This window comes from Sorex araneus, chromosome 9, assembly GCF_027595985.1.
Source record: "Sorex araneus isolate mSorAra2 chromosome 9, mSorAra2.pri, whole genome shotgun sequence".
NCBI classification, from domain to species: Eukaryota; Metazoa; Chordata; class Mammalia; order Eulipotyphla; family Soricidae; genus Sorex; species Sorex araneus.
In genome coordinates, this window is record NC_073310.1 from 42,964,892 (window position 1) to 43,105,322 (window position 140,431).

The 140,431-nt window shown below is 50.6% G+C and overlaps 4 protein-coding genes across 6 annotated transcripts; 2 read left to right on the forward strand and 2 right to left on the reverse strand.

The window, feature by feature from the left end:
• Nucleotides 1–3,165: 3,165 nt before the first annotated feature.
• LOC101544943 (left-right determination factor 1) lies at nt 3,166–7,131 on the forward strand. The gene is made up of 4 exons (XM_055147435.1): nt 3,166–3,409; nt 4,894–5,140; nt 5,275–5,517; nt 6,378–7,131. The coding sequence occupies exons 1-4, from the start codon at nt 3,166–3,168 to the stop codon at nt 6,742–6,744; spliced, it is 1,101 nt and encodes a 366-aa protein (XP_055003410.1). The 3' UTR covers nt 6,745–7,131.
• A 2,739-nt stretch (nt 7,132–9,870) lies between these two features.
• On the forward strand, nt 9,871–49,032 carry TMEM63A (transmembrane protein 63A). Of its 2 annotated transcripts, none has more exons than XM_004605517.2 (24): nt 9,871–10,221; nt 13,171–13,309; nt 15,632–15,831; nt 18,812–18,891; nt 21,361–21,427; nt 22,687–22,724; nt 26,392–26,534; nt 27,286–27,337; nt 27,709–27,817; nt 29,440–29,510; nt 32,580–32,660; nt 32,888–33,011; nt 33,163–33,296; nt 34,364–34,501; nt 36,151–36,304; nt 38,894–39,000; nt 39,153–39,239; nt 40,840–40,902; nt 41,622–41,784; nt 43,740–43,845; nt 43,967–44,134; nt 44,945–45,060; nt 45,374–45,436; nt 47,999–49,032. In XM_004605517.2, the coding sequence occupies exons 3-24, from the start codon at nt 15,637–15,639 to the stop codon at nt 48,164–48,166; spliced, it is 2,427 nt and encodes an 808-aa protein (XP_004605574.2). In that variant the 5' UTR covers nt 9,871–10,221; nt 13,171–13,309; nt 15,632–15,636; the 3' UTR covers nt 48,167–49,032. The 2 variants fall into 2 exon arrangements, with proteins under 2 accessions (XP_004605574.2, XP_055003127.1); XM_055147152.1 differs by having other exon boundaries at nt 9,873–10,221; nt 29,437–29,510.
• Nucleotides 49,033–49,177: 145 nt separating this feature from the next.
• EPHX1 (epoxide hydrolase 1) lies at nt 49,178–83,442 on the reverse strand. Of its 2 annotated transcripts, none has more exons than XM_055147154.1 (9): nt 83,340–83,442; nt 66,222–66,409; nt 65,761–65,941; nt 55,905–56,132; nt 55,328–55,457; nt 54,740–54,948; nt 53,370–53,478; nt 50,508–50,633; nt 49,178–49,601 (listed from the first exon to the last, which is right to left on the reverse strand). In XM_055147154.1, exons 2-9 carry the CDS (start codon nt 66,402–66,404, stop codon nt 49,400–49,402), a joined length of 1,368 nt encoding a protein of 455 aa, XP_055003129.1. In that variant the 5' UTR covers nt 66,405–66,409; nt 83,340–83,442; the 3' UTR covers nt 49,178–49,399. The 2 variants fall into 2 exon arrangements, with proteins under 2 accessions (XP_055003129.1, XP_055003128.1); XM_055147153.1 differs by lacking the exon at nt 83,340–83,442 and adding an exon at nt 68,610–68,758.
• Nucleotides 83,443–119,387: 35,945 nt separating this feature from the next.
• SRP9 (signal recognition particle 9) lies at nt 119,388–128,236 on the reverse strand. Its single transcript, XM_055147402.1, has 3 exons — nt 128,036–128,236; nt 123,524–123,592; nt 119,388–120,516 (listed from the first exon to the last, which is right to left on the reverse strand). The coding sequence occupies exons 1-3, from the start codon at nt 128,105–128,107 to the stop codon at nt 120,397–120,399; spliced, it is 261 nt and encodes an 86-aa protein (XP_055003377.1). The 5' UTR covers nt 128,108–128,236; the 3' UTR covers nt 119,388–120,396.
• Nucleotides 128,237–140,431: the final 12,195 nt, after the last annotated feature.

The window sequence follows — 140,431 nt, forward strand, 5'->3', positions numbered from 1 at the left end:
CTGGCCTTGGTGACCTTGGACAAGTTCATCAGCTGCTCATTCCTAGAAGCCCTTATCTAGGAGTGGGACAGAAATAATATAACGCCCGAGACCAGAGAGTAATGTAGATGTCAGAATTCTCCAGATTTCGGGGCTGGAGCAAGAGTACAGTGGGTAGGGTGTTTGCCTTGCATGAGGCCGACCCAGATTCCATTCCTAGCATCCCATAGCAGAGCCAGGAGTATCCCCTGTGCATCACCAGGTGTGATCCAAAAAGAAAAAAAATAAAAGAATTCTCCAGATTTCTCTGGGCCTCACCCTGGTGGCTGGCTAGCAGACTGTGTGTGTGTGTGTGTGTGTGTGTGTGTGTGTGTGTGTGTGTGTGTGTGTGTGTGTGTGTGTGTGTGTGTGTGTGTGTGTGTGTGTGTGTGTGTGTGTGTGTGTGTGTGTGTGTGTGTGTGTGTGTGTGTGTGTGTGTGTGTGTGTGTGTGTGTGTGTGTGTGTGTGTGTGTGTGTGTGTGTGTGTGTGTGTGTGGCCACCCAGCTAGTGAGGGGTGTGGGAAGGTCTCAGCCCCAGACTCACTGGGCCTGGAAGGGCTGGATGAAAGGAGCTTGAGCCCCCGAATCCTGCCCTGCCCCTCCGGCAACCCTGGAGAAGCAAGGCTGAGCCTTGTTGGAGGCCTGTGTCTGACACTCCCAAGGAGCCGTCTGGGTGCTGAGCTGTTGGGGGAGACTGATGGGAATTGGGGGGCAGCTGAGGGCGTCTGGGCTGGAAACAGCCGGCCCTATGCTGGGCCCTAACTGGGCTCTAGCTCAGAAGCAGACATGGCCCATGTAGGTTCTGGGCTTCGGTCCAGATCCTTGATGTCCCTCCTACATTTTCTGTGGTCCTGGGCAGGCAGCCTGAACTCAGGTCAATCCTGCTGAGCAGGGCCAGGAGGGTAGTAACAGGCCCCTCCTTCTGCCCCATTGCCCTGCAGGATCCCCTCAGCTCTGCCCTGGGCCCCAAGGGGTCAGGGCTCTGCCCCGCTTCTCCATCCTCCCCCAGCACGGACCTGGATTCACCCCCCTTAGGGGCCTGGGGGTGGGGTGGGGAGCAGCTGCTTCTCCATGACAAAGGCTGGGTGCTCTCCTGCGGGGCACACTAATCAGCCTATTGTAAAAGCCTCCCAATCCACATCCACTTTCTTTGGGCCTCCGGCTAGCCTTGCCAGATTTAGCAAATAAAATACAGGATTCCCGGGGAAACGTGAGTTTCAGTTTGACAAGCAACGCTGTTTGAGTGTGGCGAGCATGAGTCTGTCCCGCGTTCGGGGCTTACTCCAGGCGAATTGCTCAGTAGGTGGGTGCCCGCTGAGACTCTTTAAATCCACATTCAGGTCAGGGAAGCTCAGGAAATTGGGAGACTGAGCCCCAGCCCTTCTCCCAGGTCTGAGCATCAGAAGCAGTCCCCTTGGCCAGCTGGAGGGGAAGAAGTCTGCGGAAATAGTCTTTGGGTGTGGCAAAACTTTGGAGTGGGAGGGGCCGGCCGGCCTCAGGCAGGTACCAACCTGAACTGGGGGGCTTGTCTCTCCCTTGAGTCTCAACTTCTCTGACCACCATGGGGGATGGGGAAGCTGGAGGGCCCTTTAAACGGTCCAAATCAAGTAAAGACATTTTTTCCCATCCCTTCTTCCTTCTCTCCCTCCTCTCTCTTCCTTCCCTCCTTCCTTCCTTCCTTCCCTCCCTCCCTCCCTCCCTCCCTCCCTCCCTCCCTCCCTCCCTCCCTCCTTCCTTCCTTCCTTCCTTCCTTCCTTCCTTCCTTCCTTCCTTCCTTCCTTCCTTCCTTCCTTCCTTCCTTCCTTCCTTCCTTCCTTCCTTCCTTCCTGCAGGATCCCCTCAGCTCTGCCCTGGGCCCCACAGGGATTCCTTCCTCTCTCTCTCTCTCTCTCTCTCTCTCTCTCTCCCTCCCTCTCTCTTTCTCCATTCTTCCCTTGTTTGTTTCTATTTTGGGATCACCCAGCAGAGTTTAGGGCTTTCTCCTAGTTCAGAGCTCAGGGATCACTCCTGGCAGGCTTGGGGAACCGTTGTGTGCTGGGAATCAAACCACATGCAAGGCAAATGGTGTGGGTTTGCAGTTAAAAGACCACCAGAGACCCAAACACTAGAACTTGGAGGGGTCTTTATTGACACCAGCTGGCGGGCTGTCCTGCTAGGCAAGAGCAGCGGCCTCACAGCACAAGCACTGGCCTTTACTGGGAAAAACCACATCCTGGTGCCCAAGGGCTTTCGTAAGCATTTTCATAATTTGTTTGAGCCTCCCCCCCCCCCAACTCACATCCTGGTGCCCAGTAAGTTCACGCAAGCGCAGCAACGCAAGCATTGTTACAGGAGCCCGAAAAAGCGGTTACAGCAGGAGTCCATGAAGCAAACAATCAGCCGCCTTTAGCCATATCCCTTTAGGACCGCAGCCCATTGTTCCTGTTTGCAATCCATGAAGGGCTTGCGGACCCTTGTGGGAAGTTTGGTGTACTTAGAAAATCACCCAGTTAAATCAGCTATAAAAATAAACTTGCCAAACACTAAACTTCTTGTTCCTCTCTTTCAGTCTCCCCTTCCCACAAGCACCCTTGGGGCCTGCTGTATTATAGCTCTGGAGCCGTTTCTTACAGCTAAAAAGCCATCCGTGCTAAGGGGGTTCAGGCTCCTGAGTCTAGAACAGTTCCCCCCACATCAGCCCCACCCAGAACAGTGGAAAAACACGGTGCCCCTCCCCGGGACCCTCAGCACCAGCCCAGATTCTTGACCCCCTTTATAGGACCTCGAGCACTGGGATAGCACGGCCTGTTTTGTTCCTGTCCTGTGTCAAAGCACCCCCCACCCCCCACCCTGTGCTCTCAATGGCTGGGAAATGGGGATCCAGCAGAGAGTGAGACCCCCACCTCTACCCAGAGAGCTGTGATTTGACCTGGTCCACAGGCCAGACAGTCCTTAGAGCCCTGTCCAGACAGCCCCCTCCTCACTCAGAGGGCCCTGTCTGGCCACTGACTCCCAGGAGGTCTGAGGGGTGTGTCCTCCCTCCCTCCCCTCCAGGGGCTGCTATAAAGCTGGCCCGGACTGGCTCTCCGCTCACCCTCACCCCGCTGGGACCCTCTCCAGCCACCCAGGGGGCTCTGCTCTTCTCCTCTTGCTCCCCAGAGCGCTGCCATGAGGCTGTGGGGGCTCTGCTGGGCACTCTGGGCCCTGGCCAGCCCGGGGGCGCCGCTGACCGGGGAACAGATCCTGGGCAGCCTGCTGCAGCAGCTGCACCTCAGCGAGGTGCCCGTCCTGGACCAGGCCGAGGTGGAGCAGCTGGTGACCCCGGCCCACGTGCGGGCCCAGTACGTGGCGCTGCTGCAGGGCAGCCACCAGGCCCACTCCCGCGGGAAAAGGTTCAGCCAGCACTTCCGAGGTGAGGCCCCCTCGCTGTAGCAGGTCCTGGGGGCGGCAGAGCTGGACTGTGCATCTCGGGGCACTTGGGGGTCACACTTATGGGGTGGCAGGGAGGGCTGGGCCGGCCGGGGTCCCTGTGTCATCTGCATGGAGACCCCCACCCCTCAGGCCAGGCTGCGTCCCTGCCAAGGCAAGAACAGAGTTGCATAGAGTAGCTGAGAGGGAGAAGGAAGAGAAAGTATGGGGCAGGGGAACTGCCTGTCGTGGGGCGAAGGGCTGCTCCCCTCAGAGAGCAGGACCATAGAGATGGGGTGTCTGGGGTTCTCGGCACTGACGATTGTGGTCTAACTTTGAAGAGTCACCTGGCTTCTTGGCATCTGTTGGCTTCTCTGGAAAGGAGGTCAAACGAATTAGCTCTGGTTTCTCCCCAGAGTTGTAGACATATGAAAGTGCTTTTATAAAGTTCTCTTTTGACAAAAAATACAAAAAACCAAAAAACCCCAGCCTGTGAGAAGTGAACTGGTAGTGGCTCCTGACCAGCCTCTTACCTCCCTGGGGCAGGCTCAGAGTTAGGCCCCTACTCACAGGCACCTAGCCCCTGGTGGCGTGAGGCATCACCTCAGACAGGTGACTTTAGGGGAGTCCTGGGGTGCCCGAGACAGACGAGGCTCCCCAGTGCGGGCTGAGGTGTTGTCTGAAGTCACTGAGGCAGGAAGGAGTTGGCCAGTCTCTGCCTCTCCCTGCCTCTCCACACCCTTTAGAGCTGTTTCCAGGTGCTGCTGACTCTCTTGTTTTGGGACTTTTCTTAATTAATTAATTAATGTATTTATTTATTTTGCTTTTTGGGTCACACTTGGTGATGCTCAGGGCTGACTCCTGGCTCTGTACTCAGGAATTACTCCTGGCGGTGCTCAGGGGACCATATGGGATGCTGAGAATCGAACCCGGGTTGGCCGTGTGAAGGGCAAACGCCCTACCCGCTGTGCTATCGCTCCAGCCAGCGGTTTGGGACTTTTCACTGAGCATAAATTTCCAAACCAGAGCAGGGGAAATGGGGGTGGATTCAGCCCGTTCTTTGTTCCCCAAGATCTTCTCTCCTCCCCTCCCCTCTCCTCTCCCCTCCTCTTCTCCCCTCCCCTCCTTTCCTTCCCTCCCTCTCTCCTTTCCTTGTTTGCGGACCACACCCAGCTGTGCTGTGGGTTTAGTCCTGGTTCTGTGCTCAGGATCACTCCTGACAGTGCTCTGGGGTCAGTGTCTGGTGCTGGATCACACCCTGGTGTGCCACACGCCAGGCAAGCGCCTTAACCCTTGCACTATCTCTCCCATTCCTGAGAACAATTTTAAGCCGTAGGGTGGGGTGTGACCTACCGGGTTCCCAGCTCCCCAATTTTCCTTATGGAATCCTGGGTAAATGCTGGTCATCAGCTCTGAGCTGCCACTCGGGGCTCCCCGGGCGCCTGGGAGCCCCCTGACCCTCCCATGTCCTCCTCCCCCGCCCTCCAGAGGTGGCCGGCAGGTTCCTGGTGTCTGAGGCCACCAGCTACCTGCTGGTGTTCGGCATGGAGCAGCGGCTGCCGCCCCACCGCGAGCTGGTGCAGGCCGTGCTGCGCCTCTTCCAGGAGCCCGCGGCCAGGGCGGCGCTGCGCAGGCACGAGCGCCTGTCCCCGCGCAGCGCCCGCGCCCGCGTCACCGTCGAGTGGCTGCACGTCCGCGCAGACGGCTCCAACCGCACCTCCCTCATCGACTCCAGGTGGGCAGGGCGGTCCGGGGCTGCGGCCGGCGGGGGCGGGCGGGGGGCTGGGTCCCGCGGGGCGCGGCCAGAGGCCAGCGCGGCCCCGTGCCCGCCCCGGCCCTGAGCCGCCCCTCCGTGTGCGCGCCCCGCAGGCTGGTGTCGGTCCACGAGAGCGGCTGGAAGGCCTTCGACGTGACGGAGGCCGTGAACTTCTGGCAGCAGCTGAGCCGGCCGCGGACGCCGCTGCTGCTGCAGGTGTCGGTGCAGCGGGAGCACCTGGGCCCGCAGGCGTCGGGCGCGCACAAGCTGGTGCGCTTTGCTGCCCAGGGCCAGGGCGCGTCGGGCCAGTCCGAGCCGCAGCTGGAGCTGCACACGCTGGACCTCAAGGACTACGGGTAGGCATTGTGGGTCCCGATCCTATGGAGAATCAAACCGATACAGAAGTGGCAACATTTCAGGGTGCTGACCCCCAGAATTAATATCTGTCGTCTGTTGGTTGGTTATTTGTAGTTATCCTTCTCACAAAAGCCAACTTTCTGGGGGAGGGGTTAGAGCCACATGGGTCAGGGACACCATGAGGTGCCAGATATTGAACCTCCTAGGCGCGAAGCCTGCCCTCAGTCCCCTTTAGCTATCTCCCCGGCCCCCTTTTTGTTGTTTTTCATTTGGTTTTGTTTTCTGGGCCACATCTGGTGATGCTCAGGGCTTAGTTCTGACTCTGTGCTCAGGCATCACTCCTGGTGTGATTCAGGGGACATATTTGGGTGCCTGGGATCAAATACAGCTCACCCACAGCCTTACCCGCTGTACTGTATTTCAGGCTCTGTATTTTGTTTTCAGTGCCAGGGATCTGCCCCAGCATCTCCCATGATGCAAGACAGATGCTTCACCACTGAGCCCCTTGTTTGTTTTGAGGGGAGGGGCACACACCTGCTGGTGCTTTACTCCCAGCTCAGTACCTCTGAGTACTGAGTACTCTGGGGGCTGCTCCCAGAGGTACTCTTGAGATCATATGGTAATAGGGATTGAACCCGGGCTCCTGCATGCAAATCATGTGCTCCAGCCCTTTGAACTGTCTCCCTGCTACATTTGTTTATGGTTTGTACTTATTTTTTCATTCACCATTTATCACAGATAGCCAGTTTCTAGAATATAGAGATGGATTCTGAATCTCTCTCCAAATATTCCTCTCAACCCAACCCTGACCACAGACTTCCCAGCTGACCTCTGACCCCACTTCTCTTTGTCCTCACAGGGCCCAGGGCAACTGTGACCCCAAGGCGCCCGTGAGCGGGGGCACCCAGCGCTGCTGCCGCCAGGAGATGTACATTGACCTGCAGGGGCTGAAGTGGGCCGAGAATTGGGTCCTGGAGCCCCCCGGCTTCCTGGCCTACGAGTGTGTGGGCACCTGCCTGCAGCCCCCGGACCCCTTGACCTTCAAGTGGCCATTTCTGGGGCCCCGACAGTGTATAGCCTCAGAGACGACCTCCCTGCCCATGATCGTGAGCACCAAGGAGGGGGGCCAGCTCCGGTCCCGGGTGGTTAGCCTGCCCAACATGAGGGTGCAGAAGTGCAGCTGTGCCTCGGACGGGGCGCCTGTGCCCAGGAAGCTGGAGCCGTAGTCTTGGGGGGCAGACACCGTGGGACATGGCTGTGTGTGAGAGAAACGTTGCAGGGCTCCAGGAGAGATGTGGACGATGCAACCACACATGCCTAGCACTCTGCCCTCTCCCCTCTGCTCTGAATTTGTCTGCTTGACCTCTGGACTCACCTGCCATCCTAATTTCCGATGTCCAGGGACTCCTGGCACTGGATAGCTTTGGTCCCATCTCCTCCTGATATTTTTCGCTGCACTGTCTCCTAAGCACTTACCTGGGTAGATTCTGGGACCCAGGACCAGAAACCCCAGTTTGCCTCTGTTTCCTTGACCTGCCCCAGATTTGGGTTGAGCTCAGTCTTTAGGGAGACAGAGCTGCCACTTGGGGTGAGGGTCAAGTATGGATCGTTTGTTCCCAATTCAGATAGTAAGGACATTTTTGTAAGAAACCAATAAAACATGTTTTATTCTGTATTTCTCTATTTTACTCAGAATCCTGCAAATTGGGTGGGACAGAAAGTTCTAGAGATTGTGTTAACCTTATTAGAAAAGTAAGAGGGGGTGGAGCAATGCTGGTAGGGCATTTGCCTTGCACGCGGCCAACCCGGGTTTGATCCCCAGCATCCCATACAGTCCCCCGAGTACCGCCAGGAGTAATTCCTGAGTGCTTGAGCCAGGAGTAACCCCTGTGTGATGCTGGGTGTGACCCAAAATGAAAAAAAAAAGTAAGAGGTAAAAACATGTTTAAGACTGTGGTATAGGAAGTTAGGATTCTAGGGTGCCTATCTCCTTAATATTGAAGCATAGGGGCCCGAGAGATAGTAGGGCAGGCAGGGCACTTGACTTGCACACTATTGACCCGGGTTTGATCCCCAGCATCCCATATGTCCCCCAAGTCCTCCAGGAGTCATATCTGAGTGTAGAGCCAGGAGTATTCCCTGAGCACAGTGGACATATCCCTTCCCCCAACAAAAAGATTGAAATATAAATATTTTATATTTCTTTTGTTTGAATTTTGGTCAGACCCAGAAGTGCTCAGGGCTTACCCCTGACTCTGTGCTCGGGAATCACTCCTGGCAGGCTTTGGGGATTGTATGGGTACCAGGAATTAAACCTGTGTCAGCCATGTGCAAGGCAAACACCCTACTCAATGTACAATTGCTCTGTCCTTGAAATATAAAACTTAAAATCATTGTTGATATTTAGCTTTTGTGGGGACGTGTTTAGCCACAACCAGTGGTACTCAGCCTGTTCCCTGCTCTGAACTTGGGAGTCATTACTAGTGGGGCTCAGGAGACCACAGTGAATGCAGGAGATCTAACAGAGGTCAGCTGCAGGCAAGGCAGGTGCCTTACCTCCTGTACTCTCTCTCTCTCTGACCTGAACAACTGACTTCTGGTCAGCAAGTTATGCTTTCTGAAGTAAAAACAAGTTGTCACTTCTATCAATATAAGAGTAGATGAAGGAAGCAAATATTTAAATGTTGGCTTTGGGCCAGAGAGATTGTACGGAGGGTAAGGCAGTCACCTTGCATGCAGCCCTCCTCGATTTGATTCTCAGCGCCACATATGGTCCCCTGAGCATTGCTGGGTGTGGTCTAAAAAACAGAAAAAGAAAAAAAACATGTTGGCTCTAACAGTTTAGAATAGTAAGGTTATAGGGGTTCCTATTGTGACTTGGATATAGGGTCCTGGTTAGGATAGTCTTGGAGTTAATCTAGGTTAGTCTTGGAGTCCTTGTCAGTCTGTGGCTCTTGCCAGCTGTGAGCTCTGTCTTCTATAAATGGCCATTTTCCTTCTATTCAAGAGAAACATGACTTGGACACATGTTTTTACTGATATAAAGCAACGGTGTCTTTACAAGTGCTCTGTGTGCTGCAGGATAACTGAGAAGGGCTCTAACCGGTTATCTCAATTTACAATTTCCTCCAACTTAAACTTTGTGATTCTGAAATAAACGTATTGAAATCAAATTTAGAAATCCCTTGTCTTTTCTGAAATTAATAACCCCAGCCCCCCCCCCCACTTCCTCCAGTGCTCCTCCCCTCCCCACCCCTGCCCCTGTCTGGTCTCCATTCTGGTCCTAGTCGCAACATTACACTTCCCTGGACCCTGTGACATAGACCAGCATAGAGCAGGCAGGTGCAGGCCTGGTTAACTGAGGCTGGGGAGGAGGACTCATCAGGGACCCTGAGAGGTGGGGTGTGGCTCTCTGGAGCAGGGGTGCAGCAGGAGGGAGAGAAGCAGAGTAGTGGGAGGCAGGGCCAAAGAGCCAGCTACAGGGATTGGGGGAGAGGTGGAGGCCAGAATAATGAGAAGGGGACCCCCAGCCCAGTCCAGAGAGTCTGAGGGTTGAGCTGGGAGGAAAACCCCTTTCTTCATCACAGAGCAGATGAAAGGGGGGAGGAGGAATGGGGGAGCTACAAGGCTGAATGCAGGGAGAGTTGCTGTGGGGAGGGAGCTTGTCTTGCACACAGGACCTGGGGGAGGGGCGGGCATCCGAGTTGATACCCAGAATCTCATATTGCCCCCAGAGCCCCAGCAGGCGTGATTCCTGAACGCAGGGCCAGCTGGGTGTGATTCCCCGCGGCCCCCTCCTCCCCCCAAAAAAAGTCTTCGAGGAGAAAGGACTGCAGAGGAAACTCTGGTTTACCTCCTTGTTTCACAAACAGGGAGCGTTGCCGCCCGCGGAGGTGGCAGGCACTAGCTTCCCTGTTGTAGACTCTCTGCATTCTAGGGTGAAAGGGCCCCCTGAACCGCACCTGCACCCTGCATCCTGTCCTGGGTACACGCTGGGGCCAGCTGGTTCGGCTTAATGGCTCAAAGGAACCGTCCTGGAGTGTCGTGCTGAGCTGTTGAACCCAGAGGTCTTCGTTCGGGGTGAAAGCGCGGAGCCTCGGGGCTTTCATGTGCGGCCTCCGTCAGCAGCAGGGGCCCGCTGCCAGCTCCAGGGGCACCCAAAGGCTGCAGGCTGAGCCCAGCTGAGCTCCCAGACTCCGCACTCCGGGGCGGGCCCATCGCTGGCGCTCGTTTCAATTAGAGCCGATCACAAACGCTTGCAGATGCTCTCCCAGCGCGTCCCATCCCGCGACCACCCTGTGCTCTGCCCGGGTCTCCCCAAGGTGGCCAAAGTATGGAAACGGGCTGATGAACTACTCCGGGCGGCGCCTTTCTCGGCCCCGGGGTGTTCACAGCCTGAACTGGGGCTCTGCGGATCGCAGGGACAGACAGCCGGGCCGAGCCGCGATCTCCACTCCCGAGGGCGGCCAGGGCGGGGCGTCCTACGGCCGAGGGGCTCACAGCGCGCGGGGGGCCAGGGCGGCGGCCTGGGCCGGGTGCCCGCGCGCCCGCGCCGGAGAGGCTCCAAATTGGGCAAGCGGTGGCCGCGGCTCTGCGCATGTGCAGGCGGCTCCCGAGTTTCACTTTGTAACTTTTAAGTGGCCCAGACACCTCTCCGCCAGCGCGGGAGCCCATCGCGTCCAGGAGCAGTGCCCGCGCCGCAGGTCAGTGCCCTGGGGGTCGGGGACGGGGGACGGGGGTCGGGGGTCGGGGGCGGGGCCGGGGGGCTCCTTTCCCGGGACCCGCGGGCCACGTCAAGGGCCCGGCTCCGGGGCGTCCCCCCGCGCCCGCAGCCCCGGGGAGGGGAGCGTCAGCACCCCAACTTCCCCGCAGCTGTGCAGACCCCGCGCCCCCAGTACGGCTTCACGCTTCTCGGGACTGGAGAACAACTTTTCGCCCCGACTTTGAGCGCCGACCCGTCCCGCTCCCCTACATACCTTAGGGATTTGGAAAGCTGGAGCCGAACCTGCCAGCCCACACCCCACCCCCCACCCCTCGGGTTGTGGGGAGCAGGGCGGGGAAAAGGCGCCCAGCCTGCCGGCGCTAGGAAAGGCAGAAACATACTTTCAGCTGAGACCACCACGCCCCGGGGTCCAGGAGTCCCGAGGAGGGAAACTGGAGAACGGCCACCAGAAACAAGGGCTGGGGGAGCGGGGGGTGGGGTGGGGTGGGGGAGTCTTCGACTGGACTTTCAGCCTCAGGGCAGGTTTGTCAACTGCTAGACCCCAAGACTTCTGCCCTCTTATCCCATCTGGGAGGCTCCGCCCCAGCTGTGCGAGGTGGAGGTTTGGGAGTGCCCTGGCTGCTCCCAGCGCAGTGTGGGAGGCACCCTGGCGCACTCTTGGAGGGGTGCAGACACTCTCTGCCAATGAGGAGACTCTCCAGGCCACTCTCCAGGCCAGGCGTCAGGAGAGAAATCCTCCCGGTTCGGTTCCTTCTTTCCTCTGGCGGAGGTGGGGCTCCTTCCCACAGCGGCTGGCCTGCGTTGGGAGCAAAGGTCTCTGCTCACGGGCTCAGCTGGGAAGTCTTCAGTGGGGGGTCTGGCCCGTGTTTCCTGTTGGCTAGGAGAGGAGGGGGACTTTAAAGCAATCAGCTTGCACTAGATACCACTTCTTTGCCTCTCCCACCACTTTTTAATAATAACAGTAATCACTGTCACTGTCATCCCATTGCTCATCGAGTTGTTTGAGCGGGCACCAGTAACATCTCTCATTGAGAGACTTATTGTTACTGTTTCTGGCATATCCAATACGCACGGGCACAGGCTCTGCCGCTCGGGCTCGATAGTCTTGGTAGCTTGCGGGCTCTCCAAGAGGGGCGGAGGAATCGAACTTGGGTCAGCTGCGTGAAAGGCGAACGCCCAACCGCTGTGCTATCACTCCAGCCCAATAATACTAATAATACTAATACTAACACTAACACTAATACTAATACTAATATTTCGTAGTAACATTTTTTTGGCCACACTCCGTGATGCTCAGGGGTTACTCCTGGCTTTTTACTCAGGAAATACTCCTGGTAGTGCTCCAGGGACCATATGTGATGCCGAAGATCGAACCCTGGTCTGCCAAATGCAAGGCAAGCACCCTCCCCGCTGTACTAGTACTCTGTGCACTCCCGCGACTTTTAGGGGGAAGGAAGCCAGTGGGGAAGCACCTTGCTAAGCAATAGAATACAGAGACCCTCACTTCAGAACTTGTGAGACCATAGACTGGAGTAATAACAGTCCCCCTGGTTCCAGCATGGTGATCCCTGAGTGCAGAGCCTGGAGTAAGCCTGGAGAACCTCAGGGTGTGGCCCCAAAACAAAGGACAACCAAAAAAAGAAAAAAAAGAAGGAGGAAGAGAAGAGGAAGCTGCCTGGGGGACTGCCTGTAGGAAGCTCTTCTGGCTCTGCTGGTGGAACTAGGCTGGAGGTCAATGGCCGGGCAGCTTCCTTAACTGCATACCAGCAGGGTCTCTGGAAGGGGACCATGGTGTTTGCTTTACCTCTGGAAGGTGTGTTAGTATCCTATCCGCCCACTGAGTCTGCGCCTGTCTGGTCCTGCCGCTGATCCTCTCTCCCCTCACTTATCCTTGGGATCAGGGTGGGGGTTCCTGATCAGGAGGCCCCTCTGGGGAGATGCTGAGGGTTCAAGATATCTCAGCAGTAGCTGCACCTGGTCAGGTGGGCAGGAAGGGACAACTGACTAGGCCCAAAGGTGTGCTCTTATCTGGGACCTCTCCTGGAGGTAGCAGATGGGACAGGCTGCTTGACTGGGGGTTTCTCGCCTCCCCCCATCCCAGGCTGGCCAATCTCAATGGGTTCCTCATTAGACTTTGTATAATTCAGGGAAGCTGCTTGTCTAGGGGGAGTAACTTAGAGTGCAATGGGGCTGAAGGCAGAGGTCAAACTGTGGGGGGTGTGTGTAGGGGGCTGTTCCTCAGCTCTCCTAATCTGGGCTAAAGCCCCAGGAGCACTCCCTTCCCCCCACCCCCACCCCAGCACCATTCCTGCCTCCCCTTTCCAGCACTGTGCTTCCTCTGTGAGCACCTCGGAGGATGTTTCTTCTCTTTTCAAGCCTGTCTTGTTTAATTCTTTTGTTTTGGGGGTCACACCTGCAGTACTCAGGGCTCACTCCCTTACTCCTGGCTCTGAATTTAAGGATTACTCGTGGCAAGCTCAGTGTAACATATGGGATGCTGGGGATCAAACCTGGGTCAGCTGTGTGCAAGTACCCTAACTGCCAGTACTGTGGCTCAGGCCCCTGGTCCTGATTCTCACTCTTGGGGTGTGTGTGTGTTGGGCAGTGCAGTGCTTGGGATGTCCACCCCCCCACCCAGTAACCATTGCTCCTATATAAGTAACCATTGCTCCACCTTATATAGGAGCAATGTCCTTGCTACCCACAATTTTCAGTGCTTCTGTGGGGTGAGCCCCCTATCCCAGCAGGGGCCTGAGCTCCCAGAGAGGCTGGGGAGGGGGAGCAGGGAGCAGGCTCTGGGAACCCGGAACAGGAGTCTGAGCCTGTGAGGGGAAGTTGTGAATGCAGAGGGTGTAGCCAAGGGATTCAGGCTGGAACCCCACAAACAGAAAAGGACACCCCACATGACTGGCTATCTGTGCTTCTTCAGCTGAGTCCAGAAGACCCGTGTGAGAGCCCAGTGAGGGGAGAGCCAATCCGATAGGACATGAGTAGACTCGAAGCTGCTGGGGAGGGGACCAGCTCCCTCTGAGAAGCCTCAGGCCCTGCCTCGGCGGCCATTCCTGGTGGTGAGTGTGGGGACAGGAAGTGAGTCGTGCTGTTGGGGTGGTGCCCAGGGTGGGGCTTAAAGGAGGGAGGCCACGCCCAGCTGCCTCCCAAGGAGGCTTTCCTGGCTGCAGCCACTCTATCCGGGGAATCTTCTTGCTCCTGGACCTGCCCCCACTTCCTACCCCTGTGTGTGTGTGTGTGTGTGAGAGAGAGAGAGAGAGAGAGAGAGAGAGAGAGAGAGACAGACAGACAGACAGACAGAGAGACAGAGAGACAGAGAGACAGAGAGAGAGAATGGGAAGGTGAGAGTGTGAATGTGTGTGTAAGTGCATGTGAGAGTGAATGTGAATGTATGTGAGTGAATGTGTGTATGAGAATGAGTGAATATGTGTGTGAGAGTGTGATTGTGTGAGTGACTGTGTATATACGTGAGTGTATAGGTGAGTGAATGTGGGTGTATGTAGTGAATGTGTGTGAGGGTGTGAATGTGAGTGTGTGTGTGACTGTGTATATATGTGAGTGTGTAGGTGAGTGAATGTGGGTGTGTGTATGCAGTGAATGTGTATGTGTGTGAGTGAATGTGTGTGAGGGTGAATGTGAATATGAGTTTGTGAGTGACTGTGTGTGGGAGTGTGAATGTGTATATGTGTGAGAGTGAGTGTATGTGTGTGAAAGTGAATGTGAATATGAGTTTGTGAGTGACTGTGTGTGGGAGTGTGAATGTGTGTGTGTGAGAGTGTGAATGTGTGTGAGAGTGTGAATGCGTGTATATGTGTAAAGATATGGTCCTCAACCCAGAAGTTCCAGGATTTAGGATGGGAAATCACATCTCCCCTCTGTCCACCTTTAAAAGTGTTTTATTTTTTAAAAAATCATTTATTTATTTATTTAGATTTTTTGTTTGTTTTTTTGGGGTCACACCCTGCAATGCTCAGGATTTACTCCTGGCTCTGTACTCAGGAACCCCTTTGTGGTGCTTGGGGGACCATATGGAGTACTGGGGATTGAACCCGGTCAGCTGCATGTAAGGCAAACACCCTACCTGCTGCACCATCAGTCCTGTCCCACTTAGATAATTTTCAAATTTTGATCACCATGAGTTACAGAGTTACAAAGTTATTCATTAATAAGTTTCAGGCATACAATGTTCCAACACCAATCCCTTTCCCAGTGTCCACTCCCCAACTCCCCAGTTTCCTTTCTGTACCCCAGTCTGTCTGTAGAGCGGGCACTTCCCCCTCCCCTCCTGTCCTAATGTTACCTTTCCTAATTTGCCACCCCCTGTCCCCAATCCAGGGGCAAGCTTCCTAGTGGACGGTCCTCCTGCTCTTCCTCTCTAAGGAAGAGCATTCCCAGGGAGTTTGGGGTCTCTGTACTGCTTCTTCTTTTCTAGTGCCAAGGTCTGGTCCTTGCAGCGGGCAGAAAGGCCAGCCCTAACAGAATCCTTGGGCATCCGGTCTAGCCAGACAGGGGAGCTAAACTTGTCCCCTGGCCCTGCCACCGGTGTCTGGGGAGCAGGCCCAGCCCAGGCTTCTGACTCAGGGACCTTGGCCTTGAAGAGAAAAACACTGGAGATTTCCATGAACTTCTAAAGGTCAGCAGCTGGCCTGGGGCCACGTTTGCTTTGGAAAAGCTGCACCTTCCAAGGAGACTGAAGGCACCCAAGGATGCAGGGCGAGTCAGTGAGCTGGGGGAGCACCCTGGGATGAGTGGTGGCCCAGGGGTCGTCGAGATGTCCTCCTCACCTAGACCAGCCTTCTCTTGGTGACTCAGTCCCTGCCTCCCCTTCTTGGGCCTCGACTCACTGAGCGAATGCATGTCAGCCAACAAGTGCCAGGGTGTGGAGCAAAGAAAGAAGGACATGGTGCGGGGGGCTGGAATTGGGTCCTTCACCCTGGGCAGATGGTTTATTCTCTGTGGCAGGTTTGGCGGGGCAGGTGCCTCCTCTTCCTCACTTGCTTATTCCTGCCCTCGCCTGTCCCATGCTTTGTTCCCCCATAGCCCCCCATCACCCCCTGCACTCTAGAAGGCCCCCACAGAAATGATTACCCGGGAGCAGAGCCCCTGGAGGGGGGTGGTCCTATCCCGTCCTTTCCTCCCCCCCACCCGTCCTGGGGAGGCTGCCAGTTGTGTCCAGGGCGAGCCATCTGCTTCATCCATCTGACCCCGAGGACTGTCCCCACAATGGAGCTATTCTCCGCAGACTCTGCCTGGCACGTGGGCGGCCGTGTCTGGCCATCCCAATGGCAGGCTCCTGCCCCCCACCCCCTTTCCCCGGGGGAGAGAACCAGCTGGGGAGACTGACCCCTCCCACCACCACCCCCACCCGGTCTGTTCTCCAGGGAAGATGGCGGTGCCTACCACCTCCTCGTTCCTGGACCTATGGTCGTCCCAGGCCGTGACCACCCACGAGCCCCTGGGCCCCGGGAAGCGGCCCAGTGACGTCTACTGCTACAACTCGGCCCAGAACAGCACCGTGCTCCAGGGGGTCACCTTTGGGGGTGTCCCCACCGTCCTCCTCATAGACGTCAGCTGCTTCCTGGTGAGCGCTCTGGGACTCATGTCCCCCCACCCTCACTCATCTGCGTGTGATTCCCTCTCTCCGGGTGCAGGGCCAGCCCAGCCTGGGGTCCAGTCCCAGCTCTGCTGCTTCCCAGCCAGGGGGAGCCGGGGCCCGTGTTGGCTCCGAGCACTCTTTGGCTTCTCCCTGTGAGGGTGAGAGAGGGGTTGGGGAGAGTGAGGGTGATGCATGGCCCAGAGAAGCCTGCACATCTCATATTCCTACTGTTACACAGGTCCGTCCCTGAGGTTGAGTGAAGAGTGTGGATTAGAGCGAGAGCAGATGGCACTCCCAGTTTTTGTATTTTATTTTCTTTCTGGGTTACACCCGGTGATGCTCAAGAATTACTGAGCTCTGCACTCAGGAATTACCCCTGGCGGTGCTCGGGGGACCATATGGGATGCTGGTAATTGAACCTGGTCGGCTACATGCAAGGCAAATGCCCTACGCTGTACTATCGCTCCAGCCTTGGACTCCCAGTTTATATGACACCTACCCTTCCCCAGAGGGGATGCTGGACCTCTGAGACACCAGACTCAGAGGGAGGACTGGAAAAGGCAGACCCTAGAGGCCAGGGCCATAGTACAGGGGATAGGGTACTTGCTTGCCCGGGGCAGACCCAGGTTCAATCCCCAGCTTCCCATGTGGTCTCCCATGGACCATCAGAAGTAATTCCTGAGTGCAGAGTCAGGGGAATCCCTTGAACATTGTTGAGTGTGCACTAAAAAGAAGAAAGGAAAGGAAAAGAAAAAGCCCTCTGATCTTCCTTTTATGTAGACTTTTGTTTCCAGGTACCCCTTCTCCCAACTTGGAATGTGCCATTTTTGGGGTGCTCATGCAACTTGGATTAAGAGAGAGTTCCTGGGCCAAGGTGGCATCTTCCTTTTACAAATGCCCGTGGGACGGGATGGGCTGGAGGGTTCTTGGTACTTGCTCTAGAGCAGAGTTCATGCAATGTGGTGGGTTGGAGGAAATAGATACTCTTGGTTTTTTTTAGGGTTTGGGAGTTTGGAACACAATGGTGGTACTCAAGGGTGCTCCTGCCAGGTGCTGAACCAGGATTGGCTACTATAAGGAAAGCGCTCTAGCCACTGTACCATCCCTCCAGCTACCCTGTATCATCTCTCCAGCCCAGGGACAGAGCCTCAGGCTATTAGCCTTCAGCGGGGAGCCTGGCAGAGGGGGACTTAGGGTAACACGAGGGTCTCCTTGGGGCTGGAGTGATAGGACAGCAGGGTCTCAATTTCCAGTATTCCATATGGTCCCTCGAGTACCAGCAGGAGTAATTTCTGAGTGCAGAACCAGGGGTTACCCCTGAGCACTCGCAGGTGTAGCTCCAAAACATAGAAACACAAAACACAAAAACAAAACATAAGAGTCCCTATGGGGGGCTGGAGCGATAGCACAGCGGGTAGGGCTTTTGCCTTGCACGTGGCCTACCTGGGTTCGATTCTCAGTATCCCATATGGTCTCCTGAGCACTGCCAGGCGTAATTGCTGAGTGCAGAGCCAGGAGTAATCCCTGTGCACTGCTGGGTGTGACACCCCTCCCCCCAAAAAAAGGGTCCTTACGGAAAGAGGGAGGTCTCATAAACTCAAGATTACTTGACAAAAAAAAGTTTATCGGAAGCAATGAGGGGCTTTTTCCTCCCCTCCCCTCTGTGGAGATTGAGACTTAAATGGCTTCACTTTTTTTCCCTGGCATTGTTGATCCTTTATGGGCCAATGTGGGAACTCATATGGTACTGGTTTGCCTTAGTGAAAAAAGGGCTTTTTGAGGACAAGATCACCCATATCTCAGGGCTAAACCTCATTTGCATGAGAATATGCCTATGGTTGCAACCCCCAAAGCGGTGTGAGGCTCCATGGGGCGCCTCTGCTAGCTCCCCTGTCCTCACAGGCAAGGCCAGAGCCTGTGGCTGAGCAGCCTGGCTGGGAAGGGTGGCAGGAGTGTGACAGGTGAGGGCAGATGAGTGAGGGCAGGTGTCCTCATGGAGGAGGGAGGGGAGAGCTGGGGCCCAGTGGGAGGTCTGGAGGGGGATGGGTCCAGAGCATAGAGTTGGGAGAGTCGCTTCCTAGAGGGTTATTGCAGAAAGTTAGTTGGGGGCACACAAGCAGGTGGGGGCTTGGAAAACACTGACAGGTCGGAAACATTCTCAGCCCAGCAACGGGGAGAGCAGCTGCCAGGGCAGACACCAGCGACTTGCTGAGCCACCTGTGCGGTTACCCCAGGACGTGACTCACCAGCCTTAGACAGCACGGCACCGACTCCCTTCTCCCTGGGGCCTCCCCTAGGGGCCCAGGTCTCTGGCTCCCTTTAGGGGAACCCAGCTCCCACCGAAAACTCCCAGGGGCGGGGTGGGGAGTAGTAGGCAGGGATTTCGGTGTCTGGAGGGAGGACAGGGCGGAAGGGTCGGGCTGTGGCTGCGGGGGGGATTGGACAGCTCTGGGTCCTGTTGCTCTGCAGCACACATGTCTGCTGAGGACCTTGTATGAGTAGCAGGTCCTGGCGGGGCAGGTCCTGGGGGGGACACCCCAATACCCCTATAGGCAGGCAGGGGCTCGGCTAACTTGGTTCATTGTGATCGCGATGGAGCTGGGCCACAGCAGGTGATGCTCAGCCGTGCTCAGGCGTGACTCCTGGCAGTGCTCAGGGGACCATATGTGGTACCAGAAATCTAACCAGGATTGGCTGGACACAAGGTCAGTGCCTTAAGACCTGTCTCTTCAGCCCTGGCTCCGTTGGTTCTGTCACAAATAAAATATCACAGAAAGGGAGGAAGGATTCATTCCCAGGCAGGGGCAGGTCAGGGCCAGGGACCTCCAGATCCAGTGCAAGGGGGTGTGCAAAGCAGGCTGCTTCCCTCTGGGCTCAATGACTCTGAGGCCCTTCAGGTCCCGCTGACTAACCTGCTTCCACTCAATGGTTTTTTTTTTTTAATTGCTCTCATTTCTACTTTCAGCTTTTAATATTAGTGTTTTCCATCATAAGAAGAAGATTCTGGGATTATGGCCGTATTGCCCTGGTATCAGAAAGAGACAGGTAACAAATTCCCAGCACCTTGAGTCTGTGTGTGTGTGTGTGTGTGTGTGTGTGTGTGTGTGTGTGTGTGTGTGTGTGCGCGAGAGAGAGAGAGAGAGAGAGAGAGAGAGAGAGAGAGAGAGAGAGAGAGAGAGAGAGACGGGGGGGGGCAGAGGGGGGGGAGAATGTGTATCACATGTTTGTACGTGAGCTGGGCTGGGGCTCATGAATCGACCAGTGGCCCCACGCATGACCTGACACAACCTCATGCATGACCTGACATGTTCACCCAGAGTGCTGGCCAGGCCTGTACCTGAAGCCGCATTCTCCCTGTCTGGACCCCAGACCCACAAGCCCAGCCCTTACACCCTCACTGTGCCTGAGAAAACCAGCACCCACATGCCAGCTCCTGCCAGGGCTGCTGGCTATAAACCTTCTTGGCTTCCGGCTCAAAGAAAATCCTCTGCTTTAGATTTCTCTGTTTGCTTTGGGGCCACACCCAGTAATACTCAGGGGTTACTCCTGGCTCTGCGCTCAGGAATTACTCTTGGTGGTGCCCGGGGCACCATATGGAATGCCAGGAATTGAACCTGATCAGCTGCGTGCAAGGCCAGTGCCCTACCCTCTGTATTGCTCCATCCTCTGCTAGAAGTTCTTGGAACTTTTGTGATTGAAGAGAAGGACACTCTCTCCTACACCAGGCGGAAGAGCAGAGTTTTCTATGAATCCAGTGAGCATGAGAATGCGGCGGGGGCGAGTGAATGGAGCAGGGCACAGGGCTGCGGGGGGGCTCTGCCCTCGTCCCCGGCCAGCACTGGCTAGTGGCCCCTGCCTCCATAGGGCCAGACAAGACTATTCAAAGCACAGTCCCGTGGCCAGACTGCCTGTCCTTCCCACCCCACCCTGGGCTCCTGGGGCACTGGGTTCAGTTGACTGAAGGGGAAATGTAATTCTAGATCTGCACAACTGGAATTTCCAGCTGTAGCACACAAAGATCTTTGTCGGATGTGGCAATAGGAAGTGATTGCCAGTGGACTGTACTGATGGCCCTGCCTCACACTTCCCCCTGCAGCCCCACAGGCTGCTCTACAGTGAGAAGTGACCCGTGTGAAAGGGGCGTGTCCCCCCTCACACCCCCCCCCTTCCTTCCCACACAGAGTCACTGTTCTGGCAATTGCCAAGTGTAGGGCTGGGTGTTCGCTGTGGGAGAGGTAGTGGGGCTTCTTAGCTTCAGCTGAACTTGGGCCTTAGACTGCATATGGGGGAAACTTTGAGGGTACGAGTTGCATTTTGGGCATAGTTATACCCCCCCACCCCCACTCCACCCCAGAAGCTCTTTCTTTTGCAGTGGGAAAGAGCTTAGACTTCAGGATTTCAGGAGAATGACCTGCTCATTGGATGTGCGATCTCAGTCGGGGCCCCAAACTTGCTGGGGCCCCACTGCCCTGCCATCCTGGGGGCTGGTTATCGGGAACTTCAAATAAGACAGTGACGACATGGCAGGTTAAAATTCAGTGTGTCTCTTGGGTTTTGTTTGTTTGCTTGTATTTGGAACCCACGTCGAAGTGTTCAGGGCTTACTCTTGGCTCTGACTCATGAATTACTCCTGGTGGTGTTCGGGGGGGACCACGTGGGGTTGACAGTGATTGGACCTGGGCCAGCCATGTGTAAGGCAAATGCCCTATCTTCTGTATTATTGCTCGGGTCATAAAATTCAGTGTGTCTCTTGCTATGAGAAGTGAAGCCAGTGGAGGAAAACAAGCAGAAGAGAACAAATCACAAACATCTAGATGATTTCTGTGTGTGGGCTGTGTTTATGGGCTGATGAAGAAGCTGATGAAAATGCCGTTGTCCTTCCAATCTAAAATGCACATGTGATGTTTTCTCAGCTTTGGAATTGGAATGCCACTTATTAACTGTGGCCCACAGGCTGTGGAGTCTCGTATAGTAATAATTTGTAGTTGCTAATGCTGGCTTTTTCTTTGTTTGTTTGGGTGGGCCACACCTACTATTGCTTGTGGGGGCTTCTCCTGGCTTGGTGGACTATTTATTGGGCCTGAACTCAAACCTCTGGCATGCAAAGCAGTGCTCTGCTCACTGGGATTTTTCTCTGGCTCCAGCCATTTTTTTTTTTTTCTCAGTGGCTCACAGAATCCTTACTTCCTGTGAAGCCTTGGATTTGACAAAATACAGAACTTATTCCAAGTTTTACTTGCTGTGTTGGGAAGTATGTTGCACAACAGGAGACACTTTAAGTCCCCTTAAGTAGACTGGTTCTGGTGCTGGTTTGGGGGCTCCGAGTCCAAAGGTGGTCTTCCCTGGATGTTTTGAGCTCAGAATAGTCATTGTCTTGGTCTGTATTTCTCACAGGGTGAATATCCCAACTGCTGAGAAGCCCTAACTTTAGTTCCAACTCTAAGAAGCAACAAGATACTGGAGATAAATTTTTAGACTTCTAAAGATAATTTGTTTCACCTTCTGTGTTTCTAGCGAGTTCAGAAGCCAGAGATTGTCATCTTCTTCCTCCTCTGGGCAACACGACTTTGAAAACGAGCTGGTTGGTATCTAAGAGACAGTTGTGGCTGGGACTGGGTTGGGAGGGAGATGGCAGTAGTGAATGGGGTGAGCAGCTGCACTTCGGTTCCATCACTGCCCCAGAAACTTCATCTTGAGTCACAAGTGCTGGCAAGGGCTGCTCTTTCCATGTGAACTTGGCAAATTCCACAGGGAGGATGGCAGCTGGGTGCAAGAGATCCTGAGATGCCTGAACTCCCAGACCATACTCTCCTGATTTCTGTTGCACAGGCAGATTTGTGGGAGAGTTAATTATTGATTGTCCTGCTGGCTTAGGAGCCCATGGTGGTCAGGAGCCAGACCTTATCCAGCCTGTTCTCACCTGATGTCAGGAGGTGCCTAGTAATTGTTGAATGAATGATGTACAAATATTTGTCTTTCCCAGTGTGTAATCTTCCAGCTTTAGGGCGTATGAAGTTAAGAGATGCCGTCAGGAGGGTGGGGCAGAGATTGTGAGCAGGTAGACCTCTTGCCTTGCATGCAGTTGAACCAGGTTCAATACCCAGCACCCCATTTAGTCTCTGAATTCCACCCGAAGTAATTCCTGAGAACACTGCTAGGTGCACCCTCCCCAAACATAAACAAACAAAAGAGATGTGATGGGGGTAGGGCTAGAGGGACAGCTCCACAGGCTGGAGTCCATAGTTTGCATGGACGAGGCCCAGGTTTGATTCCCGGCACTGCATGGTCCCCTGAGCACCACCAGAGGTGGCCCCCAGCACTGAAATGGGGATGACCCCTGCATGCTGCCAAAAATCAAAGAGAGAGGAAGAGAGAGAGAGAAAGACAGTCAGACAGAAAGGGGATAGGCTATCTAACTTCCAGCCCTCCTTACCCCTTTAAGCCCCATGGCAGGGGCTGGTCCCGTTACTGCTCTGGTTCCTCTTCTGTCCCATGTCTCAGTCAGGCATTTTACGACAAGTGACCAGAAACCCACATCTGCCTGTTTCTTCAGTGCTGACCTGAGCTTTCTTCAGCTCCACATTCGAATTTCATGATTCGTCCCTGGAGCTTGTGTAATTCCACAAACCGGTCCAAATTTGAGACACAGGGTGTATATTTGGGGGGTCTAGGAGCCATGCAAACTCAAGAGCACATGTGGGGCAAAGGGCTAGCCTGCTGAATTTGGGGCAGAAGAGCTGTTTCTCTGTAGCAGAAGAGAGGTGAATAGTTAATGCTCAGGGTGAGGACTCAGTGTGCTTTGGTGTCTGTGGGAAGGTAACCCCCATCTCTCTTTTCCAGGGATGCTGCCCTTGGCTGACAGCCATCTTCCGCCTGCAGTGAGTAGAGCCTGGCTGGTGTGTTGGGCGGGAGTGTGGAGGAGGGTTTGTCTAAGTATTTGGCCAATCAGGAAGGAAGAGTCCATGTACCTGGTCCTGAGATGAGGTCTCCTTTTCAGTTCTGGTCTCAGTCAGTGAGTAGCTGAGAATAAAGGTGCCCGGGAACACGTCCCCGCACACGTCCACATGAACTAATTCAAGCTTGTCTTTAGCTTTAGGCAAATAGTCTATTGCCTTGTTATTGAATGCTGATATATTTAGATGTAAGTTCTTCATTTTACAGTGAAAAACAAAGAAAATCATGGTTGATGCTTCTGGGACTTGGTCAGAAAGATTAATCACCTGGCTAGGTGCATGCTGTGCAGCACGTGAGAAGTCTGGGTTCGATTTTTGGCACCACAAGGTCTCCTGAGCTCTGCTGGCAGCAAACCCCCAATCACAGAACTGGGACAAAACCCTGAACTAAAACAACAACTGAAAAAGTGGGGACCTCTGGAAAGAAATGTTGCAAGGGGTGGTAGGTGATTAGAACCTTTGAGTCCCCAGTTGATGTTGCTGAGTTCCATGGAGAAGTTATCTTTTTTGTTTTTGAGAAGCATCTTGAGCAAATGCAATTACTCACAAAGCGTGAAGACAAGGACAGTGCTGGTCAGAATGCTATGATCATGCCGCACTTCAGAGATGCTGAGATTTGGAAAGAAAATCTTACAAATGATGAACCATGCTAGTCAGAGGATACTGGGTTTGCTTTCACAACTGCAAATGGGGTCAAAAATTGCAGCTGCTGGGGCTGGAGCAATAGTACAGCGGGTAGGGCATTTGCCTTGCATGTGGCGGACCCGGGTTTGATTTCCAGCATCCCATATGGTCCCTCCAGCACCGCTAGGAGTAATTTCTGAGTTGAAGAGCCAGGAGTAACCCCTGAGCATTGCCGGATGTGACCCAAAAACCAAAAATAAAAAAAAAAATTGCAGCTGCTGAGGCCAGAGCAATAGTGAAGCAGGTAGGGTGCGTGCCTCGCTCGCAGCTGACCTGAGTTCAATTCCCAGCACCACGCCAGGCCTGATTCCTGAGCACTGCTGGGTGTGCCTCCTCCTCTGCAAAAGAAAATTTTTCTGCCTAATTCAGATGAATCAACAGTATGCGTGAAATGCCAGGAGTGGCCTTTGAGCACCTCTGGGTGTGGGTGCTCCCCCTGCCTCCCCATGCTTGTGGAAGTGTGACTTTTAGGGAGGTTGTTCCCATAGGAATTGGCAGGAGACAGAGTGTCTGTAGAACTCTGGTGAGGAGCAAGGGGTTGGGGGTGGGTTTCAAGGAGGGGAGGGAGGAGCAGCATGGGGAGAGGCCTATCAGCCAACCTCATCTCTTCCTGCTCTCACAAAGTCTTGTCACCGGGACACATGACCTGTTGATACAGAAGTCAGACAGAGGAAAGAATCTGTTCTGAAGGGGCCAAAGGGATGGCTCAATGGGCAGGCACACAGGCCCTGGGTTGGACCCCCAGCACATATGGTCCCCTGAACACTGCCAGGAGTGACCCCCATGAGCACTGATCTGGGGTTAGCTCCTGAGCACTGCCAGGCATAGACTGAAAAGAAATAAACAAAAATCAGTAAGAGATGAAGCTGCTGTTCTCTGACTCTGGGAGGTGTTTGTGGTGTGTTTTGCATTGACCGGTGGTTGCTGTCCCTGGACACTCGCCACTAGCCAGGACCCAAGGGGCAAAAGCAAAAGCATGAGCTCGTCATTTGTCATTTCTAGGCACGGCAGAGCCCAGCAAGTGTGTACCATGCTCCTGGCTCTGTGCCCCGTGTGTGCCTGCCAGCCTCGGGCTCTGTCCCACCTCCCTCCTCTGCACCCTCACGCGGGGCTGCCCCATATCCTAGGGCGATGCCACCTGGGTATTCTAGCACCAGGGCAGGCGGCTGGCAGTGCTTTGGCTCTTCTCGCCCCTGAAAGGATGCGCCTGCAACTTTCTGAAGCCGCAATGAAATATTAACAGCCGCTCAGGGCCAACATGGCGACTGACATTTCAGCCGGCTTCTCCTTTTCCTTCCTAGCAGCCTTCCCCAGCGAGAGAGGAAGTCACAGAGAAAGTTTGGTTCAAAGTTGAGCATCCGTTGGTTTCGATCCTTGTAAAAGAAAAATTTTGTTTGTTTTGGGGCCATACCTGATGGTGCTCAGGAGTTACTCCTGGCTCTGTGCTCAGGGATCACTCCTGGCGGTGCTCAGGGAGCCCTACAAGGTTCTGGGAACCAAACCTGGGTCCAGCATGTGTGAGGCACACAGTTTACACAGTTTACTCGTGGTCCAAGCATCGCTCTGGCCCTGGTAATAATTTTCATGGCATGTTCTGTGGCCCATTCGCTGCCCTCTGATAGTTTCCCTAGGCCTGAGAGAACTGTAACGTGAGGGCACGGCTTTGCCCTGCAGATAAGCAGCCAGGAGCGCTAATACCAGGAAGCTTGGCCGTCGCCCAGGCCTAGCCTCTGCCAGCTCTGCTGAGGACGCTGTGGCAGCTAGCCTGGGGCGGCTTCGTGCGTGCCCTGGACAGTTCCTGAGCAGGCAAAATGGGGTCCGCCATGGGCAGCTGGTTACCAGCCTGTGCTCCGCCTCCCACCTCCCCAAGCTCACCAGGCTCGGCTCTCCAAGCAGGGAGCCCCTTCTGCTGGCAATACAAGAATCTGCTTCTTAGAACCCAGAATTTCTGGCTAAGTGACTCAGAGTCTCCAAATATAGCCCAGAGGATGGGAAAGGGCAGTGCAGGGCCCGTGGGCAGGGACCCAGGGCACAGTGGGGTCCTGGCCTGTCACTGAGTGGCTAAGGGGATCAGGGTCTAGGCTGGGCCCTATGGGAGGACACCCCCAACTGACTTTAGAACTTCCTTTTTGGGGGCATTCCAAGCAGTCTTAGGGAACCTGGGTTCACAATCTGGTCAAACAATGGGCATTTTAATGCTTGGGCTATTTGCTGACCACCAGGGCAATCCTGGCATGGCTTGGGAGTATCCAGGGCCACACCTAGTGGTGCTTCGGGCCACGTAGTTCCAGGGTTTGGAAGTGAGGTGCCCCCAATCACTGAGTGGTTTTCCCAGCCCCAGGAGCAACCTTCTATTCTGAGGTTTTGCGGGCTTGCAGGAAGGAGTGATGGGATCATTGCCTTCATGTATTCCCCACCCCCGACGCACACGCGCACACACACACACACACACACACACACACACACACACACACACACACACACCTGCACACAAAAGGAGAGCCTGGATGCTTTTAGAGATTGATGGTGCATTAGGGGCCGATTCTGTGGCTCCTGGTGGTGGGACAGGCTGGACCCCACCCCTCCCAGCTCTGGTTCAGGTGGTGGGACTGTTGGTAGGTGCGCGGATGAGGGCTTGCCTTGCACATAGCTGACCCCAGTTCCATCCCTGGCACCCCATGAGGGATCCCTGAGCTCAGAGCCAGGAGTAAACCCTGAGCACCGCCAGCTGTTCCCTATATATATATAAAACAGACAGGTGTTCTGTCCTGTGTCTTCATCACGTGTCAAAGCCAGGGAGCACCACTCCAGACTCCTCAGGGGTCCATGAGGAATGAAGGAGACAGGGGTTGGGGAGCTGGGATGGGGGGCTCCCCTGCTCACCAGCCTGCATGTGTGTCTTTGGCAGTGATGAGCAGATCCTGGAGTGGTGCGGGGAGGATGCCATCCACTACCTGTCCTTCCAGAGACACCTCATCTTCCTCTTGGTGGCTGTCAGCTGCTTGTCCCTGGCCGTCATCCTGCCCGTCAACCTCTCAGGAAACTTGCTGAGTAATGACCCCTTATTCTGGCTAAGGGGGGCCCAAGTGGGTCAGCAACCCCAGGGGAAGGGGCTTGTTGTGAAGTACCCCAGAACTCCTGCTCTAAGTCAGATGTGAGAGTACTACAGGCAGGGTGCTTGCTTTGCATGCAACTGATCTGGGTTGATCCACGGCACCATAGGGTCCCCTGAGCCCCACCAGGAGTGAACCCTGAGTGCAGAGCCAGGAGTAGGCCCTGATTACTGCCAAGTGTGAATCTCCCTCTAAAAAAAAAAAAAAAACCCAAAAAGTCAGATGTGAGAAAGACTCCTGAGGGCTTCCTGAGCTTTGGGTTATTTTTTGTCACACCCAGAGATGCTCAGTGCTTAGTCGGAGCTCTACTCAGCAATTACTCCTGGCAGTGCCCAGGGGGTCATAGGGGATGTCTGGGGTCTAACCTGGGTAGGCCGCATGTAAGGCAAATGCCCCAGCTGCTGTACTATCGCCCCAGTCCCCCAGACTTGCTTTTGAGCCCAGCGCAAGATGATTCTAAATTTCTCGTGGCAATGGCACAAGAGTCTTATAGCAGGAGGGATTGATTTTTGGCTTTACCCGACACAGGGGAAGCTGCTGCTTCTCCTGCTGGGGAGCAGCGACTTTGGCTGGCTACCCTGAGCTGCCTGACCCTCCTGCCTCCGCCACGCCCCACAAGCCGAGACTGCTGCTCCCCTCGCTTGGTCTTGGCCTGGGCCCCGGGACTAAACACCTGTGCTTCTTTTCAGACAAGGACCCTTACAGTTTTGGGAGGACCACCATAGCAAACCTACAGACCAAGTGAGTCGGGGGCAGAAGGGCACTGATGGGGACACCCGAAAACCCCAGTCCCCTGGGGCAGGTGAATGTCTGATGCCCCTTTGCAGCTTGCAGCACTGGGCCGTGGCCACAGAGAAGCCCCGGCAGCTGCTACCCTGCAGGAGGCTGGAGGAACACTGGGGGCGGCGGGGGAGTGTGCCTCCGGGTTCCTCCTACAGGACAGGGCTGGGGACAGCTCTAAAGTTGTCCCTGTGGGTCGAGGGACATCAACTGGGGGAGACGACACCGGTCCTCAAATCTGCCAGGAGGGTTCTCCTGCTTAGTGCTCAGCCTCGCCCCCCCTTCTGTGGGGGCACGGCCCTGACAGCAGGCGTGTCCCCTGCCTCTCCCAGCAATGACCTCCTCTGGCTGCATACCATCTTCGCCGTCATCTACCTCTTCCTCACCGTGGGATTCATGCGCCACCACACCCAGTCCATCAAGTACACAGAGGAGAACCCGGTGAGTTGGGGTTGGAGCTGTGGGGAGCTCAGTCTCTGCACCTTCCCTCCCTGTGGAACCCGGGCCTGTCTTCCCTTTGTAACTGGGGCCAATAGTAGTGCTCAGGCCTCACTCCTGGCTCTGGGATGCCTCTGGCGGGGCGGGGCAACCACATCTGGCATTATTGCTTACTTTCTTCAGCTCTTAGTTTTTGTTTGGGGGGTCTCCCAAACAAGGCTCAGGGGGCCTAGGGGCCACCCCGGGCAATTCTTGATCAGCTGGGCCAGATGATTCAATGCTTGGACCCAGTGGTGCTGAGGCCCTCCAGGGCTACACCTGGTGCTTGGGGGACCTTGGGGTTCCAGGGTTTGAACTGGGGTCCTGACGTGGTGCCACACATACAGCTCTGACCCATCTCTTCTCCTTACATGGTCTACTTCGATATTTTCCTTCCAGTCTGCCAACTAGGCCTCAGATTTGTGGGTTTAGGCTTGTAGCTCTTGATTCTAATAACATCCCTTAAGTTGGACTGAGAGCTACCCCCTCTCTCTGCACACCACTCTTTCATGTCACCTGTAGCCTGAAGGTGGAGATGCGGTGGCTGATTTGGGACCGGGGCTTTGAGTGCCTCGGGGCCCAGATTGTGCCCTCTGGGGTGGGCTGTGGGGGCCTCTTAACCAACAAGATGGGCCCCTGGTTGGGGGTGAGATGTGTGTTTCTGCTGTACTTCAGACATGGGAGGCCCATGTCTGAAGCTCATTTTCACCACTTTCATTTCTGGGGCAAGTTCTGATCTGCAGAGCTGATCGTTTCAGTCTGTCTAGAGGGCAAGGGGACCAAGCCTTCATTTGAGGGAACCACTGGAGAGCACCGTACTGGTCGCCCCAAGAAACTGCCATGTATTAAGTGCGCTTCACGTATTTCTAATAAGATGACTTTCTAGAAAGTGAAATTTGTTGTGTTCTGGCTTTGAAAGGTGACATATAAATAAAATGTATAATTTATCAAAAAAAGGTGGGGGTGTTTCAGTGATAGCAAGTCCTTGCTTAACTGTCCCCCAAACAGCAACTTGCAGTAAAAATGATGTCTGAGGAGGCCAGCTCCTAATAATATAGTGACGGGGGTTACTTTTCTTGTAATGAGCCATTACCCGAGGTCTACTGTCCCTGGCTTCTGGGTTGGGTTCTCCAACCTGCTTTAGGCCCCCACCTCCTTTGTGTCTGACTCAGTTTCCTGACATGCAGAGACTTCTGGAACTGCTCCAAGAATGTGTCCAGGAGCCCCTGGAAGAAGTTGCTGTTTTTGTTTGTGGGGTTTTTGTTTTTTGGCCACACCTGGTTGTGCTTAGGGCTTTCTCCTTGCTCTGTGCTCAGGGATCACTCCCGGTGGCTCTCCTTGGATCATGTGTCTTGCCTGGGATCAATCTGGGGTTGACCTTATGCAAGAGAAGTGCCTTAAGCCCTGTATGAAGAGGATGCTCTGTAAAAGGCTTGTCCCGGGCTACCTCGGCTCAGGACGGGGAGCACCTGAGCCTTCTGAGTCCGCCTGTTTTCTCTCAGGCAGGGAGTCTGCGGCATATGCCAAAGTGGCTTCCTGCAGACCGAGTTGCCTTTGGTGACTTCTTCAATGTGCTTCTCCAGCAGGTGAGGCGGACTCTGTTCATCACAGGACTCCCCAAAGAGACCAGGAAGGAGACTGTGGAGAGCCACTTCCGGTATGGATGTGGGGGCAGGAGGGAATCAGGACCTGCCCTGGGCAGGACCAGTGTCATCTCGGGGGCCCAGGGTCTTAGTGCACACCTGTCTTCCTTTTGCATCCCTGCTGAGATCTGAGAAGCACCTGAGCATTGGATGGCTGCACATCTGGCCCCACTGGTGCTGCGGACACACCTTGACTGGTGTCCTACAGGTGTTGGCCACGGCATCCCCATAGCCAAGTACAGGCCAGGGTATGGGTGCAATTGAAGGTGTGGGGAGCACAAGGGCAAAGAAAGGGATCCCAATATTTAACTTTCCAAACCCATTCTCTCTTGTATACGTGTCTCACCTGCTTGTCTCTGAATCTTTGCTTATTCTCCACTCTCAACAAGTCTGTGTTCTCACTTGAACACACTCTTCTCTCTTTCTTTCTTTCTCTCCTCTCATATCTTTCTAAATAAGGTTTAACAAAACCATCTTGCTTCACCAAAAAAAGAGAGAAAGAAATAAAGGAGAGAGAAAGAAAGAAAGGAAGAGAAGAAATGAAGAAGGAAGGAAAGAAGGAAGAAAGAGAGAGAAAGAAGAAAGAAAGAAAGAAAGAAAGAAAGAAAGAAAGAAAGAAAGAGAAAGAAAGAGAGAGAAGAAAGAAAGAAAGAGAGAAAAGAGAGAAAGAAAATCCTGGGTTGGAGAGATAGTATAGGGTGTAATTTCTTGCATGTGACCAATCCTGGTTCAATCCTGCCACTCCATATGGCTCCCTGAGCACCACTAGGAGTGATCCCTGAGCACAGAGCCCTGAGGACCAGAAGGTATGGCCCCCATCACAGAGAGAGAGAGAGAGAGAGAGAGAGAGAGAGAGAGAGAGAGAAGGAAGGAAAGAAGGAAGGAAGGAAGGAAGGAAGGAAGGAAGGAAGGAAGGAAGGAAGGAAGGAAGGAAGGAAGGAAGGAAGAGAGGGAGGGAGGGAAAGAAAGAGGGAGGGAAGGAGGAAGGGAGGGAGGGAGGGAGGGAGGGAGGGAGGAAAGAAGGAAGGAAATAAAGAGGAAAGAAAAGGAAAAGGAAAGGGAGGAGAGCGGCCAGGAGAGCAGAGGGGAGCCAGGCCAGCCGGCATTGTGGGTGCAGAGTACCCCCAGCAGGTCTCCTGCTTGTGCGCTGTCCTCCCAGAGTCCAGGGTCGCCCTGCCGAGGGGAGCCCACTCCAGGATCCTTCCCTGGGAGGAATGCAGGCCTTGGAGGAGCATCAGAAAGGGGTTTGGGACAAGTAGGACCAGGAACCTTCCAGACCCTGGGCTGGAGGACTTGAACTTGGGTTAAAAAGCCACAGTTTGGGACTGGAGCAATAGTACAGTGGGTAGGGCATTTGCCTTGCACGTGGCCAACTCGGGTTGATTCCCAGCATCCCATATGGTCCCCTGAGCACTGCCAGGAGTAATCCCTGTGCGTCGCCAAATGTGACCCAACCCCCCCCCCTCGAAAAAAACCACCACCACCACCACCAACAACAAAAGAGCCACAGTTTCCTCTGAGTCCTTTGTCAGCAACTCAGCAGGCACTGATTTGTGCTGTGGGCCATGGCTGGGCTGCGTGTCCAGTCTACTCGTACTGTTTACAGAGAACAGGTGTTGTGGCGAGCAAGCACGGCATGGTGGCTACAGACATGGGTGTCTTTCCTGGCTCAGACAGTCCCTGGCTGTGAGACCCTGGGGCCCTATGTATTTCACCTCCCCAGCCCTTGTTTTCCTCCATGTCCAGTGGGGACAATACTCAGAGATGACTGGGAGGGTCACGCAGGACAGCACTTAGATGCTGTGTGGCCACAGTGAGCCCAGATGCCACGTGTGCCCAGGGATTCCCCGGGACTATGATACATGTGGCCAGTTTCTGACTGAGGGTCCTCAGTCTCTTTTGAGCTTTAAAAGTCAGTGACCTTCAGAATGGTCACAAACTGGGGCCAAAGAGATAGTATACAGTGGGTAAGGTGCTTGCATTGCACATGGCCGACCCAGGTTTGATCCTTGGCAACCCATTTGGACCCCCAAACATTGCCAGGAGTCAATCCTGAATGCAGAGTCAGGAGAAGCCCTGAGCACTGCCGGGAGTAGTCCCCAAACAAACGAACCAAAAAAAAAAAAAACCAGCCCAAAACAAAAGGGTCACAAACTGCCTGGCATTCCAGTGAGGGCCCCAGACAATAAGGCTATTCTATTGGGGCATAGGAGAGAACACCACGGGCTTCTGTGCATGCAGAAACCCTGGGTTCAATCCAAAGCATCACTTGGTACCCTGAACACTGTGCCAGGCACCATCTGGTATGGCCCTAAATCATCAGGTATGCCCCCAAATCCAAGAGCAAAAAAGAAATCTGTTCCTTTGGGGGGATAATGCATCATGTTCATTTTTCCACATGAGAAGTAACCACTGATGTAGAGCCCAGAGGGTATCCACTTGTCAATTGCAGGTAGTTCACTGGATGCTGTTTAAAAGGCTCCTGGGGGCCAGAGGGATAGTACAGCAGACAGGGCTCTTGCCTTACATGCAGCCGACCTGGGTTTGTTCTCCAGGACCCCATATGACCCTCAAGCCCTGCCAGGAATGATCCCTGAGAGTAGGGCCAGGAGTGAGCCCTGAATATAGCCAGGTGTGACCCCCAAACTAAACCAACAAAAGCAGACCAAAAAAAAAAAAGAACCAAGACAAAAGAAAAGGCTCTTTTGTGAGAGATGGAGCACAGGCAGGAGCATGTGCTTTGCACGTAGGGGCCCTGGACTCAAACCCCAGAACCACACGTCACTGAGCACTCTCAGGAGCGACCTCTCAGCACTAAACCTGGAGTAATCCTTGAGCACTGCTGGGTGAAGCTCCCCAAACACACACACACACACACACACACACACACACATGGCCTCTTTGTGTTTAATTTCAAAATGTTTCCCCTTTGGCAAAAGGCAAAGAGGCAAAGAGAAAGAAGAGAAAGGAAGTTTGCAGTTTGCTCTGGTGCAAGAGACCGTCATGATTCACTCGTTTGAAGGCTTGGGGGTCTCTCCCCTGGGGCATCTTGCCAATGGCTGTCTTTTGTCCCCCCCCAACAGGGACGCATACCCAACGTGTGAGGTGGTGGAAGCCCAGCTGTGCTACGACGTGGCCAAGCTGATAGATCTGTGCAAGGAGAGGTGAGGGGACTGTGCCTCTCTCACTGTCACCCCTCTATACCCCGCCTCCCCGCCTTCCTGGCCTTGGACCTCCCAGGTGGGAAGGGAGAGGAAGGGACTCTGACCCCGGCTCATTCAGAAAGCTCAACTCCAGGTTCTGGGGGTGACTGATAATGGGACATGGGTGAAGGGGGTCTCAGCACTGGAGTATGATTCTGACCTTTGCCCTCCGGGGCCCCCAACTGCAGAAAGAAGACTGAGAAGAACTTGAACTATTACACAAACCTGCAGGGCAGGACGGGCCAGCGGACCCTCATCAACCCCAAGCCCTGTGGCCACTTCTGCTGCTGTGAAGTGCCGGGCTGTGAGCGGGTGAGACCCCTGGGATGAGGCTTGGGCCCCTGCTGGCTGCTGCCCTGTCCCTGGAAGCATGGCTGGGACCATGGCGTGGGGTGTGTGTGGGGGGGGAATTCCCGGGCTCTCCGTCACTTGGGGCTGCCTCACAGCAGCACGTTCCCTGCAGGAGGATGCCATCTCCTACTACACGCGTATGAAGGACCAGCTGGTGGCACGGACAGCCGAGGAGAAGCTCAGGGTCCAGTCCCAACCCCTGGGGATGGCCTTTGTCACCTTCCGGGAGAAATCCATGGCCACCTTGTGAGTGTGGGCACACTCCATATAGCTGGGGGTAGCTTGAGGGCTTTCCGTGACCCTCCCCCGGGGTGGGGACAGTGCCTGGGAAGGCAGTCCCCAGACTCAGCATTTTGGTTTGTGCTTCCGTAGGGTGCAGGGTTTCCACCTGAGCCCCAGAAACCCCTGGGGGCTCAGTGCCCCACATTCTCCCTACCAGGATGGGTGCCACTGTCCTCCAGACACCCACCGCAGAGCCATGGAGCCTTCTGGGCATGCGCAGTTTCTTCTCCTTGGGTAGGGGGGTGATTTGGAGGACACACCCGGTAATATTCAGGGTAACTCCTGGCTCTATATTCTATTTTAATCCTGGTGGTGCGTAGGACATATGAGATGCTAGGGATGGAGCCCGGTGGGCTGCATGCAAGACAAGTGCCCTCCACACTGTCCAATCTCTTCAGCCCTCTGGGCATGCGCTTCTGTCTTGCTGTGGAGCAGGCCTCTGCGGCCAGACCCCTGGGCATGCCAGGTGCTCAGGGTCCAGGGAGCCCAGGATCCCAGTCACCTCACCATGGGGACGACAGGGGGCAAGGAAGGAATAGGGATGCAGGGGGAGGTGACCGAGCACAGGACTTTGGCCCTGCCTGGCGCCTGGGCACTGCAGCTGGGCACAAGCTCGGGTGTGTCCCACAGGCCTGGAAGTGGGGGCTTGTGGCCAAGAGGAGGCCCGGGGACAGGGAAGGGGTGGCCGGAGATAGGAGTGGGGGCTGGGGGGATGGAGTCGGAGCTGAGGAGATGGTGGGGGTGCATGGGAGTCTTGAGGAGGAAACGGGGTTGGGGGGAGGGTTGTGTGAGTATCATGGGGAGCAGTGAGGGAAGGTTGAGGCCTGGGCTGACAGGAGCTCCAGCCCCTGGCCAGGGCAGAGGGGCGGGCCCAAGGTAGAGTGGGGTGTTGGGCAGTGCAAGCAGTGAAGCAGTGTGTGTGTGTGTGTGTGTGTGTGTGTGTGTGTGTGTGTGTGTGTGTGTGTGTGTGTGTGTATGCGGGGTGGTACCTAGGCCGGCCTGGGTGCTCACGCTGTCTGTGCTCCTGGCAGCATCCTGAAAGACTTCAATGCCTGCAAGTGCCAGGGTCTCCGGTGCCGCGGGGACACCCAGCCGTCCCCCTACAGCAGTGAGCTCTGCACCTCCAGGTGGACCGTGGCCTTTGCCACCTACCCCGAGGACATCTGCTGGTGAGCCCCAGGCCTGGAGGGCGGGATGAGGCTTGGGCCCCTGCTGGCTGCTGCCCTGTCCCTGGAAGCACGGCTGGGACCTGCGGCTGGGGAGATGCTCACTCCTCTGGGGCTCTGGGGGCCCAGGGTGGGGTCTGTAATCTGCCTGTGAGTCCTCATCCAGGGCTGCACCCAGGGTGCCTCCCAGCTGAATAGAAGGTGACCTGCAGTGCTGTTTTAAACTTTCTTTTTTGGGGGGGGGGGGTCATACCTGGCGATGCTTAGGGGTTATTCTTGGCCCTGCACTCAGGAATCACTCCTGGCAGTGCTCAGAGGACCATATGGGATGCCAGGGATTGAACCCAGGTTGGCCGTGTGCAAGGCAAATGCCCTACCCGCTGTGCTATTACTCTGGCCCCAACATACTGGCCACTTTGCAGAGCTCCGTCGCCGTGGGTGGCCTGTGGCTGCTGTACTGGGTGTGCTACACCAGGCCCAGAGCCAGCCTTTCTCTAGCCTGGAGACCTGCTAGCGAGCTCGGCTGTGTCCCTGTGGGCATGTAGCAAGTGATAAGCAGCAGTGCTGAGGTGAGGGCAGCCAAGTAGCCGCCCTGAGTCATCAGTCTGGCCTCTGATCCTCACCCAGGACTAATGCTGGTGCTCGTTTTCACTGGCTCTAGTTCCGCCTCTGACGGTTCTGCCCTTGGTGAACTGGTGAACTTGGTCATGGTTTGTTCGCATCACCAAACCTATCCATGAGCTGGATGTGAGTGGCTGTTCTGCACGGCTATCCCTGGCCATAAGAGGGCATTGTGGGGGGTGGGGGTGAAGATACGGGCGCCAAGGGATGTGAGGGGCACTGAGGCAGGAGCTGTGTTCCTCTGGCTGTGCTGTTAAATCAAAGCAGGGAGACTTGGCCAGGCGTATATTAGTATCTTTAGAGTAATGCTCTAGGCCGGTTTCCCCAGTGATCTGAAAGTAGAATGTTTCATTTGGGGAAGGGGGAAGTTTGATCAGGAGCAATTCCGGGCTCTGTGCTCAGGGGAACATAGTGGTGTTGGGGATAGAACTGGAACTGGCTCCATGCAAGGCCTTACTTACCCCCCTGTCCTGTCTCTGGTGTTCTTGGTGGGACACAAAGGCCGAGGCTTTTGCAGCTGGGCCTGTGTCTGTGTCCCCCAGCCCCCTCCTCCCTGCCTCTCAGCCAGGGCCACCCTCGGGAGAATGTGTCCCAGGTCAGTCACAGAGCCTTCACAGCTCTGCCTCAGAACCGCCACGCTTGAGCCTTGTTTGGGCTGTGTGCGTGCTCGAGGCATCTGCTTGGATGCTAGCTGGGAGTCACGTGAACAGGGGATAACCTTGTTTCTGCTCTGAGCTCACAAGGGACCCAAAGTTGATTTTGTAGCTGAAGGTCAGTACATCAAGCTTGTCTTTTTGTTTCTGGTGTCGCACCTGGCTTTGCTCAGGGATCCCTCCTGATGGTGCTTGAGGGACCATATGGGGTACCAGGGATTAAAGCCGGTTGCCCCACTGTGCTGTGTCTCCAGCTCTTGTTTGTCCTCCAGAGATTGAGATGAGGCGTCAGCCTGTCTGCAGCTTGCCCTCTGACCCCCCTGTGCCTCAGGCACTGCTGGGGTGCTGAGCCCCTCCTCTCTGTACCCCCACCTGCAGGAAAAACCTCTCGATCCAGGGTTACCGTTGGTGGCTGCAGTGGTTGGGCATCAACTTTATCCTCTTCGTGGGGCTGTTTTTCCTCACCACCCCCTCCATCATCCTATCCACCATGGACAAGTTCAACGTCACCAAACCCATCCATGCGCTGAATGTGAGTGACTGTTCTGCGCGGCTATCCCTGGCCATGAGGGCATGGGTGGGGAGTGGGGGTGAAGATATGGGGACCAAGGAATGTGAGGGGCACTGAGGCAGGAGCTGTGTCCCTCTGGCTGTGCGGTTGAGTTGGAGCAGGGAGGCCTGGTCAGGCTTATATTAATATCTTTAGAGCAATGCTCTAGGCTGGTTTCCCCAGTGATCTGAAAGTAGAATGTTTCATTTGGGGAGGGGGAGGTTTGGGCCCGTGCTCAGGAGAACATAGTGGTGCTGGGAATAGAACTGGGACTGGCTTCATGCAAGGCCTTAACCCCTGTGCTATCTCTCCAGTCTCTCAAAGTAAAGTATTTTTGTTTGTTTTTGGACCACAACTCCTGGTGCTCAGGGCTTTCTCCTGGCTCTGTGCTCAGGGATCACACCTGGCAGTGCTCAGAAGACCATATGTGGTGCTGGGGGTCGAACTCAGGTCAGCCACATGCAAAGCAAGCACCGTACCCACTATTCCATTGCTCTGGCTCAAAAGTAGAGCATTTCTACAAAGCATTCATAAGCCAAGGATATGCTCCCATTAATGTACACTAAAAAAATGTGTTCTCAGGCCCCAAACTAACCTCTTGAGTTATACCAGACCACACATAAAGCCTAATAACACATGAACACACATGGAAGCAGGAGTGTCACGATAGAGGCATGGATGGTATGGAGCCTGGGGCGGCACCTGCAGCTGCCTCTCAGCCCTCAGGGACCTGAAGCCACCAGGACAGAGGCTGATGCTTCTTTTGCTTTTTGTCACAAACACAAACTCCTCTTTGAATTTCTTCCCATCAGAGGAGATAGGGTCTAATGTGAGTCTTTTTTTTGGTTTTTTTTTTGGGGGGTCACACCCGGCGATGCACAGGGGTTACTCCTGGCTCATGCACTCAGGAATTACTCCTGGCGGTGCTCGGGGGACCATATGGGATGCTGGGATTCGAACCCAGGTCTGCCGCGTGCAAGGCAAACGCCCTACCCACTGTGCTATCACTCCAGCCCCTCTAATGTGAGTCTTTTGCTAAAGCAGCGTCGTACAAACTTCTAAAAAGTAGGAACTTCCTGTCCAATATGTGTTTATGTTGCTTGCTGCTGTTGTGAGGGTGATGCCCAGCAGTGCTCAAGAGCCACCAGAGTCACCCCAGGATGCCACCATCACAGCTACTGGTGCTGGGGTAGGAGACAGCTAGCGATCACTTGTGGCTGACCAAAAGGGGTTCCAGGTGTCAAACCTGTAAAAAACTAAGAACGCCGAGGGGCGAGTGCACTCGAGGGCTCTCCGGGCGGCTCTGTCTCACCACCCGCATTCGGTGCTCTGGAACCGCAGTGTGTGGACTGGATCAGGACGGCCGGTGGTCAAGGACAGGCGAAGGAAGAATGAGGACCAAGCTGGTTGCTGATTAGTTACCGTTTATTCAATCTTCAAACTTTCTCATCTCCCGCACTCCCAGCTCCGGCCTCTCTCTGGATCTACTGCTCAACTCTGCCTCTCTCTGGCTTCTCTCTCTCCTCCTACTTGTCTCTCCCACCTTGCCCTCTAGGCTACAACCAGCCAGGTAGCCAAATCAACATAAGAAAGCCCTTCCTGAGGGCAGGGCACTCCAAAGCCCTTCCTCACTCTTAAGGTTTTTTTCTTTTCCTTAGTCCAGGAACTTATTAACATCTCAATACTAGTCATTTTTGTATGGACATCGCAAGGGATACATTGAGGCTTGCAAGGCAGCTCTCCTGGCAACATCTTGTCACAGGCTCAGACCACAGCACTCAGGCCAAATTAATCATTCCTCACCCTAGTAGGGTCCAAATCTAGTATCACTGTTTGGATCATGACAGCATTTGTCCATGATCAAGCTCTTAACTTATAGTTAAGCATTAGGCACTTTGGCCAGGCCCATCTCGATGCCAGGGTAGCACACAACTCACCGCTTGCCCTGGGTCCTTCTTGTCCCACGTCGGGACCGTGCTTTGGGGGTGCTAGGAAGTAAGGGCAGCTGAGGCTTAGGTCAAGAGAACAGATGCCCTGGAGGAAAATATCATGTAGATTCAAATGACTCCCAGGTTACAAAAGCATAACATTTGTTAAGTCTTCCTGTGTCCATACAAAAAGGACTTGCTCTGAATAAACTATGCAAAGGACTCAAGGAGAAGAGAAAAAACATTATTTACAAGTCAACAGAACACTAAGAAAGAAGCTACAAATAAACAAAGAGGAATAGGAGCACTGTAACGGGAGTAACCCAATAAACCTAAACTACTGAGGCTATGTTATCCTACAAAACCCAGGTTGGCTGCATGCAAGGCAAGTGCCTTCCCCACTGATCCCTGAGATGCAGAAGTCATGGATAAGAAGGAAAAAAGAAAATAATTTTTATTTATTAAAAAAAAAAGAAGAAGAACCAACTGTGTTTGACTATAGTCATGTGTCAGTGGCCTTGGAGTCTGTATCTGTATTGTTCGAGTCAGCCCTGCAAGGTGCCAGCATCCTGCACTCCTTCTCATGAACAGGCCACACGGCAGGGCAGCACCTCCTGACCCTGCTCCGCACACTGTTTCCTAGGACCCCATCATCAGCCAGTTCTTCCCCACCCTCCTCCTGTGGTCCTTCTCCGCTCTGCTCCCCACCATCGTCTACTACTCAACGCTGCTGGAGTCTCACTGGACCAAGTGAGTGCCAGACCATGGCCCTGCCCCAGCGAGGGGTCTCTGCCCCTGCACCGGGACACCGGGGGTGGGGGGGGAAACAGCAGGAGCTTGACTGGGTGATACCCGGAGGACTGGGTCCAGGGCTGTGAGCTCTTGCCTCTGACTTCCTGCAGGTCAGGGGAGAACCGGATCATGGTGACCAAAGTCTACATCTTCTTGATCTTCATGGTGTTGATCCTGCCCTCCCTCGGCCTCACCAGGTAGCTCTCCCTCTCCTGCTCAGAACTGAATCCAGGTCACAGCTGGAGAGCCTGGAGCCGGGATGGGATGGTCTAGGGGTGGATCGAAACCCTCACATTTCAGCCACTTACACATGTGGAAGGCATTGTGCTGGCCCGTTTGCACTGATTTTCTTTCTTGAGAAAAATGCTGTGGGGGGATGATAGTTCAGCGGGTAGGGCGTTTGCCTTGTATGTGGCTCACCTGGGTTTGATCTCTGGCACCCCAAATGATCTCCTGAACACTGCCAGGAGTGATCTATGAGCACAGAGTCAGGAGTAACTCCTGAGCACTGGCGGGTGTGGCACAAACCCAAAAACAGAACCAAAAAACCACGTGGTTTTTTGTTAATTCTGTGGGCAGGAGAGATAGTATAGTGGATTGGGAGTTTGCCTTGCATGCAGCTGACTCTGGTTCAAACCCTGGTCCCACACATGGTTCCCAAATCAAAATAAATTTAAAAAGTTTAAAAAATGGTGTGGGTGGGGCCAGAGCAATAGCACAGCGGGTAGGGCGTTTGCCTTGCACGCGGCCGACCCGGGTTCGATCCCCGGCATCCCATATGGTCCCCCAAGCATCGCTAGGAGTAATTCCTGAGTGCAAAGCCAGGAGTAACCCCTGAGCATCGCTGGGTGTGACCCAAAAAGCAAAAAAAAAAAAAAAATGGTGTGGGTGGGACCAGGATGTGACTCAAGGGTAAAGCACTTGTCTTGAAGGTATGAGTCCCTGAGTTCAATTCCTGGCACTGCAGAGTTCCCCAGCACAAGCGGGTAAGGCCCCCAAATAAAGAAATAACACAATTTTGTGGGGTCTGGGGATGTAGCCTGGTGTTGCAGTGGATGCCTTATGTGGTGAAGACCTGGGTTTGATCTAAATACAAACACAGACCCCCCCCCCCCACAAAACCAAAAAACCTTAAACAATTTTTTTTAAAAAAACAAAACTTTCACAACCCTTGTTCAGGAGGGTCTGATCCTGGCTTTGCCTGGGGAAGCAATTCAGGCTGTTTTTTTTTTTTTCCTCTTTTTGGGTCACATCTGGCAATGCACAGGGGTTACTCCTGGCTCTGCACTCAGGAATTACTCCTGGTGGTGCTCAGGGGACCATATAGGATGCTGGAATCCAACCTGGTTTGGCTGCATGCAAGGCAAATGCCCTACCTGCTGTGCTATTACTCTAGCCCCTTACAATTCAGGCTGTTGAGTGAAAGCAGAGAGCTAGGGCTTAACTCGCACGTCTCAAAAGTGGCCAAGTCTAGTTTGTTCCCAGCACCACATGGTCTCCTGAACACTGCAAGTGTGGCCCTAGAGGCCTTGAGTACCACCAGGTGGTCTGGGCTGGAGCAGCACGGCATCAGGGGGCCCTTGCATTGCACCGTTGGCCAGATGGCGAGAATCACTGCCAGGGGCCCGGGCCTCCTGAGCTCTGTTTAGCAGCCCTGCGAAGTCACAGGACAGTAGCTGTCTTAGAGAACAAATGTCAACCTTGAGATGTGGCCTACTGAGCTCAGGAAAACACTGGAAAGGTATGTAGTGATCCCCACTTGGAAATAAATTCCTGTGGAATTCATTTGTTTTTCAGTCTGGATTTTTTCTTCCGGTGGCTCTTTGACAAAAAGTCTGCAGATGCTGCCATCAGGTTGGAGTAAGTATCAGTCAGGCTGGGTGCCTGTGCCCCCTGGGGTTCGGGCTGGAGCCACACTGGAGGTTGGGGGCTTGGGGGTAGGCTGTGCTTCAGGACAGACATCTTCCTCCCAGAGACCAATCCTGGGCCTTCAGGTTCCTGACTGGGCCAGGCCATGCCTGGGGCTGCACCCTGGAGGCTGACCCACTCTGCTCTCTGCCCAGGAATGTGGCTAATCTAGGCATTAGAGCAGTGAGCGGCACTTCATTCATTCTGTGAAATTTACTGAGGATGGAGCCGACAGGGGAGAAGGAGCAGCTGATCTCGGTGGTGTCATAGAGAAGGACAGAAAAAAAAATTTAAAGATTCATTGCAACCAGAAAGACGATCTGGTCTATTTTTGCCTGGAGACGGGTTAAGTTGACTGTTGACTGTGCCTTTTCAGCACTTTAAGCTTGTACCGTTCACTTACCGGTAATAGCTCTGATCTAAGAAGCCATTCATGCCGGTTCTCACTTGATCTGTACAAGAAGCTATGAGGTCATTGAGTTATTTAATAGATGAGGAGCCGGAGGCCTAGAGTAGCTCGCTGCTGTTCTGCCTCAGTCCCTGGTGGTCCCGCTGCAGGCCCTGAGGCTCAGACTGACTTTCCAAGGGATGTTTGTAGGCACGGCTGCCGCGCCCACCCGGCAGATAGGGGAATTATTTCAAATGGGTTCCACTTCTGCCTGGCCCCCCAGGTGCGTCTTCCTGCCTGACCAGGGAGCCTTCTTTGTCAACTACGTCATCGCCTCGGCCTTCATCGGCAACGGCATGGAGCTGCTGCGCCTGCCCGGCCTCATCCTCTACACCTTCCGCATGATCATGGCCAAGTCAGCTGCGGAGCGCAGGAACGTCAAGCAGGTCAGGGAGGGGCGGGACCGCGGGGAGTGGGCGGGACTCCTGTGGGCGGGCCACGCTATGGGCGGGGCTACACCGCGGGGCGGGGCTTGCGCAGTGGGCTGGAGAGAGGTGGGGCGGGGCCAGGGCAACTCACCTGAAACTTTCCTTTCCTGGGCATTTGCCCAGTCACTGCTAAGCGCTGGTACTGTGCACAATCAGTGGGTAAAGGCCGAGGCGCTCTTGCAGGAACCAGGTGTCTTTGGTGCCTCTGCAGGCTAACCCGCGTGGAGGGAGTGCTTCTGCCTTTCACATTTTAACAATCTGATCACATTTTTCTGGAATCAACACTTTTCATCAACATCCACGTGCAAAGATTTTTGGGGCAGGAGGGACGGGGGTCTCCCAAACTGTGCTCAGGGACCCCCGGGGACACTCCCAGAGATACTTGTCCGGCTGTGTGTGTCAGAAGACTCAGTACTTGGGTTGGTGATGTGCTGCACAGGACTAGCGAGTGCCAGGGGCCAGCAGGGCACCTATGGTAGTACTTTGGGGTTACCAGGGCAGAACCCAGAGGTGTTGGGGCAGGGAAAGTGGAGGGTGCAGAAACCAGACTCAGGCCTCTTGCATGCTGGCCATGTCTTCTAGCCCTTCGATGTATCTTCTCAGCTCCATTTGCCTAACTTTGGTTTTGATTGGTTTTGGCACCTGGCTGTGCTAAAGGATCACTCTTGGTCAGTCTCAAGAGAACCATATGAGGTGCAGGTGATTGAACCCAGCTGTGTGCAAGGCAAGCACCCTGCCTGCTATACTATCTCACATTCTTTTTTGGATCACACCCGGCGATGCACAGGGATTACTCCTGGCTCTGCGCTCAGGAATTACCCCTGGCGGTGCTCAGGGGACCATATGGGATGCTGGGAATCGAACCCGGGTCAGCCGCGTGCAAGGCAAATGCCCTACCCGCTGTGCTATTGCTCCAGCCCCCACTATCTCACATTCTTAAGATGACCACACAGGGCCTTTCTCCACGATTCCCTGGACTGCTTGCTGAAAGTTCTCTCTCCTCCACTGAGCAGATCCAGGAAAGGGAAGCTGGGAATGATGTGCTTTCTCTTTCTGAAGCTGTGCTATTGGTGGCAGAACTCAGCAGCATGCTATGCTGGGGGTGGAACCTGGGCCTCATCTGGAGCTCCAGAGCCCCAGCCCACTGCCTGTTTTATTCCAAGCTCAGCCTTGGGCTGGAGCAATGGCACAGTGGGTGGGGCGTTTGCCTTGCACGCGGTTGACCCCAGTTCGAATCCCAGCATCCCATGTGGTCCCCCGAGCAGCGCCAGGGGTAATTTCTGAGTGCATGAGCCAGGAGAAAACCGTGTGCATCGCCAGGTGTGACCCCAAAACAACAAAAAAAGCAAAACAAAATCAAGCTCAGCCTTGCCTCTGTGCAGGCTCATCCTCTAAGCTGTGGGAAGTCACACACATGTGTGCCCATGACACTCGGACAAAAGGAGCAGAGCTGGGCCAACTGCAGTCTGTGAGGGAATCACTGTCTTCTCCCCTCAGCTGCACCAACTGACCCCTACCCCTCACACTGCAAGGGTTTCTAGGCCAAGTGGAAGAAATGACTCCAGACACAAGAAATGCTAGAAAACTGTGACTCGCTGTCTTAGGAGGTCTGATTGGAGTTGAGTGAAGTGAGGAGGTTTGTGGTGGGACAGAGAGCACCTCAAGCGGTGGGGGTAGGCGCTATAGAGATAGTACAGTGGGATGGTAGGGCATTTGCTTTGCATATGGGTGACCAGGTTCGAGCCCCAGTATCCCATATGGTTCGCCGAGCCCTGCCAGGAGTGATTCCTAAGTGCGGAGCCAGGAGTAACTCCTGAGTATTTCTGGGTGTGTCTCCAAAACTAAACAAAAGAAAAAAAAGAGGTGGGAGCAACCAAATCCCCTGTTTCTGAAGTCCTTGCCCCTCCTCCCAGAACCAGGCATTCGAGTATGAATTTGGAGCCATGTACGCCTGGACGCTGTGTGTCTTCACCGTCATCATGGCCTATAGCATCACCTGCCCCATCATCGCACCCTTTGGTGAGTGTCTTAGAGCCACGTTTTCCCCAAAGCACTGATAGCTACCGCCCCAAGCCCCCAGGATGGGAGCAGAGGTTCTGGTGGCCAGCTAGGGCTCTCTGCTCCTGACCCACTTCCACAGGCCTCATCTACATCTTGCTCAAGCACATGGTGGACCGGCACAACATCTACTTTGCCTACCTCCCCACCAAGCTGGAGAAGAGGATTCACTTTGCAGCCGTGAGCCAGGCCTTGGCCGCTCCCATCCTGTGTCTCTTCTGGCTCTACTTCTTCTCCTTCCTACGCCTTGGTGAGTGCCCTTCTTCTTCCTACGGTCAAGGCGGGAATGGTGAGAGCAGCCTTTGGCCTCAGAGTCGGACATCCACAGCAGCCAACCAACCTGCTCACTGCTTTAATAGCATTCACTCAGTGACCATTCCATAGACAGTATCCCAGCGTGAGTGTCCAATCAGAAGATGATACTTCAGAGTAAAATCTGATTGGGAGTATAGTTGAGATCCGGGGTGAACACTGGGTTTCCAATCAGAAGGGGGTAGTCCCAGGGTGAAGGCTGGTTCAGTGCAAGATTGACAAGGTGGCTTTGGAGCTGTAGTGGTGACTTCTGGATCCATTCCCCCTTTATCATCTCTGGGCTGCTGAGATGGGAAGATGGGGTAGCTGGTCCTGGCTGCAGAGTGGGGTGGCCAATGGGCCTGGTCCTCACATCTCACAGTGTGGAAGAGGTGAGAACATACAGGAAGAAAACATACTCTTGAGGGATAGCAGAAGGTCGAAGAGGTGGGTGTCCCTGATGTGCCCCAACCTAGTAGGGGGAGCCTTGAGCCCCCTGACCCAGGGCCCCAAAGCCTGGAGCCAGCAAGGAAGCGGGCAAGTTGCGCTGGACTCGGGCACTAAGTTGATGCCATGAAGGTGGCAGTTATCCATGGGTCACTGTGCTCTGGGCTAGGGATGTGGTTCCAATGGGCCACTGCTCCGGGCTGGGGAACTGGGGTAGGGGGAGTCCTGGTTCCCATCTTCACTCATGATGCTTGTCTGCTCCGGCAGAGGGGAGCCGTGCCCGCTCTCCTTCCTACGGCGGCTGACGTGCCTCTGTCCCCAGGTCTGAAGGCCCCGCTCACGCTCTTCACCTTCCTGGTGCTGCTGCTTACCATCCTGGTCTGCCTGGGCTACACCTGCTTCGGCTGCTTCAAGCACCTCAGCCCCCTGAACTACAAGGTAAAGGCGCCCCCCCCCCGCCCCATGCTGCCAGGACCCCAGTGCATTAGGTGGGGGGCTCACTCCCACATTTTCTCCACCTCTTTACAAGGCTGTGCAGCCTCCTCCAGAGGTATGTCCCCTTGCAGGAAGGGTGCCCAGGGTGCTGCCCTGTCCACCCCTTGCTTTGTCCTGCCCCCTGTCCCTCTGAGGGGCTGGGGTGGGCAGCTGTGCGTGATGACAACCAGGGTCCTGCGTGCTAACAGCCTGCTCGGAGAGCGAGTCAGGAAGGTCTGTTCTGCGGATCACTGTAAGTTGTTGCTGTTTTTTGCAGACGGAGGAAATGGAGAATGACAAAGGAAGTGAGACCGAGGTGCCTGTGCCTGCACCGCTGACAGTGAGTGACAGTCCCTGCCCACCAAGCCCAGCACCCCAACCCACGGCCTCGCAGACGTATTCCTGCCATCCTGTTAGGCTGAGATCCGTGTTGCGTCTCTGAACGAACATCCTTTGAGATGTGTCCCTCAGGATGTATCCCCCATACAAAGAAGCCACCTAGGAGAGCTGGTGTGACCCTGCTGTGTGCCCAGCCTTGGGGTCTCAGGATCCTGCTGGCTGTCCTCTGCTCAGTGCCTGGTGATAGGGGTGGCTTCAGTGAGGCCCTGCCTTTCAGGCCTGTGTACTGGTCATTTTTTCATGAGGCAGAGTAGTTACTTGGATTAGCTTATGGACCTGGCGGGACTCAGGGGCTACTCCTGGCTTAGTACTCAGGGATTGCTTCCGGCAGTGCTCTGGATACCACGTGGGGCTGGGAATTTGCAAGCAAGACACACAGATGAGTCTTTTGAGTCTTTTGAGTCTCCAGCCCCAGCCCTTATCCTGGTTTTTGGTTTTGGTTTTGAAGCACCGTAATTTCCAGTACAGTTCATGACAGGGCTTATGATAATAAGGGTTTTGTTTTTGTTTTTGTTTTTTTTTGCTTTTTGCTTCTTTTGGGGGGAGGGTGGGTCCTACCTGGTGATGCACAGTGGTTACTCCTGGCTCTGCACTCAGGAATTACTCCTGACAGTGTTCAGGAGACCATATGGGATGCAGGGTATCGAACTTGGATCAGCCGCGTGCAAGGCAAATGCCCTACCTCCTGTACTATCACTCCAGCCCCTGATGATAAGTTTTATCAGCTGTACCTGTCTGCGTGACTTCCTCTGCCGGTCACACAAAGCGGTCCCAGCTCAGTTTCCTCCAAATTCAACCAACTGATGTGACCCCTGTTCTGTGGCAGGTCCCGGCCTGCTTCCATGATCCTACTGTGAGACAGGACCCCTGAGTTGTGGCAGAGCTGACCTCTGGCCTCCGGATGGACAGGGTGGGCTGGGGCGGGGCTCTCTAGGCCAGGCTCCTCCAGGATTGGGGCAGAGTCAGGCACCTCCAGACATCTCTCCTGGGCTGTCCCAGCCCCCCTGGAGAGGGTTCTGATTCCTTAACCTGGTACCCTGTGACAATGCCCGATAGGCTGGTGGGTGACGTACATGCCTTGTCTTTGCACTGGTCTGGTCGGGGAGGAACAGTGCCAGATTCTGCCTGGGGGCACATGGCTTTGGGGGTAAGATACCCACCCGGGTTCCTTTATGTCGTGGAAATCCCGGCCAGCATGCTCAGCCACCCAAGGAGACAGTGTTGGTTGCTGAGACAGGGGTGCTTCCCTCTGAGACAGGCATACTGCTTTCCCTGAGCCCGCAGTTCTGCCATGGAAGCTGGCAAATGATGCTGTGTGCGCCCTCCACTTTTTTTTTTCTTTGCTTTGTTTTTGGGCAATCCTTAGGAGTTACTCCTGGCTCTGCACTCAGGAATTATTCCTGGGTGTACCCGGGGAACCATACGGGATGCCAGGGATTGAATGCAGGTCAGCCATAGTACCTGCTGTACTATCTCTCTGGCCCCCGATTATTTGGGGGGATGTTACGTTAGGGTCACACCTGGCAATACTTGGGATAGGTGTAGCTCTGTGCTTAGGCGTCCCTCTGACAGCAGCTCTGGGTGCAGCATGTCATGCTGAGACTCAGCCTGGAGCTCCTGCGTGCAAACCCAGCTCAGTGCATTGAGCTACCTCTGGTCTCATTTGTTCTTTGGGGGGAGTTTGGGTCACAGCTGATGGTTTAGGGCTAACTCCTGGCTCTGTGCTCGAGTGACCCCTGGTGGTGCTCAGGGACATATGCGGAGTCAGGGATCAAACCTTGTTGGCTGCATGCCAGGCAAACACCTTACCGCTGTCTTATCTCTGCATTCTTAATTTTTTTTTTGGCTTTTAGGGTCACACCTGGTGATGCTCAGGGGTTACTTCTGGCTCTGCACTCAGGAATTACTCCTGGAGGTGCTTGAAGGGCCATAATGGGATGCTGGGAATCAAAACTGGGTTGGCCACATGCAAGGCAAATGCCCTTCCTGCTGTACTGTAGCACTGTAGCACTGTTGTCCCGTTGTTCATCAATTTGCACGAGTGGGCACCAGTAACATCTCCATTGTGAGACTTGTTGTTACTATTTTTGGCATACTGAATACGCCACGGGTAGCTTGCCAGGCTCTGCTATGCGGGCGGGATACTCTCGGTAGCTTGCCAGGCTCTCCTGCTGTACTATCGCTCTTAATTTTTTTTTTTTGGTGTGGGGGGGAGGAGGGTGGCACACCACTGATTCTCAGGGATTACTCCTGGCTTTCTGCTCAGGAATTATTCCTGGTGGGGCTAAAGGAATCACCGGGGTGTTGGGGATTGGACCTGGGCCAGCATGTACAAAGAAAGAGCCTAACCCACTACACTGTCTCTCCAGCTCCACTGTCTTTAATTTTTAAAAGGTGTTGTTTCTGTGTGTCCTGCGGGAGGGGACAGGGGTGGGGGATGACCGGGTCTGGAAGCCCCTGCCCACCCCACCACAGTACTGACAGACGCCCTGTTTGCTGGCAGCCCTACGTGCCTCGGATCCTGAACAGCTTGGCCTCGGAGAGGACAGCACTGTCCCCGCAGCAGCAGCAGACCTATGGCACCGTCCGCCACATCAGCGGGACCTTCCCGGGGCCCAGTGAGGCCCAGAGCCCAGAGCCCAGCGGGGCCGAGGCCTACCCAGAGGCCTGAGGGCAGTGCACTGTGAGGGAGAGACGCAGGTGGAGAAGATGTTTGGTTCCGACCCAGCCAAGCCCGGGACTGACTTCTCCCCACCTACGGGCAACGGTGGACAAAAATGGAGGTAGAACGACTCCAGTCTGGCTCAGGGGCCCACCAGGGTCTCCCGGTCCCAGCAGTGGGACAGCACGTGCGGCTCCAGACTCTCCTTGCCCGTTCCGGCACTATGATCATCATAGAGCCCGGCCATCCGGGCCCCCTTTGGCGGCAGTGACTCTCTCAGGTCACAGGAGGATGTACACACACACACACACACACACACACACACACACACACACACATGCATGTGCGTGCGCACAGCTGGGAACCAAAGTGCTCACCACTGGCAGGAACAGGGGGCCATGGCCTGTTCCTTCCCTCTGTGCCTGCCTTCCCTCTGTGGAAGCACAGCCGGCTGCCTCCAGGGAATGTGGGTTCCTGCCTGCCTGCCTCGACCTGGCACTGCCGTGTCTGCTGGGGTCCTGTACCAGTGAGGACGCGGGGCCCAGCCCTTCATCCCATCTGCCCATCTTCCTCATGTGTAACCCACCTCGGAGCCAGGGGAGAGGGTGCGGCGGGGGCAGGGAGTGGAGGGTCCCAGGCAGGGTGTGTGGCTGTGACTTTGGCAGGAAGGACGGCAATCCTGGGCCTCCTCTCTCCCCTGGGCTGCAGGGCTGGCCTGCAAATTTGGGCCCCTCAGATCAGCCTCTTGGGCCTACAGGCACAAGTGATGTAGTGTGCCTGTGTGTGTGTGTGTGTGTGTGTGTGTGTGTGTGTGGCGGAGGTGACGGCTCCCAACCTCTGTCCCCAGTCGTGACCCAGCCTTGCAGGTCTGTGCTGAGCTGCCCCAGGCTGCTGGAGGGCCAGACCCCATCCCGCTGGCCCTCCTGTCCTCCCCCATGAGGGTCCACTGGGCCCCTGTCCCCGATGCAGACCTTCTGCTCTCCTGGTGGGAGTCCTGGGCAGGACACACACAGGCTCCAGCTGTTCTTATAAGTAAAGTCATTTATTATCAAAGCCGTGTTGCTTACGGTGTGGGATGCACAGGGGGCGGAGGGGGGGGAGGGTGAGCATAGGGTGCCGGCATGGGCAGGGGATGGAGCAGACTCGGAAAGGGAAGGCCTCTTCCCCTGGAGAACTCCCTGCCGACCCCTCTCCCACGGGAGCGGCCCCGGGTGGGTGTATGCGGGAGCCAGGCACTTGGGGTCACTGCTGCTCCCGCAGCCTCACAAACTTGCAGATGTCCCTGGCCAGCAGCTCCGGCTCCTCGAAGGCAGCGAAGTGGCCCCCGCGGGCCATGTAGGAGTAGGAGATGAGTTTTGGGAACTTGACCCTCATCCACTTTTCGGGCACATGCAAGAGTTCGCAGGGGAAGGCCGCAAAGCCCGTGGGCACGTAGACCTTCATCCTGCAGGGGTGGCAGGGGAAGAGACCCCACTGAGAGGTGAGGCTGGCACCCCGCTCTCTGCCCCTAGTACAGCATTCAGGGCTGGGGGAGGCTGCCCACCCACTGGAGCCCCAAAGAACAGTCATGGTTTGAAATGCCCCCTCCAGCCCTCTTCTCAGGAAGGACCACCGAGGCAGCCTGGACCTGTCCACCTGCCCCCTTTCCCTGCTGCCCCGAGGCCTCTGACATGGGGAAGTGGAGAAAGGGTGTGTGTGTGTGGGGGGGGGCAGCCTCGTGACCCGTGGGGAGGCCCTGAGGATATCTGGAACCTGGCCGTGTGCACTCTATGAGCTCTTTTGTTTGTTTTGGGGTCACACCCAGTGATGCTTAGGGGTTACTCCTGGCAGGCTCAGGGAACCATATGGGATGCTGGGGATCAAACCAGGGTCAGCCCCAGGTGCAAGGCAAATGCCCTCCCCGCTGTACTATCACTCTGGCTACTCCATGAGCTAATTCTAAAGGCATAAGGATTTCTCCAAATACCCCAACCTTCTACCCTTTATGGTTAGGGCGGGGGGAACTGCCATGCAGTGCTCAGGGAATCCTCAGCCCACCTGAGTCTGCTGTTTGGTGCATGGGCCAGCAGAATAGGGAGCCACTGGGCTGCCCTGCCCTTGCCTAGGGGCAGGAGGTGGCATGTAGCCCCTGGGATGAACTCGGTGCTGGGTGGGCGCTGAGGCCATAGCATGCAGGGCTGGGAACCAAAGCTCAGCCCTTTGGGCTGTCTCCCAGCCCCCTCCATTGAACCCGGTCTTGTCCCACACACCCTCCATGCCTTGGCCCTCCCAGTTCAGCCTCAGTGGTTCCTCTGCTCCCGCCTCTGGGGTCCCCCCTCAGAGACCCCAGACCCCACTGAGCCAGGCTTACGTCTCATGCTTTTGGGTCAAGATGCCCTGGCCTAGGTTCTCCTTGTAGTAGCGCTGGGAGGTGGTGATGGAGGCTGTGGTCCAGTAGAGCATGATGTTGGTCAGCAAATCGTCCAGGGAGAACTTCCTGGGAAAGCAGAATCGGAAGGACCACCCTCAGCATGGGTGCAGGGGTGAGAGGCAGGGGCCGCCGCACTCCGTGCTTCCCCGGTCCCACACGGTCTCCTGAGCATCCCAGGAGCCACCTCTGAACCCGCAGGGCAGGGCCCCCAGACAAAAGCAACAACAAGCAGCAGCTGTCCCTGCCAGCTGTCTGTCCCACCATGCCCAGCTGGCCCTCAGGCCTCACTTCGCTGCCAGGTGTGGGTGGGAGGTGCCACCCCCTACCCTATTGCCCCCCAGCCACGGGCAGCTCAACCCAGGGTCACTGAGCCCACAGTGGCTACATGCCAGGAAGGGTCTGTGCGTGCTCAGTGCCATCCTGGGTGGCGTCTGCTGCCCCCAGGTACAACCCAGATGGGAAAGGCAGGTGAGGGGAACTGGGCTGAAGCACTTTGACTGGTCCGTCCTCATGGCCTTGGAAGTCCCTAAGCACAAGCCTCTTTTGTTCGGGAACCTGTTCTTAGCCCTCCGTCCCTCCCATTCCGAATCCTGGACCTCTTGCAGCAGCAACCTGGAACAGGCACCCAGATAAACTGAACAGCTTTGGAAATAGGATTTGGGGGCCGGGTAGATGGCTCAAAGGGTTGAGCATGTACTTTGAATGTGGGGAGACCTGAGTTCAAGACTCACCACCACAGGGTCTCCAGAGTACTGCCTGATGCAGCCCCAAAGCAAAAATGAATAAATGCAATTTTTCATATAAAATGACTAGCTCTGGTTTTTGTTATTTATTTTTGTTTTGTGGTGGCGGGAATCCAACCCAGGGCTTCCTCACACGTGAGGGTGCTCTGGCACAAAATGAGCCAAGGAGAACCGAGCAGCTTCAATCAAGTTAAACCCGCGGCTGCCTTCAGTGAGTTGGCCGGGGCCTCCTTCTCCCTGCAGCTCCAACCACAGCCTGAAGACGGGCACAACCATCTGGGGTCGGAGATCTTTCTAGATCTCTGATCACGTCTGCCCTGTAGGCGGGCAGGACTGTGGGAGTTGTGGGGTGTGGGGGGGTGAAGGGGAGGGTATAGTGGAGTCTCGCCTCTGTGCAAGGTGCAGGGCCCGACCCCGAGCCAAGGGGTGCTCAATGCAGTGTCACTCGGTCTTGGGGACAGACCCCAGGGGTGGGCTGGAGCACTCTTGTCTGCAGGACTGTGTTCTAAGCACGGCCCCAACATACCTGTTCCAGCCTCTAGCCTCAGACACCCTTTCTGAGCACACCCACTGTTTTGTTTTGTTAATAACTCTAGCCTTTGATTTTCATTTTGCCTAAATTCCCCTCTCTCCACTCTTTAATTATTTATCGGTTTTTGGGTCACATCAGGCGACGCTCTTGAGCGGTTACTCCTGGTTCCTCACTCAGGGATCTCTCCTAATGGTGTTTGGGGGACCATACAGGGTGCTAGGGATCACACGGAGGTCGGCCGCATGCAAGGCAAACATCCTCCCTGCTCTGGCCCTCTCCACTCTGTTCCACCTGATAAATGTACTTGTCCTGGCTCAAATAGATTCCGATAGCCATTTCCCCTTCCTGCCCTTCAGACAGGTGAGTTCTCCTTCCTCTGAACTCCCAAGGTCCTCTGTATGTGTCTTCAGAACCCATGATGTGTTTGTCCCTCTCATATGTCCCAGCTGCTCCGGCACTGGGACCTGGGCGGGGCCTAGACCAAGTCCCACCCCATAACAGGTGTGGCCCCTCCCCACACTGTACCTGCTGCCTGTGTCTCTGAAGGGCTGGAGAGCCTGAATAACAGCACAACAGCACAGCGGGGAGGGTGCTTGTCTTGCACACAGCCACCCCAATTTCAATTCCAGTCCCCAAACCTCACCAGAAGTGATTCCTGAGAGCAAGCTGAGATTAAGCCCAGAGTACTACTATTTCCCCCCGCTCCAAAAAAAAACCCAAAATTTGATTTTTGGCACAACTGTGTGTTTTTTGTTTTTCCTCCAAAAAGGAAAAAAGAGAAAAGGAAAAAAAAAACTGAAGAAGAGAAAACAGGGCGGACCTTAACTTGAAGCCCAAGCTTGGGTCTGGAGTCATGCAGAGCAGGCCACGGTCTCTGTGCCCCCTGGCCCCCAACCCCTGCCCCGGGTTCTCTGCAGCCACCACCCGGGTCAGCCTCGCAGGGCAGTCTGCTGACCATGCTGCCAGGGTTCGGGAGAGGCTTGGCAGTCCAGGGGTGCTCACTGTCCTGTGCACAATCTGACCCCAGGAACGGGCTGTTTGCCACACTGCACCCTATTCTGGTGGGCTACCCACAGTAGAGCTCAGGGACTTTGGTGGGTGCTGGGGACTGAACTGGGCTAGCCCTGTGCAAGGTAAATGCCTGAATCTCTATCTGAGCTCTCTAGGGCCTGCACCTTATATATATTTTTTGTTGCTGTTTTGTTTCTGAGCTACACTGGCTATGCTCACGGCTTACTCCTGGCTCTGTGCTCAGGGATCACTCCTGGCCTTGCTCAGGAGACCATCTGGGATGCTGGAGATCAAACCGGGTTTGGCCATGCACCTTACCTGCTAGACGATGACTCTGGCCCCTGCGCCCAATTCTTGACCCACAAGGCTTGGAGCCAGTCAGTGAGCCTCAGACTCATCCAGAAACTGAGGCCAGTGTCCCAGGGTGAGGCTTTTGGGGTCATCCAACAGTTGAGGGGATGAGGCAGCAGTATGGGCGGCTGCTGGCCAGAGCCGGGGTGGGGAAGACATACTCACCTCTCCAGTCCTCCATCTTCCAGGTCTCGGAAGTCTGAATTGGTCCAGGTGGAGAACTTCTCCAGGATATAGGCAGCCAGGCCCACGGGAGAGTCGTTCAGGGCACAGCCTGGCAAGGGGAGGGGCAGGCGCATGGCTCAGGCCCAGGCTCAGGGAGCAGGACCTCAGCTCTACGGTGGGGCTGGCCTTACCTGTGCTATTGATTTATTTTTGATTTGCGGGGGTGGGGGGGCACATCTGGCAGTGCTCAGGGTTAACTCCTGGCTCTGAACTCAGGGGGTCACTCCTGGGAATGTTTGAGGGATCATATATGGTACCGGGGATTGAACCTGGGTCTGCTACATGCAAAGCAAGTGTCTCGCCTCCTGCACTACCTCTTGGGCCCCTAGACTGTGATGCTGCAGGAGTTTTGTATCTCCCTGGCTGGCACTATTTTTTCCTGTGTTTTGGCCACACCTTGTGGTGTCAGAGCTTACTCCTAGCAGTGCTCAGGGGCTTTGAACTAGGGCTGCCCGGATGGAAGGGAAGTGTCTCAACTCCGTGCTATTACTCAGTGCCAAGACTTATTTTCTTTCAAGGATCCTCATTGCCTTGGCACTGTTTTTTGTTTTGGGCCACAATGGGCAGTTCTGGGATACATGTGGGGGCTACTCCCGGCCCCATGACTGGGGGGCATTCTCAGTGGTTGTGATGCCTGGGACTGAACCCGAGATCTGCGTGCGAAAGCATGGAATTCAGTCTGCTAAGCTCTCTCCAGGCCCCAGCACTGGTTTCCCAAACATTTTACCATTTTACTGGTTCCACTTCAGGAAACAGAATCTTTGATGTGTGCTCACTATACATACCTGGGATTTTATTTTGTTTATCTTGTTTGGGGGGACCACAGCTGGGGGTGCTCAGAGCTAACTGGCTTTGTGCTAAGGGATCACTCCTGTCAGTGTTTAGGGGCCATACAGGATGTTGGGGATCAAATCTGGGTCATCCACGTGCAAGGCACACGCCCTACCCACTGTTCTATCACTTTAGTCCCACATTTTAATATTTTGTAAAATGACAGAAATGGGGCTTGGCATCTCCTATTCTGTGTATGTCTGTGTCTACCCAGACACCCTTGCCCCTGCATAAATTCCAGAGGCCCCACCCCCCAAAGCCTCCCCAACCTCTCTACTTTCTCCCCAGAAGACACTGGCTCTGGCATGGCAGAATCAGGGGGTCGAAGTCAGGTTGAATACTCAGCCCCTAAGTGGCTCATGGCCAGGTAGAACTATAGCTCAAGGGGCTGGAGAACTCCGGGCTCCCGCAAGAGGCATTTATCCCCATCCCCCGGGGACTCTATTTAGGGGTTCTGGGAGGCCCCCACTGGTGCTCACCCACAGTGTCCGGCTTGGTGCACTGGATGTGCATGTAGCCGCTCTCCCGAATGATGCTATAGAAAACTTTCTCCTTGAAGGGGGTCATCAGCTCGATGTCTCTCTCAGTGTAGCCGAAAAACTTCGGGAAACGTAAGGCCAAGGGAAGAGTGAAGAAGTGGTTGTTTTTGGAAATGAACGCCATGTTCAAGTGCAGGCCTCTCACGTGCCTGCGGGCAGAGAGAGGCAGGTGAGGAGGGGCTGGCGAGGTGAGGAGGTGGGAAGGGGGAGCCCCGTACCAGCCCCCTTCATCATCTGCCCCTCTGGGGTAGCCACCTGGGGTAGAGGAGGTGGCTGGAAGTTAAAAAAAAAAAAGTTTCTGGAAAGTTCCAGTCAAGTCTCTCATCAGCAAAGTCCAGTCCCTGATCCTCCTGCCTCCACCCAGCCCTGCCCTCTCAACCTGAGCTCCCAGCTCAGAATGTGACGCGAACAGCAGGAGGACAGATGTCAAAGTGCCTGGGGCTTAGCCAAGGCCTGGCCAGGGGAGTGCCCCCTTGGTGCAGACCTGTCCAACACAGGCCCGAGCCAGACCCCCACAGAAGCCCTCACCTGGGCACCAACTGGGCGATGTTGGTGCAGATTAGGGATCCCCAGTCCCCGCCTTGGACATAGAATTCCTGGAAGCCCAGTCGCATCATCAGTTTGTAAAAGATCCTGGCAGTGGCCACGGAGTTCATGCCTGTGGTGAAGGGGAGACATAACAGGTCACAGGAGGGGGTTCTTGGGGCTCAAGGAAGCTCCTCAACACCTCAACCCAGGGTTGAGGTGGGAAAAACTTCGGGGAGCAGAAATCCCAAAGTGGCCGGCTAGAGCATATCTTAGAAGAAGAGGGACCCTGAGATATCAGCTAAGCCAGGAGGGTGTTAGAAGGGTGCCAAGAAGGGGTCCCATGGACCTCAGATCTCCTGAGGTCCAGAAGTCCCGTTTCCTAAGCAGCCCCGCGCAGCTGACTCTTCCCCCCGTATGTGTCAAACTGAGCAGATACCCAGCCCCTGCATATAACTGAGAGCCCCAAACACAGCTGCTCCTCCCCGTTCCCCAGGCTCCTGGAGAGACTGCGTCGGGGACTCCCTACTTCAACCTTGGACAAACACAGCCCCCACAACCCTCCCCAGGATCCCCCTACCTTTCTTGGAAGATGCCTCGGAGAAGGAGTAGCCGGGAATGGACGGGCAGATGACCTCAAACACCAGATCATCGCTCATGCCATGGCTTTTGGGGTCCGTCAGGAAAGGGATGATCTTATAGAACTCGTAGAAGGAACCAGGCCAGCCATGCACCATCAGCAAGACTTTCGGGGTGCGGCCCGACGGGAGGTTGGGGGGCTTCACATGGATGAAGTGGATGTCCAGTCCTGAGGGTGAAGGGGGCCAGAGAAGAGAAAGTGTTGGGGGACGGACCCTGCAGTGGGGAGGCTGTAGTTCTGGGGCCCGCCTGCCCTGTCTGCCCGGAGCCCCAATACACAGAGCCTGCGGCCAGGCTGGCTGCGCATCAGAACCAGAGCCCCGGGAGCCCAGGCAGGGCTGCACCTCACGTTTCCTGGCTCATGGTGGGGTTCCAGAAATGCACAGATAAGGAGTGCAAATCTGCAGGGGGTGGGGAAGCCCACTCTGGGCAGCAACAGCGAATGAAAAAGGGTTTCATCGTTTCCTGGGATCCAACAGAGACGGGCCTTTAAAAGGACAGCAGAGGGCGCTGGAGAGAGAGTTTAGGGGCTAAAGTGCTTGTCTTGCCTTAGTGGAGGAGCCTGGCTTAACCATCTCTGGCACAACATATGGTCCTCTGAGCACTGCCTGGAGTGAGCCCTGAGCTCAGAGCCATAAGCAACACAGCATTGCCAGGAAAACCCCCCAAATTAAAAAAAAAAAGACAAAACAAAGTAGGGAATGGGGTGACAACTCAAGGGGCTGGAGAAATAGCACAGCGGGTAGGGCATTTGCCTTGCACGCGGCTGGCCCGGGTTCGATTCTCAGCATCCCATATGGTCCCCTGAGCACCGCCAGGAGTAATTCCTGAGTGCAGAGCCAGGAGTAACCCCTGTGCGTCGCCGGGTGTGACCCAAAAAGCAAAACAAACAAACAAAAAAAAAACAATCAAGTGGTAGAACACTTGCCCAGTACATGGCAGGTCCCAAGTGTGATTCTGGCCACCACACAGCCCCGAGCACCGCCATCTCCAAAATGGCTGCCAGGCCCACAGTGCTGGGGGTGCCCCCGTGCCCCAAATACTACCCAGGGTGGGGGGCTCTTATAGGAAATAAAATAAAAGCACAATGTAGATATGTATTTGTTCATTGACTTATTGATATTTGAACCACGCCTGGCACTGCTCAGAACTGACTCCCGTCCCTGGGTTTAGGAATCACTCCTGGCAGTTCTCAGGAGGCCACATGGGGTGCTGACGATCAAGCCCAGGTCTGTCACATGCAATGCAAGTGTTTTACCCACCGACTATCTCTCTGGATCTGATCTATTGATTTTTAAAAAATTGTGGGGGGGAGGGAGAGCATTTTTGGCAGTGCTCAAGGGTGACTTCTGACTTAGTGCTCCTGGATCCCTCCCAGCAGTGCTCCGGGGATAGTGTGGTGTCAGTCTTTTGAGTTATCCCTAGCCCAAAATATATGTATGTGTGTGTGTGTGTGTGTGTGTGCATGCGCGCATGTATTTGTATATATATATAATATATATTATGATTGAGAAAATGAAGTGAAATTCTTCAGTTATACAGTTTGGGGTGGGGGGGTGGGGGCGGTGGGTATACTGGGGATTTTGGTGGTGGAATATGGGCACTGGTGAAGGGATGGTGTTTGAATATTGTATAACTGAGACATAAACCTGAAAACTTTGTAACTTTCCACATGGTGATTAAATAAAAATTTTAAAATATATATATATTATGATATACACATATACACACATGTGTACATATATATATATGTATCATTGGAATGATAGCACAGCAGGTACTATGTTTGCCTTGCACGTGGCCAACCTGGTTCCATTCCTTCACCTCTCTTGGAGAGCCCGGCAATCTACCGAGAGTATCTCGCCCGCACAGCAGAGCCTGGCAAGCTACCCGTGGCATATTTGATATGCCAAAAACAGTAACAACAAGTCTCACAATGGAGACATTACTGGTGCCCGCTTGAGCAAATTGAGGAGCAACGGGACTGTATCACTGTCATTCCGTTGCTCATCGATTTGCTCGAGTGGGCACCAGTAACATCTCCATTCGTCTCTGTCGCATGTTAGTGTAGCCCGATGGCATATTGGGGGCTCTTTCAGCGTCAGGGAAATGAGGACCATCATTGTTACTGTTTTTGGCATATCATGTACGCCACAGGTAGCTTGCCAGGCTCTGCCGTGATACATATGTATATATATTTAACAGAGGAAAAAAAGCTCAGTACACCTTGCTAATGGGTACAGATCCACTGTAGGATCCAGTTGTATAAAAATGTATCATATTTGCAAACATCGGAATCCATCACATGACATTTTTGGGTCACTGATGACTTTCAGCTAACAGTGCCTATAGAGCCCAGGCTGACAGACTGACCCTTCAAGATCTGTGTAAGTACACTCTCTGAAGGCCAAACACTGGTGATATTATCTAAGATGCATCCCCATCACTAAGTGAGGCACTACCTATTTGTACTATGTGCATGTGCGTTTTAAATCTAAAAGAACACATTAGAGGCGAAAGTGATAGTACAGTGAGTAGGGTGCTTGCCTTACATGCAACCAACTGAGTTCAATCCCCCATACTTCTATGGTCCCCTGAGCCTGCCAGGAGGGATCCCTAGCACAGAGCAAGAGTTATAGCCCTGAGCACCGCTGGGTATGGCCCCCAAACAATTAAACAAAAGAATAAACTATGAAACGTCATTCTCTCTGAGCAGAATTCAAGTAAATTTTTCCCTTTTTTGTCTGTTTCAGGGCTACACTCAGCAGAGCTCAGGGACCATATGCAGGGCCAAGAATGGAATTGGCAAGTGCCTTAACCCTTGTACCCTCTCTCCAGCTCCTAATTGAATTTTCTCTTTCTTTCCTTTTTTATTTTTTAATTGAATCACCATGTGGAAAATTACAAAGCTTTCAGGCATAAGTCTCAGTTATACAATGCTCAAACAACCATCCCTTCACCAGTGCACATATTCTATCACCAAAAAACCCCCAGTATACCTCCCATCCCCTCACCCCCGCACCCCCACCTGTGTAACTGATAAATTTCACTTTACTTTCTCTTTACTTCGGTTACATTCAATATTTCAACAAAAAACTCACTATTATTGTTTGGAGTTTCCCCCCCTAGAATCAGACCTGCTGAAAAGAAAGCATTTGATAATTTGTTTTCCATTGCTGAGAATGAAAAGATATGAGGTCATGTGGTCACGGTTTTGGATTTCTGTATTTTAGTAACTAAGTCCAGAGAAATTTCTGTCAGAAATTGGATCATTGCAAGCTTGTACCTCTCATTTGTGGTCCTCATAAGGTGGCGGTCGCCATGTCCTTCCCCTCAGCAAGGAAAAGGCAAGAAAGAAAAATCTTTCCCCTCCTGGGCAGGCATGGGGCTGCGGCTTAGTTCACAGTCTAGAGACATTTCTGCAAGAAGCTGCTGGTACCAAAAGTAGTTTCGCTGGCGTCTGGAATCATGCCCGTGCAGCTGCGGAGAGGCCGCACACATGCGGCATAGATCATATCTCGGCAGAGAGCCACTTTCTTTACTTTTTTAAATGGTTAATTTCAGAAAAGATTTTCTTCAAAGGATAGAAGGGAGGGGAGTGAGGAGGAAGATTCCAGCATATGGGAAGGGTGCTCTTAGCAATATTCCCAATCTTTACTCTTTGAGTTTTGTTTTTTTGTTTTTTTTTTTTTTGCTTTTTGGGTCACACCCAGCGATGCTCAGGGGTTACTCCTGGCTTTGCACTCAGGAATTACTCCTGGCAGTACTTGGGGGACCATATGGGATGCCGGGGATCGAACCCGGGTCGGCCTTGTGCAAGGCAAACGCGCTACCTGCTGTGCTATCTCTCCGGCCCCACTCTTTGAGTTTCTGATACTATTTCTTTCCCTAAAATACTGAACGTCTAACTTTGTAAAGTAGAAACTGAATGCGCAAACTAGACAGCAGGGCACATGAAAACCAACCTATCAAGGGCAAAGGGACAGATCCTAGGCCCTCCAAAGTCCCTCTGCAAGCTATGTCTTTTGGGACAAGAGGCTGAAGGCGCGTGAGCCTTCCCAGCCAGCACAGCCAAGGCCACTGCACCCCACCGGGAGGTCACCTTTGCCAGCATGCCTGAGGTGGACATTTTCCACACTTTTGGAACCGCAGACAGTCTGGTCCACAGAGGGCAGCTGGGTCCCAGGTGTAGCTCATGTGCTGGTCTGCTGTTAATCTACGACCCAAATGATTCGGACACATTCACTGGTGGAAGGGCACGGGATCAGGTGGTGTCTGACTGTCTGTAACTGGCTAGTTCCACTCTGCATCCCCATCTCAAGGTTCTCCCATGAGTCTGCACCGTGAGTGGTACCAACCATACACACAGAGGCTGGAATCTCTTCAGATGCTTTCATGGCTCCCGAGTGTCAGTTTCTGCCCCAGGATCCCACCCAGGAAGCTGTGGCACAACGACATGTCATGTCCCCTTAGGCTCCTGGGGGCTCGAGACAGTTCAGGCTTTCAAGAAATACTTGGATAACAAGTTTTCTTTAAGCAAAAATAGAAGCCAGCATGCATTCTATTTTGGAAGCTTAGTTCCTCCCCCCCAATAACAATACATCCTGGGTGTCCTTCACTATTGCTAAATTTACTCCCGTTCCGACGTTTATTCCAGTAGGTAATCTCATCTTCCTTGGAATGCACAGCACGATGTGCGATTCTTTCTCATCCAAATTCTATCACATTATCAGTGGAGTTTAAAATTAGCCCAAACCTCACTTCTCCCAGCTTATATGCTGGCTCTCCTGGGGATGGAACTGGGGTGGTGTTGTGTGAGCCTTTCCACTGGGAACCCTTCTGGACTTTAGAAATTTTTAACATTTGAATTTTTCAAATGGAAAAAAAAAGAAGCAGTGTTATGAGCCCAAATGTCACAGTTTGCCCACTGGGCCCCCCTTTGCATTAAAGAAAAAAAAATGCTTCCTGCCCGCGCCTTCCCAAACCCACAATCCACACTGCCTGAGCAGAACTGAGGGGCCAAACTGGGCATTAATGGTGGCACTGGGCCTGGAGGGACAGGCGGGGGGACAGCTACCGAGTCCTGAGGCTTCAGCAGACACAGGGGCAAGAGCGGGACCAAGCACTGTGGGCCAAGGCCAGGTTGGGGGTTCGGGAAGAGATGCAGGAAGGTTGGGGAGGCCTGCAACCAAGAAGGCCTCACTTGGCCTGGGAGACCTGGGCCGATGGAGTGTGAGCTGCTCACGGACTTGGTCACAGCAGGCTGCTAGCCATGGTGGACTCCATGCTGGACTGGCCCTGAGGGGTCACTTGCACCCTGGGAGAAGTTCTATGCTGCAAAGGAATCCTGGGATGGCTGCCGGGGGGAAGCTTTGCCAAATACACAGCTTCTGGGAGGGAAAAGCCCTTTAGTGCCTCTGGGTTTCAACAAGCGGCTTCTCCCTCCTGGACCACCTTCCCCACTCACCTGACAAACTCCTATTCATCCTTTCAGTCCCAGTTTAGATTGTCACTTTCTCCAGGAAGCCTCCCCTCACACTCATGGGTGGGTGGGTGGGTGGGGGGGCGAGCAGGTGGGCCTCCCCCAGGGCTCCTAAAGTCTCCTTCCTCACACCTCTCAACACGTGCTCCTCAGTGCCAAGCGGCCTGTGGGCTCTCAAGGCAGGGATTCTGTTCTCCTTGACTGTGTCAGCAGTATAATGCTGGGGCTGGAGTACCCTTGCCAGCTGGACCCTGGACAGCAGGGGCAGCATATGAGCTGGTGGGGTCCATTCAAGGAAGAAGGTGCAATCTGGCACCAGGGATGCAGGTAGAGACCTTGGACAATTACAGTTGCTCCAGCAGAACGACTTGGGGCTCGGAACACTGATACCATGGCTAACTGAGCGAGTGGTAGGAAAATCTGAGTCGAGGGTAGGTAGGTACAAGGCACAGCAAGGAGGGCACTTGCCTTGTACATGGCCAAACTAGGTCTGACCTTCGGAATCCCTCAAGGTCCTCCAAGCTCACCAGGAATGATCCTGGGTGCAGAGCCAGGAGTAAGCCTTGAGCATCACCAGGTGTAGCTCCCAAACCAAGTGTGGCATTTATACTAACCGTGGATGTTCTGGTGTAACTTTTATGTTTAAAAGAGAATATTCCCAGATTGCTTTGGCTTTAAAAACTATGCTACTTAAGTTTTAAAAAATCTAGCTCTTTATTGGACATCTGAGTTCAGTTTACCAAATACCAAAAAAAAAATTTTTTTTTGGCAGGGAGGGGGTCACACCCTGCAATACTCAGAGATTACTCTTGGCTCTGCACTCAGGGATCACTCCTGGCTGTGCCTGGCGGACCATATGGGTGCTGGGGATTAAACCTGGGTTGGCTGCATGTAAGGCAAGTGTCATACAACTGTATTATTGCTCCAGCCTCAGTGTACAAGTCCTGTTTACTCATCTAATGCATGCTGACAGTCATTCTCCAGGGACCCTTGATTAATGGGTAGTTAGATCTCTAAACTTCCTTTAAGCATTTTATAATTTCAAAAACTTTTAATTTTTTAAATTTATTTTCATGTTTAGCCCAAACCCAGTGATGCTCAGGGGTTACTCCTGACTGCATTCAGGAATCACTCCTGGTGGTCCTCAGGGGACCATATGGGATGCTTTAAACTTTTTAAAGAACTCTGGTTGAACAGATTTACATGTCTCCACACATTTTAGGAATTCTTAGAATTTTCTGTTTGATTGTTTTTGGGCAAACATAGAGGTGCTCAGTGGCTTAGTGCTCAGGGTGACTCCCAAGGGTGCCTGGGAGACACGTGGTACCACGGATTGAACTAAGGCCTCCCACATGTGAAGCCTGTACTCAGTCCTTTAAGGATTTTAGTAGATGTTAGGCATGGTTCTCAAGCATATACTGCCCGAATCTGCCCTTGAGATGTGCACTTTCCTGGTGCTGGTCCATGTACTGGGGCTCTCCTCCACGCAGGAGAAGCCAGCCTTCTCCCTCGAGCACATCACGCTCTCTCTTCCTCTCCTTCCTCAACATGTCTAATAAAACCTGTTTCTACTTCACACACAGAATAGTTATAATAATAAATGTTGGGCTGGAGAAATAGTTCAGGGTGTAGGACGCTTGCCTTGCATACACCTAACTCAGGTTCCATCCCCTATATCCCATTTGGTCCCCCAAATACCACCAGGAATGATTCCTGAGTGTAGACTCAGGATTAAACCCTGAGCATCGCCAGGTGTGACCCAAAAACCAACGAAGAAAGAATTTCAGTGAATCGGGGCTGGAGTGATAGCACAGCAGGTAGGGCATTTGCCTTGCACGGCAGCCAACCCAGGTTTGATTCCCAGCATCCCATATGGTCCCCTGAGCACCTCCAGGGGTAATTCCTGAGTGCAGAGCCAGGAGTAACCCCTGTGCATCGCCGGGTGTGACACAAAAAGCAAAAAAAAAAAAAAAGAATTTCAGTGAATAAAATTTATGAGTATGATAATCTTTCAGCACTGCATGTAAGCTCATGAAGATTCCCATATAAAATCACAGGCCTGGGGGCTGGAGTTATGTACAGTAGGTAGGGGGCCTGCCTTACATGCAGTCAACCTAGGTTTGATCCTGGGCATCTCATATGGTTCTCCAAGCACCTCCAGGTGTGATTCGTGAGTGCAGAGCCAGGAATAAGCCCTGAGCATTGCCAGGTGTGGTCCCCAGCCCCCCAAACCAAAAAAAAATTACAGACCTAAATCTATTACTTGTTTTAAATTAGAATTCAAAAAGTCTTATCTGTTACTCGAAAGGGCCAAATTCTATCCAATGTTACAAATATTTGAAATTTTAAGCATACATCATTTTCTCAACATAAAAAATTAACAGTATGATAGTATAAAATATTTGCAAATTACATATTCTTTAAGGGATTAATATCTAGAATATCGCAAATGCATATAATTGGACATTAAAAAAATACATAATGAAACAGGGTCAGAGAGATAGCACAGGGAGGCCTTGCATGCAGCTAACCCTGGTTTAATCCCTGGTAAGACAAGTCTCCTGAGTAGCACTAAGAGTGGCCCCTAGGCCCAGAGCCATGGTAGGCCCCAAACACTACCCTGAAGACAGAAACAATTCTATCAAAAAATAAAAAAAATAAACCATCTGGAAAGACATTTTTCCAAATAAGAGACATGAGTAGCAATTAACAAATGAAAAGATGTTCAACATCATTAATTAAGAGAAAGACAGATCAAAACCACAATGAGGGCTGAAGTGATAGTACAGCAGGTAGGGCATTTGCTTTGCACATGGTTGACCCTGAGTTTGATCCCCGAATCTCATAGGGTCCAACCCAAGCACCGCTAGGAGTGATTCCTGAGTGCAGAGCCAGGAGTAACTTCTGAGCATCACTGGGTGTGGCCTCCAAACAAAAACAAAACAAAAAACCCAAAGCAAAAGCTATTCCTTTCTACCCCATTATGCTAGGTTACTATAAAGCCAGCACTACTGGGGCTGGAGTGATAGCACAGCGGGTAGGGCATTTTCCTTGCATGCAGCCGACCCAGGTTCGATTTCCAGCATCCCATATGGTCCCCTGAGCACAACCAGGAGTAATTCCTTAGTGCAGAGCCAGGAGTAATCCCTGTGCATCTTCGGGTGTGACCCAAAAAGCAAAAAAAAAAAAAAAAAAAAGCCAGCACTACAAAGTAGTGAGTCCTGGCATGGATGTGGAGAAACGGGGACTCTCCTACACTGTGGGACAGAATGTAAAACAATGCAGCTACTTGCGAAACAGTAGCGTTTCCTCAAGCACGTCAACACAAGGCTATTCAACTCAGCAATTCCTCTTCTCGGTGGATGTGCAGAGAGCTGAGAGCAGAGCCCTGTGGCTACGTGCTCTCGTGCATGCCCTTCCCTGCAGTATTGCTCACAACAGCCAAAGGGCAGAAGTGACCGAGGGGCCACGGCCAGTTCCCAAACTGGATGACACCATCCCCGGGACGGGCGGGGGCAGGAACAATAGCAGCCTCGAGTGCCATTTGTGTTTGTGGGTTTAAAGGTAGATTTCCAGCAGTGACATTTCTTCCCCTCAGAAAAGGGGGCCGTAGGAACTCCAGATGAGGTTTGGGAACTCCAGAAGAGGTCAGCAGAATGTGCTGTTGCTATACCATGGATGGCGACTTAACTTGAAAAACAAAGAACATCATGGCCAGTGCTAGAACAGGACGCTGGACTCCTGTGACATGTGGTCTGGTGGCTGTTCAGTTCCATCAATGGCAACGGCAGAGCTGAGTCACCAGGACCACACCTAGCGGTGCTCCCTTTTGAGCTACCTCGCTGGTTCCACAAAGGCTGCTCCATCGACTGGATACTACCATCCTTTAGTTTCAAAAACCTGGATGCTGATATTTTCCTATCTCTAAAGGCAGCTGGATCTTTTGGGACTTGGGGCTTAGATCAATATGATGGTGATAGTAAAATGATGCCACACCCAGAGGTGCTCAGGGCTTACTCCTGGCTCTGTGCTGAAAGATCACTCCAGGCAGTGCTTGGAGGACTCTATATGGTGCCAGGGATTCGAACCAGAGTTGGCTACATGCAAACTAATCAGAACGATCTCTCTGGCCCTGAAATTATTTTTGCAGACCCTTGAGGTTAAACCTACAAAAATATTGTAATGACTAACAATCAGGTCCTGCACGTCCCCAGGTTTTGGGTTTTGTCCATGTAATTCTGGGGCGTGTGTGTGTGTGTGTGTGTGTGTGTGTGTGTGGTGTGTGTGTGTCCCACTGGAGAAGAGGGAAACTTACCTTCAATCTTGGTTTTGAAGTGTGGGTACTTGTTGAGAATCTCCACCTGCTTCTTCCAGTCAAACTCATTCTTCCAGTAGGTGATGACTTTCTTCAGGTAGTTGATGTTGAAGCCGTAGTGGAAGCGACTGTCCTCTAGCGGGGCCGTTAAGCGGACATTGTCCAGCCTCCTGTGTAAATCCTGGGGTCCAAGGAGAGAGGCCATGGGGCAGAGCTCAGGAGAATGTTTCCAGAATTGAGCAGCTGTTTTCTGTGACCTCTGAGGCCAGAGAAAGCCCCACCTGGCACCCTGTCTCCCATTAAACAGTGAGGGGGGCCTTGAGTAGGGGAAACAAGAGGATCCGGATGAGAAACAGAGGCAGAAGGGGCAGGGTGGGGAGTGGGGTTCCGTTCCTGTTCCCCGTCCCCCCGAATCTGGGGTAGGGGTCCTACCCTGCCCTGCTCGGGAAGGGGTGCCTCACCTTGATCTCCTCCTCCGATGTTTCCACCTTGAAGGGCCGGATGCTCTCGTCCTCACTGGCTGTGGGCTTCACCCCGGGCCCCCACCATCCATCCTCCATCGGCAAAGACTCTTCCTTATCCCCGCAGAAGAACCGGTAGATGGCATAGCTCAGCGCAAGGGTGAGGAGTATTTCCAGCAACATGGTTCCTGGGAAGGGGAGATGCCATGAGCCAGGGGTCGCTCTGCCAGGCCTAGACCCCTGAAAACACCTAGTATGAAAAACTATAGGAGACAATCGTCTGCACCAGCCCTGGGGGCTACGAGACTCCTTCCCAACACTGGGAAAGAGGAACCGTGTTGGCTTCTGCCCAGCCCTGGGTGTTGGGGCTGCAGTTCTGAGCCCCTGGTTTCCCTGAGGGGCTTCTGCTCCAGAGGCTTCAGAAGCTTTTCTCTAACCCCTGACTCTCTCCACTAGGGGGCGACGAGGGACTTCTCTGAGCTGTGGGCTCAGGCGAGAAGGCAGCTTCTTTCTCAGTCCTTGGGGAGGAGGTCCCTGTCAGGGTGTGAAAAGGAAGTAATGGCGGGGGTGGGGGGAGTGAGGGGGATGGAAGGCGCAAAGTACGGCAGGTAGGGTGCTTGCCTTGCATGTGGCTGACCTGGGTTCAAGCCCTCGCATCCCAATGGTCCCTGTAGTCTGCCAGGAGTGATTCCTGAATGCAGATCAGGAGCATAGCCAGGTGTGCCCCCACCCCCAACCAGGAAAAAAAAAAAAGAAAGAAAAAGGAGTAAGGGGGTCTGAAGAGCTGTGGTATGTTTTTGTTATTTGGGCCACACCTGTGGGTGCTCAGGGGCTAGTCCCAACTAGGCTCTTGGGGAACCACAGTGCCAGGGATGGCACCTGGGGCTCCTACATGCAAAGCATACATGCACTCAGCCATGGTGCTCTCTGCCCCGCCTAGCCACAATGTCGTTTGAAGACAGAACTAGGCTAGGGGCTGGGGAGCACGTGGGGAACCCTTGGCGAGAATGGGGCAAAGTGAGCTGCCCCACTGGGTTTGTCCTGCTCACCGCGCGGCATAACACCTTGTCCACAAATCCCATGCTGTGGGATTTGTGCAGGGCATGCAGGGCAAACAAATGAGACCAACCTTGCACCATGTATTCAAGAGAGCTAGCTGCAAGCACAATCAACAACAACAAGCATCGATTTCTCCAGCCTCCCACTAGAATGATTCAGACCTCCTCCTTACCTGGCTTCAGCTAGAGGACCCCTGTCACTCGCTTCTGGGATACAAATAAATGTTCAGTCTCTGTTTTTCTGGGCGAGATGATTGATCCCTGTGCCTTCACATGCACATGGGCACCGTCATCTTGCCCTTTGATCGCCTCCTGGCCTGCAGGCGCAGTGGGGCTAGTTGGGCACCACCCACTGGGAGGCACAGTGGCAGGTTCTGCTGACTCATCTGATCTTATGTATGGACAACATGGTTCTCTCCCCCTGGACTTCAAGCAGCAAGATAAACTTGTCTGACCCAGAGAGAGTGTTGAAATGATGAGTGCTGGAGAATACTGTCTACACGCAGGGAATTCAGGACAAAGGGCATCGCAATGCCATGTCAGCAGCAGCAGGGTACTGCAGGGAAATAACTGATTCAAGGAGAAATGTTATAGTCCTTTCTCTCACATACTAATTCAGGTCATGGGAATATTAGAACTCGGCTCAGTAGTGGTGGTTTGGAGTCACCAAAAAGCAAACTTTGCTAATAGTGTGTTCATTTGCCACTTATTTAATAGCGGGGAGCAAATGCAGGGAAAGGAAGGGCTTCAAGGTTGGTAGGGTTTAACCAGCACAGTGAACTGTCTGAGGTGGGCTTTTATAACGTGTGTATAAATACACAAGTTACCCACTAAGGCGCCACACTTCATCAAATTAGCTTTTCCTTTTCCTTGCCGTGAGGGTGGAGCGGTGGGGAGGGGCCACACGCTGCAGTGTTCAGGGCTTACTCCTGGTGCTTGGGGGACCGTATGCATGCCCAGAACTGTACCTGTTTTGGATGCGTGCAAGGCAAACGCCCTGCCCCTTGTACTATCGCTCCCGTTCCTCCACTTACTCAGGCAAGAATCAGAGTAGCCAGAGTCTTGCCCTAAATCACAGCTCAATAATGAGAACTAGAACTTGTAACCATGAGGCTGGAGAGGGAGTACATCGCATGGTTTGCAGGCAGGCGGCCTGGTTCTATCCTGATTCCCGCCCGAGCGGGCAGTGGCCTCTGAGCACCGCAGAATATGGTCTCAAAGCAAACCGGAAAAAAAAAAAAAGTAACTAAAGCAAACCAAAAAAATGTAACTAAAGCTTCATTTCCCATCCTGGGCCATTTCACGCCAAAAGCTTATCTCCTCTCCGCACCTGTTCTCAGAGTCACACTTTTACACCGGCCTTGCACAGGCGCAGCACGGATGCGCTGGGGTGGGGCAGACAGCAGCTGCGGCGTTTTCCACCGCTACACATCACTTGAAAACTGAAATAAACAAGAGCTCCAGCTTCCGGGCATGAGGAGGAGCTGCGACCCAAGGCGGAAGCAGGTGCCGGAACAGCAAGCCCGAAAAGAGGCGGGGTCTATTCTCCCGACCAATCAGGGCTCAGAGGGTCGCTCCGCCCTCCCTTCGCCCTCCCTCCCCCGCGGGCAGAGGGACCCGGTCGCACAGGTGCACCACGGCCGGCCTTGACCTCGGGAGCTCCCTGTCCCTTCTTAGCCCGCCGGGGCTGCTGCTTTGTTTAGAGTAGGAGGAAAGTGAAGACTTGAGACTTAGCAGATAGAACCCAGCTTCTTAGCACCCGCGAGGGGGTGGGCCCCACTGGGGGCTCATTTCTTGCCCTGCCACACTGAACTAACTCCATCTTGTGCTTCAGAGTCCCTGTACTGAAGTACTGACTAGCAAACGTCCGTTTCCTGCTAGGCACGACCTCTCAGAACTGTGAAAAGACCATTCTTGTTTTCTCTCCATAAGACTATTTTAACTGAAAGCCACTGACTAAAAAGTAATCTACAAACTAACAGAGGAGAGGGGGAGCTCAGGTGCTACATCTGGCTCTGTGCTTACTACTGGCGGTCCACAGGAATGAGACTGCAGGGGATCACATGGCTGCAAGGGGTCAAACTGGTGTTGGACACATGCAAGGCAAATACCTGTCCATCTCTCTGGCCCCAGCTCTAGATTTTTCACCTTTTCTTTGTTTCTTTGTGTGTGTGTGTGTGTGTGTGTGTGTTTGGGGGGGGTGTTTGTGCTGGGGGGGATGCTTGAGCCACACCTGGGTATACTCTGGGATTATTCCTGGCTTTGCACTCAGGGGTCACTCTTTGGGGGATCTGAAGGGTGGGGGGAAGTGGTCAGAACCTCAGCTAAGAATCCCTGTGATCAGTTATTCAACTTTAGATAGATTAATCATCTAGGAGTTCATTAAAATAGATTTCAGACTCAAGAGGTTTGGGGCCTTCAGGGAATCTGCATTTCTGTTTACAGGTGGTCTCAGACTACACTCAGAGAATCTTTGCTGCCGTTTAGATAAATCTTTCCCTACAAGGCCTGTGATTTCCCCCACGCACCCACCCCATCCTGCAGCGCTGGACCCACCCCCCTGGTTTCATGGTCTCCACTGACCACCGTGGGCAGAGAGGTGCTTGGTCTGCATATGGTGAAACAAAGCCAGACTAGGACATGAGCACTGGCTCAGGAGGGCTGCGTTGGGCAGTCCACTCAGACATTTTAGAAACCTGGAGGGACCCAGTCACAGGCTCCCCCACAGCCTGTGTGCTGTCCCCAGCTGTCCCAAGGTACCTGGGCTCAGCTTCCTGACTCAATTGCTGCCAATTCAAAAATCAATACAAGGCTGGGCAGACAGGCGTGTGCTTTCCTGCGGCCTACCTGGCTGCATCCCCGGCACCACATAGGGTCCCCGGAGCCCCACCAAGAGTGAGCCCTGAGCACCGCTTGGTATGGTCCCACCTCTGATCCCCTCCCCATCCACAAATGAATATAACACACTGATTTGGTAAACAACCCAAGCATGCAGGCTCTGAAGGGAAGACCACTGGGCCCCTGGAAGCACACAATCATCACCCACTTTTGGTGTGAAGCGAGTCAAACCCATTATCTTGTGAGTTTAGGGAGGCACCTGTTGCTCTTGGCTCTGTGCTTAGGGAACACTTCCGGTGGGGCTGGGGGGAGTATATGTGATCCTGGGGATTGAACCCACGTCAGCCCAGTGCAAGGCAGGCACCCTACCTGCTCCAGCCCCTTGTTTCCCTCTTTGAGTCATTCAAATCCCAGCTCCACTATATGTGAGCTAAAGAACACGGTGGTAAGTCACCGCAGGCTCTGTCTGGCCTGGTGTGTCTAATGATAATAATGCCAAAGAATGATCCTGAGCTTTGCCTGGCTAGGTGCTAAGCTCAGCTAAGGTGTGTTCCTTTTTCTTCCTCTAATCCCTTCTTACTGCAAAGAACCTTCATTCTGGAAGAGCCCCTAGAGGAGCAGGTGTCCCTATCAGATTACTGAGCTCAGGCCCCAGCTCCCCACCACACTCTTTGTGCATGTGAACGGGCTGGAAGCAGGAAAGTACATGGTGTGTCCAGCTATGGTTGGGTGCATCTGCTGGCTAGGATGTGACTCTGTGACTCAGAGGAAAAAGAGCACAAGGCGTTGCGCGTGTCTATCAGCTTTTTGTAATCTCAACCCCTGGGGCAGCCTCTGTGCCTCTTTTCTCTGAGCTGAAAAGCTGCGTTCTCTGCATTAGGGGGCAGAATTCTCTTTGCTAAGCCTTCATGTTTCCAAGAAGAGCAGTATTTATCTCTTCCAGGTGGCCAGCCCCTGCAGAGCTAGGAAACATTCTAACCATTTCAAAATATCAATAGTAGTGGGGACACTGAAAAATCGAGAGGTAATGCAATATATATAAAAAAAAAAAGAGAGAGAGCTCTGAGCTCCACGGATCCTGGTGGTACTGCTGCGCTGATCTCGGCACATCACAGCTAAAAAGTGCACAATTGGGGATGGGGCTGATAGCACAGTGGGTAGGGCATGTGCCTTGCACATGAGCACGGCCAGGGGTAATTCCTGAGTGCAGAGCCAGGAGTGACCCCTGAGCATCGATGGGTGTGACCCAAAAAGCAAAAAAAAAAAGTGCACAATTGGGGCTGGAGCGATAGCACAGCGGGTAGGGCGTTTGCCTTGCACGCGGCCGACCTGGGTTCAATTTTCCAGCATCCCATATGGTCCCCCGAGCACCGCTAGGAGTGATTCCTGAGTGCAGAGCCAGGAGTAAACCCTGAGTATTGCTGGGTGTGACCCAAAAAGAAAAAAAAAAGGCACAATCCCTGGTCACTGAGACAATAAAATGGGACAGGCCACGTGCAAGGCACGCTCCAGTCCACATACATAATACACATATACATACATACCAATATCTATACATATCAGGTTTTTAAGGCTTTATTATTCGTGTTTTTTTATGGGGGGGGTGCTACTACCTGGTGGAGCTCAGGGCTTACTCCTGATTCTGTGCTCACTGCTGGAGTTGCTAGGGATTTGAACTGGGGTCAGCATTATGAAAGGCAAGTGCCTTACCCCCTGTACTAACTCTCCAGCCCCTATATGAACTTTTTTGGGTGGCATTTTTGTTTCTGTTTTTCTCATAATGCAGTACTGTGGAATACTAATAAGATATTTTGCTGGAAGAACTGGGAGCTTTAAGAGGCCATTCTGAATAAGGGCAGTTTTCTTTTTTCTTAGAGATGCAATTTCCCTTCCTAAAATAATGATTAGCTTGCCTTGTGAGGAAAATGCAACTTTGGTTGTAAAGCAGGCTGATTTTATTTAAAAACAAAACCTCACTGTAACCGAAGGCTAGCAGTTATTAATGGTTAGGGGCTGCATTTAGAGGGAAGCCTGAGGAGCAGCAAGGCTGACTCGAGGGAGAAAATCAGATTCTAGACACTCTAATCCCCAATTCCATCAAAAGTTAAGATCAAAGTATGCATGAATCTTGGGGGGAAGTCAGGAATTAGTCAAATCAATCGGTGAGTATTCTGAAGACCTTCACCCTTAGAGAATGACTAAAAGGTAAAACCTTTGACAAGTGACAAGTGAAAGTGAAATGAGTAAGTGGTTTTCTTGCATTCATTAGTTTTCTTTTGTCTTTCAGGGTCTGACTTACAAAGGACAATTTTAAATATAGTAGTCAAATCAAGACGGTACTTTGTTCTTCAGGAACTGTTCAAAGGAAAATCAGTCTCACAATTTAACTCAACGTAATAGTTCTGTTACATCTGAGGCAAACAATGCAAATTTTAAAACACAGTTCATTTTAAGATTAATATTAAAAGTTCAAACCAGCGCTTTATAACTTGAATTTTGTCTGGAAAGTATTTAGAAGTTACTTGTGGGACTAGAGCGATAGTACAGTGGGTAGGACACTTGTCTTGCATATGATCAATTGCAGTTCAATTCCCTGGGGCCCCATATGATCCCCCGGGCTGGGCAGGAGTGATCCCTGAGTGCTAAGTCAGGAATAGGTCCTGAGAAGCACTGGGTGTGACCCAGAAGGAAAAAAACTTACTTGGTTTGTTTAAGAAGAGGAAAGAGGGGGCTGGAGCGATAGCACAGCGGGTAGGGCGTTTGCCTTGCACGCAGCAGACCCAGGTTGGATTCCCAGCATCCCATATGGTCCCCTGAGTACCACCAGGAGTGATTCCTGAGTGCAGAGCCAGGAGTAAGCCCTGAACATTGCCGGCTGTGACCCAAAAAGCCAAAAGAAAAAAAAAAAAAAAGAAGAGCAAAGAGGCCTGAGATAGTACAGCAGGTAGGGCACTTGCTTTGCATCAACTGACCTGGGTTTGATCCTCAGCACTACAAATGGTCCCTCAAGTCCCACCAGGAATGATCTCTGTGAGCATAGAGCCAGGAGTAAGCCTTGAGCATTGCTTGGAATGGGTTCCCCAAAAAAGGAGGGGACAGGGACTGGACAGTACAGAGCACTTTAAATGAAGAATTGGATGGTGGGAAATAGGAGACAAGCCATATGCCTCCAGCCTGGGGTTCAATTTTATTCAATCCTCAGCACTGCTGAGAGCCCTTGAGCACCATAGAGTGTAGCCTGGAGGCCCCTGGCTCTGCAAGACCAGAGTGGCTCTGCATCCTGAATGAATGAACCTTACAAATCTCTGCATGACCAGTTTGTAGAGAAGGACTGGAAGTTGCAGGAATGTGGGCAAAGGCAAGGTGCAGGCGGTGTCATGGCAAGTTCCCTCCCAAAAGGAGCCGGAGAAGCCAACAGCCCAGGAATGCCACCAATGTCAGCTTCGCGCACCAGAAGTGGGAGGGTCCGACTCAGAATCATGCTCAACAAAACGAGGGTGAGTCTCCCTCAAAGACAGGCATGTGGTGAGATGCAGCAGAAAATGCTAGGATTGCAGAAAGGTACTGGGGCCCTACCGTGAGCCTGACCCAGACCCAAGGACCTCCCGGGTGGAGCGCGCACTGTTCCTCAGGAACAGAGGCCGAGAAGGTGCAGCTGTAGGACGGGCTGCCCTGCTCCGAGCTCTCCTCCCTGCGCACTGCATAGGGGCTCAGCTCACACACACCTAAATCCTTCTGGGGAAGGAAAACATGAGGCCACTGTGCGCCCATCGATGTCAGGTGAGGAAGAAGGGGGGCCTGGGGCCTGGTGTGCTTCCTGAGCACCCTCCATGCACGCTACCCTTCCCTGGAGAGAAACACCGAGAGCAAAAGGGGAAACAGACGGTTCCCTCCTATCCCAGCACTGGCCATGGCGCCACAGGCCATGCAAGTCCTAGTGCCCACCTACAGCAGAGACCACTCAGGGTGGGCAGGCTGGCTTAGGACAGGCAGGGGACCCCATGAGCGTGCACTGCCCAGAGAGTGTGTGTCGTCAGCCTCTCCACCCACAGCCACAGCCCTGGCCCACCGGAGACTTGGGCTGGGTGAGGCTGACCAGCAGCCAGCTGGACTGCGCTGGGCAGGACCTTGTTTACTTCCGGGCCAGTTCTGGAGCCAAGGTCTGGGCACAAAGCCGAGAGCAGCACCCCAGGGAAAAGGAAAATGTCGTTTCTAGGCAAGAAACAAAGGTGTGTAAAAGCAAAGGAAGAACAGAGAAGGTGGGTGTTGGGGCTGGGGGAAGGGTGAGCCCTAGTGGTCTGCCCTGGGCACCTCCCCAATCCTTTTTAGTTATTTTGGTTTGGGGACACACCCAGTTGTGCTCAGGGCTTATATCTGGCTCTGTGCCCAGTGATCACTCCTGGCGGGAGCCGGGGGACCCTATGGAATGCCCGGGACTGAACCCGGCTCAGCTGCATGCCATCTCTGCCCTAGCTATTTTTACCCACAGAGATGCACGATTTCTAGTCTCACAAAAAGTGTTCTGAGGCCAGCTTGGCTGATGCTGCTTGGACTCCGGGCCCTGCCACTTGCTCATCCTGTGACCTGAGGTCAGGGACTTTGCTTCTCTAAGCCTCAGTCTCCCCATCTGCAAGACAGGCACATGAAGAACCTTCCTTAGCAGGGTTCGAGGAGCTGCCATTAACCCAGAGAAAGAGGCCGGCTGGGCACTGCCTCCACTGCTTGCTTGTAAATGCTGAGAACTCTGAAAGGGGGAGCAGAGCTTCCGCTGAAGCAGAGGAACCTGCCCTGAATCCAGGGGGCCATTCACAAGTAAACTCATGGGGCTGGAGCAATAGCACAGCAAGCAGGGTGCTTGCCTTGCACATGGTCGACCCGAGTTCAATCCCTGGCATCCCATATGGTCCCCTGAGCAACGCCAAGAGTGATTCCTGAGTGCAGAGTCAGGAGTAAACCCTGAGCATCGCCGAGTGAGAGACCTCAAAAGCAAAATTAAAAAAGAAGTGACCTCAGAAGAGACAGTTGCTAAGGGTGGCTTCAGGGAGATAGAGATGCCAGTGGTTGGACACTGGGCAGCGTGGGAAAGAGTGGCATGGGACAAGGAGCAGGCCCTTGGAGAGGTGGCTGGGTGACAGGAGGGCCCTGTGGGTGGCAGAGTCAGTCCAGAGTGTCTGAGGGGCTGTCACCTCCATAGATCATAAACACCACACCCCAAACTCATTTGCACAACCCGCCCCGCGGGCTGTGTGCAGAGCGCCCCAGCTCTCCCCCTGCTGTCTTCACCCGCTCCGAGACCCATGTCCTATTCTGCCTCACATGCTGCCAGGGAAAACAAGAGTCGTCCAGTTTTCCACTGGGTCTAGGCCAGAGAATGAGCTCATCGGGATGAGCACCAGCTTGGCACGCAGGAGGCTGGGTGCGACTCCGAGCTGCCCCGAGCGCGGCCCCCAAAGACAGTATTGCGCTGAGGCTCCATGATCTCCATGGACCACCGCAGGGAGGAAACAAAGCCCCCCTCCTGCACAGTATCAGCACTACAGAGAGACTCCAGATTCAGGAGAAAACAGGTGCGGGCAGGTTCTGCGCCTCTGTCCCTCCCGCCATTCACCACCTTCAGCCCCGCCCTCCGCTGGGCTGCTCTCCCTCCCAGTGTGCTCCCAAGTCTGGAAACTTGGAAACTTCCTCCTCATCCCTCACTGGGTAACTTGAGCCTCCTTTTTTTTTTTTTTTTTTTTGCTTTTTGGGTCACACCCAGCAATGCACAGGGGTTACTCCTGGCTCTGCGCTCAGGAATCACCCCTGGCGGTGCTCAGAGGACCATATGGGATGCTGGGAATCGAACACGGGTTGGCCTCGTGCAAGGCAAATGCCCTACCCACTGTGCTATTCCTCCAGCCCCGAGTCTCCTTTCTTGGCTGAAAGGCCTTGAAAGGGCCAGAGCAATCCTAAGAACAGGGATTAGGAAGATGAGGTCAGCAGAGATTGGAGGTTGGTGACATCCTGGCAGGGGTTAGTTTGCCAAAAGATTGCCAAAAAGAAAGAAAGAAAGAAAGAAAGAAAGAAAGAAAGAGAGAGAGAGAGAGAAAGAAAGAAAGAAAGAAAGAAAGAAAGAAAGAAAGAAAGAAAGAAAGAAAGAAAGAAAGAAAGAAAGAAAGAAAGAAAGAAAGAAAGAAAGAAAGGAAGGAAGGAAGGAAGGAAGGAAGGAAGGAAGGAAGAAAGAAAGAAAGAAAGAAAGAAAGAAAGAAAGAAAGAAAGAAAGAAAGAAAGAAAGAAAGAAAGAAAGAAAGAAAGAAAGAAAGAAAGAAAAAATCCTTCTGCAAAGATCTTGGGGGTAGATAGCTCTGAAATGAAGGCAGGAGCAGCTTGGCCTAGGGCTTGCCCGGACCACCTGCCTCCACTTTGTGCCCAGGCTTGCCCACCCTCAGACCCTCACAAGGACAACGGGCCCAGTAAGTAGGTCCTACCACAGGCAAAAGAACAAAACAAACAAACAACAAAACTGGCAAGTGGTAGGTGAGAGCCAGACTTAGCTGAACGTATCCTTGTCTTTTCCTTGTCCTAACAGGGGTTACTCATGGGACTTGGCACTAGACTTCAAATATTTCTCTTCTTTCCAGAAGGTCCACCTGCCTCCAGCTCTAACGAGAAAAGGAATGCTCCAGGAGAGTCACACCCAGGGGAGCAAAGGGCGCTCCCTGTGAAGGCTAAGCCAAGTCCCAGGCCGGCTGTGGGGAGGCCAACCTCCCTGGGGTCTTGGGGAGCAGGGCCTGCTCCCCAGTCCTTGGGGGGACCCTGCATGACTCTGATGCTTCTGGAAACACCTGGGCCTCCTGCTCCTGGTCCTCAGTCTCTTGCAGCCCTCGGAGGGCCACAGTGTAGGCCATGGGCTGAGCTAAAGCCAGGGACGGACTGCAGTGAAGGGGCCTAGAATGCTTCCAGGTCACTGTGGGGAAACCAGAGAAGCCCTGGTGGAAATCAGGGTGGGAAGATGATTCTGCCACACATCATCAAGCAACACGATAACCTTGACAAAGTCGCTTTCTCTGTTCTTAAAGAGATGTTTAAAACAAAGAAGGGAAGGGAGTGGGGGTGGGAGGGAGGGAGGGAGGGAGGGAGGGAGGGAGAGACAGACAGACAGACAGACAGAGAGACAGAGAGAGACAGAGAGAGACAGAGAGAAAACAGTGGACAAGGCACTTGCCTTGCATGCAGCTGCCCAGCTGACTGGGGTTCTGTCCCTGGCATCTTATATGGTCCCCTGAACACACTCTATGGTTTCCTGAGCACCACCAGGAGTGATCCCTGACTGCAGAGCCAGGAGCAAGCTCTGAAAACCACCAGGTGTGGTGCCCCCACCCAAAGAAAAAAAGAAAAAGAAAAGAGTGGGAGAAATAAGAGAGAGCTGAAAGGGCCAGAGCACATGCTTTTCATGTGGAGCCCTGGGTCCTGTCCCTAGCATCCTGAGGTCCCTCGGCACAGGAATGGCTCCCAAACACTGAGCTAGGGGTAGCCCCTAAGTACTGTTGAGGAAGATTCCTCACCAAAAGAAAAAAAACCCCAAATTTAAACAACAACAACAAAGAAAGGCTAAGTTGTTTACTTAGGTTGCATAACCCAGCAAATATGTGCCAAGAGAACATACGAATTCAATCTGCTTAGTAATCTGCCTAGGCACTGATGGCAGCCAAGACACTTTCTTGCTCCCGATCAGGACAGGCACATGGTCCTCACTTGTGAGTGAGCTACAGAATTTTCTGGAACACCATTTAGCTCTGCTGCAACCGCCAGAGAGGAACGCTGGGGCCAGATGCCAGAGACGGCCCAGAACCACTCCTGTGGGGAGGGATGAACTCTGGCCAGTCCCGGGAAAAACACAAGGCCGGGGGAGGGAGCGCCTGCTGCAGCCGGGGCTCAGTTTGGGCAACCGTGAGCCTCGTCATGGAGCCAGACAAGGCCTCATATACCCACCTTGGGCCGCGAGCTCTTCCGGGGGTGCCTACTGCTCCTCCCTCCTCAGCAAGCGGCTAAAGCCCTGGCAAAACTTTGGTTCCTTCCCGGGGGAGCGTCGGGGGCGCCTCCTCCCTGCTACAATCTCCCCATACTCCCAACCTCTCCTCCTACATTGCCAGCTGCAGGCCAAGAAACAGCCCCATGTGACAGGCCGCCAGACAGTCATGTCATTAACGCCCTGGGGCCAAGGCCTTCAGTCTCCTGAAGCTGCCCTTGGTGGGTATAGGCTCACTCGAGTCCTATCCAACTCGACGGCACACGTCCTCTCTCCTGGAGGTTCCTTGCCCGGGCCACAGGGAATCTTAGATTGTGTAACCTGACCATTCACTGGACACAGAGTCCCCAAAGACCGTCACATAAGCGGCTCCAACTGGCACACAGTGGGGCTTCTTTCTAGACCAATCCCCTTTACCCATCACTGGCTCACTTCTCAAGGGAACCACTTGGCCGGAGAGAGTCCAGCAGGAAAGGCACTTGCCTCGCATGTGGCTGACCCGAGTTCAATCTCCAGCACCCCACATATGTCTCTTGAGCCCTCCCAGGAGTGATCCCTCTACACAGAGCCAGGAGTCAGCCCTGGGCATCACTGAGTGTTGGCCCCAAAACCAAAGTAATCAAGTGAATAATGAGTCACCTTAAGGTGCCATCAAAGATGAGTCTTTTTTTTTGGGGGGGTCTTATACCTGTGGTGCTCAGGGGTCACTGCTGGCTCTGTAATCAGGGCCACACATGTTAGTGTTTGTGGGGACCCTATGTGTGCCAGTCATGGCTGCAGCCACAGACGAGGCAAGTGCCTTACCCTCTATTAAGGCTCATTTTTTTTTTGCTTTTTTTTTGGGTCACACCCGGTGATGCACAGGGGTTACTCCTGGGCTCTGCACTCAAGAGTAACCCCTGGTGGTGCTCAGGGAACCATATGGGATGCTGGGAATCAAGTCTGGGTTGGCTGCTTGCAAAGAAAATGCCCTACCCGCTATGCTATTGCTCCAGCCCCCCCCCTCTATTAAGGTTCTTTCTCCACAGAGGCAGGCTGTGTGCTTGAGACCCCAAATATCTGCGATTTCTGGCAGATATTTCTCTGGACTTAGTTACTAAAATACTGAAATACAGAAATCCAAAACTGTGCGGCTGCTAGTGCAGCCTCCTGACCTCATATCTCTTTATTCTCAGCAATGGAAAACAAATTACCAAATGCTTTCTTTTCAGCAGGTCAACTTTAGGGGGGAGGAACTCCAAATCAATAACTGAATTTTTTGTTGAAATATTGAATGTAATCAAAGTAAAGTGAAAGTAAATTGAAATTTACCAGTTACACATGTGGGGTGGGGGACTGGGGAGGTGGGAGGAAAGGGGGAGGTATACCATGATTCTTGGTGGTGGAATATGTGCACTGGTGAAGGGATGGGTGTTTGAGCATTGTATAACTGAGACTTAAACCTGAAACTTTTGTAACTTTCCACATGGTGATTCAATAAAAAAATAAAATAAAATAAATTGATTAGATAACAAAAAAAATAAAGTGAATTATGTTAACTTTAAAAAAAAAAAGTCACCCACTGCCTGCTCCGCCTGCACCCACTCTAGCCTGCGCCAGTGCTCTGGGATCCTTCTCCCACAGCCACAGCGGAGACCAGCTCGCACTCACTCAGCCTCCCTGCAGCTTGAAGGCCACCACGAAACCACACTCTCGTCTAGCTCAGAAGGAAGGGTGGGGGAAGGGGGTCCACGGCCTCACATCAGAGCCACGCAAAGGTGCTGGAGCAATAGTACAGCGGGTAGGGCAACTCCCTTGCATGTGCTGGGTTTGATCCCTGACACCCCATGACCGCATGTGGCCTCCCAAGCACAGCTAGGGTGAAGAACCAGGAATAGCCCCTGAGCATCGCTGGGTACAGCCCCCAAACCAAAGCAAACCAAAGATGAGAGAGCTAGGCAAGGCTGGGGTGCAGGAAGCATCGAGGTTCAGGGAGAGGTCACAGAGCCTGGGCAGGGGGGGTTCTTCTGTGCATTAGAGACACGTCGACTCCCCTGGTGCTAGAGCTAGACATTAGGCGTGAACCAGGACACCCCAGGAAGAGACAGGGGAGGCACCTCACTTTCTCTGAGGTGCCAACCCAAAGAACACACATCAATTGCTTTTCACAGACAGCTGCTCCCAGGAGGCGGTGCTAGCCCGGGTCCGGCTCATGCGGAGACTGTGGGTTGTTGGACCAGATGGTGTGAGGTTCATCCCGAGGCCCTGCTGCTCAGTTATTTTCTGGGAAAGCCCTTTCCTGGAACTGGTGTGCGTGTATTTGCGTGTGTGTGTGTGCGCGCGCGTGTGTGAGTGTGTGTGTTTGAAAGAGAGAGAAAGGAAAAAGAGTCTCTCCTGTGAGTATGTGTGTATGTGAGAGGGGGAGCGAGCAAGAGAGAAGTCTTTTCTGAAAAAATGAAAGTATGTGTGAGAGTCTTTCCTGTGTGTCTGAGACTGAGAGAAGTCTTTCCTCTGTGTGTGTGTGAGAGAGAGAGAGAGAGAGGAGAGAGGAGGAGAAAGAGAGAGAAGTCTTTCCTGTGAGTATGTGTATGTGTGAAAGAGAGAGAGAGAGAAGTCTTCATTCCTGAGTATGTGGGAGAGTCTTTCCTGTGTGTCTGAGAGGTCTTTCCTCTGTGTGTGTATGAGAAAGAGAGAGAAAGAGAGAGAGAGAGAGAGAGAGAAAGAGTCTCTCCTGTGAGAGTGTGTGTATGTGGTATGTGAGAGGAGAGAGGAGGAGAAAGAGAGCAGTCTTTCCTCTCTCTCTCTCTCTCTCTCTCTCTCTCTCTCTCTCTCTCTCTGTGTGTGTGTGTAGAGAGAGAGAGAGGGAGAGGTCTTTCCTGAGTATGTGTGTGAGTCTTTCCTGTGTGTCTGAGAGAAGTCTTTCCTCTGTGTGTATGTGTGTGTGTGTGTATGAGAGAGAGAGAGAGAGAGAGGAAAAAGAGTCTCTCCTGTGAGTATGTGTGTATGTGATATGTGAAAGAGGAGAGAGTTCTTTTCTGTATGTGTGTGTGTGAGAGAGGAGAGAGAGAGAGGAGAGGGAGGGAGGGAGGGAGAGAGAGAGAGAGGAGAGAGAGAGAAGTCTTTCCTGAGTATGTGTGAGAGTCTTTCCTGTGTGTGTGAGAGATGTGTGAGGGGGATTAGCTACTACAAGTCTCACACTGCAGGGCAGCCACACGCTCAGGCCCCAGTTCCTCCCTGCCCGCCACAACACACCCGGGGACTCTCCCTTGGCCTAGCACACGGGTGCTCCGTAGCATCTCCCGCCATGTCACCTCTTGGGCGGCAGTGTCCTCTCACAGACAGCCCTCGACTTGGTGCTGTTTCTCCACGGCACACTTGCCTCTCTCATGCTCTTTCTTTGACAGCCTCTCCAGTTTACTGTCCATCTTTTCCCCAACAGAATTGCAACCCCCGGGGGGGCATGCTCTCCCTCACCTGGGGCAGAGCATACACACAGGCCCGCGCTGCCACAGATACACAGGGGTCGGCCCGGGGACACGGGGACAGCCATACTGTCACACAACGAGCCCATCTCTTCCTGCAAATCTAGGTCCTGTGGGAGTCTCCTGAGTCCTGAGATCCTCAAGGAAGCAGCCCTCACGCCAGCAGGCAGTGCCACTTTCCGAAGCTTCCAGAAATGTTCTTGTTTGCCTGGGCGCCACACCCGATGAGGGGGGAGGGGGCAGCACTCCCTGCGCGGTGCTTGGGCATGCTCAGGCTTGTACTGACATGCTCAGGAGACCATGTGATGCTGGGGAACAAACCAGATCCACCTGCATGCCAAACATGTGCCCCTACTCATGAAGCCATCTCCCTGGCCCCGAGACATATTTATTTTCTCTTATTATTTTTGAGAGGAGTTTGGGCCGCTGTCGCTGTGCAGAGGGCTGACTGCTTGCTCTGCACTCATGGGGCTCTGGTGACAGCACGGAGTGCTGAGGACTCAACACCAAGTTGGCTCTGTGTAAGGCAAGGCTCTGCCTACTACACCATCTTCCTGATCCCTGGAAATGCTCATTTTAAATGAACTAACCCTTAGTGGCCCGAGAGAGAGTGTAGCAAATAGAGTGCTTTTGCCTTGCACAAAGCTGACCCAGGTTCAATTCCAGGCCCCCTACCCCCCCCCCCCCGCCCCGTGGTCCCCTAAGCCCACCAAGAGTGATCCCCGAGCACAAAGCCAGGAGTAAACCCTGAGCACTGCTGGATGTGGTCCAATCCACCCTCCGTTACCCTTCCCTCCTCAAAAAATCAAGCATCCAGGAGACTGCAGAGAGGAACCTAAACAGGTTTAAATGTAGCTGTCCTGGGGGGCTATCCTGGGGTCTGAGAGGCCAAATGCCAGGGTCCCCCTCACCCCCCGCCCCTCCACTGCTTGCTGAGCCCTCAGAAGGAGCTGCCCGGGCAGAGCAAGGTGGCAGGGAAAGTGGGGCTTCTGGTCTGCCCACACAGGAGCCAGCCAGAGGCGGATCCAGGCTTCTGAAAGCCTTAATTTTATCTAAAAGACCGGAGAGAAGCAGAGGGTGGGAAAGTGCGCGGCACATCGCTTTAAGAAAAAGAAATCAAAATTAGGATTCCAACATTGCTAGGACCCTAGCCCCACCGCAGGGACCAGTCACATAGGACAGCGGGTAGGCGCTTGCCTGGCACGGGGCTGGGGGGTTGGGCGTGGAGGCTGTAGGTGGGTGGGTGGGGGTGTTCAATCCCCGCCACCACGCATGGTGCCCTGGGGCCCTGTCAGGAGTGATTCCTGCGTGCGGAGTCAGGAGCGGCCCCCAATCCCACCTCTCCCCCCGAAAAGAAGTTCAAATTCCACGGCTGCTGGGCAACCCCCCTCCGGGAGGCTGGGCGGTCGCGGCGCTGCTTTCCCCCGGGGCTCGCATTTCACCGCGAACTCTTAACCCGGGCCCGGTTCCTCCTCTCCCGCGCGGGGTGCTGGGGGGCGGAGCGGGCAGGTAAGCCCTTCTCTACTCAGACTTGAGCCGCTTTCCGGGCTTCGGAGGAGGGGGTGCGAGGGGCACCCCTGGAAGCAATCCGCCCGGGGACGCCCGGGGACCCGAGCCCCGCTACACCCCTCCCTCCGGCCTCCCGCGGCGCTGGAGCTCCCCCCAGGGATGGAGCTGCAGGGATCGGGGGCAGAGAGCGCCCCAGAAGTGTGCTCTGACGTCACCCGGGAGCCCCGACACGGCCCCCAGCGCTTACGGTGTGGGCTGCCGGCTCCGGGCTCCGACGCGCCTTCTCCTGCTCCCGGCTCTGCAGCTCTGCAGCGGCTCTGCGCTACCCCAGCCGGGCGCGGCCGCGAGGGGCGGGGCGGGGCCGGCCTCCCCTCCGCCCCGGGGCCGCCTCCCTGGCCGCCGCGCTCAGGGCCCTGCGGAAGCCTTTAGAACTTTTTAGTTACGGTTTGGTGGTGGTTTTTGATCCCGACTGAGCGGTGCTCAGGACTTAACTCCTGGCTCTGAACTCAGGGATCACTCCTAGCTGTGCCCCCGGGACCCCCTATGTGGCGCCGGGGATCGGACTCAGGTCAACCATGTGCAGTGTTGAGTAGTACAGCCCTGCTCGCGGTACTGTTTCTCTAGCCTGACAACACTTGCCTGACAACACATGGGAGAGACCGTATGTGGTGCCTGGGATCGAACCCCAGTAGAGGCGGCTTGCAAGGCAAGAGTCGGAGCCGCTGTTCAATGACTGTTCTTGAGTAACTTTATCAGTTGAATCCAAGTGAAATCCAAAATCCAAGTTTGCACACTATCTTTTTATTCTTTATAATAATTAGTTATGAGTATGTATGTCACCCTCATAGAGGACCAGGACAGATTAGCAAAAAGGAAAATAAACATGTGCTACCAACACAGTCTGAAGAGCACGGTCTCTCTGTCTGTTAAAGGTATACTTGGAGCCCGGGATGTACTTGCCTTGCATGAGTGGGGCCCTAGATTTGATTCCCAGCACCAGGAGAGAGGGAGAGAGAAAGAGAGAGAGAGGGAGAGAGAGAGATAGAGATAGAGATAGAGATAGATAGATAGAGAGAGAGAGAGAGAGAGAGAGAGAGAGAGAGAGAGAGAGAGAGAGAGAGAAGAAAGGTCTTGAGAACTAACAGCCTGGGCATTACCAACTGCCTGAGTGAAAGAAGACCCCGGCAATCCCGCTTAGGAGACCCTCACCTACTATATAGAACTCTTTCTGTCCTCTTTCTCTTCCTTCTAACCTTTTATTTTATTTTATTTTATTTTAAATTTATTTTATTGAATCACCAAGTGGAAAGTTACAAAATTCTCAGGCTTATATCTCAGTTACACAATGCTCAAACACCCATCCCTTCACCAGTGCCCATATTCCACCACCAATAAAAACAAAAACAAAAGCAAAAACAAAACAAACAAACACAAAAAAAACAGCATACATCCCACCCCTCACCCCCCAACCCACCTCGTACGTGAGTGATAATTTCACTTCCTTTTCTCTTTACCTTGATTACATTCCAGATTTCAACACATAACTCACTATTGTTGTTAGAGTTTCAAAACAGACTCACTATTTTTGTTGGAATGTATCCCCTTCTAACCTTTTAAATAAAATATCTCCATAATTTTAAAAAGAAAAAGAGAGGCCCCTAAAATCCAGTTCTACCCCTCTCTTAGAAGATGAGCAGACATAGAAAAGAACACCAGACTGGGGCCAGAGCTAGCACAGCGGGGAGGGGCATTTACCTTGCACACAGCAACCCGGGTTGGGTCCCCGGCACCCCGTATGGTCCCCTGAGCCCACCAGGAGTGACCCTTGAATGCAGAGCCCGGAGAAAGCCCTGAGCCCTGCTGGGTGTGGCCCCCAAACAGAACAAAACAAAACAAACCTAATTTCAGTTTTCTTCTCAGTAGGTCTAAGTCCACCCCTCAGTGCCCCTAGCTACACAATGTAAGGTGATGGTGACAAAGACAGCAATGAGGGGTACACGGAGCTGAACGAGGGCAGGAGAGCTACCCGGAGGAGAGGCTTCTGGTCTGAGGTCTGAAGAATGATTAGGAATCAGGGAGGGCAGAGCACTGGGCGCAGAGGGGCCACACAGGCAAAATTCTGCAGGAAGACAGAGCGCGGGGAGCACAAGGTGAGATGGGGGCAGGGGCCTGTGGAAAACAGGTGTGAAGAGAAAAGAGCAACCTTGTGTGACTGATGCAAGAAAGGCCTTGAGACCCTGAGCTCAACAGCTGTGGCTATCAACGGCCTGATAAAGGGGAACTAAAACCCAGACATTTGGGGAGAGCAGAGCCCAGAGCCTGAGGTCACATTCCTCCTAGTTGGAGCCAAGATCCACAGAACTAATATGGCTGCATGGAAGACACAACGACTCACATGAGCTACAAGCAAGCATGCATCTTCATACATCTAGTATATATTTTATTTTTTGGTTTGGGGGCCACACCTGGTGTGTTCAGAGGTGACTCCTGACTCTGGACCCAGGAATTACTCCTGGCTGTTTTGGGGAGACCAATTGGAGTACCAGGAATCGAACCTGGGTTGGCCGTCTGCAAGGCAAACGCCCTACTTGCTGTACTATCTCTCTAGCCCCACATCTGGTCTTTAGAACCATCTCAATCATGCTCCTTCATCAATGTCGGCCGGCCCCCAGTACCCAGTGAGACGACTCTCTGGACAGCAGCTGCACCCATGTCTTCGGTGCCTGCTCTAGCTTCGGGCGATCCTTCTGCACTGTCTTGTCCTTCGATTCTTTCTCACAGGCAGACAATAGCCTGCATTCGAGGTGAGCCCAGGCTCGCTTCTCTGTTGCTCCACTGAGAGCGAGAGCTCACCCTCACCTGAGCTCTATGGCTGCCTGCACTTCAGGTGTCAGGGACTTAGCCCTGAACCCTGTGGATCAAGTGACACTTGGGGAACAGTCTGATGGCTGTCCAAACACAGCAAGCTGGGATATATCCTGGGCTGCGAAGGACTTCACCCCAGGTCTCTGAATTTCTTCCCTTTCCTCTGCTTCTGCCCTCTGTGGGAAGGACACCAGCAAGATCCAAGATCAATTTGGATTGATTTTTCTCTGTATTTCTCCTTTTTTGTTGTTTTGTTTTTGATTTGGGACCACATCTGGCAGTATTCAGGGCTTATTCCTTGTTATGTGCTTAAGAATAACTCCTGATAGAGTTTGGGGCACTATAGGTGGTGCAAAGGATAGAACAGGGTTAGCTGCAAGCAAGGCAAGCACCTTACCCACTGTACTATCTCTTGGGCTCCTCTTTATGCAGCAGTAAAAGGTTAACTCTCATGTCGGCCAGTCTGGGTTTCTAGGCTTCCCTGAGACTCAGGGTGGCAAGAGCTAATTCCCAGGCCATGCAGCTCAAGAGGACCCAAGTGGTGCCTGATGTACACTCACATAGATTGACAGGTCATTGCCTGTGAAGAGCAGGGGGCTCCCGATCTCTGTAACTTCCCCAAGGCTGACCTCCAGCAACAGATGGAAATACACAATTTTGGGATTAAGGCTTGGAGAATAGCTGCTTAGTAAATCCCATTCAGAGGGAGCTCAGGGCCCCAAACCAGTTGATACATGGGCTCTCAATCTCTGCTGCAAGTGTCAGTCCCTAGACTTTCCTCCTTAGAAAAACTACTCTGGGGGCTGGAGCAACAGTACAGCGGGTAGGGCATTTGCCTTGCACAAGGCTGACCCGGGTTTGAATCCCAACATTCCATATGGTCCCCTGAGCACCGCCAGGAGTTATTCCTGAGTGCAGAGCCAAGAGTGACCCCTGAGCATTGCCGGGTATGACCCAAGAAAAAACCAAACCAAAACAAAACAAAACAAAAACAACTACTCTGTCATCACTCCTCTTAGCCCTCTGTCACTGCTTTCAATTTCCTGGAAATACAGTTGTTTCAACAACCAGCATCCTTAAGATCTTTGCTGGCAGAGGCAAACAAGGCCACACATAGGATTTGAAATTTGTCACTTGTAAATCTCCTACAATTTCAGGAGAAAGTCCACTCCTCCTTGGGCTGAAACTTTGAACCTTTCCATGTCCAAAGAACCGTCCATTTGCAGAGAGGAGACACTCAATTTACTCCACCTCCATGCCTCTGCTCATATGTCCTGCATCCAAACATATGGACCAGAGATAGAACGGAGTTTAAGATGCATGTCTTACATGTGGCCAACCCTGGTTCCATCCCTGCACCACATGAACCCCCATGTATCAGCAGGTGCATCCCTGGAAGCCCCCGATTACCACTGGGGTTGTCCTAGTAATCCTGTGCACCACTGGGCCCAAACAGCATCTTGTCCTCTGGCCCTTGCAACTGTCGGCCTGGTTGGGAAAGAGTCACTGGGATAGGGGCCAGAGCATTAGTACAGCAGGTAGGGTGTATACCTTGTATGTGGCTGACCAGGCATTTGATCCCAGCATCCCATATGGTTGGGATCCTCAGCATCCCAAGCACTGCCAGAGTAATTCTTGAATGCAGAGCTAGGAGTAACCCCTGAGTACCACCAGGTGTGGCCCCAAAACAACAATTACAAAAGAATCACTGGGAATAATTCTCAGGCCTCCTGAGTACTTCTTGGGAGCCCCCTCCCCTTCCCCGCCCCACTATCATATTCCCTGCCAAAAATTTTAAAAAGGAAAAATAAACTCCTGTCCTATAATTCCACATTGTCCTACAAAAGACTTTTCTCATTTTACAGTCTTTGGCATCTCTGTAAAAAAAAAATTTCTAGTCCACATTATTTTCCATTACTCCTCTCCTCCCCTCATCTCTCACACAAACATTCTGTCTTTGAGTTCCCTTTGAGAGGGGACTCAAAACTGTTCCTTTTAGAATTTCGGAAAGACAGGATATGACTCAGTGGTAGAAACCCATTCTGTTTATCTGTGTGAGGCCCTGGCCTGGTCCCCTGCGCAACACGAAACAACTTTTCAAAGAGGACAGACAAAATCTGCATGATGGAAGGTTTGATGTGAAGATGGAGACGTTCTCAAATTAGATCCTCCACAGCTCTGAGACTATTTTAGAGCCTTTCTTGGCTTGGAGAGGTAGTTCGATGCACTGAGCAAACAAGAGGCCCTGGGATGGCAACTGGGAATGACCCCGAACATAGAACGCTACATAGCCCTGAGCACCGCCTGAGCAAACAAGCAAAAAAACAAACAAACAAACAAACAAACAACCCTTTGAACACTTTTTGTTGTTGTTTGTTTTGGATCCACAGTCAAAGGGGCTGCTCAGAGAGCAGAGTTAGGAAGTGCTCTCAGCAGTGTCTGGGAGTGTTTGGTACTGGGGATGGATTCTGGGGCTTCTGTGTGTCTACTCCAGCCCTTGGCTTCATATCCCCAAACCACTTTGTACATTTTAAAAGGGTAAATCTTATGATATGTGGATTATTCAATAAAATGATTTTATATTTAAAAGCTGCAGAGAGAGGTCGGAGCTATAGTATGGCAGGTAGGGGCAGGTAGGGCGTTTGCCTTGCACGTAGCTGACTTGGGTTCAATCCCTGGCATCCCACATGGTCCCCAAAGCACTGCCAGGAGTGATTCCTGAGTGCAGATCCAGGAGTAATCCCTGAGCATCGCTGGGTATAATCTAAAAAAGACTTAAAAAATAAAGCTGCAGAGAGATTATAAATTTATTCCTCACTGATATAGTGTAATGTCTCCCTCCTTTTTTAGATCATCCACCCAGAATTAGATTATGAAATCTAAAACAGTGTGAGACATTTAAAAACACAATCTACAGGGGCTGGAGAGATAGCACAGCGGGTAGGGCATTTGCATTGCACGCGGCCGACCCGGGTTCAAATCCCAGCATCCCATATGGTCCCCTGAGCACGGCCAGGGGTAATTCCTGAGTGCAAAGCCAGGAGTAACCCCTGTGCATCACCAGGTGTGACCCCCCCCCAAAAAAAACACAATCTACATCTGGACCTTCTGTGAATGCATAATTTAGAGTTCAATTCAACAGAGTAGAGTTTAGAGAGTCAGATTTCCTTTGCTTTTGGTCAAAACTACTGAAATATGGGGCTGGAGTGATAGCACAGCGGGTAGGACATTTGCCTTGCACGTAGCTGACTTGGGTTCAATCCCGGCATCCCATATGGTCCACTGAGCACTGCCAGGAGTAATTCCTGAGTGCAGAGCCAGGAGTAACCCCTGTGCATTGCTAGGTGTAACCCAAAAAGAAAAAAAAAAACTACTGAAATGTGCTATGGAGTGTAAGAATGGGTACACTTGGGAGCTCAGTAATAAGTGGCATAATTTTTAAAAATCAGATCAAACACTTCTCCCTATACAAACTTTTGTAGCATTTTCAGGAACATCAGGTAAAACAAAAAAATAATGCATGTACTTGGCGGAAAATTTTGAATAAAATGAAGCTGATTATGAGACAACATCAGAAACAATTGGGTAATAATTGCAAAATAGCTAGACTATACTATGCAAAATGGTTAAGGTTAAAAAAGTAAAGTCTGGGCTGGAGAGATAGTACAGTGGATAAATCACTTACATGTTTGCGCCTGCCCTTGTTCTGACCTTGCTCTTTCCCGGCACCACATATGATTCCCTGATCACAGAGCCAGGAGTAAGATCTGAGCACTTTCAGGTATGGCTCAAAAAAACAAAAACACAATTGAATAGAATGTAAAGGGAGAATGCACTTCCTTTAACAAAATGATAAAATCAAAGTCGTGAAAGATAAGTCAAGGCTGAGGAGTTGCTCCTGAGCAAAGGACTCATGGAATCTAACTAATGCTTTCTTCCAGACTGCATTCTCACCTCACTACTCTAAAGCATCAAGAAAGAACGTCTCAGGGCTACTGGGAAAATTCAGTGATTTGTTAATTAGCACTGTAGCACTGTAGCACAGTCATCCCATTGTTCATAGATTTGCTCGAGCGGGCACCAGTAATATATTAATTGTGAGACTTGTTGTTACTGTTTTTGGCATATCGAATATGCCATGGGTAGCTTGCCAGGCTCTGCTGTGCGGGCGGGATACTCTCGGTAGCTTCCCGGGCTCTCTGAGAGGGACGGAGGAATCAAACCCAGGTCGGCCACGTGCAAGGCGAACACTCTACCCACTGTGCTATCGCTCCATCATTTTAAATTAATCTGAAGCATACTTATTTTCAGTGTTGAGGTTTTTGTTTTGTTTTGTTTTGGAGCCACGCCTGGTGTGCTCCAGGCTTATTCCTGTCGCTGCACCCAGGGATCACCCCTGGCGGGCTCAGGGAACCATATGGGATGCTGGGGATCAGATGCAGGTTGGCTATGTGCAAGACAAATGCCCGACCCACTGTACTATCACTCTGGCCTCTGAAATTGAGTTGTTTTATAAGTAGGCCATTTGATCTCAGAAAAAAAACACATAGTGCCTGGGGCAATAACTCAGAGGTGCTTATGCTTTGCATGAGGGAGGCTTGATTTGATCTGCAGCATTTCTTGGTTTCCTGAGCACCAGAGGGAGCTTCCCAGGCCCCCTTCTCTATCGATCTACAGAACACTGACCCTGAGCACTTCCAGTGGGCCCCAAAAGCAAGAAATGAAAAGATACACTGAATGAAGTGTGTAAGGAGAAATCACCTGCCTGAAATTACTCTGAAGTGTTCACTCTTTCTCTGTCTATAGATGCATACATATATTCTTTGGGAGGGGGGTTGGGCCATTGCTAGAGGAGTTCAGAGGCTATTCCTGGTTCTGTGACACAGTGATGCTTGGGGACCATATGTGCTACCGGCAATAGAACTGAGGTCAGTTTTATGATGGCATGCAAGGCAAGTGCCTTATCCTCTGTACGATTATATATCTAGATCTATATATATGTATATAGATATATATCACTGTCACTGTATCACTGTCATCCTGTCGATCATCAGTTTTCTCTAGTGGGCAACAATAACTTCTCCATTCATCCTAGCCCTGAGATTTTAGCATCCTCTCTTTACTTGTTCTACCCAGCGGTGCTATATTGGAGGCTCTTTCAGGGTAAGGGGAATGAGAACCATCATTGTTACTGTGTTTGACATATTGAATATGCCACGGAGAGCTTGCCAGGTTCTGCTGTGTGGGCAGGATGCTCTTAGTACCTTGCCAGTTTCTCTGGGAGGGAGAACTAGGCTATAAGAGGAAACTCAACCTGCCCCACTCTAAGGGGCCCTGGTGAAGACAGCCAGGCATGGGGCAAGAGATTCTGCATTGCTCTCTTCTGGAAGAGTTGTTTTATAGTCTCTGGATCTTGGCTGTTGATGGGATTACATGGTGCCGGGGCCAGTTTCTGGGTGTGACTGCCTAGCTATTGGAAAATGGAGGATCTGGGTGGTGGGGGCCCAGTCCCAATCCGAGCAGGCTTGGAGATCTCAGCCCCGGGTCCCGCACATCTGGGTTCCTCTGCTGGTTCCTTCATGCGTGAGGCTCATTCAAACGTGTGGAGAGGGGTCTTGAGCATGGCTGTGGCTGGAGGTCTTCAGCTGCCAGAGCTCTGCTTGATGGGAGGGAAACTTGGGTCGGGGAGGGAAACTCAACCCCTCCGAGGGGCCCTGGTGAAGAGAGCCAGGCCCGGGGCAAGAGACTCTGTGCATATATGCATGTGTGTGTGTGTGTGTGTGTGTATTCTGCCAATCTCTCTTTTAATCCTTTGACCAATCCATCAGGAAAGGCACTGTCTGCTTACTTCTTCAGATTCTGCAGAGGAAGAATAATCACTGTTCTCTAAACACGGACTTGTCTGAAGGGCTGCCTGAGGGTTTTACTATTTCTTGCTTTTAATGAGTAAAATTGATCTTTCTGTGAAGTTCATATGGATCGAGCTCATTGTTGGAGCAGGTCACCTGGGTACAACTATGATTAATTGTCTGTTCAAGGGCTGAAGTCCAGGGTGATCTGAGTTTAGGCATTGTGGGAAATGACCTGGTGGATGTAAGCCCTGAGATACGGGCAGCGGACTTAGGGAGGGTTCCTGGCTTCATCGGCAAGATTAAAGGAAAGTTCAGGCCTGCACAGGAAACATCCCGCTAGGGAAAACACAGCCTGGGTGGAAACTGTCCTGCTCAGGAGCTACAGGCTTGGACAAATGTAAGAAACAGGGAGTCTAGCAGGAGACCTGCGAGAAAAGGGGGCATTCCTATAATCTCAAGGCCATTCGTCAAAAGTGTGGGGTGATTACTTGTTCCTACACACGTGCCCCCACTTTTACAGCTATGCTTGTATCTTATCCTTTACCACACTGATATGCACTAACTCATAAAAAATTGGACACATGGTGGAACCAGAGAAGGTGGTTGTGCTTGATAAATATGCCAGAAAGCCTTTTGTTAGCTGCTGTTTGGACCAGCTTGTACCTGGACAAGACACTGTATCTAATTCATTCCTGAAGATGACCCTGCAGGGCAGAGCTGAAGGAGCTGGCCTCACCAGCTTTTGTGGGTGCTGATATGTCATAAAACTGGAGTAATCCAGGCCAGATCCTCTTTTTCTTTCTCTTTTTTCTTTTTCTATTTTTTTCTGTAGGTGCTAGGAATCCAATCCAGGGCCCTGCAAGAGAAGTACCCCACCACTGAGTACATCGCTGACCCCAAATTCTATCTAGTTTATATCACTCCCAGTATAAAAGAAAAAAAAGTCCTGTTTCACAAAGCACCTTTAAACAAGTAGATGGCACAATCTTTATCTACTTTGTTTTTTGTTTGGGGTCCACACCTAGCTGTGTTCAGTATCTAGTTCTGACTCTGTGCTCAATGATCGCTCCCAGTGGTGCTTGAAGAATCCTATGAGGTGCTAGACATTTAAGAGATTTAACCTGGATTGGTCACATGCAAGGCAAGTACCGTATCTGCTGTACTATCTCTGTCCCAAGATGCCACAATCTTAATTGAAGTAGTTTATATAGCCTGCTCTTGGCAGAATAACAGAGCCTCAAAAGCCTTTATGAGCAGAGATCTGCGTCATCTCCCTAAAAACGTGTTCATAATTTTCCCTGTCATCAATTTCTCCCATTTTACTGATGGCAACATTCTTTATACAAATTGAACTGAAAGTGTTAAGTTCCATAAAAAATAGAATATGTTGGTCTCCATCCATGGCTCTCTGCAACTTATTGCTAATGCTAGGTTGTATTCCCTTCCATAATTTTCATAATATGGTGTGAACCATGGGAACACCTGTAAGGGTGATTAGAGGCGGCCTTAAAGCCTCCATTCCAAGCTGGAGCAATAGCACAGCGGGTACTGCGTTTGCCTTGCACGCAGCTGACCTGGGTTTGATTCCCAGCATCCCATATGGTACCCTGAGCACCGCCAGGGGTAATTCCTGAGTGTAGAGCCGGGAGTAACCTCTGTGCACTGCCGGGTGTGACCCAAAAAGAAAAAAGAAAAGAAAAAAATCCTCCATCCCTCTCGGAGAGCCCGGCAAGTTACCAAGAGTATCCCGCCTGCAGGGCAGAGCCTGGCAAGCTACCTGTGGCATATTCGATATGCCAAAAAGAGTAACAACAATGGGCCTCATTCTTCTGGCACTTAAAGAGCCCTCAATACAGCAGCGTTAAGAAGGATGAGCAAGGAGAGGCTGATAAAATCTCTGGGATGAACTAGGCTGCCAACACGAAGAAGGATTAAAATGACTGTCTATACTTTCAATGCCCGTTTGCATCCATTGAGGACCTGATGATGCAAACACAGAAGATCGAGTACAACATCATTGGTCTGACCGAGATGAGAAGGCATCGATCACATCACGTTATTTTCGACACTGGAGAAGAACTGTTCCTTGGAACATGCGACAGTAGAGGTGTCGGTGGTGTCGGTGTCCTTGTCAACACAAACTTGGCCATGAGCATTGATTCATTCGAATGCCTAACAACCTGAATCAGACAATTACGCTTGAATAGATGTGGCTCATGGCCGGCAGTTTCTATCTTTGTTGTCTACGCACCAACATCCAACTATGATGAAGAAGAAATTGAGAAGTTCTACATGGAGCTGGAGAAGTTCTATAAAGAAGACCACACCTTCTACAAGATCATTGTTGGTGATTTTAATGCCAAGATAGAACCGAGAAGGTCACCTGAAGAACTCCACATCAGGACCCATGGCTTAGAATAGAACAAACAGGGTGAGAGACTGAGTTCATCATGTCGACCAAGACCATCCATGATAACTCACAGTTCCAGAAGGCTGAATCTAAACACTGGACATGGGAGTCTCCCGGTGGACAGTTCCACAATGAAATTGACCACATTATATTCAATCGAAGGTTTTGCCTGACCAATGTTGCTGTTGATCCAAAATTCCAAATGGGAGTAAAGAATCTGGGCCGGCAGGCACCGCAAGCCAGAGAATGCTCCAGACCCCAGACCAGACCAACAACACCGGGGGGACAGATGGAGAAGGTGCAGCGTCCCCGCCTTCTCCAGATGGAGTCCCAGCAACACTGAGCTTCTACTAACACGGCTCTGGTATGTGGGACTGGGATATCTCCAAACCGTGCGGCCGCTTATGTGGCCGCATGACCTTTCTTAATATACAAAAAATCCACCCAGGAATGGCCCCGCCACCCCTAAGCGTCCATTATCCCAGAGGCACAGAAACCAATCTCAGAACGCAGTGGCTGCTGGCAGATATACTCCTGGACTCTGAACTAAGCTACGGCCCTGTGCATCTCCAGTAGGGGAAGGGTTTCTGTCCCTTGGCCTTTACCTCTCTGCGACAGCCTGGCGACCGCCACCGTTCAGAACCAATTGGACAGAGAGGTAGGAGTTTGCAGTGATGGGACGCAGGACGCATGGTGAATCTCGCGATGGGGGAGGCAGAATCAGCCCTGCCTCCTACCCAAACGAGACCCCAAGCGGCCACTCACAAACAGCTCCTCCACTCTTGAACAACCATGATCCCAGAGACACACAAACCAATCTCGGAATGCAGCGGCTGCTGGCAGAGATACCTCTGGACTTAATACCAGAATTCCAAAACTGGGCGGCCACTTTCGCGACCGTGCAACATCATATGCTCTTTGTTACCAACAATAGAAAACATACAATCTAATGATGCCATTCTGACAGGTCTGACTGTTGGAGGAAAAACTCCAAATAATGATAGTGAATTTTCTGTTGAAAATTGAATGTAATCAAAGTAAGGAGAGAATAAAGTGAAAATCATCTGCCACACAGACAGAGGGGGAGTGGGAGCGGAGGTATGCTGAGGTTCTTGGTGGTGGAACATGTGCACTGGTGAAAGGATGGGTGTTTGAGCATAGTATGACTGAGACTCGATCCTAAAAGCCCTGTAACTATTCTCCTGGTGACTCAAGTAAAAAATAAATTAAAAAACAATTCCAAACGGGATCGGACCACCGTCTCCTTCATGCAAAATTCTACTTCACAGACCGGGGAGAAAGGTCTGCAAAGTTTAAGTTTAAGAAAGGAACTTTCGGGGCCGGAGCGATAGCACAGCGGGGAGGGCGTTTGCCTTGCATGCGGCCGACCCGGGTTCGATCCCCGGCATCCCATATGGTCCCCCAAGCACCGCCAGGAGTAATTCCTGAGTGCACAGCCAAGAGTAACCCCTGAGCATCGCTGGGTGTGACCCAAAAAGCAAAAAAAAAAAAAAAAAAAAAAAGAAAGGAACTTTCAGAATGACCACCAACTGGGAGCTCTCTGGCACTATTGCGGCAACGTGGGAAGATGCCATCCTTGACAACATCTACAAGGAATATGATCGACTGGTTCAGCACCTCCATGACTGCACAAAGAATGCTGAGAGTGAGAAAGCCACAAACAGACACTTGTCTTTGTAAACTCTCGAGCTCATTCGTCAACATAGTTTGGTGTGAGCCTCAGACAACCACAAGCTAACGTCTGAGCTCTCAAAACTGTGCAGAGAAGCAGTAAAGGAAGACCTCAAAGAGAGAAGAGCAGCAGTGTTGGCTGATGCAGCAGAAGCTGGGAAAAGTATTCACAATACTCTCCTGTCCTTCACCAACTACAAGACCAAGATGACTGCCCTCCGATGTCCTGATGGATCTATCACAGCTTCCAGAAAGACAATGGAGAGGATTATACTCGGATCTCTTTGACAGCCACGTCCACCTGCCCACATATCAAATTCCGCAGGATGCATATGTCGTTCCCAACATCCTCCCTTCTGAAATCTGACATGCCATTTCGTCGGTAAAGACTCGTACAGCACCCGGTCCAGACAAGGTCAGACCCAAACACCTGATGAATCTGCCGCCAGTACTCATCAACACACTGGCTTGGCTCTTCACAGGCTACCTGTCTGAATGCAAGGTTCCGTCCCAGTGGAAAACCAGCAGGACTGTTCTGTTGTACAAGAAGGTAGACATCCATGACATCAGCAACTATCGCCTGATCTGCCTGTTGTCCATCATCTACAAGTTGTTCACTCGAGTTATCCTGAATAGAATAGGCAGAACACTAGATGAAGGACAACCATACAAGCAAGCTGGGTTCTGGAAAGGATTCAGCACGATAGACCATATCCACACGGTGACCTAGCTCATTCAAGTTTTGCAAGAGTTCAAGATGCCGCTCTGTCTAATGTTCATCAATTTAAAGAAGGTCTTTGATTCTGTTGAGACTGAAGTGGTCATCGAAGCCCAGTCAAACAGGATGTTCAAACTCATTACATCAGGATTCCCCGAGAGCTGTATTACGGATTCACCACCAGGATCTCACCATTCTACAAGGAAGTAATCATCGATGTAAAGAGAGGGGTTCAACAGGGTGATACCATTTCACCGAAACTCTTCAGTGCCACCCTTGAGAACATCATGCAACAACTAGAATGGGAAGGAATGGGAGTGAAGATAGACGGTCGACAACTACACCACCTCCATTTCGCTGATGACATTGTTCTCATAACATCAAACATTAGCCAAGCGGCACAAATGCTGGCTGACTTCGACCACGAGTATGGAAATGTCAGACTGCAGCTGAATCTCACCAAGACAATGTTCATGAAAAACGAACTCTCAACGGAACAAACATCTCCGAAAGCAGCAGCTATGTGTACCTGGGTCGAGAACTCAACATGAGGAACAACTTGGAGCCAGAACTGCACAGGAGGAGGAAGGCGTGGAACGCCTTCAAGAACGTGGAAGAAGTTGTTAAGAGGATCAAGAAGTTGTTAATCAAAGATCAATGGGATGACAAGTGACAAAGAATAAGATTGTATTCAGTATGTGGAGTGGTATTGTGATCTCACGCTCTACTACTATCTCTAGGCCCTAAATTATTTTAGCACAGGCTATTGTATCCATATGTCGTAACATAGCTATCAACAGTAACGTAATGCATGACAACCAATGAGCAATAACAAGCACTACTTTTTAATTATTTATTTATTTATACTTAGACTGGGATTTACGGTAAAAGTCTCGCTTGCTCTCAGAGCCCAGAGAACTAAATCTTGGGTTCTTTATCTCTTACTGTGTTCATCCAAATGAGTGCAAGTATTGGTAAGAAGTAGAATTAATTGTTTGACTAACTGTTTGACTTAATAGTTTAATATAATGACTAGAGGAAAAGAGAAAAGCCGCATAGATATCCCTGGGAGAATGAGCGTCTCCCCGAGTTTATCTCCCCCAGAGAACTGCCTCTGCTGGAATGTTTTACTTCTGCAAATCACACGGACGTGCAATCCTATACCTATGACCCCCTCAGATGTCCTATAAATATGCTAGCAGCTCTGCATTAAACGGGCCACTTTCACCATCAGGCTGTAGTCCCCTCTGTCTCTCTGCTGGGGAGACCTAGGAAGGGTGGTAGGGGGATTTTGGCCACCAAACGCACATAGACTCACAGCACCCCCACATGCTTTGTGAACTTACAGTCTCCCAAGCACTGCCAGAAGTAATTCTTGAGTGTACAGACAGGAGTCACCCCTGAGCATTTTTTTTTTTTTAGCACTGTTGTCCAGTTGGTCATCTATTTGCTCAAGCAGGCACCAGTAATGTCTTCATTGTGAAACTTGTTACTGTTTTTGGCATATCGAATATACCATGGGTAGCTTGCCAGGTTCTGCCGTGAGAGCAGGGTATTCTCACTAGCTCACCGGGCTCTCCAAGAGGGATGGAGGAATCGAACCCAGGTTGGCCTCGTCATATGGCCCCCAAATCGAAAAGTAAATAATTTTCTATTTATAGCAGAGGCTTTCATAGGAATTGTTCAAGCCAGTTCATCCTTAGATACCGTCCTTAATGCTGTGTAGTTTCATATTTTCATTCTCTCCTAGCAATAGGAAGAGCATTTGCCATCATAGGAGGATTCATTGATTCTCCTTATTTTCAAATTATACACTCAACTCAACTCAAGCAAATATTAATTTCATAATTATATTTGTAGGTGTTAGTATAATCTCTTTCCACAATGCTTTCTAGGTCTTTCAAGGAACACCAGGACATTATTCAAATTATCTAGTACATATGTAACATTCATAGGCTAATTTATTTCATCAATATCAGTAATACTAGGGACTGGAGTGATAGGACAATAGCTAAGGCATTTGTCTTGCATGTGGCTGATCCAGGTTTGATTCCTGCCATCCCATATGAGCACCGCCAGGAGTAATTCCTGAGTGCAGAGCCAGGAGAAACCTCTGAGCACCACTGGGTGTGACCCAAAAAGAAAAAAATCAGTAATATTCATGATTTGGGGGGCATTGAGCCACATCTGGCAGTTTTCAGGGTTTACTTCTGGCTCTGAGTTCAAGGATCACTCCTGGTGGTGCCTGGCAGACAATATAGGGTGCAATAAGGAGTCAAATCTGGGTTAGCTGCATACAAGGCAAGCTCCCTGCCAATGTATGCATATATTGTACACATCTTATAACTAGCTTGAAACCAATAACTACTTAAAACCAATTTCGTAACTACTTTCTATGAGGCAAGACTTTAGTAAAATATTGCATAACTTTGTCAAAGCTAAATTATGAATGCAAACCTTTTGTATATTCATGGCAATTCAGTCCACCTAGACTTTTTAAACATAATAAGAACTTGTAGGATTTTGGGTCTCACCTCATGGTAATCAGAAGCTACTCTCAGCTCTGTGCTTAGGGGGCGCTCCTGCAATGTTCAGGGGACCTTGGGGTGTTGGGGATCAAACCCAGGCTTCTGCATGCAAAGCATTCCCTCCAGCCTGTTGCGTTATCTCCCTAGTCAAGAACTGAAATTTGTTTGTTTTAGTACCGCGCCTGGTGGTACTCAGGGCTCTATACTTAGGGGACAAAATGCAGTACCAGGAATCTCACTGGGCCCAGCTGCATGCAATACCAGCACCTTAATCCCTATATTATCTCTGATCCAAATAGTTTAATTTTTTTATGATCATATGCTGAAAATTGATTTTCGATTTAGTTTCCTAGCCTTCCATATCCTAGCTTCATTTTGTTTTGTTTTTGTCTTGGAGGCAACACCCAGCAGTGTCCAGGCGTTATTCCTGGCTCTGTGCTTAGGGATCAGGATCACTTCTGGTAGGCTTGGGGAACCCTCTGGGGTACTGGGGATCAAATCCAGGTCAGCTGCTGTACTATCTCCCCAGCACCTAGTGTCTTAAACTATGGGCTGTGACCCCATATGGGATCATGGAACTGAATATAGGGGTCATGAAAAGAAAAAAATTAATTTATGATTTTTTATCATTAGATGTTTGATTGGTATACCTATTTTATATGCAAAATTTTCTCAGGCCAAAAGAGGTCATGAGTGGTAAAAATTTAACATAACCTGCTGTGTGATATTAAAAAATATTAATGACGAGTATACACAAGGACAGGATTCACAGAATCAACTTTATCAATTCTACACACGGTGGCCCTAATTTTCATCTTAATTGTGTGTGGAGTTGGGAGGTGGGGGAGGGAGATTTTGGAGTGTTTTTTCCCAGGAGAGTTCAGGACTTACCTCTGGTGGCGCTTGGGGGACCATATGTAGCGCCAGTCATATGCAAGGCAAGTACCTTATGCCCTGTCCTATCTCTCCAGCCTCATTATGATCCTATTTTAGATGGCTCTAACTTTGAGACAGGGCTAAGGAGCTAATGGGGCCAAAGCCATGGGAAGATTCCCGCTGACACAGACAGGACAGAACTGCTGATGGCGATAAGAAACCACCATCAGAAAGCCTGTCTCCAGCATCCAGCTGAAGCTGCAGGACAGTGACCACAGGCTGCCATTCTCTAAGAGCTTAGGACAGAAAAAAGTGCGCCCTCTAGAGATGGCCCAGAAGAGAACTATACCAAATAAGGATGAAAGTGATCAGCTGCCTCTTCCCAGAAAAACATTGAATATACCACCACTACATTAGGAAAAACCTATGTCTTAACCTACATAATCCTATAAACATAAAAAAGGGTGCAGGGCGGGGGTAGTTCTCCCTTCTGCATAGCTAGTTTGCAATCACTTGATTCTCTTTCCTCTCTTTCTCATTGGAAGGATGGCCATGCCTGGTGATGCTCAGGGCTTACTCCTGGCTCTGCACTCAGGAATCACTCCTGGCAATGCTCAGGGGAACATATGGGATGCCTGGGTTTAACCCCAGCTGACCACATGCAAGGCAAGCTCCCTACCTGCTGTATTACTGCTCCCGCCCCTGACTTGATTCTTATAATAAACTTGCTTTGCTTCTGTTTTGGTACCTAGTTTTTATTCTTTGTATTTTTAAATTTTGGTTTTTTTTGTTTTTACTTCTAACAACCCTCCTTTGGTGGGGGGTATGTATCTCCCTCCAGTTACCGCTTCAGGTGTTTTCATTCAGGGCGCCCCAGAGGGGGGCGGGTGAGAACCCTCCCTGTCCCAAGGGACCCAGCCCTGGAAGCGGACCTCCACTATCCACTATCCACTGTCCACTATCCACTATCCAACCGCCGCCATGGTCCAGGCAGCTTTCCAGACTGTGTGGCTGCAAAGACACTTTCTACCCATTTTCCATAATTACCACACCATATTTGATGGAGTTCAGACAGTAGGCAACAAATCAGAGAGTAATATATATATATATATGTATATATATTATATTATAGGCTGGAGCGATAGCACAGTGGCAGGGCCTTGCATGCAGCCTTGCACGCGGCAACCCGGGTTCGATTTCTCCAACCCTCTCGGAAAGCCGGGCAAACTACCGAGAATATCTCGCCTGCATGGCAGAGCCTGGCAAGCTACCCATGGTGTATTTGATATGACAAAAACAGTAACAACAAGTCTCAAAATGGACACGCTTGAGCAAATCGATGAGCAACTGGATAACAGTGACAGTGACATTATATATTATATATATAACATACACACACACACACACACACACACACACACACCTCTCAGAGAGCTCGTCAACCTACCGAGAGTATCCTGCCCACATGGGCAGAGCGTGGCAAGCTACCTCTGGCGGATTCGATATGCCAAAAATAGTAACAATAGGTCTCATTCTGCTGACCCTGAAAGAGCCTCCAATCATTGGGAATGACGAGTAAGCAGAGGCTGCTAAAATCTCAGGGCTAGGAGGAATAGAGACGTTACTGGTGCCCACTCGAGTAAATCGACGAACAACGGGATGACAGTGATACAGTGATACAGTGATCTCCAGACTCCAACAGGGACACCCCCTGGCAATAACATGATTAGAAATTTATTATATAATATAAGCATATCATCTGTAGATATGCTAATGTAGATCACTCCTGGCAGGGGTGGGGACTATATGAGGTGTCGGGATCAAACCTAGTGGAACTCGGGGCTGGAGCAATAGCACAGTGAGTAGGGCATTTGCCTTGCACGTGGCTGACCTGGGTTTGATTCCCAACATCCCGTATGGTCCCCCAAGCAACGCCAGGAGTAATTCCTGAGTGCAGAGCCAGAAGTAACCCCTGAGCATCACTAGGTGTGACCCCAAAAACAAACAAACAAAATCAAGCAAGCAAGCAGGCCAGAGCAATAGTACAGCGGGTAGGACATTTGCCTTGCACGTGGCCGACCCGGGTTCAATTCCCAGCACCCCATATAGTCCACCGAGCACTGCCAGAGTAATTCCTGAGTGCATGAGCCAGGATTAACCCCTGTGTATTGCCAGGTGTGACCCCAAAATTAAATAAACAAAAACAAACAAACCCAGTGGAACTCATACAAGGTAAGTGCCTTAACCTGCCGTAGGTCCCTCCAACCAATTCTGGGGGTCTGAAGTCATCAGAAGCTTGCTAGGCACGTGCTCTAAGCCACTGCCTCATTCCTCCAGGTCTCTCTTACCTTTTCCCCTTTCTTTTAAAATTTTTATTTACTTTTTTTTTTTTGGGGGGGGGGTGGATATCTGACAGCAATGGTGACTACTTCATGTAGTGCAAGAGATCAAATCCTGGCCTCCTGCATGCAAAGCATGTGATACAGCCCTTTGAGCCAGCAACAACTTCTCAGTGATGCTCTAGGATCAGGCGGTTTCTGCAGACAATGTTCAGTCCAGCACAGGCCTGAAAGTTCAGTGGTTAGGGCAGGGGTGCTGGAGCCTCTAGTCACATATGTGGCAGAGCAGGGGTGCAGGCAGTGCTGGGGAAAGGAATGTGCAAGACACACAATGCACTCCTCACGACAATCTCCCGATTGACACAGAGAATTTTATTACCCGTGGCCAAAGTAACAACCTGAGTTTCTGGTTTCTATACTTTCTCTTGCCTCCCAGGTCCCACGGGGCTGACACAAAGGACCACAATAGATCCCTGACACAGCGGATGGGGTTACACAAGCGGCATTTTCTTTCTGGGGATCAGGGAGCTCTCAAGTTGCTTGTTGCAAACGAGCCAAGTCAGAGCTTTACATTCTTGGCATACCCAGAGCACACAATCAGGGAGACCCCGGGTGGGTGACTGGTGCCTCTTCCTACAGCATCCATACCCCTGCCCCGGACACTCTGGACCATGTGGGCTGACATTTCTACACGGCTCTATAGCAGGTGCAGACACTTCCCCTTGAGAGAAGAGAAACATTTGATGCTTTCTATGGACTGAAGGGGAGCTGTGCGCAAAAACCAGACCCACAATAGGCAAATGAGCCAGTAAGGCTGCACGGACAACTCCAAGCTGTGGGTTAGGTCTGCTCCAGAGGCTGATGTGACTATCTAGGGTCAGAAGAATCTCCTTTTTCCTAGTTTCTCTCGATCTACTCAGCCAAACCCATTGTCCTCCCTTCAGGCTTTACCTAGAGCCACTAATTGTTCATGTTTTGTTGCATTTGCTTTAGAATTTCCCTCTGTGTGGGCCTCTGTCTCTTTCTACTACCCATGGGAAATTTTAATAAATAAGGCTTGAATGATATGTTTGCAATACCCCTATGTTAATTTTTTTGTTTGGGGGAAGAGATTGGAGCCACACCTGGAGGTGCTCAGGGATTACTCCTGACTCTATGCTCAGGGATCACTTCTGGGGGCCCAGGGGACAATATGGGATGCTGGAGGTCAAACCTGGGCCAGCCAGGTACAAGGCAAAACCCTCCCTGCTGTACTATGACTCCGGCCCCATTGCTCTGGTTTTTATGTGGCTCAGATCCCTGCCCCCTCGGACTGTGCGGGCAGCGAGGTAGCAGGACAGAGCTCCCCAAATGGGCGTTCTTCAAGAGAACCAAGAGGGGGCCCTGCCCCATGTCCTGAGCATGCTGTGGGCCGGAGGGCTCAGCTGAGAGCAGGGCTGGAGCAGGGTGGCAGACCAAAGTTGCTGCCAGCAAGTGATTCCTCCAACCTCCCAGCCCAGGGCACTTTGGAAGCCTGGGGCCATTGCCTGCCTTTTCTTGCTGGGGGTAACCTGGGTAAGGGCCTGTGGCACTAGTGGCCGCTCACTGGCCAGTCCACAATCTGATGGAGGTCTGGGCAGGAAGAAAGGTGCTGCTCAGCTCCCCCGCAGGGGTCAGTTTACAACACTGTGCAAACACCACCCACTGGGGAAACAGTGGAATCTGCTGCTGAGACCCTTATCACTTGCCTTTTACTGCAGGAAATGAAGCAGGAAGGTGTGAATTTGCTGTACAATTAACAACTGCTAGAATACACATTCAGGCCCAGACAATCTGTTTCTTAAGCCTGTGATCTCAGCATTTGCAAGCCTACCTTCGTGTGTGTGTGTGTGTGTGTGTGTGTGTGTGTGTGTGTGTACTGGGCCACCAGCTGCTCTTATTTTATATGACTAGAAATTACACCAGACTAAAAAAGAGAGTGTAGAGGCTGATCCACATGGAACTCCTTAGTTTTTAAAAAAAATTTATTTTTGGAATCACCTTGAATTACAGAATTACAAAGTTAAGGTACAATGTTCCAACATCAATCTCTTCACCATTGTCCAGTTTCCTCCACGACTGTCCCCATTTCCCTCCTGCCCCCCGGCCTTCCTCTTTCCAGGCACTATATTTTCACCTCTTTTTTTTCTTTTTGGGTCACATCTGGCGGTGCACAGGGGTTACTCCAGGCTCATGCACTCAGGAATTACTCCTGGCGGTGCTCAGGAGACCATATATATATGCTGGGAATCAAACCCAGGTTGGCCGTGTGAGGAACTGGCCCAGGACAGACCACAGGAATCTATTTAGCTTTCTTAAGACTCTTTTCACAGGAGCCCTCTTTGTAGAATAACTTGTCTATCTGTCCCGGAGCAAGGAATTTGGATACAGGCACCCGGGGTCGCAAGAAGGGTGGTGGTCAGACCAGATAACAAGACCCATATCACAAGACCCATATCACAGGACCCAGGACTGCCCCCAGAACTGGGACATTCCTGAATATTGGCGCGAATACTGATCTCTAAAACCATAGGCTAAGGAGTAATGTCCTTTTAAATGGAGTGGTTAAGAAAGTTCACAATATTACAAATCTATTGGCTATGAAATGCGCAGGCTCTGCTGTAACGGCCGGGGAAGGCCTATATAAGATCTCCCTTGGAGAAGCTTGGGGTCTTTTGCCCAACCTTCGGGATCTGCATGTCCGTGTAGGCGGCTGGACCCTGGCTAGACAGTCTTACAATAAACCCTGCTTGCTGTTTGCAGTCTCTGGAGTCTCTTTGTCGTTATAGGGAGACCTCGATCTGCGCCCTAACAGGCCGCATGCAGGGCAAACGCCCTACCCGCTGTGCTATTGCTCCAGCCCCTTTTACCTCCTTTTTAAGCACCGTGATTTACCCTGTTACTCTTAGGGCATCATGCCTGTCCCTCTAGCTCCTTTCAGCACCTGGTCCTGGTCCAGGAAGCCCCTTCGGTGTCCTTCTATCTGTCCAATCTAAGCTGCGTCCATGGCTCATTGAGCATGACATCCATGGAGTGAGCTCAGAAGGAGCCTTTCCCATTCCACGGTCACTCTCTCCCCTGCCAAGAGGCAGCTGGGTCACCAGGAGGAGGAGAGAGAAGTTACAGGCGCTGGAGAGGCCGCGCAGGGGTGAAGGCACTGTCTCACAGAGGACGAGGAGCCCCAGCTCAGTGCCCGTCATGTCCTAGGTGTGGTGTTCACTGAAGGGGTGATTCTCAGCACCACAGAGCTACGTCCTTCCCCACACCATCTTCAGTCCTTTCCCTGGCAATTTTAGGTTCTCAGTAGGTGTTATCAGCATCACACGAACTAATCCTTCACCCAATACGGTAGAGCTAGTCAGAGTTTTATTAGTCTAACATAGTGTGGAGCTTCGGGTATTAGACTTTTAAAAAGTATTTATAGGGCTGGAGTGATAGCACAGCAGGTAGGGCATTTATCTTGCACGCGGCCGACTTGGATTCGATTCCCAGCATCCCATGTGGTCCCCTGAGCATCACCACGAGTAATTCCTGAGTGTAGAACCAGGAGTAACTCCTGTGCATCACCGAGTGTGAACCAAAAAGGAAAAAAAAAGTATTTATACTATAAATGGAAAGTCTTAGCCTCTTCTTCCACACTAAGCACAGTCAGGCCTTCGGCTTGCATGTCTGGAGACCAGAACTGGGTGCCTGGTTTAGGCAATACCTTGGGAATGGGCCCAGAGAAAACACTGAGACTTTGAATACTTTTGCATGCATGTACCTCTGCTTTGGCATAGCGCCGGCTTTGTTCTGTTTCCCTATAAAAGAGAGTTCTCCAAGACTGGGGAGGGACGGGCTGGACCTTGAGAGACCGGGCATTGCAGGAATGCAGTCAGTTGAGAGGTGCTGTGGATGGAGGGGGTGGGGGTGGGGCACGTGAGAGCAGCGAGCTGCCAGGGTGTCACTACCAGAGAAGCCTGCTCTGAGGAATTCTGCAAGCAGAGAGGCTGAGAGGGCAAGTGTGGTTCCAACACAGAAGGTTCAGTCCTGCCCCAGGACTGGTTTCCTCTGCCTGCCCGACTCCTGGGACCCAGAGAGTCCAGGAAGGACCAGGTACCCCCACAAGCAGTAAAGAGTGGCAGAACCCATGAACCCACACTTGGCCCCCACTGATCTGGAAGGGGGAGGGTGCTGAAGTGCCACAATTGATGTACAATTGGTGGCTTGGCAGACGAGCCCTGAGGTACCCAACATGGAGAAATAGGAAAGATTTGTCCCTAGAAAAATTCAGCAGACAACTAATGATCCACACCAACAAAAACTGCATGATATGGGCCAGAGAGAAAGTGCAAAGAAGACTCTCCCCTTGCGTGCAGCCAACCCTGGTTCAATTCCTAGCCCAACATGGAGTCCCCTGAAAGCCACCAGGAGTGATCCCTGAGCACAAAACCAGGAGTAGTCCCTGTGCATAGTCTGGCATGGCTGCCAAACTCATACCAAGGTCTCTGTCCCTTGTTCTTGCTCCAAACCAGAGAACAGTCCTCCCTCCTCTTGGCCAGTGGGGAGTTATTTTCTAGAAGCTGAACTGTAAACCTTCTAGGGCCAGTGTGAAGAGGGCAGGTTGGAGGCACCAGGCTGAAAATTGCACCCAGGAAAATCTTCACGCTGAAGTGCGGTCCCCGCCACAGACCCTGGGTGCTCTGGCTTTAAACAGCATAACATGTAGCTGATGTCAGCCCAGGAGGGACTGGGATCTTTCCGAAATCAGCAGCCAGCTCCCCAGGAAAGGAGCTCAGAGAATGACAGAACAAGACAGCTGGCTTCCCTCCTCCCCTTCTAGCCAGACTTCACTAAGGCCTGGCAGGTGTAGAACTTACAATTGGTATTTGGGGCACAATTTTAAATATTGGACCAGCCACCTGGGGGAATCCTTTACATATGGAAACAGAGCCTGAGATAGAGTTTCCATAGGCAAACCGAAAAAACTAGAATATCTTCCATACAGACAGGAAATAAAATGTACCTATAAACAAAAACAAGCCATAATAAGAAAAAAAATCATAGATTTGAGATTACCCGTTTTCTTTTGTTTTGGGGCCACATAAAGTGGCACTCAGGAACTACTGCTGGTGATGCTTGGCAAACGATATGGAATACTGGGGATCAAACCAGGTAGGCTGCATGCAAGGCAAGTGCCCTCCTCGCTGTACTATCCCTCTCTGGCTCCCAGAAGAAATCACTTAGGGGAGGGGGTGCATGGCTTTGGAGTGCTCGGGGGCTACTCCTCCCAGCTTATGCTTGGGGGTCACTGTTGGCAATACTTAGGGATCACACAGTGCCAGGGATTTAGGTGAGATTCCATACAGTCCATCAAGCCATCTTGCTGACTCCTGGAAAGCACTTTTTGAGGCCAGGGATTGGTGGACTCATTGGTGGACTATGTGCTACCTGGCATTGCAAAAGAAAGAGGAGAGAGAGAGAAAGAGAGAGAGAGAGAGAGAGAGAGAGAGAGAGAGAGAGAGAGAGAGAGAGAGAGAAGCACTTTTTGAAAGGTAAGTTTTATCGAGGAGCTGGTGAAGAAGTAGAGTGGGTAAGGTAATGTATTTGCATGCAGCCGACCCAGGTTCAATCCCTGGCAGCCCAAATGATCTTCCTCCAACCCCCCCAGGAGTGCTCTCCGAGGACAGAGCCAGGAGTAAACCCTGAACACAGCTGGTTGAAGCCCCAAAACAAATAAAAGCTTTAGCGGATAGATGAGGAGCTAGTTGAGGAGTTCTCCTAGAAAACACAGAACACAGAGAGATGAACAGTGGAGGGGAAAAAAAAGAAGTATGAGGGGCGCCGGAGTGACAGTACAGCGGCTAGGGCGTTTGCTTTGCACATGGCCGACCTGGGTTGAATTCCCAGTATCCCATATGCAGAGCCAGGAGTAACCCCTGAACATTGCTGGGTGTGACCTAAAAAGAAAAAAAAAAAATGAAACCAGGAGATCATTCCAGATAGTTCCCAGGCTAATTTGAGATCCAGGAGAGAGAAAAGATACCATAGAGGAGATTCTTAAAGAAATATGCCAGAAATACTTCCTAAACTCAAGAAGAGGCGTTTTTAGATTGAAAAAAAAAAAAAAGGTGTAAAAAAAAAAGTCCTAAAACCCAGCAGTGCAGGTTGCCATGATTTTTCAGAATACTAAAGACTAAAGAAAAGAAAAAAAATCCAGGACTGTGGAGAAAGCTCAAAGGGCTGGAATGCAGGCTGGTACTCAGAGGCTCTGACTTTGATCCTTGCCCATGGCTGGGTGAGGTCCTGGGGGCACCCCAGGCTTACTGGGTTTAGCAGAGCGTCACCAGGCCTGAGCATTAAACCTTCAGGCCCACACAGGCCAAATGTCAAGTATTTACATAATTCTATTATGTATTGCAAGTAGAATTTACCATTGTGTGAACACTTACGATTTAACAAAAATTCTTTCTTTACAGGGAGAATGCATTGAAGCGGTAGGAGTATAATAGTTAAGTCTTTTCTATATGAGAAAATCAATTAGGCACTAAGTTTTTTTATTTTTTTATTTTTTTGCTTTTTGGGTCACACCTGGCGATGCACAGGGGTTACTCCTGGCTCTGCACTCAGGAATCACCCCTGGCCGTGCTCAGGGGACCATATGGGATGCTGGGATTCGAACCCGGGTCGGCCGCGTGCAAGGCAAACGCCCTACCCGCTGTGCTATCGCTCCAGCCCCTAGGCACTAAGTTTGACAATCAAAAAATACGCATTTCTGATATAGATATGTAGAGATCAATGCCAAATGACTCAAAAGTAAGAAAAATGGGCAGGGGATTGTTATTTTATTATTTTAATTATGTTTTGTTTTGTTTTGCTGTGAGGCCACACCTGGCAAAGCTCAGGGGTTACTCCTGCCTCTGTCTCAGGAATCAATTTTGGCAGGTGATTCCTGCCAATCACATAATAGGGGACTATATGGAATGCTGAGAATCAAACTCAGGTCAGCTACATGCAAGGACAATGCCCTACCCACTGTACTCTTTCTCCAGCCCTGGGATTGATATTTTAAGCCTTGACTGACTAACCTCCCTCCCTCCCTCCCTCCCTCCCTCCCTCCCTCCCTCCCTCCCTCCCTCCCTCCCTCCCTCCCTCCCTCCTTCCTTTCATTCTTTTTTTCTTAATTTTTGGGCCACACCGGTCAATGTTCAAGGGCTTATTCCTGGCTTTGCATTCAGAGATGACTCCTAGAGGTGCTTGTGGAACCATATGTGGTACAGGGGACTGAACACTGGGTATGCTGTGTCAAGGACAATACTTTACTTGCCATACTATGGCTCTTGCATTATTATTTTTTAATTCTTTTTAATGAATCACTGGGGGGTACAGTTACAGACTTAAAAATTTCGTGCTTACATATCAGTCTTACAATGATCGAGTACCCATCCCTTCACCAGTGCCCATTCTCCACCACCAATGATCCAGTATCCTCCCCACCCCACCCCGCCTCTGTGGCAGGGCATTCCCTTTTGCTGTCTTTCTCTCTCCTTATGGGTGTTGTGGTTTGCAGTACAGGTATCGAATTGCCATCATTCGGTCTGTAGTCTACTTTCAACATGCACCTCCCATCCCGAGCGGGCCCTCCAAGCATCCTTTATTCGGTGGTCCCTTCTCTATCTGAACTGACTTTTCCCCCAGCATGTGAGGTCGGCTTCCAATCCATGGAGCAATCCTCCCGGTATTCACCTCTACTATTCTTGGGTGCAAGTTTCCCATTCTCTTTCTTTATATTCCACAAATGAGTCTGGCACTGATTTTTTGATTTCTTAAAAATCATATACAGGGCTGGAGAGATAGTATGAGATATTTGAGGTATTTGCTTGATCACACTTACTGGATCCAATTTCTAATACCACATATGGTTTCCCACCCTGCAACCCCCCAACTCAGCTCCACTAGGGGATCATTCCTGATGAGAGCCAGGAATAACCCCTGAGCACTGTTGGGTGGGGTCTCCAAAGCCAAAAACAAAAAACAAAATATCTAGATTAAAAATTTAATTATAATATTTCTGAAGGCTACAGGCATGTCACTTTTATTGCTCCTTCTTTAGATCCTAAAGCATCTCTTCCATTCTTCCAGAATCCAGGCCAGAGCATTCTAATAAACTGCTGTTTCCATCTGTTCCCCAGATCAAGAGTTCCCTTCATTCCTCCTGGGCCTCCTGCCCCTCTGGCTGGGTACCAATGAATTCCATGACCAGATGCTACCTGAAAGACCATTGATTGTACCAGAGCCGTGCGTACTTTATAACTGCATAAACTGATTCTCAGAAGGGCTTATCGCCCACGACTCATTATGAAAGTATGATCTACTTCAAGATCAACATTACAAATCTGCAGGGACATCACAGGAATGCTGTGGGAACACCAAATATCCTACAAAATGTCCTAAAGAGAGAACATTGTGTAAAAACTAATTATATAGAATTTCATACTTGTGTCTCATTTTTTTAACCAAATATACTTACCAACCATCTGTTAACATATGCGGCTAGCAGTGAATCAACCAATTATTATAACAAATACTTCTCCATTTCTAGAAACATGTTCAGTTCAATGGACAAGACAATCTATATTAAGATCTGTTGGAGGGGCTGGAAAGATGGCACAGAGATTAAGGCACTTGCCTTGCCTGAGGCTGACCTTAGTTCAATCCCAACACCGTATATGGTCCCCTGAGCACCGCCGAAGGTAAGAGTGGCCCTTGAGCATCTCTAGGTACAGCTCCCAAAGCCCCCCAGCCCTGCAAAAGATAAATCACCCATGCACAATGATATTCACTGAATGAAATAGCACTGTCGAATGGTCATCCCGTTGGTCATCAATTTGCTCGAGTGGATACCAGTAACGTCTCCATTGTAAAACTCATTACTATTTCTTAAAAATTTTTATTAGTGAATCACCGTGAGGTACAGTTACAAACTTATGAACTTTCATGTTTGCATTTCAGTCATACAGCGATCATTTACATACCTCCACCAGTGCCCATTCTCCTCCACCAATGTTCCCAGTGTCCCTCCCACCACCCCCATCCCAACCCTCACCACCCCAACCCTCACCACCCTACCCTGCCTCTGCAGTAGGGCATTCCCTTTTGTTCCCTCTCCTTTTGGGTGTTGTAGCTTGCAATAGAGATATTGAGTGGCAATCATGTTCAGTCTATAGTGTACTTCCAGCATGCAGCTTTTAACCCGAGTGGAGTGGGTCCTCCCAACATTCTCTACTAGGTGTTCCCTTCTCTATCTCAGCTGCCTTTTCCCCCAGCATGTGAGGCCAGTTTCCAAGCTGTGGGGCAGACCTCCCGGTTCTTGTCTCTACTACTCTTGGGTGTGTCTCCCATTCTGCTACTTTATATTCCACAGATGAGTGCGATCTTTCTACGTCTGTCACTCTCTTTCTGATTCATTTCACTCAACATATCAAATACGCTCCATCAAATACGCTGCGGGTAGCTTGCCAGGCTCTGCCTTGAGGGCAGGATACTCTCGGTAGCTTGTCGGGCTCTCTGAAAGAGGCGGAGGAATCGAACCAGGCTGGCTGCGCGCAAGGCAAACGCCCTACCTCCAGCCCAAATAAAATAGAAAATATAAAAATAATAAAAGATGTTGTATGAATTTCATAGTTTAGAAAATGATGTAAATAAAGGGGCAAAATGCTGGACTTGTTTTTGCATCACACTCAACTGGTTCCCAAGGGCCACCGGTGGGTTGCTTGGGTGGGGACCAACCTGGGCTTCACACCCAGCGCCTGTGCACTGCCCTGTGAGCCATCTCCCTGCTTCCTGTGAGCTCTGGGGTTTGAAGCACTTTTCCTTCATCCACAGCAATTAGGAAGGAGACATTATTACTCATCAATCCTGAAAATCCTTTGAAATGATTCACACTGACTCTCTAAACCACTTTCTCCTGGGTTTCTTGAGACTTCTCACTCTACTACATTCCCAAGGCTCTGCGGGCAAAGGTCAAAAAAAAAACAACACTGAAGATCAAAGGTCAACAGAGCTGCCATAAAAACTATAGACCTAAAGGCCCTCGAGGGCCCTCTAGGGGCTGCCTTGGACAGTGCCTTGTTTTAGATTAAAAAAAAAATCTTATTTCAAGCACAATGTTATAAATCCCAAGAGATACAGAAATGATCTCTTTGACTGATCTCACTACATAGATTTCTCATCCTCCCCATACCCCTAAATTCGTTTTACTTATATCAATGTTTAATGTTTTCATTATCATGAAAGCAATCCAGGGCTTTTATCATTCATTTTCTTTCCGGTGATAACAGGTTTCTGCCCCAAATATGTTGTTTCCAACTTGCCTGCTCCAGGCAACCGGTAAATGACCTCCTTAGGAATTTCATGAAATGGTGAAATGGATCACAGAACTGCCCAGAGGACAAAAAGTGGAACTAGGGGCCAGAGGCATAGTACCTGGGCTAAGGTGCTTGAAGTTCATGAAGCCAACCTGGGTTCAAGACCTGGCACTGTATTCGGTCCCCCATGCCTCTCCAGGAGAGATCCCTGAGCACAGAGCCAGGAGTACGCCCTGAGTACTGCCAAGTATGAGCCCAAAACAATACTAAAAGAGCAGAAGTAAAAGCTGCTATTTTTTCACTGACCACAGGTTATCTCAGGGGCTTTTATTTATTTATTTTTTGGGTTTTAAAACTCACAACTTTCTTGCTATTTTATTAATATTATTTTAAATCACAAGATACACAGTTACAAAGTTGTTTATGATTGGGTTTTAGTCATATAATGTTCCAACACCTGTCCCTTCACCAGTGTATTTTCCCACCACAAATATCCCCAGCTTCCCTCCTGCTGCTCCCCCAGCCCCCAGCCTGCCTCTATGGCACTTTTCTTCTTTCCTTCTGGCCATTATGGTTTGCAATATAGGTACTGAAAGGTTATCATGTACAGTCTCAGGGGTTTTTAAATCTGTGTATTTCTGGGTTATGTGTGCCTGCAGGCCAAGATGACTAATGCCAGACCAATACTATAAAGAAAAGGACTAGAAGCGTAAATGACTATTCCTAGAACCTGAAACTTCTAGTGAGAAAAGGAGTGTTGTAGAAAGAACAATGCTTGCCCGCCAAACATCCACATCTAATTCGAAGAACCTGTGACTATGTTCCCTTATATGGCAGAAGCCACTGATCCTTCAGTATCTGGGTGGACACTTTTCTCAATCATGCGAGTGCTTACAGAGGAAGGAGAGAAAGGTTCAGAGGGAGATGTGATAAGAGAAGTAGAACCAAAGGCAGTAAAATGTGAGCCATGAGGCTGCCTTTGGAGAACAAAAATGGTAGAAACATGGATTTCTCCCCAGAGCCTCCCAAGGGAACAAACTCTTATTTTTCTTAATTTTTAAATTTTATTTTTATAAAGTTGTCCACATTAATTACATTTAATATTCCAACACCAATTCCACCACCATTACACCTTCCAACCATCATATTTTGAAAGGTTCCACCCAATTCCCAAAGCCTGCCCCTAAAGCAGGATCTAAATAATTTATTTTGTATTGCTTGTTGTGAATAATCTGCTAAAAATGATCCAAGTTTCCTTAGAGGAAAGTGTGTGAAGATTGTTGTATCTCACCCTGGAGCCATTAAGCCCTTGTATATGACTACCATGTTGTTAAAGTTGAGCCTTGTGTGCTGATACATATACTACCTCCCTCCCCAGCCCCCCACCCCCGCCCGCAAGATTGGTTGCCTTCACTTTACACCTTGTCAAATGTGGTTTGCTTCTAGGTATATCAGTGGTGTAGAGTATGAGAGGTCATGTGGATTTGTGGTCACAAGCTCTGGGAATTCTAAATTTTAAATACAGTGGTACACCTGAGGTTGACTTATCTTTTTTTTTTTTTTTTTAAACCGGATGGTGACCTTGGGGTCCGAAGGCATCTCTCTGGTGTATTGCTCTTGTGTTGCTCTCTTCCGAGAGATCTGTATCTCTAGATCATGGCCGTTAAGGAGCCTATATGGTGCCAGAGGCAGTTTGTGGGCATGACTGCCAGGCTACCGAAAACAGAGAGATGAGAGGTCACTCATTCCCAACTCCAGGTAAGCCTGGAGATTTCGGTCACAGGTCCCGCATAGCTGGGTTTTCAACAGATTCACTCATGGATGAGGCTTGTTTGAGCCTGTGGATATTGGCTGTGAGCAACGTGGTGATTGAGTTCTGAGGTTTTTGGCGGCCAGGGCTCTGCTTGGGGTGGGTGGGTGGTTATCACTTGCCCCCCTTCAGGGTGCCCTGGATTAGAGAGCCTGGAGTGGTGTCCGGAAGCATATCTGCAGCGTGTTACTCAATCCTTTGATTTTAGACCTGCAAGGTTCGTTTCAGGGGGCGGGGAAATGGTTCAATGTGTTGTGCAATACTTTGCATGCAGGGCCCTGGGTTTGGGTCCTTGTACTACATGGCTCCCTGATCATCTCTGGGCGGCGTTGAGCACAGAGCCATGAGCATCCCCTGAGTACCCTGGGAGTGCACCCTCTCCAAAAATGATTAATTCCAGACTTCTAATATCCCACGAGAAGAAATTGAAGTTGTTTTAGGTCAGTGAATGCGTGGTAATTTGTTATAGCAATAATGGGAAACAAATGAGTTTCCAAGAAACCCAAAACAGTATCCACACAGAAAATGAAAAAGTGACAAAATGGGAAAAATGTAATATAGTTAACAAAGGATATTCTCAGCATGGGGAATTTCTATTTCCAAATTTAGCTAACACATAAAAATCCTCATTTGCAAGGCACTTAAGTGCTTCACACACAGTCATTCAATATTCCTTACAGTCCTGGGAAGGAAATACTATTATTATCATCACTACTCTTCTGCATCTGAGGAAACCCAAGTGTCTCTGAGGTTCAGTAACTTGTCCAAAGTCCTAAGAATCTCTAAAGAAATTACAACAATCCAACACGAAATTAATCCCCAAATTCAATTTATGTAACACACACTTAAAGACACATTGCAAGGGTGCAGCTCCATTGCACACTGGAAGCCAGTCACACAAGACAAAGTGCTAGACCCAGAAGGAGCTTTACTGGCCACATGCTGGCAGGCTGGACAGTGGTGGACGCATGGTCTCCAAGCCACCATCGTGCTTGCAAGCCCACAAAAAGAGCTTTTACAGAGATAGAGAATAGGGGGGCATGTTTCTAGGGTCAGTGGCAGACCAATGGGCTAATTCCCCTCATGAGCTGGTCCTCTGAACTATCCATAACCTAACAGAGTTAGGCCTTCGAGGAAAGACCAAGTGAGGAGGACAGTTGTTCTCTTTAGGCTTTGGGGGCTAGGACAGTTGTGTAACTGATCTTTGGTTTCAAAGACTTTGTGCTAACTCAAATCCTGCAGAGAGCATGTGGCCAGGAGGAGGAAGTGTAGAGATTAGCAGGAAGTACAGTGATGGGCACGGGTGGAAGGGCTGGTGAGATTCTCAGAGCACAGTGCTGATCAGGTGAGGAGGACTAGGAAGTGCCTAGTAGCTCTACTGGGCACAGGCCTCTGGGCAGAGCTCGCCCAGTGCTGCTGCCCTCTCCATGTGCATTCACAGGCTGGGCAGAGCCCAGTAGGTAGCACGACTGGTGGGACCCTGCAACATATTTCGCAGGTGTGACCACCGGAAGCTGGTGACTCAGTGCAGCTATTTTAATTTTGGGGACCCACCTGGTGTTGCTCAGGCCTTCTCCTGGCTCTGTGGCTCAGGGATCACTCCTGGAATGCTTAGGGCACCTATACAGTGCCAGGTATTTTAAACAGTTGGCCATGTGCAAGGCAAGCGCTTTAACCCCTGTAGTAGCAATTCGGCCTAGTAAATGCAGTTTTTGTTGCAAATTATCTTGGGAGGCCACATAGGCAGTACTCAGGGATTCCCCTGGCTCTGTGGTCAGGAGTCACTCCTGGTGGTGTACTTTGTCTAGATTATCTTTCAATCTTAAATATCTTAATTTTCCTTATGGGTGTCATTTCCCTTCTACTTTAAGTACTTCCTTTAGTAACTATAGATCAGGCCTCCCAGGGATGAATTCTCATTTTCCTTCACCAAACAATGACTATTTCCTAAAGGCATTTTCTTCGTAGGATGTAGACTTCTGGGCTGACAGTTCTTTGCTTTCACAATTTTTAAAAAGAAATGTGCCAATACCTCCTGTTCTTCATAATTGAGGAGAAATCCAGTCACCCAAACCATTGATGCCCTAGAGATACTATGCTGTGTTCCGAATCTTTTCAAAAGTGTTTCAAGTTCATGGGTGTAGATTCCTCTGGTCTTTATATTGGGCTTTTGGGGTCACACCAAGTATGCTCAGGATTGATCCCTGGCAGTGCTTGGGTGAACCACATATGGTGGCCAAGATTTGAACTGCAATCATTGGCATGCAAAACAAGTACCTCTTATTTTTTGACAAAATTTGAGATGGAGACAATATTATAGCACATCTTTTCCTTTCTGCGATGCTAATGGCATAAATACTAGCTGTTTTATGACTGTTCTGGAGGGCCCTGTAGCTATGTGCAGCTGCTGACTTTCCTTTGCTCTGTTCTCAGATCTTTAGTTCTTCAGACTTAAATCAATTCTCTTGGTTTACAAGTTTATTCTTTCCTTCCTAATGTCTCTTCGGTGAGATTTAAATTTTGCTCAGCATGTTTTCAGTTCTAAAACTTCCAATTTCATTATATTCTCTAATGAGATTTTGTTTATTTAAGTGATCATGTAAAAATAATTTTGGACCACCCACGCGGAGTTCAGAAGACCTTGGCTTTTCAGTGCCACTCAACTCAAAACTAGCGTGTTGAGGACCACAAAGGCTCCCACATAGGTAAGGCAGGGATGGTAGATTTTCCCTGTGCTATATACATGTAGAGTAGAGGTACATTTCCCTCATTAAAAGACTTAATACGAAACCTTTTACAGCCATTACTGCAACAAGGAATTATAAAGAGGAAACATTAAGGACACAATAAATATTAAAGTTTTCTAAATAATTTCTTAGTTGAACATAGGGGTTTAATGAATTGGGCAATTAATTTTACATTTCACTCGACAGGAATTATTTTCAAGTATTTCCAATACTATCAGATGGTTAATATTTTATTATTCTAAGGACAACAAAAAAATATCCATTATAAAATGCCAACACCTCTCCTATTCAATGACTTAAGAGTTGTGTTGGTGACCCTACCCACCCCACAGACACACACATATATACATGCGGTGTTTTGTGCTTTTTAGGTCATGTCCAGCAGTACTCAGAAGTCACTTCTGACCATGTTTGGGGGACTGTATGTGGTGCTGGAGACTGACTAGGGTCAGTTGCCTGTAAGAAACACCTCAAACCCTCTATACTTTCTCTCTGGCCTCAATACTTATAATAAAGAGCTATCAGCAATGTTTGGACACTCTGTCCTCTACAGACAGGAAGTCTTTACAAGAAAGTTAAACTGCATCACAAAAAGCTTGCTTAAAGTAAATCCATGCCTGTGATTGTACTGTCTAGAAAGACTTTCTAGTGAAAGAAAAACAAAAAACTGGGGCTGGAGCGATAGCACAGCAGGTAGGGCGTTTGCGTTGCACGCAGCCTACCCAAGTTTGATTCCTAGCATCCCATATGGTTCCCTGAGCACCTCCAGGAGTAATTCCTGAGTGCTGAGTCAGGAGGAACCCCTGTGCATCAGCAGGTGTGACCCAAAAAGCAAAAAAAAAAAAAGAAAAGAAAAAAAGCAAAAAAAAGAAAAACAAAAAATTCATGTATGCAAAAGATTTTGATTGTGTTGAATTATTTATGATTTTTTTTTTGCTTTTTTTTGGGGGGGGTCACACCCCGCGATGCACAGGGGTTACTCCTGGCTCTTCACTCAGGAATTACTACTGGCAGTGCTCAGGGGACCATGTGGGATGCTGGGATTTGAACCCGGGCCGGCCGTGTGCAAGGCAAACGCCCTACCCGCTGTGCTATTGCTCCAGCCCCAGAACTATTTATGATTTTTAAGACGGGCAAGTTTTAATGATTTAATGTTGTGTAGATACAAACACAAGTTTTAGACTTTAGGATTTCAGTCACTATCAGCCCCCTTAAGCACCCTCAGGAGGCAATCTTGGTTCCCAATTGCCAAACTAGCACTGAGTAGACACAACTCAGCAGAAAAGATAGACACTACTTTTATCATTCAAATGAAATTAAGACAAAACTTTAGAGCTGTCTTCTTATACCCTTTCCTGAAAAACAATCCAGCAACAGTAGTAATGACTGCCGTTTATTGAGCTTTACTGTGTTCCAGGCACTACTCTAGGACTTTAACAAGGTCAATGGAATCTAATCTATTAACTTAAATACTATCATTACTCCAATTTCCAGAAGGATTTTCAAAAATGGAAGCTTAGAGGGGCATCTTGTCTATGTCGACCATGAGAGGAAGTGGGGAGCCAGCACTACACCCAGGAAGCTGGCTTTGGACTCTGCTCGTTACTACTCTTCTGAAAGCTACCAGGACTCAAAGAACCCAGAGGCCTTTTGCTTCCTTCCAGGCAAAATAAAGATGGGAAGTGGAAGGGCTAGAGGGCAAGCTGTGCATGCCAGAGTTCCAAAGCCCGTCCCTGGTACCACAGTACCCCAGCACGGAGCTAGGAGCAGCCTCCTATAGCTCTAGGTATGGCATACTCCCCCAAAATAAGTGAACAAAGCCTGCCTCCTCCACAATGTAAAGTATGAGAAAGAAAATGTCTCTCCAAGGCCTCAGGGATTCCATCAACTCGGGGGTGTGAGGGGGAAGGGGAAATGGGGACGACAGGAAACAGGGGATGTGGACAGGGACAGGACTCTCACACATGATCTGAAGTTATTTAAGAAAACTTTGCTATCAACATACAACTCACTCAGGTATCTGAAAAGTCACCAAAAGAAAAAAATCCATACAAAACTTACTTCTACGATTTAAATAACTATATACTTAAAAACTTCAAGAGAAAATTTTTATATATTTTATTTACTAACTTCTCTTGACAAGTCATCTGGATAAATGGAACTTTCCATGTCAAAACATTGCCCAATACAAGTTCCTAATAAAAATATTTTAATGTAAAAATCAACATGTAAATATGACATTTAGGTGGTGAAATTCAGCTAACAAACAGGAGAAAAATACAGTTTAGTGAAAATAATGGAAAACATAACATTGTGACAGTCATGCTTAACCCCGGGGTTAAGTACAGAATGGAGGGATCAGAGGTATGCAAAGGTCAAACAGTTCAAATGATCCTGAGCCCTTCTGAGACACCATAGACAGGACATATATGGCAAATATTTCTGTAATATTGTGGCTTCGGTCCACCAGCGAATCATTCTATTCATGCATTTAAAATGACTACAGCTGTTTTTGAGGACTGAAAACTAGATTCCAAGTAAGTCTCTGTTCAACAAATCCCTCATATTCAAAAATATAGTTTAAATTTGAAAGGTTTAAAGCATACTTGTCTTCATAATTTTCATAGAGGTTACACCACTATATGTAGCTGTTACGTAGTTAATTTCAGTTAACTGTTTTATATTTGTTGGTCATCATCAATATAAATTTTTTGCTTTCAAAAATATTAATTCAGCCAAAAAAAATTTAAATTCTTTAATGAAGATAGAACTGGCTTTTCCTGATACCCAATTTTCAAATTACTAATACAAATTTACCAGAGAAACAATTATAATTTTGCCCAACATTAAGTAATCAACAACAAGCTTCTAAGATAGATGCTTTTCTTGTTCTAGTTCCAAAAATAAATAAAGGCTTTCTTGCTGAAAGCATTTACATTCTTAGCTCTCTAAAGTAAACATTTTTTAAAAGGCCTCCCAAAAGCTATTTCTAGGCTTTTGAATAGCTCACTTAGTTACATAAAGTATTTTCTGTCCCAGCACTTTCTCAAATTCAAAAAGATATTTATTTCCTAAGAACATGGCAGTCTTCATTTCAAACCATTCAGTCCGTTTCCATGGCAACACTGCGGGATTCCTTGGCTACCATAAGCCTCATTAGTTGACTGTGGAATTTCTCAATCTTCTTTACATCTTGAGCTTGGTCTGTTCTATACACCAAACACTGTAAGAAATTCGAAAGCACACATTAACTACGTAAAACCAGATCACTGAAAATTTAGCAAATCTGTAGGTAAATATGAGTCCTTCCCACTAGAGTTTTGCTATGTTGCTTCTACAGGTCACACTAAGTAAATCATTCCAAGCCCTGGTAATCACGTTCCGAGTACTCTGTAGAATCTTTAAATGCAACTGTTGTGGATAAAAACCCTCAGAAGTTTCTCAAAAATGGCCAGTTAAGTATTACATCAAAATGCCCAGTTAAGTAGCCACTATGGAATATCAAAAAGAATTCAAGGGTTAGTTAGAATTAGATATTTTCTCCCTGAATGAGATTAGTTTAAAAACAATTCAGTTATATTAGAAAAAGTACAGAATCTTAGATCCCTTGTTCCTATTTGTAAAACTGAAAAAGTGATGATAAAATTTTTTTTTTCTTTTTGGGTCACACCTGGCAACGCACAGGGGTTATTCCTGGCTCTGCACTCAGGAATTAGCCCTGGCGATGCTCAGGGAACCATATGGGATGCTGGGAATCAAACCAGGGTTGACGGCATGCAAGGCAAATGCCCTACCCGCTGTGCTATCACTCTAGCCCCTACCCGCTGTGCTATCACTCTAGCCCCGTGATGATAATTTAAAATAAAACCAAATACACCCACCCAATCTTGATTTTCCAAAGTTATTTACACACACATACATCCCCCCCCCCCACACCACTCACATGGCATTTACAATTTTAAATCAAACTATTTCTTGCCATGTTACATTTATTAGCTATTCATGAACTTTAAACAGTAGTAACTAACTGTGCATAGCTACTAAGAGCATTCAACTTTACTATGCACAACTCATCTGAATACATTCAGCCTTCAAATTACTCACTTTAAATTAAATCTTTATTTTTACCTAACATGATAAAAAATTGTGTAAGTCACCTGAAAAGATGCCCTCGATACCCCATCACTTAGTTGTAGCATAAATGCTGAGAGAGAGAGAGAGAGAGAGAGAGAGAGAGAGAGAGAGAGAGAGAGAGAGAGAGAGAGAGAGAAAGCTAGAGAGAGGCAGGAAGCGAATATGCTGTATGAGAATTCTCACTCAGTTTGACAGAAAAATAGTTTTAAGTCTGTGGAAAACAACTGCATTGGTCATAAGATTAAAAACAAAACAAGGGGCTGGAGCCATAGCACAGCAGACAGGGCTTTTGCCTTGCACGCGGCTGCCCTGGGTTTGATTCCCAGCATCCTATATGGTCCCCCGAGCACTTCCAGAAGTAATTCCTGGGTGCATGAGCCAGGAGTAACCCCTGTGCATTGCCGGGCGTGACCCAAAAAGCAAACAAAACAAAACAAACAAACAAAAAACCCCCAGAGATGAGTGTCTGGAGCAATAGTACAATGGCAGGCAGGGCATTTGCCTTGTGTGTGCCTGACCTGGGTTCATCCCCAGAGCCCACCAGAAGTAATCCCTGAGCACAGAGTCAGGAGTCAGCCCTGAACACTGTTGGGCGTACCCCCCAAACCAAAATAAGTAAAATTAAAATATAAATACAATAAAAACAAAAACAAAATAAATGAGCAGATCATAAAAAGTTAACTGGTAATAATAATAATTTACATCTAAGTTTTCTAAAACTGTTAAAATGATCTCTAGTCAGGCGACCGACCGACTGACTGACCAAGCTTCTACTTGAAAGACTAGAAAATTGATTTTTACTGCTGGAGTTGATCCACATTATTTACTCCTAGGAAGAGGAAGATGGGCTGACTGCATCTTTGATCCCGTCTAGATAATGGCTTAATTCTCAGTAATTTTAGGAAAGGGAATAGAAAGTATGTCTTTCCCGGATTTATATCTTGTCAAAGGAATCATCAATGTTAAATCAAGTTCTTCTCAGTATTGTCTAGCATGAATCCTGAATTATGTTTACATCATCACAACATTTGTAGATGAAGTTGTTTGTATTAAATTATGCATTATGGGGCTGGAGTGATAGCACAGCGGGTAGGGTGATTGCCTTGCACGCGGCCAACCCGGTTTCAATTCCCAGCACCCCATATAGTCCCTTGAGCACCGACAGGAGTAATTCTTGAGTGCAGAGCCAGGAGTAATCCCTGTGCATTGCCAGGTGTGACCCAAAAAGAAAAGAAAAAATGCATTAAAACCCTTTTTTTAAAAAAGGACAAAATTTTTCTGTAATGTGGATGGATCTGGAGAGTACCATGCTGACTAAAATCAGTCAGAGAGAGAGGAAGTCTCAGAATGATCTCTCTCATATGTGAGATAATAAAGAAACCACCAGTCTAGTGATCATGAAATCTTAAACTTGAAACATTAACAATAAAATGGGAAGGGCTGGGTAGCGAAGGGTGTTTGGGTGTTCGCCTTGCATGTGACCGATCCAGGCCTGATCTGTCATCCTATACAGTCCCCTGAGCACCTCCAGAGTAATTCAGGGGACCGTATGTTGTGCTAGGGATCGAGCCTAGGTCAACAGTGAGTAAAGCAAGCACCCTATCTGCTGTAATATTGCTCCAGCCACAAAACCTTTACCTCTAATATCTGGTCTCTTGATTCTTTTTGTTTAAGGTCTGAAAAGAGCAATTTTTAAATTACATTTTTACATACTGCATTAATAAAGCAAGTTAAAGTACTTCCCCAAGAGCCTTTAAAAGTAGTTTATAAAATGAGGGTCTTGAGGGGCTGGAGCGATAGCATGGCAGGTAGGGTGTTTGCCTTGCACGCGGCTGACCCGGGTTCGATTCCCAGCATCCCATATGGTCCCCTGAGCACTGCCAGGGGCCAGGGGTAATTCCTGAGTGCAGAGCCAGGGTCAGCCTGTGTATCATCGGGTGTGACCCAAAAAGAAAAAAAAAAAAAAAAAAAAAAGAGGGTCTTGACTTTGGAACAAAATTTAAAATATCCTAATGGCCAATTTGCATAAATTCTACATAATTCCAAACAATTAACTGAAATCTGAAAGCATGCAACAAATAAAAAAGTATACTTACAACTAAATCATCTGTTACTTTCATACACAAACTCCCATCAGAGTGCCTATATTTGAGAACCACACGGGCCTGAAATTAAAAAAAAAAAAAAATTAGAAACAAGAAGCTGAAGACACTCCTCATAAATAAGTCTAAAAATAATTTTTAGAATAGTCAAAATACCTAAAGGCATCTTTACTATAAACATTGAAATAAAGCAGGAAACAACAATTTAATTCATTCCTATTAATACACTGATTTTAAAGAAATTTTAAATAAGTTAGATATTTTATTTACAAACACTCTGATGAGACAGATACCCTATATTACCCATATTCAGCCACATTTGGGGAATATCTGAGGCTCTTAAGGTGATCTGGTAAGTCTCACCAAAAAGAATATAAACTAAAGGGGATCAGTATGCCACCTCAAAATAAACCAGTTGGGGCTGCCTTGCATGCGGCCCACCCAGGTTCAATTCCCAGCATCCCGTATGGTCCCCTAAGCACTTCCAGGAGTAATTCCTGAGTGCAAAGCCAGGAGTAACCCATGTGCATTGCCGGTGTGACCCAAAAAGCAAATAAATAAATAAACAAAACAAACCACCTTGATATAAAGGATTGTTCTGGCTCTCCGCCCAGATGTGATCCGAGCAGCGGCGGCACATGTGTGGCCCCTCCATTGCTGAACGCTCATGATCCCAGAGGCCATCTAACTACTCTCGGCACCTGCAGGTTCTTGCAGAAATGCCTTCAGAATGTGAACTAAGCCACGGCCCCATGCCGCCCCAGGAGGGGAAAGGTTTTTCTTGGCTTTTCCTTTGGGGTGGGGTGGGTGGGGAGCAGCGTGGAGACCGCCATCTTATAAGGCCCACTAAACAGAGGTATGAGCTTGCAACAATGCAATTTTTGGCAGAAATTTCCCTGGACTTAGCTACTAAAATACAGAAATCCAAAACCGTGCAGCCGCAATGGGAAAACAAATTATCAAATACTGCCTTTTCAGCAGGTTCGATTTTGGGGGGAAAATTCCAAATAATAATAGTGAGTTTTATAGTGAAATATTTAATGTAATCGAAGTAAAGAGAAAGTAAAGTGAAAATTATCAGCTACACAGGCGGGGTGGGGGTGGGGTGGGAGGTATACTGGGGTTCTTGGTGGTGGAACATGGGCACTGGTGAAGGGATGGGTGTTTGAGCATTGTATCACTGAGACTTAAGCCTAAAATCTTTGTAACTTTTCACATGGTGATTCAATAAAAAATTAAAAAAAAAAAAAGGATTTTTTCTGAGAGGATGAAAGAGCTTGCAGTTTACACACAAGGAGGCTCAAGTTCAGTCCCCAGTGCTACATGATTCCCTGTGCACTGCCAAACCTCAACCAAGGGGCTGGAATAATCATACAATGGGTAAGGTAAACACCTTGCACGTGGCTGACCCAAGTTTGATCCCCAGCATCCCATATGGCCCACCGAGCACTGCCAGGAATAATTCCCGAGTGCAGAACCAGGAGAAACCCAAGCATTGATGGGTATGACCCAAAAAGACCAAACTGCTCCCCCAAAACAAACTAAACCCCCAAAAACCACCCCCAAACAAAAGAACTGCTATAACTATTGACCATCTGCCTTTCTAAGGCTAAACAGAACATAAATGAAACTTTGTGAAGGAGACACATACATCTCAGGGTTTAAGTGCTGAGCAGAGAAGGGAAAGATCAAACTGCCTAATTCAACCTCACTCAACATTTTTCATGTTATTTTATTGTCTCATTCCCACAACTTAACCCCATCAACCCATCAGAAGTCCCACACCCCTTCTCTCTTTTTGTTTTGGGCCACACTCATGGTGCTCAGGGTTTACTCTTGTCTCTGTGCTCAGGGATCACTCCTGATGGGCCCTGGGGACCACATGAGGTGGGAGGGATCTAAACCAGGTCAGTCACATGCAAGCCAAGCACCTTAGCCCTGTCCTCTCTCCAGAGCAGCTCCCCACAGTCCCTTTATCCAGCCACTTTCCTACATAAGATAACTCTGTCTATTATTGGAAGGTCCATACCTAGCAGTACTCAGGGCTCTGTCCGTGCTCAGGAATCACAACTGGTGGGCTGGGATACCATATGTGATGCAGGGGTTGAACCCTGGACAGATGCATGGAAATAAGCACCCTACTTGCTGTACTAATCTCTGCCCACTAATCACCCCTTGGTAAGAAGGTCTATAGGTCCTAACTTGAGCCCCCTTAGAAACACAATTCTTTGGGAATTGTCAAGTTTGGACATATGATTGCTTATTGCTTTCTAAATTCCTTCTGCTGATCTGTCTTTTGTCGGGTTAATTAGCAGGGAATCAGATATAAACTATCTGCATTAAAGGAGGCTTTTCCCACTTTCCAGTACCAACACACCTGCCACAAAGAAATGAAAGGAAAAGCAAAGAAAAAACAGTTGGTTAAGTTCAAATCCTTTCCTCAGGAGTGATACAAAGTTGAGACCTGCCACCTTCCCCAACTTGTAGGAGGCTTGTGCAGATTCAAGATATGTACTTATTATAATGGCACAAGATGCATTATTACCCAGAAGCAGAACTGTCTTGAAAGAAAGTCTTGGGGCCAGAGCAACAGTACAGCAGGGAGGGCATTTGCCTTGCATGCTGCCAACCTGGGTTCAATCCCTGGCATCCCATATTGACCATTAAGCATGGCCAGGAGCAATTCCTGAGTGCACAGCCAGGAGTAACCCCTGGGCATAGCTGGGTGTGACCACTCCCCCACCCCACCCCAAAGAAAATTTTCATCAACAACTTTTCCAAAACTGGATTAAATCCTGAGTACCATGTTCAAATTTCTAGAGTTAGGCAGCCAAGAAAGAGATTCAGGTAGTAGCATATTTCAATAAAAGAAACTAACTCCCAATAAACTACATCTTCTGGAGCCAGAGTGATACTAAAGCAGGTAGGACACCTGCCTTGCATTTGGCCGACTTGGGTTGATCTCCGGCACTCCATATAGTTTACTGAGCCTGCCAGGAGTCATCCCTGAGCGATCCCTGAGCGCAGAGTCAGGAGAAAGTCCTGAGCATGCCGGGTATGGCCCAAAAACCAGAAAAATGATAGACGTTCAGAGAACTGGGCTCAAATTTTAGCTTAAACCCTTGGAGACTATGCAGATCACTTAATGCACCTGATTCACCTACCTTGTGAAGCAGTTGTAATTGCTTACAAAGCACAAATATGTAAGATGGAAAATGTCTGCACATAGAAGGCACCCAATAAAACTACTAAGACCAGTGCCCACCCCCGCAGATTTCATTAGGACACAGGAAAATTCACACACCTGGGATTTTCTCACTGGGTCAAGAGATGAAAGGTTTTCACTGTGCTGCTATTCTAGACATGTTCTGTTCACAACTATGCTTTGTGATTACCAGTCTCTTTTCATCTTTACTATAAAACCTGTCCCAAAACATGACTACTCTTGATATGAATTCACTTATTCTTCACCATCTCTTCAAATATTCCTTCAATATTTGGAGGAAGAATTGGAAGGATGTTTTCCAGAACTGTGGCACTTCTGGAAAATGTCCCATAGTGTTGTGAGGATGACAGTTTGAATGAATGAAAAAGCAAATGGCCCCAGGAACAAGGGAAGCCAATCAAACTTGGAGGCAGAAGGCATCTGTTTGTCATAAGTGTTCAATTTCCAAAACATCTGATTCATATATTGCTACATCATTTTGCTGCAAAGAATAGAACCAAAAATGTTTTGGAGTCTTATTACTTATCCAGATACTAAGTTAGAGGATTTGTAAGTAACAAGGAGTTGGTTCATTTTTTAGATATAACAGTAAAGCATTAAAAAAAAACGGGGTTGGGAGAGGAGGAGCAAGACCCAAATCACTGGGATTCTTTCCCTTTTAAATGAATTTGACCCCCAGCATTCACTTCAACATATTTTTGTGAGAACCATGAGAACACATTTCAGGAGTCCAGGGGCCCTCTAAAACCGTGTGCCATTTTGCGGAGAAAAGCATGCAAACCTTGTCTCTGCTCACACTGTGATAGTCTCTAAACCTTGTCATAAAAAATGGGAAGAAACAGACTTCTAAGCAGTGTGGATGCCACCAAAATTTCTCTCAAAAAAAATGTGTCAGAGAGGACGAAGAAAAAAACACGACGCTTTGTCCTGGTAGTAGGGAAAAGAAGAGAAAAGGCACCGAGACAAGCGAGGGGCACGAGGCTCAAGGAGCAGAGGGAGGAGCCCCGGTTTAGAGACACGTAAACCCACGAAAAGCGCCCAGGGAGGTTCGGGATTGGGGGCGGGGGACTGTGGGGCTGCTCCGAGCACGGAAATGACCCCGATTTCCGCCCATTTCAGGGCCTCAGACTACTAGGGAACTGCAGTCGGGATACTGAGATCTGGCGGGGGCTGTCTCCGTCCACCCCCATCCTTCTCGGGTGTGGGTCTCGCGCCGGGGGGCCGAGGGGACTCCAGGGAACGCTTCCGGACCCGGAGCCACAGCCCAGCCGGCAACTCACCTTCATCGGGTCCGAGAGGTAGAGCTTCTCCGCCGCGCGACTGAACTCCTCCCACGTCTGGTACTGCGGCATGATGGTCAGCAGCAGGACGGGAGTGGGCGGCAAGGCCGGGACCCCGAGCTCTACGACCCGGCCCACCTGCCTCCCTACCGCCCGCAGCCACCTACCGCTGCCAGGATTCCAGCCGCCAAAGATGGTGGCGCCTCCTCACACCAACGCCACGTTTCATTGGATGGCTCCTACATCTCCCGCCCAATAGGAAGGAAAGTTGTTGCCAGGGGGGCGGAACCCTGACATGTCACTCTGGGCGCCAATCCAAAGCAATAGGGAGCAGGAAGACAGAGAGCGGCTGCTACAGCGCCCCCTGTAGGACTGGAGTAGAGACGGATTTCTAACTGCACTGTAGCTAGGAAAGTGCAGGTTCTTTTCACAAAGATTGAACGGCTCAGTGATGAGAGCTGGCGAGAAGGAACGGAGACAACAGGGTTCAGCTGTCACATCCAGTGAAGAGGGATAGACATACACATAAGATTGCAACCGAAAACTTTATGCGATCGTTAATGTCGGGTCAGTGGAGCACAAGGGAAAAATAGTCACGAATCACAAGAGACACAAATAATGACGGCACAGTTAAACCTCTATAAATATCATGTTCAACAGATCGATTAGGTGGGCAGAAGATCAAGGCCCGTTTTATTTATTTTTATCGAATCACAGTGTCACTGTGAGATACAGTTACAAAGCTTTCCTGATTGAGTTTCAGTCATACAAGTCATATAATGTTCCAACATCCAACCCTCCACTAGTGTACATTTCCCACCACCAATTTCCCTGGAAGCCTCCTGCCAACCCCTCCCCCAAGTCTACCTCTGTTTCTGGCACTTTTCTTCTTTTCTTCTCTGTCTCTGTCTCTCTGTCTCTCTGCCTCTCTGTCTCTCTGTCTCTGTCTCTCTCCCTCCTCTCTCTTCCTCTGTCTCTCTCTCCTTCTCTCCCTCTCGTCTTTTGGGCATTATCATATGCAGTAAAGATACTGAGAGGCCATCATGGGACCTTATGGGATGCTGGGGATCAAACCCAGGTTGGCTACATGCAAGGCAAATGCCCTCCCCGCTGTACTATCACTCTGATCTGAGGTTGGGAAACTTCTTAAGATGTTCATGCAGTGAAACAGACATGGATATGAATGAGGCATTTGCAGGGAAAAGGAAGGGATTCACTTATGAAATGGTATGAGGCATGCAGAGGAGGAAAGATACACACTCCCAATTGTGTGTGTGTGTGTGTCTGTGTGTATGTGTGTGTGTGTGTGTGTGTGGTGGATGGGGGTACCTTAAGATCCTGGGGAAAGTTTAGGAGAGATGGGGGAGAGAGTAAGTTCAGTTCTGGATCTGATGGTATTGAAGTCTTGGGACATTGGGTTGGTGCCACCTGAAAGCTTAGCTGGTGACCTCTGTGTGGGACTCGGGAGTCAGAGGAGAAAGGGTTCATCTCAGAGAGGCTATTAGTGGAATCTTCTTGGGGTTGGGGGAGGATGAGGTCTAATAAGAACAGAGGAAGCAGCTGCAAGTACAAAGGGTAGATGAAAGGTGTGGTTCCATGCAGAGGAGATAAAGGAGAATTATCTGAGTGATTAAAGGAGGTGGGGGTGTTTGGGCAGTACAGGGAAGAGTCGGTCGGTTTGAGAAGGGAGCACTTAGTGGTCTCAGAAAGCAGGCAGACACAAATACAGAGAATTGAGACGGCAATGAATGATATAGTCCTTGGAAGGTCTGGGGTGACTTGAGCAAGAGAAGCCTTAGTCAGGCTGGTGGGGGGAAGGTATCAAATAGAAACACCTGAAAGAGTCTGAAAAGGTGGGAACAGTAAGGCAACTGTTTTCTACTAATTTTCATAAGAGCTCAAGGAAGAGACGGTGAGAAGATGGTAGAAGGTTAGGCAAGGAGTGGTATTTTTTCCCCATTGATCTTATTTTGGAGTCACACTTGGCAGTGCTCAGGGGCTACTCCCAGTGGGCTAGGCCTCCTGCATGCAAAGTATGAGCCATCTCCCTTGCCCTAATGAGTGTTATTTTTCTCTTTGTTTTGCTTTTGGACCACTCCAGCAGTGCTCAGTGATTTCTCCTGACTCTGTTCTGAGGGATCACATCTGGCAGCCTCAGGTTGCAGGCATGCAGGGGAGGAAAGATGTGGATGCAGGGGACCCATATCAGCCACATTTGGCAAGAGTCCTACCCACTGTACTATCACTCCAGCCCCAAGGGTATTATTTTTTTAAAAGATAAAATGCTTAAGTTCTCTCTACAACTGTCAGAGAAGAAATCAGAGGGGATGAAGAGAAGTTCCTTGACTAGTGGCATGGCTGCAGTGGGCAGGAAGCAGTTGGAATTTAGCAAGTTCTGAAGCCATGGATGGTGTGTTTTGGCAGGTTTCCAGCTGTGGCAGGTGTTCTGACCATTGTTATGTTGTACAGTAATCGCGTTGGCTATGCCTTGTTCTAGTGTGATGGCTGTGTATGTGGGGGCAGACTTTGGGATGTATGAGGTCATGAACGCTGTGTACAGGCTGATATTGGACTGTCATTCATGTGAGAGTCATGTCTTGGGGGAGAGTAGACAGAGGTTTGATTGCACAGGTGAGAGTAATGGATGGGGTGTGTAAGCAGAAATTAGATGGTCGTGGAGGATAGAGCCATGTGATGGGTGTACAGGAAGGGATCAGACATAATGGATCGTAGAATGAAGCTGGGTCTTTCACGAGAGGTGTGACTGTAGTGGGTGAAAGAGTCACGCTTGAGGGGCTGGAGCAATAGCACAGCAGGTAGGGCGTTTGCCTTGCATGCGGCCGACCCGGGTTCGATTCCCAGCATCCCATATGGTCCCCTGAGCACTGCCAGGGATAATTCCTGAGTGCAGAGCCAGGAGTGACTCCTGTGCATCGCCGGGTGTGATCCAAAAAAAAAAAGAGTTATGCTGAAGTGTGCAGGAGAAGTGTGACTCTAGCAATTGATACAGTAATGATAACGATTGTAGACAGAGGTCAGAATGTGAGATAGCAGCTGAAGTCCATGCTTTTTATGGGCCAGGAGTGCTGGATTCCATTCCTGGTACCCCATGGTCCACTGAGCCCCACTGGGAGTGGCGCTGGGCATCACCAGGTGTGGTCCCAAAAGTTGGGCGGGGTGGGGGGGGAAAGATTGATACAGTGACTAAAGGCCAGAGAAAGCGGAAACAAGGTCTCAGGGAAGCAAAGAAAGGAGGGTGAAAGACACAGCTGAGTGGAAACGGGAGAGGAGTCACAAGTGTCTTTGAGGTGGTAGGGAAAGAGGAAAAAGTGGGTCAGTTTATATATCCATACCCAAAATGATGCATTCTTTGAATAGTTTTATAATAAAAATAATTGTTTATTACTATATTCTTGCCAACTATGCACCACCCAAGATATATGACACAAACACACATATACAGTACTTATAAGTTAAAATACTTTGTAATTTGTAAATACTTATAAATTAGATCGTGTTTAATTCCCAAATAGGAGATGTGGAGCATGTGACTGACAGCAGTGAATTTCAAATTTGCATGGTGGCGGACTTTAAAAATAAAAATCACCTCTGATTAACACAGGTCTAGAACTTTAATGTCTTTACAAGAGTAAAGACATTAAACCGACATGTAAAGGTCAGCCCCTATATGGTTTTCAAAAGATATAAGAGATAGCACATATTCTAAGAAAATCCAAGTAAAGGTCAGATGTGTGACTTTCCTGTTTTCCTGATGAATTCATTCCAGGTGCTTTTTTATTTTTCAGATTCTGAAAAGACTGAAATGAATACAGAAGAAAAATATTTATATTAACAATACTCAGTTTTTGGTGGGACTTTTCTTTTTATTTTGCTAAACATAAGTCATGCACCATTTAGTTTCGTTTCATGTTTGGATATTTAGTTCGACTGGTGGGAAACAGCTTTTCAACACAGTGACAATTCTCTACTCCCCATTATAATGTCAATTGATTCTTTATTACATATTTCCCAGTACTATTGTTCCTTTGAAATAGTGAATCTAAGATATATTCTAATATTCTCATGTAGTAGGAATAAACCACTTGTTTTTTTAAACCACTTGTTTTTAAAAGCAAAAAAAAAAAAAAAAAGGAAAAATGGGTCAGTAGACAGAAATCAAGAAAGTCCCTTTTCTTAGTCACATGGAGTAAGGCCATCTTTCAAGATAGCCAGGCTAGGTTTGGAGCCCTGAGGGAAGATTTAAGCAAAACCACTTGAAAAAGGAGTAAAAAAGCTAACCTGAAACTCAAGAACAGTCTGTCAAGCAGAACTGCAAACTTGGCTGAAATTGGTGACCAGGTCCTTGGAATAACACCAATTCCTACATTTTTGGGCCCGTTCTTCAATATCGTCCAAAACTTGGGTCTTGTAACAGAAAAGATAGAGAAAAGGAAAATCTCTAGCAGGTATTTGACGGAAGGGTGAAGGCCAGAAATGTGGACTGTCACTGTCACTGTCACTGTCATCCTGTTGCTCATCGATTTGTTTGAGTGGGCACCAGTAACGTCTCTCATTGTGAGACTTACTGTTACTGTTTTTGGCATATCGAATATGCCACAGGTAGCTTGCAAGGCTCTGCCATGCGGGCGCGATACTCTTGGTAGCTTGCCAGGCTCTCCAAGAGGGGTGGAGGAATTGAACACCGGTCGGCTGCGTGAAAGGTGAACGCCCTACTCCTGTGCTATCGATCCAGCCCAGAAATGTGGACAATAGTAAAAAATAGAATGTTGAAGTGATAAATCCTGGACCCAGGCTAGGTAGGTGGGTCCAAGGGCAGGGGTTAAAGACTGACTCTCAAAGAAATCTGGATATAATGTAAGAGAAAAGCAGAACTAAAGTTATGGGCAGAGTAGATTTTGGGACTTATCATTTCAGAGAAGCAATAGTTTCTGGTGAGGATAAATTGTCCTCCCTCACAAGTACTCAAGACAGGGGCTGGAGAGATAGTACAGGCACTTGACTTGCCTGTGGCTTCTTGTGCTCAGTTCCTGTACCACAAATGTTTCCCTGAGTAGGGGTTACTCCTGAGCTTAACAGTCTTTGAATACTACACTGGGTATAGCCTAATCCTCCTTCCAAACAAACAAAGACAGAAAGAAAGCAGTATGAGTTATGGTAATACCAACATTGCCTTCTGCCATCATGAGGAACATAGAGGCAACTCAGCAAACATGTATCAAAGAGCTGTAATAGGCCCTGGAGAGCTGACAATGAGCAAGACAGACATGGGCCTGACTTGCAAAGCTCCCGATTAGCAGGAAGTGGGGCAGTAAAGAAGGGACTTTCAGGGACAGGGAGATAGCTTGCGTGGTAGAGTTTAGCATGTGTGAGGCCCTGAGTTTGATCCCTGCTCTTAGATACCTTGCCCCCAGTCCTGCCTCGTGTAGTCCTGGTGACCTCTGAACAAAGAACCCTGAGGCTCATACCTGCAGGCTGTATCCTGGGAGGTGTTAAGTTAATTTTCTGTGATGCACATAATGCACTACAACCAATACACCTGAGACCCATGTAGTGTTATTTCATTAAAAGTCTGTTTAAAAAATGCTTATTTTTTCCAGCTGTGGAATTGGCTTCTGAAGGCTTTCTGAGTGCAGTGTTTACAAATTGCTCGCACACACAGTAGCAGAAGGAAAAATTCCCTTCCCCTCAGTCAAGAGAGCAGGGCTTTTACACCTTTGCAGTCGTTCCTTTTCACCCACATATCTCATTTGAGTCTCCAAATAATCCTGAGGGTGGGGCAGGGTAGGAGCCATACCACAATTCTGGAACTCTGAAAAGCTCTGAAAACACCCCAAAGTCTCTCAGTGACTCCGTCGGTGGGAGACCTGATTGACTGCTCATGGGCTGTTGATGGTTTTATTTCTCCATGTGATGCACTTGATGCCAGGCAGGAGTTGGGACTCTTCAGACACCTGCGTGTCACCATATTAGCTTTCTAGCTCTCAACAAATTCACTTGCAGAACACAGGTGGCCTCCTAGATTCTGAATTCTGAATAAGGGCCCGTGGGCCTGTGCAAGCTCCCTTATGAGCCTGAGACAAGAGAGAGGCCATGGATTTTGCTCTTCATTGTCCCACAAGTGGTAAGCCATTGTCCCACACAAGAGGCTGTAGTGTAGGTTGACTTTGAGAAAATGTAACTAACGTCGGGAGAGAGTACAACAGGCCTGCAGTTGCCTTGCATACGGCTGATTCCAGTTCAATCTTGGCACTACATATAGTCCCCTGAGCACCGCCAGGATGCTCTCTCAGCACAAGCCAGGAGTAACCCCTGAGCACTAGCCAGTGTGGCCCAAAAAACATGTGGAGAAAGGAACTGTAATGACTGAAGCTAGAGGACCGGAGTCCAGCTGGGTAGAGGGTGAAAAGCAAAGCCCTGTTAACCCTGGCGGTACTTGAGGGACCAAGATGGTGCTTGGGATTGAACCCAAGGCTCTTGTTGAGTCCTGGGCTTCTTCATGCGAAACAAGTGCTCCAAACCATTGAGCTATTGCTTCAGTCAGCAGCTTCTTTGTTTTTGGACCACACCCATTGGTGCTTGGCAACTACTCCCAATTGGTGCTCAGGGATCACTCCTGCTGGTGCTCTATGGTCCATGCAGAGGACTCAGGCCTGAGCTTCCCACGTGTAAAGCTCATGCTCAGTCGGCTGAACTATTCCCCTGGCCCTGAAACTGCTTTTTTTTGGACAATAACCACCAAGCTGCTATTTTCTCTCTCTCTCTCTCTCTCTCTCTCTCTCTCTCTCTCTCTCTCTCTCTCTCTCTCTCTCTCTCTTTTTCTCTCTCCCTCTCTCCCTGGCTCTCTAGTCCTCTCTAGGCTAGATCATTCAGCTTTATTGAGGCCACTGGCCATGGTGCTCTTTCCCTGACTCTTGGCTAATGTGACACTATTCTCTGTTCCTTCTGCTTCTCCCGTCCTGGCCTACTCTGTTCTCTGGTGCTTCAGTATTGGGTCTCAAACTCCCAGGTTTTTATTTCACTGTGGAGCAATGTTTCCCAAACTGGGCAATACTGGCCCTTTCGGGGCACTGGAGTGATCCAAGGGTGCATTAGTGGCCTTGAGTGCAGTCGAAGGGGAGGTGGGTGGCTTTCTGTTTGTTCACTTTAAGATTGTAGATTTTCTTTTTTGAAATTTTTTAAGTGATTTTAATTTTTCTGGAGATTAAAATTTATATGATTTATTTTTTCCATAATCATAAATTTCCTGTTATCTTTTCTATGTAATGTGCATTTATTTATTTATTTGGTAATTTTTTTTCAAAGTTGTTCATGATGATTAGTTACAGACATTCAATATTCCAACACCAATCGCACCATAAGATGGTAGATTTTCAGGGGAGCGCTTAGACTATTTTTTTTTTCTTCTGGAAAGGGGCTGTGGTAGGTTACATAAGTTTGAGAGCCCCTGCTCACACTGTGATTCTCCTTGATTTCCGCTCAGTTTAGCTTCTTCCCTGAGCTACGAGTTCACATATATTCATGTAAATAGCCGCCAAGTGCAGGGCTAAGCCCAGTGTTAATTGTGGGAGATGAAAATAGCAAACTGAAGCAAGTTGTAAGTAATAAATACAATGCCTCTTTTTAATTATTTTAGTTTCCTTGACTTATTTTAATACTACCATTGCAAATTATTAGTCATTTACATACCAAATCTGACTGCCAGGGATTCTATACTTTTTTTTTCTTTTTGGGTCACATCCGGCAATGCACAGGGGTTGCTCTTAGCTCATGCACTCAGGAATTACTCCTGGTGGTGCTCAGGGGACCATATGGGATGCTGGGAATCGAACCTGGGTCGGCCGCGTGCAAGGCAATCACCCTACCCGCTGTGCTATTACTCCAGCAGGGATTCTATACTTTATAGGGGGGTTAGAGGCCAGAGTCAGGCAGGACAAAGTGGCCTCTAAGCTAATGAGGTCAGGGACAGAGCTAACAGGGCACATCTGCAAATACCTGTACCTACAACATGAGTCAGAGTCACAAACCCACCGGGGTTGGACGTCCACGTGCCTCCTCCTCTCTCCCTCTCTTCTCCAGGCTAGCCAGGTGGGTAATTCACTGTGTTTAAGTAGAAACGACTTGTTTTTTCTTTTCGTTCCTCTGGAAGCTCTTCTCGCCTTTTGCCTCATTTGTCTTGTAAAAACTGCCTCGCTGCTGTTGCTGTTCTCGACAAAGAGCAGGTGCTGGTTTTTACCTGGGTTCCCTGTCAACAACTATCATCACACCCGAGCGGGTGCTGTCTGGGGCCAGAAACAAGTGTCACCCGTGGAATGTCACCCTGCTCTATGCCAGGAACTGAAGGTGCTGTTGGTTTCGCGGAGTCAATGTGAAACAGTCGAGAGGGAAACGAACCTGGTAGAGAAATCAACCAAGAAACCGGTTTGCCCAGGAGCTGCGTGGCCGGAAGCCGCAGGTGCCTGGTGCTGCCGGGGCTGGGGCTGCGCCGCGCGTGTCCAGCGGAGGGCAGTGGTGCGCACTCACCCGCCCTGGCTGCTGTCGCCTCCGGCTCTGCAGGGGAGGGCGGTTGGGGCGTTTGGTGACCTTTTGCTCACTCTCAACTGCATTCCAGAGTGCCTGGGCTTTCTTTGATGGCCAGTTTAACTCATCGATTGCTTATCTAAACTCCTTGTCCATGCACCTCTCCTTACTCAGCGTGTTCCAGTGAAGACAAAGCCCGTCCCGGTGAGTGTTTGGTTCCCGGTCAGGCCCGTTTGCAGATAATCAGAGCGGAAGACAGAATTCGCTGCCCTGGAGTGAGGGGACCAAGCGCACTGGGGAAACCACGCGGGTCCAAGCATCCCTGCCTGCCCAGGTGTTGGGGTTTTCAGGAGGCAGGGACTTGGGGGGAGAGGCTAGAAAAGGGAAAACAAGAGACTAGGAGGCAGGAACATATGAAGTACCAAAACCTGTTCTCTGCACATTTTCTATGGGAGCCTCCCGACCTGACCCCCAGGAGCCCGTTCAGATTCTGGATTGTTTGAGCCACGTTATGGGGAGCAGGAGAGAGGCAAGGGTTAAGGAGGAGATGGAAATCACTCTCAGCAATAAAACTTCTCTCAGAGACATAAGGGTGCGGTGGGATGGCAGCCTTGTTCCATTCTCCCCAGCCAAGGGCCTCCCACGAGCCTCCCGGCTCCTGGAGGCAATCTCCTGTCCCAAGTACACCCTAGTCCAAGAACACCGACATTTCCATACTTTGGGCAGGTAATAATCCCTTTAAAGTGAAACAGATTTTCAAGCACAGCACACCTTAAAAAACAATAGGAGAGAAAAAAAAATTCTTGTTTATTCCAAGGGTGTTGAGAGAGATTGGCTCTAGCTCCCATCAAGTCTTGGGGATCTGAAAGGCCACCCCCATACTGCCCCTCTGGGGTAGGGGGTGAGGTCAGACCAGGTCAGATGCTGCCCAAACCCAGCTGGAGAGACCCACAGCCACAGGCTGTGGGGCCGAGGGGGGCAGGCACCCAAATTCCAGAAGCTCCTGACTTGTCCGTCTCATCTGAAACTGATTAAAATGAAACGCAAACCCAAGGAGCTGGTTAGAAAAGGTCAGAAATTTTCACCCGCGCCCCCCAGCTGCCAGTGCGCAGCTCCCTGGCCTGAGTCCCCATCACCTCTCAGATTTCCTCTTCACTCCCCGCAGCCCGAAGTGCCCAGAAACCTTAGAGAATGGCCCCATTGTTGATGAAACAAACCAAAATAGCAGCATCTTCTGTTCTCTGCCTCAGGGAAATTGACTTCAAGCCCCAAAGTCCCAGAGGTGGACCACAATGGAAGTTGTTGTTGTATATTAGCCGTCCTGGAGCGGCAGGTAAGTCGGAATAGGGCCAGTGTGGAGGGTTGGGCTGTGCAGAGAACAATTACACAGTCACTCCATTAACCCAATTAGCGATCACTGGCAGGCATTCTGCTCACCCCAGAGCAGCCCGGTGGGGAGGTGGGAAAGTGGGGGCGGGGTGAGTGTGGGGCTCTCCTCTGGGACAAAAAGCTCTGAATGGAATCAAACTTCGGTTATTTCTAGGCTGCTAGAGGTTATTTTTATCACTTTTTAAATGTTCTGAATTTTTTTTTTTCCCTTTCTAAACCATGCCCCAGAGCACTCGGATGAATGGTGTTTGCCTTAATTAATAAATCCGATGACATCTCCACTCAGCAGCCGGCTCTCCGGTGGGAACTCTCTGGGTGGCCTGGAGAATGGGGACTGTGGAGTCAGGATACATCACAGTTGTCACGTCCTCGGTCTTCCTGTCCAACCAGTCAATCAGCATAGCCTATCATGTCCCAGGTATCTGCCTGTCAGAGACGGGCTGGCAGTGGACAGGGCCCTAGAGTGAGGTTCCCTTCCCCAGCTTTTTGTGCTCAGGCTCCTGGCTGGTAGATGTCAGAAGTGATACAGAGGGGCTCTGCCTTGGCTTTATTTTGCTGATGTTGTTTGTGCGGTATTGAGGGGAGTGAACCTAGGTCTCATGCATGCAAGGCATGCACTTTGGCATCAAGTCATATCCCCAGGCTGGATTTTGTTTTGTTTTGTTTTTAAATGAAACCAAGTTAAATTTCTTTGGGGTAGGGGTGGGGAGGAACCTCCCAAGTGGGCCTCTCCCAAGAATTTTCAGCTAACTGGCCCGAGGGCCCAAGGATGTGGTTCTGCTGGGGCCCTCTGGAGCTGGGGATGGCCTGGGCCACCCTGGCGGTGCTCAGGGGACTCCAGGGCCACACCTCGTAGTGTTCTCTGGAGAAGCTCAGAGGAGGGCGAAGCTCAGAGAACAGCCAGGGACTGAGCCAGGTGAGTCGTAACCCTTGTATTAGCTCTCTGGCCCTGGATCTTGAAGATAAAAGTCAAATTATGCTTGCATGCCTGTGGCCCTGGGTTTGATCCTTGGTACCATTGTCAGCCTTCTCTCTCCATCGCCCCCTCCCCCCACCAGAGAACCCCACCCAAACCAGAAGGTGTGGGCAAAGATACAGGAAAAGCTTTAAGGGAACAGGAGTAGCCAACCTATTATGGGTAAGTGGGGGGCGAGGGGGGATCCTGGAACTAGGGTGGTCTTGGTGTGACTGCGTGGCAAAGAGGCATTGTTGCTGTTGGTGACACAGGAAACAGTCAGGGAAGTTCTTTCCCATCCCTTGGCTCCATTCTTTATAGAGGACACAGCATGCGGGATGGGCCTGGAGCTTAGTGTAGCCTCTGGGCCAGAGGAAGGAGGACACAGATAGGGATGTTTTTCCGGGTGAGGGGGGAACGAAAGCTACCAAGGGGACTGGGCAATAGTATAGCAGGGAGGGTGTTAGCCTTTTCCTCAGGACCAATATGTAACCGGTTCCGTGGCCCACCTGGGTTTGATCTCTGGCACCCATATGGTCCCCTGAGCACTGCCAGGAGTGATTCCTGAGTGCAGAGTCAGGAGTCACCCCTGAGCATTGCTGGGTGTGGTTCCAAAACTAAAACAAAAACCAAAAAGGATAGCAACTGAGCCCTGAGTGCAGGGCAGCTGGGAGGACAGAGGGGAAGACAAGGCCAGGCTAGGGACAATGGCGCTGCCCACTCCTTCCCTCCAGTCTGTGAGCTGCCTTCCAGCTCTCCTGACTCTCACCCCGTTATCACTTTCCCCAGGCCTCATTATACTCTCACCCATTTCTCTCCTTTGCTCCTCTTCCCTTCTCACCGGCTCCAGCTTTCCAGCCCGTGTGAACTGGAAAGAGTGAAATACCGAGCTTTTGTGTCCGGCACAAGGACAAGGTGTAACGTGTCCAGTTTGAGCAGCGGCAGCCCCGTGACTGGTTGCTGTCTCCTGCTGACTGCCCTGCCCTTGTCCTCTGTCTTCAGGGCCTGGGACTGGGAGAGCAAGGCCGTTTGTCACCACACACCTCAGACAGTTCAGCTTGGTAAATATTTGCTGGTAAGCAGCATGTTGACATATGAAGACACTATTCCCTCCCCAGAGTTTTTAGACAATGTCTTCCTTAGTCACTGACCAGTGGCATTTCTCTTTCCCTCCTGTCGCTGTCTGAAGTGTGTGTATTGGAGATCAGTTAGGCTGACATAATGCTGGTGCGAGGACTGGGAAACATGGCCATCTTGGCTTCTGAGCCTCCTTTCTCTAGGGTCTGGTCACCATCCGTCTATGGAGTCACCTTCCTTCTATTCCACCTGGAAACCAGCCCAGCTCCCAGAAGGCCCTCCTGGCACAAGCTTGGGACGTGTCTCTGTGGATCTGAGGGTATTCTGTCCTCACTCTGCACCCCACCAACAGTACCTGTCTGTTCTCAAAACTCCATGCCAGCATCACCCCAGTTGCTTCCTGAGTTTCGTAACTGCCCGGGGAACTGCGCTGGGGC

Bases quoted from the DNA above. Each gene is read 5' to 3' on its own strand.
- TMEM63A (XM_055147152.1), top strand. From the start codon at position 15,637: ATGGCGGTGCCTACCACCTCCTCGTTCCTGGACCTATGGTCGTCCCAG. The intron at 27,818-29,436 runs GTGAGTTGGGGT...GTGCTTCTCCAG, and splicing joins AGTACACAGAGGAGAACCCG to CAGGTGAGGCGGACTCTGTT. The intron at 33,012-33,162 runs GTGAGACCCCTG...CGTTCCCTGCAG, and splicing joins AAGTGCCGGGCTGTGAGCGG to GAGGATGCCATCTCCTACTA.
- LOC101544943 (XM_055147435.1), top strand. From the start codon at position 3,166: ATGAGGCTGTGGGGGCTCTGCTGGGCACTCTGGGCCCTGGCCAGCCCG. The intron at 5,141-5,274 runs GTGGGCAGGGCG...CGCGCCCCGCAG, and splicing joins ACCTCCCTCATCGACTCCAG to GCTGGTGTCGGTCCACGAGA. The intron at 5,518-6,377 runs GTAGGCATTGTG...TTGTCCTCACAG, and splicing joins CTGGACCTCAAGGACTACGG to GGCCCAGGGCAACTGTGACC.
- SRP9 (XM_055147402.1), bottom strand. From the start codon at position 128,107: ATGCCGCAGTACCAGACGTGGGAGGAGTTCAGTCGCGCGGCGGAGAAG. The intron at 123,593-128,035 runs GTGAGTTGCCGG...TTTTAATTTCAG, and splicing joins ACCTCTCGGACCCGATGAAG to GCCCGTGTGGTTCTCAAATA. The intron at 120,517-123,523 runs GTAAGTATACTT...AATTTCTTACAG, and splicing joins AAGTAACAGATGATTTAGTT to TGTTTGGTGTATAGAACAGA.
- EPHX1 (XM_055147154.1), bottom strand. From the start codon at position 66,404: ATGTTGCTGGAAATACTCCTCACCCTTGCGCTGAGCTATGCCATCTAC. The intron at 56,133-65,760 runs GTAAGTTTCCCT...CTTCACCCTCAG, and splicing joins CTTCAAAACCAAGATTGAAG to GACTGGACATCCACTTCATC. The intron at 54,949-55,327 runs GTGAGGGCTTCT...CTCTGCCCGCAG, and splicing joins ATCGCCCAGTTGGTGCCCAG to GCACGTGAGAGGCCTGCACT.